General features: G+C 40.8%; 1 protein-coding gene across 9 annotated transcripts; it reads right to left on the bottom strand.

Annotated features, from left to right (window-relative positions):
* Positions 1-4,699: 4,699 nt before the first annotated feature.
* gria1a (glutamate receptor, ionotropic, AMPA 1a) lies at positions 4,700-95,623 on the bottom strand. 9 transcript variants are annotated; one of them, XM_054791514.1, is made up of 16 exons: positions 94,960-95,623; positions 94,713-94,847; positions 73,254-73,493; positions 65,622-65,806; positions 59,292-59,345; positions 55,245-55,403; positions 54,918-55,085; positions 51,827-51,931; positions 51,612-51,722; positions 45,076-45,282; positions 43,665-44,110; positions 27,290-27,488; positions 24,223-24,470; positions 17,699-17,813; positions 12,868-13,004; positions 4,700-7,987 (listed from the first exon to the last, which is right to left on the bottom strand). In XM_054791514.1, exons 1-16 carry the CDS (start codon positions 95,045-95,047, stop codon positions 7,789-7,791), a joined length of 2,796 nt encoding a protein of 931 aa, XP_054647489.1. In that variant the 5' UTR covers positions 95,048-95,623; the 3' UTR covers positions 4,700-7,788. The 9 variants fall into 9 exon arrangements, 8 of the variants coding, with proteins under 8 accessions (XP_054647489.1, XP_054647482.1, XP_054647488.1 ...); XM_054791507.1 differs by having other exon boundaries at positions 4,700-7,956; positions 12,870-13,004; positions 94,960-95,619; XM_054791513.1 differs by lacking the exon at positions 17,699-17,813 and adding an exon at positions 18,335-18,449 and having other exon boundaries at positions 94,960-95,617.
* Between the last annotated feature and the right edge of the window lie 48,556 nt (positions 95,624-144,179).

Consider the following 144,179-nt stretch of genomic DNA (forward strand, 5'->3'; position numbering starts at 1 on the left):
TAGGTTTTGATTTTTTTTCTCCCTTAATAATACAAAGTTTTATTTCAAAACAGAATTTTGCGTTCAGTTGTGCTGTCATTGACTGATATTTAAATTTGTTTGATCATCCAAAACATAAAAAAAAAAAGAATTCAGGAAGGGGGCAAACACTTTTTCACACCAATGTATGTCATGGAATGATATTTGGAAAAATGCAACCAGCCTTTTAGATGTGTTAAAAATAGGCTGTGTCAATTTAAAATTCTAAATTGACTATATTTTACACCTTCTCAGTTGTTTAAATTGGGCACAGTAGATACTAAGTTATGCATAAAGTGCCAGGCAACTGAAGGACCCCTAAAGCATCTCTTATGTGAATGTCCGAGAGGAAAACAATTTTGGTCCAGAACAGCAAGAGAGGCAGTTTCATTCTTAAATATTGACATGCCAATGACACCAAAAACTGTATTCTTCATTATAACAAAAACAATAATATTGAGAAAATGGAAGGATACTGATAGCCCAACTCACACTGACTGGTGTGCACATGCTATGGAGATGATGTCATTGGAAAAAACTGCATTTAGATTGGATGATAGTGAGTCTGATTATATGTGATCCATTATATGAACTATTTCTAATTCTAATTCTATAACTTAAATAGACTTTAAATGGAAGTTATCTTCCTTGTGTAAGTGGAACTGTATGATTTAAAAATACAAATGAATGAATAATAGCTGCAGTGTGGTGCTCTTGAGAGCTTGCTGGGCTTGTGCGATGCAATGCAAGTGTTAGCCATTGTGACTGTTATTGTGGAGGTGATGATGGTGTTAACGTTTGTGGGTGGTAGTGATGATGATAGGGATTATGGGACTGATGTAATTTATTTTTATGCTAGTTTCTTTTATTGGCCTGTTACTGTTGGTTTGGTGCTTTGAAGGGGAAAAAAAGTTTCTGTTAGTATCATTGTCATTGTTGTTTATTTGTTATTGCTGTGATTATTGTTATTATTGTCATTATCGTTGTTATTGTTGTTATTGTTATGCTTTTTTTTTGGTGGTGTGTTTGTGTTTCTTCTATTTTTCCATTGTTTTATGTGGATTCATGTCTCTTTGGGTTTTGTGGAGCTGGACTGGGGTGAAGTTGGGGTTGTTGCTTGTTTCTTTTTTCTTTCCTTTGCTAATTCAATAAGTTTGGACCAAACACAAAAGACATGCGAATTGTGCAAGTGTAAACATGTGATGTACTTCAATGTGACTTTGTCATGCATGTTCGAAACAAACTAAACCTTTATATACTCCGCAATACGCCTTGTCGAGGGTTATCTTTCTTTTGAAATAAGTGTCACGAAAACAAAAATGCGTTGTTTCAGTGCTGTCTGAGCTGAGCTCTACTAAGGTATGCTGCAGTTTCTGTGTAACTTTTCAGCCATATTTTGCACAAAAACTTTCCAAATTAGACAGTAAGGCTGTTTGAGTGGGAAAGTTTCTCCTTAATTTCTATGTTAAAGGCGAGTAAAAACATAACCACTGACCTCTGCAATGAAATACAAAAGATGGTAACCTGGTTACAGTCTTTGCTATTAGTAAAAGTAGCTCAGGTGCGAATATACAGACGGAATCTGCAGCTAATCAACTGCAGCCTGTCCAGAGAATGTGAATTGGCTTATTAGAGTGTGTGTCCACTTGTATAGCTATGATGGTGCTCCTCATCAACAGTTCCCCAATGAGAGATGGAGTTCTGCACCTGGACTCAATTATCTGCCAATTTGTCGGTGACTCTTAAGGACTGATGTGTCTCTACCCTATATGCTCTTATTGTCTTCGCTTGGACTCCTTGTGTTCTGTTGTTACTTCATTTTCTGTCCCTGAAATAATCTGTTTTAAAATATTTGACCGTTTCATTGTGGAGTTTATTATTGTGCAAAGGTGATGCATCCAACGATTAACGATTAGTTCAAGACATGATTCAGTTGAATTGCTAACGTATTTCAGACAGCGATTAAGAGGCAAAATGGACCTATGAAAACAGGAATGTCAGTTTTTGTTCGAAAAAGTGTCTTTGTAAAGTCAATAGTCAGTAGTTTCGTTGACATGAACCCATTGAGGTCTTGTATTCTGTGCAAATCCATTAAGCCAAACTGCAGATGTTTCCAAATAAAATTGACAGATGCACAGTTTTATGACCATTTTAATGCAGTTTCAGATGCTATTGATATTGCACTGGCAAAACCACCCTGGTGTTTTTATCTGTTCAAGTATTACCGAACACATCCGTGAGTACCTTCCGCATGCAAATATCATCTTTTGCAAAGCGTCCTTGAGCTGCAGATGGCGGTACAACCAATACATGATGTGTGTCAATGGGTGAATGTTTCATAATAAGCTTTAAGAGGTTGGTGGTCCCAGAGAGTGCTTCCTAAATGCATTTTCGTCCATGAATGTACTTCTTGAAGTGACTGTGGAAGGTTAAACAATTTATGCAGAAAGTCTCTAAATTCACTTTGACTAAGTCACAATAATAAAAAGGGAAGACCTAATCATCACAGTGTAACTCCACGTCAGTCACACTTCTGGGATATTCTCTAGGTAGCACAACAGTTAGCAAGACAATCCCGGTTTATGGATCTGCCGGTAGTGGCCTCCCATTGTCCTCTTTGAGTGATTCCTGGCTAGTTGTGCATATTTCCAGTGCTCTTGCCACGAGTGGAAGCATGTATCTGCAAACCACAGAAGTTGCTGAGATTGTGGGGCTCCTCCAGAATGACACTTCCATAAGCACTGTGGCCAGAAGGTTGGCACATCGTTAAGAACAAGGAAGAAACACACGGAAACAGGATGTAGGCGGGCAAAAACCAAACAGCAGGACTGCTGATGGTCTGAGGAGGCAAATCCTTGGAGGTCCACACAGACCTTTTTGTGTGACTTCTTAAGTATGTGAGATCCGCCAGACTTGACCGCCGGAACAACAAGCTTTTATTGCAGGTTGGAATTATCTCACAACAGGCACAATAATGATAATGATGAGTAGTAATAATAGTGATGAGATTTCTCGTTCAGTAAAGAAACTCTCTCGCGATAATATACTCGCATGCGCATCTGTTTTCCTCGTCTCTCGTCTCCAAAGAGGCAGGAAGAAGGTTCACCCTGTGCATTGGTTCGGCACCTAGACCGGAGCGAGACCTCTTGTCTGTCATGCAGTCGCTTCATCTCTGTGGGGGGCGGGAGGCGGGTCCGCTAGCATACACACAGCAAAAGAGTGGAACCTTGTGAGGACCAATGCAAAGTAGTAGAAATGAGGAGGAAAAAAGATGATTGCAAAGCCAAATGCCACAGCCCCTGTGTGGGAATATGAATAATGAGCAAAGTGAGCCTATCAACACAAACTAGTCACTATGCTGAAGTTGTTCGAAAGTGGTGGCAACATACACAAAAGGAACTTGCCCACCGAAACATAACCATCCGACTCAAAATACACACTGACACACTGACTGTCCACACTCACTGAAACGTTTGATTGGCAAAGTAAATACAAACCAAAAATGGTGTGTTTACTGAGTGTAGTTTAATACATCGCAAAGAAATGCAGCTCTTTAAAACAGTTGAAAAGCCAGCATTCCGCGTTGGACAGTACGAATTGCCTGTGAGAAAATACGTCACAAATGGCAATTCCACAACTTTACAGAGTGAATGATGACATATTAAAGGAAATATTGTATTATTATGATATATTATTATTATTATACATGATCATTAACAGTGTTTTAGTTGGTCTCAGAAAATAATATCATTTTGCATCAATTTGCGGGACAGTAAGCATATCAAAACGCACTTGCATTGTTTTGTAACTTGTTTTTGTCATTTTACTTTGCTTTGACAGAACAAGATGGCAGAAAGTACATAATTAACCTGTGTATCCACCTGTTCCCACCCATGCAACATTTTTGTTTGATGTGCCGTGAGATGTTTTTAGTGTCAAATTTGTGCCCTGGCTCAGTAAAGGTTGGGGAACATCGGACGAGACCGCCCATCGCTCAGACCTAAATCTCTGTGACATAACAATGTAGGGAGTTTGTACAGGCCCAAGGAGGTCATACACACTCCTAAGCCACATTGTGAGTTATCAGGAGGAAAAGTCACAGAAGTTGGCTCAGCCTCTTATTATTTTTTCCACTTTGATTCCAAGTATGATTGGGAATCCAGTCTTCAGTGGGTTCTTGATTTGGGTTTTCATTGATCGTTCATTGTTTTTTAACAAATGATGCTGTCATCCATGACGATTTTTAACTGGATTATAACCAAGATCTGGGATGTGTGATTGAAGTGTCCCCTTTTGCTAGCCTGTAGTATGATGACTGGTGGCGATACTTACCTATGTCAGCGTTTTTATACATGAAAATGACTCAAAACTGGAAATATATGAAGGTTGCGTGAAATTAAATGCTGGCTGGACTCAGTCGTCTTTATGACTGTGATGAGGACCATTAAATCCACCTTTCCCCGCCCCCCGCCCAAAGCTTCAGGCTCTTGCAGGTCCTCCCATTTTTATTTTTTCATGTCAGACAGAATGCCAGAGATTAGTTTTTGGATCACTGCACTCCTTTCAGAGCCAGACAGCGCATCACCCTCCTTTGCAGCTAATATCTGACATTCTATCCCATTTGCTCAAGGCGCGGAGTGTAAAATACTAGCAGGATTACTGCAAATAAGACAAACGTACATGAAGAAACATACATTGTTTATTCCTTTATTCTGTTACAAAAGCGTGATGACTTCCTTCCAGAACAGTTCGGTTAGAAAAAAATATTTCTCCAAAAATCTTTCCTCCTTTGAACACTTCTATTAACTGATGTTTGGATTTTGAAATTCTTATACACCCCCCCCCCCTTTTTTTTTTTTTTAGTAAAAAAGAAAAAGAAAAACAACGATAACCTTTCTCGTGATGAAACTGTGATTAGATTCCAAGACGGATATATTCAAATGGTGTTAAAATACCAGCACTTAAAAATACAAACAGAAAGTCATTGTTAAACCTGAACAATAAAATAGAAAAGAAAACCCAAACTGGATCTGAACATTAGTTTCTACAGATAATTCCACATTGGCATGTTTTTTTTTTTTTTTTACACCATTCAAAGTGTAAAACTCCAGCAAACCCCAACTCGCCTCTATATACAAACACTGATTATTATTTTTTTAATTTCTATTTTTTATATAAATCTGTAACGGCATATAAAACATCTCTCTCAAGGTGAAGCCTCCTCTGAGGACCACTGCGCTGTGTCCTAATTAATAAAACAGCACAAGAAGACATAGATGGGAGGGAGAGTAGTCACGCAGTTCAGGTACACTGAGGCATGTTTGCAAACAAACATTTGAGAGAGTAAGTCCTTTGTATATACATAATAGGTGGTGATATGTACGGTTTTGGTAAACACCGGATGCCTACTTTTCCATCTTAAAAATATGTATTCAATTTGGTACCATGTTTATAAAGCAGAAAATGAAGATGACAACAAAGCACATCTCATAGAGGAGGAAGGCATAGTCAAATGTGGGCGGTCCTTTAAATGTGACAGCAGACATCCAAGAAAACACCCAGCAACAACCTTCCACTCACCTTCAGGTAAAATCACAGCGTTAGGTATGAACAATGTGCAATGTACAATGTATTCCAGGGCATGGGCGGTGATGAATGACTGTAATTTCATGTTTTCATGTACCAGCCTTTTGCTCTCATCTGCTGTGTCTGTTTCCTGACATTCCACTGGAGGAACTGTTCAAGTGGAGCGAGGACATGCGATAAGGGAAGTGGAAAATGGTGATATGAATTAAAAAAAAAAAAAAAAAAAAAAAGAACATTGTCTGAATTGCTTCAAGCCGTCATACACTGCATATAAAATGTGTCACCTGCCTGGGCAATTTCTATCTTTAGACATCGACAACATCGTGTTTGGATCATAATAATCCCTGATAAAATACAAAAAAATAACAATGAAATGATACTAGCACTAAAAATGCGACAATTCATCCATTTTCTATGCCTCTTATCCTAATTAGGGTCGTGGGGGTATACTGGAGCCTATCCCAGCTGACTTAGGGCGGGAGGCGGGGTGTACCATGGACTGGTGGCCAGCCAATCGCACGGCACATATTCACGCTCACATTCATACCTATGGACGATTTAGAGTCACCGATTAACCTAACATGCATTTTTTTGGAATGAGAGGAAGCCGGAGTACCCGGAGAAAAAGCAAACGACACAAGAGATGCCCGAGCGGAGATTGAAACCCAGGTCTTCAGATCTCCTGACTGTGTGGCCAACATGCTAACCACTCGGCCGCATTGTTTTGTTGGTGATATAATAAAAAAAAACAACAACTGTATTTCATGTTATTTTACATTTAAAGTATTAATTTGACTAATAAGTGAATTGCATTTAAAATGAGTGAATTTCATTAAAAAAAAACTATTAAAAATTGACATTTTCAAGAATAATGTACTGTACCAGTAATATTTCAAAAATGTTTTAAAAAAAATATTAAGCATTAAATAAATTTCTAATTAGTGCAATCTTAAATTTTGAAGAAAATATAAAAAAATGACATTGCCTAATATTTATGGGAACGCTGACTAAAAATGATTCCTGTATTGTGTAATTCCTGTAACAGTATTTGACGTGGATTTATTTGAAAGCGGGCCACCTGCACAATGTGCGAAGGAAATTGTGTGTGACTAGCAGCACTGCCCATTTCATTAAAACTGAATAAAAAAAGCAATATGTCCAGGACCCTTTTCTCCTGGTTCTTTCTGGAGCCAATCTTTGTTATTCCACATGTACTGCTAATCGATTTCAGAATATAGCAGTGGGTGTGCTGGGAATGTCATAGCAGCAGGATACAGTGTAAGGTCACTCATAGCCACTATTTTGCGCCAGTGTGCCTTTTCTATCATCACAGACATTGTTTAAAAAACATCACAAGTGTGTGTGCATACAAATAACGGCGCTATGGCACAAAGACAAGGCATGATGTGTTACATGAGGTGTAGCAGCAATGCACGTTTTGTTCTAGCCTGGCCAAGCACCGCGGCGTCAGACAGCATCAGCCTTTAATGGAAAGTGAATCAACTCAACCGCACTTTTCACATTATACAGCAGTGCAGACCACGTACTAAAACCTGGCTAGGCTACAGAGCACTTGGTCCTCCCAAAGTGTAAAAGAACGAAAAGAGTGCAGGCATGGCTCCAAAACAAACATAAAAAAAACCAAATGAAATCATCACAGCGGTCACAAATGTTCGTCCTCACCACCACATTTGTGCAAAGACACCATCAGTCACCAGAAAGCATCTAGGTAGTACAAGGTCAGCAGTAGAGGTGAAAATATTGCACACGCAAACTAACAACTCCATCCAAATGGCACAACGCAGGCGTCACACTTAAGGTTAAAGTTTTTTTTGTTTTTTTTTTTTACCCCACAGAAATGAACACGGTAAAAAATGCAAAAACACACCCGGATTCTTTATTGCAGCACACTTCCCTTCTTTTTTTTTTTTTACTTTTTTTTTTTACATTGCAAATATCCACGTATTAAAAAAAATGTCATGAGTCTCTGTCGCTTGTAAGGAGTTTGTTTAAAGAGTGCATTTTGGCAGTAAGTTAAATCTCGTTCCAGTCGGGCACAGCCAGAGTAGATGGGTCAAATCACATAGACATGACTTTTTTTTTTTTTTTTTCAGAGTCTTGTACTCTTCCTGTCCCACCCTGCTTACTTCCTGCCCTCCCCTTCCCCAAAACTGAGTAATGTGATCACATGCCAGAGGCACCCAGTCCCATGCTGGCGGTGTGGCTCATGCACGGCAGTGTCTGAATGGTTTTGGGGAAGTCGTGGGTGAGGAGGCGTCCATTCTCTCCTCCGCTCCCGTTCCCGCTCATCCTGGTCAGGGTGGAACAGCGCATGGCGTCATTGATGGATTGCTGTTGGGGGATAAGACATACTCCAATTAGACTGCAAACTGGAATAACGACCTCACACTGGAAAATAGTTACTTTGAGCGGAATCCTTATATTTTGAGCAGGATATTGTGCAATTGATATCGCTGATATAAGTGGATGTTGCTTCCTAAACGTGGTGCTGACGCGCCGATAAATTCCACTGCAAAACATGAAATCTAAGCAAGATTGATGAACAGATCTTGAGCTTAAAAATAGTCTTTTTACTATTTTTCTGTTAGACCAACGTCTCGCCAATACAGTAATCCTTCGCCAATTCGCGCTTTAAATTTCGTAGCTTCACTCTCACGTTTTCTTTAAAAAAAAATAAAATAAATCATCTGTTTCATGGTTGAATACGACAGAAGCAATTGCATATTTAATCAAATCTTATGTATTTTTTTTGCCTAAATTAAGCATTTTAGCAAATTAAGCAACTAAAACGCAAACGTAAGACATTCAGAAGACGCATTCAAGGTTGTGATGATATGTAGTATTTTACACTGGTCGCAAGATGTCAGCAATATTACTGTAATGTTCAGTAAGACACACAAGCACCAGACTTGATCGCCTGATCAGCAGGCTTTTGTTACAGCTTTGAAATATCTCACAACAAGCACAATAATCCCTAATATGAGCTACTGTTGCAGCCGTAACCCACGACAAGCTAAAACGCCACTTCCTGTCCGCCCTTGACTCAGCCCCTTTAGCACCAGAACACGTTTACTGCAAGACACCCGAGCACGGGTCTTATTTATGTCTTAAATGGCTTATTTACTGTTATTATAACTACTATATTGGGTAACACAAGTGTAAAGGCGACTATAGGGGTGTTATTTCATGTCTAGAGGGCTCTAATAATCTCAAAAACGGTATTTAGAAGGTCGTAAACACGCTTTCTATGCTCTAATTACAAAAATTTTCCATTTCGAAGTAAGGACTCTCTACTTTGTGGAAATTCACTTATCATGGTTGGGTCTGGAACCAATTAACGGCGGTAAAAGAGGGACTACTTTACTTATCTTAAGTAATGTGTACCAGCAATGGATCCTTGCACATTTGTGCTTCAGCATTCACGTCACTGCAAATTTGCATATTTTTGTTCCAAAAACATTTTTTTTCCTTGAAAAGACCTTTTTCCCCCCCATTCAGTAATAATTTATAAATATAAATATAAGATAACTCAGGTAAAATGTACCGTATACTGTACATGTACAACAATTTTTACATGTTTATGCTTTCATGCGTCATTGATAGTGTTTTTTCACCAAGCGTTGGGATTTCTCACTTTGTCGGCGGCCCTTGAACGCACCGCAGTTGCTGTGAGACTCACAAGTCAAACAAATATCTTCTACACTGCGACTCAGACGCCATTTGTTCATCGATTATCGTACATTAGTGGTGAGTACCCGTACATTTTATCCTGTCAAATGTGTTCAACACGTTTGTGAGGCATACTGAAGAGAGAAGAGGAGGGTTCTGGAGCTAAATCTAATCTTGGAATTACAACAGTCACTCCTATTGCAAATGTTGAGCCGAACATGAAGGAGAACTTCAACGTCAACCTGGCTTGTGGGTTTGGAGGGGCAGGAGCGAGCCATAATTAGACATCGTTATGCACGCATCAGTTGCATATTTTCGCCATTTTCTGGTTGCACCGCCCGTGAAAAGCGGGTTATCTGCTTTACTTCATAAAACAAAAACAAGCCAATGTCAGAATGAGCATTTTCCAAAATATTTCAAGAGTTCAATTAAATTGGAAGTTAACATTTCTTATGTAAAATATGTATTACTTAAGATAATCGAATTGCTCTCACAAAGTAAGAAAATACATACTTTTAGTATTTTTTTTTTTTACCTTGAATTCAGAATATTTAATCATGCTGAGATTGCAGTTTTTGCAGTGGAAGGACATTTATGAGCCGTTATGAATCACAGGCTGCTGCTACGTGTTGTCTTAAATAATCAATCAATCATGACCCCGAGTCTCCTGAATCAGAATTCTTTATCCTATCAGGACACGGATTGGACACCTGTATGCTTCCAACGTGGTGAGAGTAGTTTGGTGAACCAGACGAGAGACTTAAGCCTCATCGGTGACCTCTGAGAAACAGTTCTCATGGACCACATCCATATTTGCTTAACAATTTTCCGTTCTCAGGCAGATCCTTTTGCCTGACGATGTAAATCAAAATCCAGGAGCAGCAGGGAAAGGTGTGGCAGTAAGAAGCAAGCTAAAGCTTCATTCATTGGTTTAATTACTCCATTAGGAGGTGTCCTGCAGTAACAACCGCAAGCTTTGAATGCGGCTTAATCTGCGATGGCCGGCTATTCTAGAGCTGATTAATTTTGGACAAAGCAACCATGATCTGAAGCAACCGCCGGATGCTGCACGGCAACTCGAGAATCACTCTAATTGGAACAACCTTGTTGTTGCTTTTAAGCCAAACAGCATAAAGGCATCGTAGCTTAAAAGGATCCTCGCCAATCTCATCAGCATACTGATCAGGTGGCCCTTTGTACACTGATTAAAAGGAGAGAAACGACTCCCATGAAGAAGATCCCTCCTCGTTTAGATCCTTGTGTGCATTTTCTGCTGTTTACAAGAAGCAACTAGGGTATTCTGACGTCGGGAGAACGGATCAGAGGTGTGTAAGGTGACTGATATCATCACTGAAAGACGACGAAACCTTCAGCCTGATGGGGAAAATAAATATTGCAACAAATTCATACTTAGAGGCTTCTGAAATGCAATAATTAGAGTTAGAAGGTTCTATGCTAAAGCAGTGATGGAACACAGGTCTGCCTTATGGTATACAGATAAAGGATGTTCACCACAATGGGCCCTGCATTGCAAGACAAGAGCAGAAGGAGCAGGGGACACATTTATTCAGAGCGACAGAGGTAGACAGATGCACCACTGTAATTTAAATTGCCTTTATACCCGTCTTAAGCTACCCTGTGTTTTGTGTGTGCGTGTGTAGACTCACCACCCACTTTATTAGGTACACCTCCGTCTAATGACATCAATACAAGAGCTCTATCAAAATTCTGCTTTTACAAAGATGATAATGCTCGGTTTGCCATTATTTTGCAGCGGTGTAAAACTACTATCTGTCGTACTAAGCGGTGTTACTAAAACATAGCTAGTGGATCCATGAACATTCGCGATTCAGGAGTCAGCAATTTTTGGTAAAAAAAACCCAACATTTTATTAATTATCCCCCCCATCCCATTGTCTCATTCACTGTAAGTCAATAATAATTTATAAATACGCAATAATACAAGTACAGTACAGTGTACAGCGTACATGTGCCACTGTTTAAAAACGCCACAATTTTTCGGTTTATGTCTTTATGCTAGTGTTTTTTCATCAATTGTTTCATTTAAAAACTGCATTTTGTGTTGAGTTGTGTTATTATTGACTGATATTTACATTTCTTTGATTATCTGAAACATTTAAGTGTGACAAACATGCAAAAAAATAAGAAATCGGGAAAGGGGCAAACACTTTTTCACACCACTGTATTAGTGGAGCAGTGCGCCGTAGACCAAGGAATAAACATCATTTTGGTGCACATCCAGGATTTGTGTCACTTCTGTTTTGCTCGACAGCGTTCTTCTGCCTCGAAGGAGGTCTGTGATCTGACTGTGACTGTCATTGTCTTTTTGATACGGCTCTTCAATTTGATGTCATTAGTTTGTGAAGGTGTACCTATGAGTTTGCCCTAAAGGGATACGTGATTTGTGTCACTGCAGACTTCGGCTGGATTTGCACTACTAGGTTCAAGTACCACCATTTGCATTTGAGTCCTGGCAGTGCAAGGAGAGAGAAAAAAACGATGGAATCTGATCTGAATCAGGCCTCTTCCAACATGGATAGAAAGCCCACATATCTACTAATGTGAGGGTACCATTAACTGACACACTGATACAAACTGTCAATATGATACATCCATCCGTTTTCTATGCCGCTTATTCTAATTAGGGACACTGGGGTATGCTGGAGCCTATCCTAGCTGACTTCGCGCGAGAGGCGGGTTACACCCTGGACTGGTCGCCCAGCCAATCGCAGCAATATGAACCATCGTCATCAAAATACGGCAACTGATGCATGTACGCATGTGCACCTACCCAAACAACACACCCTTGGTGAATAAAACCACCTGTGGCAGACAAAACCAACAGCACAGGTGTACCCATTAATGGTCTAAGTGAAGTACATTAATGGGACATTGACCATTAAGTATGGAAAAAGGATAACGACCCCGGTAGAATAATGCTGAGATGATTTCTTTCAGTATCTGGGTATGTTGCTAATGTAGTGTAAATCCAGCCTTAGAGAACGTTTTCATTTGGTAATGCATGACATATATTTATATAATTAATGAAACACGTCATTGATCTTTAAATTAGTCTTGGTCAGGTACTTTGAATTGACCTGCTGTAAAGCAATGCTGGAATAACAGATAAATCACACCTTGTATTTGGAACTATTTGATGTTTTGATGCTAAAACTTAAACAGGCGTAAGGGCAATTTCAAATTACGTGATTGAGGACATCTGCAGGCCATCAGTAACAAGACTTAGCGAGGGAGCGGTAGAAGGAGAAAGAGGTACAGGAGAGCGTTTGCACTGCGGTGGAAGCCGTGAAAGGCCCTACTGTGGTCACGGTTAGATGGGCGGGAGATGAGGAGGCGGATGACATCATCATCATCATGGCTTAATCACAGCGTTTCCTACCCCGTGGCTGTGCTCTGCCCTTATATCTTAACAGTGTTGTTGGCGTACAGGCCGTAGCTCTGCAGCTCTGTGTAGGGGGCGCTAGCACCACTGTCTAAGGCTGAGCAGTGAAAGGCCTGAGCAGCTGAGGCAGCAGCGGCTCGAGCGGTCGACACCTTCATTCGACGTGATTCGGTCCTGGACTTGTAGCAGAACTCCACCAGTGCCACCAGCATGGCCAGGCCCAGGCCGCCGATCAAGATGTAGAAGACTCCGGCCACGTTGCTGAGGCTCAGAGCGCTTGTCTTGTCCTGGATGGCGCGAGACGGGAGGGGAGAGCCAATCAGTGAGATTTTGGAGAAGAGCAACAGACAACATTTAAAGCCAAACACGTATGACTGACTGGGACGTTCTCATTCACACAAATGCACGCATGAAAATGAACGGTAATGCATTACGTACATAACACACAACCCTGCCTGTGAATATTGTCATTCATCCAGGTCATTGTATTGTCAGAGTATTATATTGATCGCAACTGAAGATGTTACGCTTCTCATCTGAGCAAGCTTCATCAGTTCCTATCTAGTTCAAAGTTAGATAGATAGGACAGACTACTGCAGTGTCCTAGACAACTCTAGATCGGACAGACTTGACTCATCTCAGCAAGCGTCATCAGTTCATGGTCATACTGAAAAACTCGTTGTCCTAGACAGACTATAGCTGTTCTATCTCGTCTAGCATGATTTGATGAAGCCTGCTCGAATGACTCTCTAGTCTGTCCTATCTAGAGCTGTCCTATCTAGTGTTCACTGTCTGGAACTGGAGAAGCCTGCTCGGATGAGAGGCAAAATGTCTTCTAAGACAATCTGAACAGTCCAGTTGCAATCGATTCAACGCCCTGAGAACACACAACCCTAAACACAATTGCTCTAGCATATACACTCACTGGCCGCAATAGTAGGTACTGTTATATTGGATTAAAATTTGGATTACCATTGCAAGATACGGCAATGAAAATTTGTAATTTTAAATTTTCCATATATAATATACTGGTCTTGCATGAACAAGTGTGCCTAACGTTGTGACAAGTGAGTGTATATTCATCCATTCATACAGAACTACACACAGATGAGCTTGACAAATCAAGTGATATACTTAGAATTTACACAAACAGTTCAAGGTTCAAGGCCTGTCTCACAAAGCACAGTCACATAATTTCATTGTCAGTAAGTCTCACAGATAAGGGAGCTTAAGTTCTACTGCAATAGGGCTAAAGCGCAGACACATTAGGAGAAGTTGTTGCGATTATGCTAAAGTGATGCTTATAAAGAGCGTATGTAGCACAATGCACTGCATTTTTATTGTAGTATCTTAAAATGCAGATACATGATTTGCACCCAGACTGCAAAGTCAATCCAAGCCATATCCACAGTGCAATATCACATAAAGTGATGTCAGACATGTGAATATCAGGTTTGTGAGAGCAGTAACTATGGACTGGATTCATGAAACAGGCCTCCCAAATGTAAATGCTATACAGCACATATCTTGTATTTTTTTTTATCAGGTACTCGTGCATTTCTGACATTTTCATACTAACATTACAATAATTGGCATTGTATTTTGCGAAAGAAAGGACAAACTACTATGATCCCCCCATCATACATGCAGTCATGCAGCCGCATAATAAATACGTACTTTAAAATAGAATATTTTATAGGTCAGTTCTGCTCGACTGGTTATGACTTCCTGGATTACATTGCATTTTAGTTCTTGCATCTTACATAAATGTAAATCAACAACTAAATAAACAACATAGCAAAGCTAACCAGACTTTACAGTAATTGGTCTGTTTTTTGGCATTATATAATGTAACCAAGGTTTTTCTGGCAGGGGGTGTCAAATAATGTGTTCTGAAGGCATGACAGGCTGCAGGTTATTAGAATAAACACTAACAACATGTGATCATTTCAGTTTAATTCGTCCTGTCAGACAGAATTCACGCTTATCAAATCACCTTCACGGGCTTTTATAAGCCTCTAAGGATATGTCCCTGAGGCCAAATCCTTAGAAGCATCTTAGAATAAATGTTCTGTCTGAATATGCATACAGAGTTTCCACCTAAACACTGTACAAATATAGCAAAGCGGGGGAAAAATATGTCTTAGTCTATTATGTTTAATTCTCAAATATTGCTGGTTGCGAGGTTGTTTCTTTGGGGGAAACAAGACTGGTGCATCTGTTTCGCAGTTACATAATTAGTGTACAAAAATGAGCATAGAACTGGCAAGTATCCCACGCATAGTAATAATACACATATAAATGCTAACGTAGAATACATACACAGTACAATTTAGAAGAGACCCCAATGTGCATGTACATGTTACTCTAATAAACAGTGTTCATCTAAAATATGCACTCAATCTGCTTTGCTCCCTGGTGACCGCCCGCCCTCTTGATGTATATTTTGACACCCCTACACAAAACGAACAGTCAACCGTCGGTGAAAAATCTGTCAGAAATATAGTACAGTGGATCCCCGCATATTCGTGAGTCTGCATATTTGCATATTTTTGATCAAAACATCCCTCATTTATGCGCTTTTAACCTCCATAATTTGTCTTTTTTTTTGGTAGAAAGCCATCTTATTCAACCTAAACTGGTGCTAATTTACAAAAACATTGGAACCTGGACTAGCGTAAGCCGCGGTTAACGCGGTTTTACGAAAATTTACACAATCATTTTGCCTCTGTTTACGTACATTCTACGGTTTGTCTACAATGTGAAGCACATCTTATTGTGTTATCAATACGCTGCGTGAGTCCAACTGTGTTCGTAATCTATTTTTATCATAAAATGTCCTTGTTAGCGGCCTATTAGCTTGCTAACAAAACGGCAACCGGAACCGGATGTCAGCTGTGTATGATGTCATCAGCGACTCTGTAGACTCTGAAGTTCTCTGCTAGCTAACATTGTTAGCAGTTAACACAAAGAAAGTTGCAACTGCCAGCACTTTGACAAAGAAGGTGCGAAACACTATTGAATTCAAGAAATAACTTCTAGCAAAACACAAAGATGGTGTCCATGTGAATCCGCCTTCTCCTTCTCCCTCGCTGCTTGTTATCACCGTCTTTGTCAACAAGTCTTCTCTCAAGGTAGAAGTGACGTCAAATGTTCATTTATCCCTTTCATTCGTCATTTATACATATTTGTATGCATTTTGAATTGATTTTTGCATGTAAAACTATAATTGTAAAACTGTAAAAATGTGTTTTGTTTTGCATTAATTAGTTTCGCATTATTTCTTATGGGAAAACTTGATTCGGTTAACATATATTTTGAATTAATGACGCTAACCAAGGTTCAACTGTATGTGGAAATTAATCAATAATAAGACAAGTAAAACATGTGAAACACACGATGTAATTGCGCCACGTGACTTAAGCGGTTATCGAAATACGCACTTACACGCTAATATACCGTACATATACAGTACAGTGTATACAAATCCTGATAATATACGACCTGCAAGGCACACACATACTTTCGAAACAGAAAGTTACCCAGCATGCCTTGTGGGTTATAAATGACAGTATTGTTATGCAAGCATATTAGTTTGTAAGTGTCTATTTCCAGACCCGCATGGTCTGTGAGGTGCAGTTACATTGTGTGTTCCACATGTGTTACTTGATTATTTTTGGGTTGCGCCATGAGTGAGGTAGGCGTTTGGGTGGATGACCTCCTACTGGTTTGTGTTGGGTCAGTAAAATAGCTGTAAATGTCAAGTTCAAGCAAATTTATATTCTATGTGGTAGCGCCTAGACGCAGCAGCATAGCCCAAACTTGATCGATAGTGTCAAAAATAAACATTTTTAGGGGCATCTCAATTACTCGCGGTTGGTTGTCATTTCAAAGAGAATCACTACATTACTATCAAATATGAGCTTCACTGTACTATTCCTTTTAATGGAATATTTTACGAAATTCTAGTGAGAACAGTCGCCTCTCTGAGATGGAACCTGAAGTGCAAATGCATGCAAGCCCTGTGGCTGGCTTGATGTGACTCAAGGTTGCGCGAACAGATTGACAGGGTTTGGATCACACATGCATTCCGGTCTGTGCAGAGACCGGACAGAATGAAAAGGTTGTGACAGAACATGTTCAAAAGGCAGATCTTGTGATCTACTGGCCTTGCTTCATGTCTCACAGTTAGTTCTGATTGATTCATCTTTGAGCTACACCATTAACACAAGCCTAATATTTCAGGTCTAATTTACTCTATTCAGATTTTGATTATGTATTGCAAACTTATCTAAACTCCTTCACTATTTTAAATCATAATCATAAACAAACATGTTTAAAGGAATAAAACACCAGATTGGCCACAAAGTATATGCCCGAATATAAGACAATTAGAAATGAAATTACACTTCAACCAGGGTGGCTGGAAATGTAGTTTGAAATCATAAATGCAATTATGACAATCATGTATAGTGTTTGGTAGTTATGTAACAATCTTATCTTATGTAAGAATGACATGGCTTTCTTTTCCAGCTTCAACCAAAACACCTGCTTCAAAAGGAGACATGCTTGAAAATAGCTTTGCATCTAAAAATAATCAATCAATAATAATAATTAGCATTTCAATGAAATGAATCAAACATTTTTGTCCCTTTTTTTTGGTCCCAGAAAAAAATATCATAACCTTTATGTATTTTAGGACAATGAATAACAAGTTCATCTACCTTAGCCCATCACCAGTTTGCTTATGGGTTGCTTTTAATAAGCTGATGCATTTCCAATCTTAAATTTGTGTATATGTCTGCCATGACTTACATACCATGTCTTATATGCGGGCCCATACTGTAGTCCTGCTAGAGACACAAGCGGGTATATTGTATGTACGAGAGGCGTATAAGCCTGGACTTGGGTCTGTTCTAGGATCAGGGCAGGATAGTGCTTGGAGGTGCTGTGAGGAGACAGAATCAGGATGCAGACTAACCTTTCTTCCGGAGTCCTTGCTGCCACACTCCCCTTTATCGTACCACCATTTGTTTTTCAGTTTGTCTAAGACGGCTTGCTCATTGAGTTTCAACACCGCTAGGTTTACTGGGATTCTTCCAACCACAAAGAAATAACATAAATAACATATTATACCATGTTATTTTATGTTATTGATTCAGAGACACAGAGCAGCAAAATGCATTCACACAATAATACTTCAGCTTGCCTATGGTTAAAGAAAGGAGAAAGCATCACATCACACACATGCACGCACGCACACATGAATAGAGATGGCATAAACATCATTAGGAACTTTCAAATTAAAGTGATATGCATTAATACGCCATCTAGCTTGGTGCTCTTGCTCCCTAAGGCAGTAGATGTGTATTACTATATCACTTTGGGTAACCGGCACACTGCTCACCCTCGCTGATGCATCACTGTAGTTGTGCATTCATCGAATGTTTTTGAACAGGAAGTACGTAATACCAGCGCTGAAATAGATGATACCAAACTTAATTTCTGGAGTGGCGTTGCAGCGTTGAACCTGCCGGTTACCCCCCTCCCCGTACACCCGCCACACGCCCAATGGTGGTGGTGGGTTACCCGCAGGGTTTATCAAACTGGCTCTGACCTTGGAGTCCCCGCCCCCGCTGCCGCACTCTCCCTTGTCGTACCACCACTTGTTTTTCAATTTGTCCAAGAGGCCCTGCTCGTTCAGTTTTAACACTGCCAGGTTTACTGGGTTTCTTGAAAATGATATAAAACGATAGCCATTAGGATACACTCTATATGCGACAGATATAACGAGGTAAATATCATGGTTGTGGTGATTATGACAACACTGACTTACTAATTGAAACTCCTGCATGCGGCTACTGATATGAAGCAGGAGCCCTGGCTTTAAGATGCGCATGTTTGATATATGTTAGTTGTACATCTGCAATGGGCTGAAATGTTGGATGCCCATACAATAGTCGAGTCAGGTTTTACCAAGCAGGGGCCTCAGAGGGAGGCACAGCAGACACAATAAATTGAGATGCCTTGGAAGCGGAAGTCTTTCTACAGATGGTAATTTCCTTTCAGCGGCGCCAGCATACAGATTGCTATGGTAACTGACATATCAATATTCAACCCAAAACAGCCTCCTGGCGAATTAAAGCCTGCAATGATTCGTTTTAGAGGAGACAAATGCAGACAGAGGCCTGCACTGTGAGGTATTTACATACACAAGTCAAACACTGAAAGAAAACAGTGAGACCAACTATAGATGAACCCCCTCATCCAAAGCATCTCCTCAGTGGCTGCACTCTCCCTCTGGTGAGTGTGATGTGTATTTCCTAGAGCTGATGGCCGCGGACAAAGACTCTTTCCATCCACAATTCAAAGAAGAATCTTCATAGTCACAGCATTTACCAGACATTTCCCATACAATTGGGTCAATTCAACTCTATATATACAGTAATCCCTCGTTTATCATGGTTAATTGGTCCAGACACGACTGTGATAAGTGAATTTCCACAAAGTAGGACTACTTAATTATGAATCTAATATTTTTGTAGTTAAAAGCAGAGAAAAATGTTTCAGACCTTCTAAATACAGTTTTTAAACATTATTAGAACCCCCTAGCCATGAAGTAACACCCCTATCGTCACCTTTACACACATATTACCCAATACGGTAGACATAATAAGAGTAAATAAGCCATTTCATAAGCTTGTGCGTGTTGCAATAAATGTGTTCCCTAGGGAGCTGAGTATTGGGCAGACAGGAAGTGATAGGGGTTCAAAATTGAGTTCTAACTTGGCGTGGATTACGGCCACAGCAGTAGCCCCCGTTTGTATTAGGGATTATTGTGCCTGTTGTGAGAGAATTCAAACCTGCAATAAAAGCCTGTTGTTCCGGCAACCAAGGCTGGTGTTTCTGTGTCTCACCGTACATTGCAGTAACATTACTGACACCTTGTAACCAGTGTAAAATGCTACATGCAACAAAAATATAAACACAACAATGTTGTTTTTGCTCCCATTTTGCTCCCATCCCATCTCCCAAAGATCTAAAACTTTTTTTTATGAACTCAAAAGGCCTATCTCTCTCAAATATTTTTCACACATTTGTGTAAATCTTCATCATTTGTAATTCATAATCTATTCACCTCACAGGTGTGGCATATCAAGATGCTGATGAGACAGCATGATTATTGCACATTGCCTTATGTTGGCCACAATAAAAGGCCACTCCAAAATGTGCGGGGGGCGTTAGTATCTGGTGTGACCACCATTTTCCTCAAATATCTGATACGCCAATCCAGAGGATCCCGAGCATGCTCACTATCTTCAAAATGCCATCAATAAAATGCACCTATGTTTGTTGTCTATAAGATACTATACCTGCCCATATGATAAGTCAACTGCCAACATGGGCCACTCCATCCACAACAAAGATGCATTTTACTCTATTTGTGGCATTTTGAATGCACAGAGATACTGTGACGACAGCCTGAGGCCCATTGTTGCGTCATTCATCCATGACCATCACCTCATGGTGTAGCATGATAATGCACGGCTCGATGTTGCAAGAATCCGTACACAATTCCTGGAAACTAAAAACATCCCAGTGCTTGCATGGCCAGCAGACTCACCTGACATGTCACCCATTGGCATGTTTGGGATGCTCTGGATCGGTATATGCAGTATTTGAGGGAAATGGTGGTCACAGCAGATACTGACTGGTTTTGGGAACCCTCCGAACCCCCACAATACAGTTAAACTGCACATTTTAGAGTGGCCTTTAACTGTGGCCTACTTAAGGCACACCTATGCAATAATCATACTGTCTCATCAGCATCTTGATATGCCACACCTGTGAGGTAGATAGATTAGGAATCATGAATGATGAATTTGGTTGTCACAAGGTCTTGTGAGATTAAAATGATATCTCGTTCAGAAAAAAAAACAGTTTCGTGGGCACTAAGCCTAGGACAATAATGAATAAATGAATGAATCGCACAATAAATGAAAATGACCTTGATAATTTTGTCGTCCTCATTACATTGGCATGTGCGTGCGTGTCTGTTTTCCTCGTCTCCCGCCTCCAAACAGGCAGGTTGTGCATTGGTTTCAGCAACTTGGCGTGTTTGTTTCGTAGAAAAACGGCATGAACGGAGTGAGCCCTTTTGTCAGTCACACAGTCTCTGTCTGGGTGGGTGGAGGTGGGGCCGGCAATGTCCATCCATCCATCTTCTACCGCTTATCCGAGATCAGGTTACGGGGGCAGCAGCCTAAGCAGGGAGGCCCAGATCTTCGTCTCCCCAGCCACTTCTGGCGGATCCCGAGGCGTTCCCAGGCCATTTGGGAGACATAGTCTCTCCAACGTGTCCTGGGTCTTCCCCGAGGCCTTCTACCGGTCGGACTTGCCCTGAACACCTCCCCAGGGAGGCGTCCGGGAGGCATCATGACCAGATGCCCAAGCCACCTCATCTGGCTCCTCTCAAAGCGGAGGAGTAGCGGTTCTACTCCGAGTCTCTCCCGGATGACAGTGCTTCTCACGTTATCTCCAAAGGACCACAGCCACTCTACGGAGAAACTCATTTTGGCCGCTTGAACCCGCGATCTTGTCCTTGTCGCAATATATTGTCAGATATTTTTTTATATTTTTTTCATTGTATTTTAAAAAAAAAGTAACATTAAAATCTTGTCTCGCCTTGTTCTTGTAGACCCAATCTGGTGTATTGTGTCATCTCGTGAAGTGAGGGTCTCGTGACACCCTTAATGATGAATGCTCAACAACACAGATTTGTGAACAATTTTAAGAGAGATATGCCGTTTGTGTACATAGACAAATATTTACATCTTTGAGTTCCGCTCATGACAAATGGGAACAAAAAAAAAAGTGTTACGTTTATATTTTTGTTGAGTGTACATCATTCACAGCATGTTTGAATGCATCTTGAATGCCTTATGTATGTATTTTAGTTCATTAGCCATTTGTATGCTTCAAAACGCTGAATTTGGGCATACAATTTGCATATACATTGAACCTTTAAACAGCTAAACAGAATTATTAATTGATATATTTTGGAAAAACCATGATAGAGTGAAGCAGTGAAATTGAAAAGTGGAGAGGGACGACTGTATTATACTATTTTGTAATATTCTTCCTTTCTCACAAGTGGATGCAAGAGCCTTCATTCCCAACCACAAGGATAAACAACAGCTGTAGGGAACACAGAACTGTCCTCAAGAGCTGGTAAAACCTTTGAATTCTTTCTCAGCCTCACCGTCAGACAAAAGAAAGAAGTCAAAGTAAATGAACATGGATGGTCTGGAAGTTAGTTTGTTCATTTGGATCAAGGCTAGCAGATGTCAGCGAGGCACAGTTGGTGGGATGGGGTTACAGGCACGCAGGCAGGCCTGTGGGTGGCATCATGCATGCTATAAAATGACTGGAGGGGCATTGAGAATATACATATAATATGTTTCATTATTGAAGAAAAGCAGTCTCCTGTAAAAAAAAAAAGTGAACATTGGGCATTTGTGCGCATATTTACATATTGTTGCTTTCCGGGAAAAAGCATGCATCTCCAAAGGGGCTCTTTTTTAATCTTGAAATGAATGAAACTTTTTGAGAGTTATCCTTTTCGTTTGGTAGCAGCAATATACAGTATGCTCCATGATTTGACACTGAAATATTTGAATTCACTGGCAATTCAACTGTGTCTGATTCCAGGGCTGCGTTGCAGTTTTTAAAAGAAAAAAAAATCCAGTGCATCCTCAACAAAGCATCAAGTTGTTGAACATTTTTACATGTTATTGAACGGAGGCTCTCAACATACTCTTATTTATTGTTGCAGCTGATATTGGAATTTGTCTGAATTTGTCACGCAATTCATCTTTTAGTTTACCTTTGAGTAAGACCTCTAGAAGCACTCCTTCACAACTCTCCTGTCAGTGTTTTGCTCCAATATCCACACAATCCTTAGTGAACACTCATTTGGATGTTGCTGTGCTACAAATTAATGTGCTATGACTCTCAGATTTTTCCTACTGGGATCTAACCGCCGTTATTTTCCACGCTCTCACATCAGACTTCGGTGGATACTTCCCCTCGAATGTTGTGTGTTTTCTCAGGTTGTCGCGTCACATTTCCGCTTTTGACCAGCGCCTCAGTTGCAGAGCATGTGAGACACAGGGTTTGGCACTGGATTCTGGAAGAATGAACATACACTGGTCCGTCCAGTTCTTTATCAACTTTTCTTACTTTTGAGCAAGTCATGGTTCTCACTCGCTCAGCAAGTCAACAAACTATTGATTGGCAAATTTTTTGTGATGTCACATAAATGGAATAACTGAAGAAATTACGCCTGTAAACTGCCGCTGTGGTCGATCCGCGAATATATTTGCCATTCACTTTAATCGTTCACGGGTCCGTAAAAGGCCATCACTGGATCCGCCATTTGGTGATGGCTGGTATATACTATATATTTTATAGTTTTAAAGTAATTTTTAACGAATTATTTTACTTTTAATAATATACTAATTACAATGTATGATTTGGTTTAACGTTCTGATTGGAGGCTAAGCACCCTTAAAACTCAATTATATTTTCACCCTGGTATCAGACATCTGTGAATCCCCAGAGTGGCACCTTGAAAGTAAAATTATTAATTACCACATGGAAAGAGAGCTGCTGGAGGTCATCGTCAGCAGTGTTACTGGGCACGGTACTTCAAAATGACTTTGTGACTTTGGAGAAGATTTCAACACTGGTCTTTGCCCTAATACAGCTGTGACTCATTTTTTTCAAATTTCAAGTCAGTTGCAATTGAACCAGTGGAAACAAGTCTGCGTTATCTGACCTCTGGCTGTGAATCAAGGTGGAAGCCAAAATGAATCCTCTGCAATTTTGAAGGAAATCTCACCATATGGCTCCTTTCATTAAAATGAATGAGTCTTATTAGTTATGGATTAAAGGCTTCAGATAGCGCCAGCTTCAGCTCTCCCTCTCTGCGGCCACCGAAATATGAATGGTTGTTGATGGAATACAAAATGACAGCTGCAGCTTTTGGACATTGATGGCAAAAGTGCATTCAGTATGAATTATCGTTAGTTACATCAATTATCACACGTAATAGGGCACATATTCAATTTAGTTGACTGCACATTTCAAGTGTGAGCCCTGGCTTAAGTGGAGAGGCTTCTGTGTGGGATGTGCTCCTCTACATGCCTTTAAGGGCCTCTCGGTTTGTGAGAGACACATTTATGTTTGCATATTATGTTTTTTCCCCCCCGTGTAATTAGATGAATAATAGCATTGGTGACCTACACTTAAGCAAGTGCTCACACATTTCAGTGTATTATTTCAACAACAACAAAAAGATATATTGTTCAAAGAAATCATGCATGGATGCAATCATCATAATTTCATAATTAACACAAATTTGAACATAAAACATTAAAAAACTTAACAATAAACCAATATCTGATGCAGTGATGCAGATTTGCTGCACTGTCTGTGTTTTACCTGAGGGGGGAGCCCTTGGGAGTGGCGATGCCGTAACCTTTTGAGTCCAGATTTCCTCCCACTTTCATTGTGTCGCAGGGTTTCCTCTGCTCTATGTACTCATTCATTGTGGATTCCAGAAGGTAGGCATATTTTCCCTTGGATTTCCGCACCCTTATTACGCCCTCGTCTGTGGTCTTGACGAACACCGACGGGTCGGCGGATTTCATGTAGGACCACATTTTCTCAAACACAGCGATTTTAGACCTCTGACAGACAGAAAACAAGAGTGCCAATCAGTCATGGCTACAAAGTCAATCAGAAGTCCTATTTAAGCACTTTTTAATAAGAATGCTGCGTTTACTAATAATATGTTTTCTTAAGAATGCTCAAGAAACTAATTTAAGCATGACACGGTTAAGTTTCTTTTGCTGACATTAGCATCATAGCGTTGCCATTACATGTTTTATTGACTCAGGATGACTCAAATAGTGGCATCCACTCTAACAGACGCCATAAACAAGTAAGTGCCTAGACCCAAACACATGCCTCCTTTTTTTCCCCTCGGAAAAACAACAGGTGGTAACTGTAATTACCCTTATGACTTAAACCCTCCATATGATTACAATGTGCAACAACTAGGTCAGTTAATAGACGCTGCTGTTCTACAGGCCTTTATATTAATTCCGTCCAGACTGCCTCTTTCCTGGCTTTCTTCTGTTATTCGGTTTTCGTACACTGTCTCTGTACAATGTTGCAAGCTAGTCACTGTTTACTATACTGTATCATTCCGCAAAGTCGAGTGCTCAAACAAAGCCCTGTACGTTTTGCCGACTCATTGTCCATACATTTTTTAATTAAGTCTGACTGCAGAAAAGAAGAAGGCGAAAGAAAGTTGCAAGTGCTCGAACAGACAAAAAAAGGCATGAAACACTATTGAATTCGATCTCACCAGGATACAAGTGTAACCCACCTGCCTCACACTGCCCACGCCGGGGCTTGAACACAAGACCGTTGGAATGGGAGATGAGAGCGCTGACCGTTCGGCCGAAAGCCCGGACTGTCAGCTGAGCGTTCAAAAAAGCTCTTAAGGCCGAGGGAGTGAGTTTTTATGCCGCACTGGCTGGCTTCCATTACTCATGGGAAGTCCGCATCAGCAATGACTTCCATCCATTCGTCGTTTATAATTATTTTACATTATTTTCTGCATGTAAAACTATAAAATGTGTTTTTTGTTTCTACTTTTGGGTGTCTGGAATGAATATATTGGATTTATACTATTCCGTAAGAGAAATATTGCCTCAGTTTTCATACGTTTTGTACTGCGCTTTCACTATACTGTAATATATATTATTTTATTTCCATATCAATATTTACTTTTTTTAGTAATTTTTACAATATACACATACACATGTCAGTAAATTTGAATATCTTTGAATAGTTAATTTATTTCAACTCAAAAAGTGAAATTATATTCTATAGTTTCACTACACATAGTGTGAAATATTTCAAGAATGTATTTCTTAATAGTTTGAATCCCAAATTCAATAATCATAAATTTGAAATATTGTATTTCAAGTTCGTATTCAATTTTGTATTGCAAACTACTGGTTGGCAATTTAAAAAAACACAAAAAACTTGTATGAATAAATGAATCATTCTTTAACCCTAATTGGCCAAAAACATTGGCATCTTTGTTATGCCAATGTTTTTGGTCATTATGGTTGGAGAATGATGCATTTCTTCAGTTTTTCTGTTTTTTTTAAATTTCAAACCACTAGTTTGTGATAGTGAACTTTTTGGACAATTTTTCAAATTTATGAGATACTGAACTTGGGATTGCCATTGTGTCATGATCTGTGTCACATGTGTCAATGGAGGTTTTTCACTGCAGGTGATTTAATTGATGAGCTCCTTTCCTCACATTGAAGGAGGTGTTCATCATTAAAATCACCTGTTTTAGTGACCGGCTGGAAATAATACCTGCAGTGTCTCGGCCCTCCATGGCACGAGTTTGACACACCTGATCTGTGTGCTGTCTACTGCCGCCTATCACACTGCTGAGCCGCTTGGGAGGAGCCACCTGACACACCTGATTGCAATTACCGTCAAGCCTTCTTAAGTTGTACTGTGGCCTGCATTTGTTGCCAGCTTGTTCCCAGCTTTTTGGCTTCTACCTGCTCCTCCCAGCAGTGTAGTTTCTGTGTTTTGCTATCTTCTGGTCTATTTCACTGTTTTAGTGAGTACCTCCTGATTCAATGCCAGGCTACCACCTGCAGGGGTTTTTGTTATTGTCAACATTCTGTTCCTGCTTGCTTCTCAGCAGTGCTCTTTATTAGTCTTTTTCCCCTGCTATTTTTTCAGCAGCTTTTTTGGTTCGTCAGTTTTTTACCTGCTAGTTTACGCGTCTATAGTAGCGCTTTACCTTGTAGTTTTTCCCTTCCCCGCGACTAGGTGCGGGATGTTTTTTGTTGTGCTTTTGTATTTGTCTTTTTCTACCTGGTAGACACTTTTTGTTAATAAATTTTGTTGCACGGACTGTGTCGCCTCTGCAATTGGGATCCAGTGTTTTTTGGCATTGGCCAAACTTAACACATTGCTGTATAAATTACGCTGATTTGGTTGTGGCCAAAAACATTGTCATCTTTGGCAAGCTAATATTTAATATGTGAAAACAACATCCATTCATGCTTTTTCTATACCCCTTACTTACTCACTAGGGTTGCGGGTATGCTGGAGCCTATTCCAGCTGTCTTTGGGCGAGAGGCGGGGTACACCCTGGACTGGTCGCCAGCCAATCGCAGGGCACATATAGACAAATAACCAATAACACTCAGATTCACACTTATTATATAAACGAATTACCTAACATGCATATTATTTGGAATGTGGAAGGAAGCCGGACTACCGAGGGAGAATCCATGCACACATGGGGAGCACATGCAAACGCCATATGTACAACACGCGATATACAGTACATTATACAGCATAAGTGCATTTCCTAAAATTTAAAGGAAACACCGCCACTTTGTGTTAGGAGTTCCTTGTACCTTTTTGTCTCCGTATATAAATACTTAAATGTTCTCACCCTGAAAAACTCTTTAGTAGACCCAGCATCCAGTGTTCCATAGGCAATCTCTGTTTGCTTGGCCAAATCTTCAGCACTCTCTATAGGAGAGACCATCCTCTCCACTGTCAGAAAGGCAGCCAAGTTGGCAGTATAGGAGGAGATGATGATGAGGGTGAAGAACCACCACACTCCTCCAACTATGCGACCTGAAAGGGAGCTAAAACCAGAGGGATGGCATCATTGGATGGTCAAAACAGGACATTAATTGACACTGTGTGTGTGAGAGAGAGGATTTACAACATTGTTCAAACTGTCTTGATGACCTACATTACATCACGCTTCTGCTGCTCACCATCATTCCACCAGCCTTGGACAGATTAGCCTCAAGTGTGAAAAAATGATAACCAATCCTACAAAGGCCCACTCAGTTTCCTGCTTACACACCACAATCTCACATTAAGAAAGTAGCCAATTTATATGTAGGGCACCATGCATATTAATTATAATGATTAATGCATACACCACATTCAAAAACCAAATCTCTTGAGTCAAATCCTTGTAGCTCATCTCTTCTCCCCATGAGAAGCAATCTTGAACAGCAACAGCTGCGTTGCGTTGCGTTAGACTTTGGTCGCTGTCAAGCGCTGAGCGCGAGAGTGGCAGAGCTGGAGCAACAAAAGTGTCACAAATCTGAAACAAAAAGCTGCTTTCATGATTCACCTTTGTGCTGCCAAGCTAAATGGAGTGTGAGCATGAAGGAGAGATTAAGTAGGAAAAGAGCAAGAGGCTAAAATCTAATCATTGAAGACGCTTTTCAGATGATGGCTCGATGATGAAAGAGCAGCCAGTGGAGAGCAAACAGAGAGCGGATGCCCATGCAGGCTTTGAAAAGAGAGCAATGTGCACGCTGTGTGCGGAGCTTTCTAGACTTGCACAACTACGAGAGTGAACCGTTTAACTAGTTCTCCCTTCATTTGCAACATCCCTCTTCACCTATTTCTACATCCAAAAATGTCAAGGTTAGTGGTTTAGCTTGGTTGTAAAGCAAACACGATAAAAGAGATGTGCAAAAATGTTCATTTTTATATAAAAATACATAAAGCATGCATTTACTGGCTACAGCATTTAAATTATGTGGTTTGTATGAGTGTGAACCCCATACATTTACCACTCACGTCCCTGCAAATTTGGTAAAAAACATATTTTGTTTTTTTTTCTTTTTTTTTTCCCCGAAAGTAAGCATTTTTTTCCGCAGAAAACACATTTCATTCACCGTAAATCAGTAGAAAATGTATAAATGCATGATAATACTGGTACAATGTACAGCATACACTGTTCCAAAGCCCACAATTTTTTTTACATGTTTATGACTTTATCCCTCACTGGTAATGTTTTTTTTTGTCAAGCACTTAGCTTTCGCACTTTATTCCGTGGTGCACGAACACACCAGAGTGTGCTGTGAGATGCCAAAGGTTTGTTTGGCTCCATAAGCGTAAGCTTCGACAGTTAATTTAACTTTAAACCTGCAGCGTGGTGAACACAAGTTAATTTATTATTGTACATCATTAGTGGAACTACAACAGGCAAGCAGTGTGGCAGATTATGTAGACGCGGTTTGCAGTGGTGGAGAGCTGAACTGCATCATCCTGAGAGATGTTTATACAGTTTTTTAAATTTATTTGGTTACTTTATTTGGATTCTTTCCTATACAAACGGCAAATACGCCTTCAGACAGACATATAGGGGGAGAAATAACAGATCGAGAGATGGCAGTCAACAGCTGTCTAATTCTTCTCCTTCAGTCGCTGTCTTTCTATCTTGTGCTCTTGCTTCCACCCACCCCTAATTTCCGCTGTGCCCCCCCTCCTCCTACCCCTCTCCCACTGTCTGATCATGTGCTAGCGGGACTGGCAGGGCTTTGTTGTGGTCCACACCTTGGCAGAGACACTGAGGCATTCAAGTGTGCAAAGACTCACAATTTGAGAGTGTTTGCAATTGAGTTTTGTCAGCGCAAGAGAACAACCAGGTCAGCATTTGCTGTGTGTGTGTGTGTGTGTGTGTGTGTGTGTGTTTGGTGTGACAACAATCTTCCACGCTCAAAGAGCAGAGCGCCTGGCACACCCGGACCTGTTTGTTCCTTTTTGTCTCTTACCCAAGTTTGTTCCTTGGAGCCTCTCATGCTCTCTTCAAACATTAGTGCACAGCAGCAGCATCTTACCTAAGAGCCTTGGTAAAACTAAGCTGTCCCATTACAGTAAGGGAACACCTCCAAGTAGGACTGTAATTTCTTAGCCTTGTTACGGCTATGATTAATCAATTATTCACTCCGCCTTCCCCTTTTTTATTGCATCGGGACAAAAACAAATGGTAATGGGAGCAGAGTATGGGTACTGTTTGCATGAATTCAGCTGTGGATGAAAAAAGCTGGAATGATTAATTGATAAGTCACTTCCATATTTTCCAGGGTAGTGAATTTGTAATGTTAACAGAGAAATAAAAAGAGCTCTCAGGTGCAAGCAATTTATGAAGGGAGTATTTTTGCCTCAGTCACAAACTTCTTGTCAGCTTCGCCTTGTAATATTGCTTTCTTTCTCAGGGGCACCACTGAGTCATTTTAGGGCAGTGGATGTTTATTTTCTGTCATGCCCCCCTAGGGGACAGTATTGTTTATTTATTTATTTATCTATACAAACCACTGTACGTGTTGCTGGCACCGGCATTCTGATATTCCAAATAGTTGATTGAATGAGCTGACAAAACAGCTGCAACAACTTCAAAACAATCTCCAAGTAGGTATGAGCCGGTCACCGGTTTCAAGGCTTGCCACAGTATGAAAATGTCACGGTTTAAAAACCGCTAAAATTGTAGCGTTCCTAGAAAGTGGAGGCCCAATTCGATGTGTTGAAACCACCGGCGGGTGCTTAGACATTAGATAGCACCGCCATTAGCTGCCTCGTCACCACGGAGTGGCGCCGTTATGGCCGCGCTGTTGTCGCCGATGTCAGTCGACATAATACTCGCATGGAGAGTCACCAGATATGGAGATGTGACTGCGAACGAGACAGGGGTCGAGGATAAGTGGTTTAAACCATTGACTCTCCACTGAACAACAAACAACAACCACTTTCGTCTCAGTTGCTAACAACAATGGAAGTTTGTGGAAAAGTGTGACTTGCACATTTACCACTGTGAAATAATAACGTAACATTACGAATTTTTAAAAATTTGTTATGTTGTGACCTACTTGAGCCACTTGAAAGCATTTATTTGCTTTTTTATTTATTTGAAATACATACAATACGTTCCAATACATACGTGCCAATTCTATCCGGTATCGATCCCTTTTGTTACAAACATGAATTTGTGGAACTGACTATGGTTATGAAAATAGCTCTCCAAAGCATTAACAATAATGCAACCAAAGTATTACTGAATTTACTTCATTACACGGCATGACCAACAATGTTGTTTGGCTTTTGTAACAAACGTCTGTGTCAGGTCGCTAATCCAGTAAAAGTCCATGTAATAAAACAGAACTGGGGAAAAAAAGGCCGTGCAAAATACTTTTAGGGTAGGACTGATAATTTGACATGGTTATAGATCAATTTGCGATGTGATTTAGAATATGACTTTTTTAAACAAACTCTTCTATGAAATCCGTTTTATTTTTTCCCAAATTCCGTTTTTTACCTTTTGCACTTATTTTAACAGCATACAGTGTGTGCTATTTGAGTTAGTGAATAAAATGCATTTATTGACGCAGTACATCATTGTCCCATTTTTGTCCAGTTGATGTAGCTTGGCTAACATTTTCGAATGTCAGCCTCAGTACACATTGCTAACAAAATCTGTAATGCCCGTACTTGTCATTAAGGACGATGTAGTCACAGATGTAATTCCAATCGCGTTATAAATGTAAGATATTTTTATGACACCCTTTATTTTGTTCGCACAATTTGACAAATGTGACAAAGAGCACTCTTATTTTGAAGGCCAGAAATGTGTTGTGTTGGCAATTGACGTTGATACGAGTTGGGCGCAAGCTAGCTAGAAGGTTGTGTATATACCATGCATTCAAGCAAACCATGAAGACACTGATACTGAACGTCACCCCTCATCGACTCCCTGACACCTCAAGTCCTTCTATTTGAGAAGCACTGGTTTAGGGAAAAGAGGTTGCAGCTGTACAAAAAGGATAAAGCGATTAACCATCTGTCACTGAGCTCTGTGGTTTCTGATCCAGGGAAGTTGCTCAGGAACCTCTGTGATGTTATTTTTTCATGCATTACCCAAAACTGACTTGCAAAGTGACATTTTCATGCTTATCTCACTCCGGACATTTCCCTTTTTTATGTAATATGATTAAATATGGATTCAATCATGCTGACCCTCGTGGAATATAACATAAAAAAGCGAAGTTGATCTGCTGCAAATTCAAAATTGAATGTATTTTTTCCCATTCCCAGCAAAAAGTACATGATTGCAACTGTGGGGCTTGACCACTTTTGTACCCTTGATTGTCCTGGTGTGGATTGAACCTTCTCAGACAGAGGAATGATTTGTCATTCCCTAACACGGGCAGTGTGGTTCTAAAAAGATTTAAAGAAGCCTCTTTATAATTAATAGTTCTGTAGGTATGTGTGTAATTGACGTTCATGATCAACAGCTGAGATAAGCCTCGGCTTACACGTGGCCCTAATGAGGACAAGGTATAGAAAATGAATTAATTTCTAAGTCCAATTGTGCGTTATTTGGAACACTCTAGAGTCCAGTGGTTCCCAAAGTTTTTACAGTCATGTACCCCTTCAGACCTTTGACCTGAAGCCATGCTCCCCCCTAATCCGGCACACTTAAATATTAATCTTTTTATTTCTTAATTAACTTGAAATATTCAACATAATCCATTGGTTCATTATTTTTATAGTTATTCTGGGTCAAAACTGTGTATTTTGTATGGTGACATTTGGATAAAGTTTGACATGAGCACTGATAAATAGTAATAATTCTATTACTGATTACTATTACTAATAGTAATCATCAGCCTACATATCTTTTTATTTCACTCTGATATTGGCATCCTTCCCTTTTTGAATGGCTTGAATTCCAGCTTCACTTTTTCTGTCCACTCACGATGGCTGTGGTTTAATTCCGCATTTTCATTTCATACCAAATTGAAGGGGAAAGTTGAACGATCATGATAAAGCAGTATCAGTCCAAAAGTAGAGCATTCTGTAACATTGTCTTACTGTTATGAGCAACAAGTGGTTGTTTTTGTAAATATATTTAAAAAATGGCCCTGCATCCTGTGACTTTTCCATATGCTTGTGTATGCTGCTGCTTCTTCTAAAAGGTCGTGAGGCTATGATGTTTGTTTCTGATTGATTTTCCATCTTCCCTCAAATTCTCATTTGCCTGTTTTACACCCATAGACAGCTTTCTGGTTTTCATGTTGTTTTCACCTCTAAATTCAGTCTAATTAGGCAAAAAAAATCATACCCAATCTGAAACTTCAGTAGACATTCAGTGCCATTTATCCAGCGAATAAGAAATACAATAGGACACACCTGAGTAACAAAACACACCTGTCAGTCACACGACATACTTTTGCTCACATGAAAAATGGGTGGGTTCAAACAAAAGCTGTGCATCCGATGCAGATGCGAATACATACAAATAAAAGCTGAAATGTTGGCTCTCTGGTCTCATATTCAACTTTTGATGTCGAACCTAAATGTTTTCAGTCTACAGCAAAAATAAGGAAATTGGCCTCACTGCTGCAATACTTCTGGAGAGCACTGGAATTGCAGTCCCTGAAACAGCACTAAAAATGCAGTTTTTATCTTCTGCTGTGGTTCAAAAGAACAGTAATGCTTGAGAAATGCACACCACATTACTTTATGCGAAACAATGCTTTTGGTGCTTAATGAAACAATGTCTGCTTTTCTGTTTCTTTTTTGTCTCTGAGGAGCTTAAGGTCTTTAAAACAAGCAGTGGTGGTTGAGGCAAACCACCCAAATTATCGGAGACTCAGCGGGATAAGACGTGTGCAATGGACAATAGTGTTGCAAAGCTGCAGATTTATTTTGCTTGACTGCTCGTGCAAAATAATGGTGTCACGACTGCAGCAGAGTTTTTATTTTCAAGACCACACTAATGTGCAAACTTGGAGCAGGGAGGGGAAATGATGATTTAATAAACATCCCCTCCTCTCTCACAATCTAAAGGTCAATATTAGCATGCTACTGTGTCGAAAATGGACTATGAAAATGTTGCCATCAGCCTGCAGCAGCTCTATTAAATGATGGTAACTGCACTTTTTCTATATTTTTTTAAAATGTATGAGCTATACGGGCTGGACATGTATACTGTGCTACATTTTTACTCATCAATACTGTCTTAAGGCTCATGCAGAAAACTGGGCGCTGGCAAGCTGTGCAGGCGCCCACACCCATCAGCACTGGTCTGAGTCACACCGTAAGAAAAGAAAAACATGACAGAAGAAAAACAAAATACCTCATTGAATTATAGTAAATCGTCATAAATTCAAATAGGTACAAGCAAATAGGTATCATACACTTGGAGACAAGCTTGCACTGCTTTGCGAGGATCATCTCTTTTTTTTTTTTACTGTTGCCATGGGAGCACGTTTTGCACTCCAAACACTACAGCTGAACTGAGAAAGACTTTTGTGATCTCATTCCTCTCTCTCGCTCCCTGCATGCCCAATAACAGCACCCGCTCTTATAGTGCCAACTGAATTGCCACTAGAGCGGGAAAACCCTCATTCAGCCTCCTCTTAAGTCAGTGGCTAACAGATGCAGGACTGACTGATGATCCATTAACATGCCACCACAGCTTGATTGCAGCAAAGCCCGACGCTGCATTAAACAAGAATGTGTCTGTTTTAAATGTAGATTAGACACGGTACAAGTCTCCGAGGGGACGTCGTCATTGTCTATGTACAAAGTATGAAAGCCCCATCAAGAACTCGTTGGGATCTGTGCGTTTTGTTTGCCGCACCAGATGTTCTCTGCGTGTACGCATGTATGATCAAAAGTTTCCTTCATGTGATTTCCAGATAAATAAAACACAAGTGATGCTGTGGACCAAAATGAACTGGCTCTTCATGAATAACTCATTCCGTCCCAGCAGTGACAGCAGTCCACAATTTATGTAACATAATGACGTGTAACAAGATTTAACACATTGTTATTTATAATGATGACAATACCAATTAAACGAGTGGATACTGAGGACCTGTCCACACGGGAACATTCTTAGGTTGTGTTTTTTTTTTGGAGGGTTGAAAAAAATTTGTGTCCACACTGTGCCGCATCCAGGTGGGAACGGATCACTGGGTGAAAACGATGTAATAACCAAGGCATACCTATGTGTGGCGCTGTAAACAGACAGACGGAATCACGTGACACACCAAACTATAGAAGAAGAATGCAAACGCTCATCTAGACGCTGTATAAACCGCAGCGTTCAAACTAAGTAGTAACTAAATAGCGGCTTATACACCAGAAATTATAGTACTGTATATATTAGGGATGTCCCGATCCAATCTTCGGGATCGGCTGCCGATCCGCTGTATTTCGAAGATTGGATGATATAACAAAGAAGTAAATTCAGCAATACTTTGGTTGCTTTGGTTGCATTTTTAATGCTTTAAAGAGCTATTTTCATAACCATATTCAATTCCACAAATTCATGTTTGTAACAAAAGCTTATTAAAACATGTGGTGGATCGGGGCGTGTGTGTGTGTGTATATGTACACATATATACTGTATGTTTTTGTAAACCCGCCCTTGCCATCCATCCCCAAATGTTCTCAATTAGATTTAGATTAGGTGAACATGCGGGATGGTCCAAAAGAATGAGGTTATTCCTCTGGGAGAAGACCTTTTGTCAGGCGGTATTGTGAACTGCAGCATTGTCCTGTCATTACCATATAGACGAGGGCCTTCAGTCACGAGGGATATCCCCTACAACATCTCCACATAGCCATCTGCCGTTCGACGTCCCTGCACAACATTGTTCCATTGAAGGAAAAAGCAGCCCAGATCATGATGGTGCCCCCTCCATTGTGCCTTGTGGAAAACATCACAGATGGGATCTCCTTGTCATGCCAGTAATGTTGGAAGCCCTCAGGACCGTCAAGGTTCCATTTTCTTCTCATCAGAAAATAAAACCTAACTTTCAATGTCCCATGTTTGTTGCTCTCGTGCTAATTGCACTGGGGCAATTTTTTGGCGTTGAATGAGACAAGGCCTTTGACGTCTGATGGTTATTGAACTTCACTCGTCACCAGTCACACCCTTCATTTGTAACGAGGATCGTTCCGTGTATTGACAAACAGCAATCATATTCTCCGCCTCAAGGCCGGTGACATTGTTTTGAGTCTACCACTTGACTTTTTTGTTCCATAACCCTCAGGATCTTTGAAAAAGTTTCAAATGACTGTCTTGCTCCGTCCAACCTGAGCAGCAATGGCGCCCTGCGAGAGGTCTTGCTTATGCAGCTAAACAATCCAACCACGTTCAAAGAGAGAAAGCTTTTTTGCCTTTGCCATCAAGTGATCATGACAGTGTGACTATCTGACAGAAAATGACATTCAATCTAAATTTTTGCCAAGATTTTGTCTTTTAAAATCTTAAACCTTTGCCTATCTGATGAACAGCCTATTTCACTTTAATGCTCGTTTGCAATACATCGCTTACACAAATTCTTCCAATTTCTGGTCTTAACATTTTGATCAGGTCTTTATGTACCCTTGTTTATACATGCTTGGGTCGAGTAACATTTTAACGCAAGTCTATCTTTAACACAAAAAGGTGGATGTGGAAGCTTGTTTTTTTTTTTTTTTTTTTTTTTACCTTCTTTTCCCGGTAGGTAGATTCAAAAAGAAGACATCAAAATGACTTGCATATCACATCCACACGGCTTCCAGGTTACCACATTACATCTGATACATCCTTCACTGCCAGGCAAGAATGTGAGTGACAGAGCTCATTAGTTCCAGTCTAGAGTCATAAAACCGCAGCAATGCAGACAATGCAAGAGGAGAAAACCTAATGGGGGGGCTGCAGATTCGAGGCACACACATGCACACACACGCACAGTCAAAAGGAGTTCCACTTTGCTGCCTTCTGTGAGAATACATGGAAGAGAGATAACAGCGGTAATGACCCTCTATTAGGTACAGAAGAGGGAAGGCTGGAGTCGTCTTGTCAAACTGAGGGTGAGGGGGTATTGGGCTATTGAATGTAGTGTATTTTTAGGATGACACTGGAATATGAAAGCGTGAAGTCCAGAAGCTTTAACTCACTTAATTGGTTAGCACGATGACGCAAAAACTATACACTGTAACTGTGAGTCAGCGGCCTACAGACTAAACGTTATTTCAGCCTGTCAAGCAATGTGCACTTGGCATTATTTAACAACTGTATTTGCAGAGCTTGAGGTAAAATACGATGGCGGTAAAGGGCCAACAAGATAACAAGGCTCTTCAGCTGTCACACTAACATGGTCAACAGAGTGAGTAGGTTCGCCTTAACGATGCGATCCCTCTTTGTCTCCAAATTACACTTTTTACCCCAAAAAATATAGGAACACCACCACAGTCTCTCACGTTGCCAGTAGCGGTTTCAGAGAACAAACTATACAAAAAAAATGTCTGTATTCTTCACAATTATGAATTAACTGAATGAGAAAAGGGGGAGTGGTGTTAATGCTGTCACGGGCACATGCCCGTAGTGCGACACACAGTCTCAGAGAAGCTATCAACAATTAGCAGTAATGGCTGAGCAGGAAGATTGCGGGCTATGGTATGATCTAAGACAGCACATTTATGATGTGTAAGGTTGATGTCAACTAAAGGGTTTTGTGTTTTGTGTACTCTTGAATTTATTGTAAGTGTGTTACGCTATGACACCCAACTATAATTGTTTGCTTTTGTTTATAATTTACTTTTGTTGTGTAAGTAATGAAGACACAATTTGTCTTATTCTTCAAATTAAGATTTTAAAGCCATTTTCCATCATCACAATATTTGACAGAAAGTAAAAAAAAATACTCTATTGTATCTTTATTACTGTATACAGTAGGGATGAGCGAGTACACCACTATCTGTATCTGTATCTGTACTCGGAATGGGCGGGGAATAAACTGGAAGTGGGCGTGGTTTAAACGGGAATGAGCAGGGCTTAAATCAGTACATTATTTTAAGTCTGAAAGTGACATGGATTGATTAGAAGTTGCTATATTGATTGTTTATTATTCAGCTATATGTGTACTGTGTATGTGTGTAAGTGATCTGTAACACTATTATTTCATTATTTTTTAAGGATCTGTGTGACGTTGGTGATTCATGCAAACATCCGTTGACGGCAAAAAGGGCAATAATCTGTCAGCCTTGTTCACTGTAGCTTTCTCAAAAGCAGCGCGTTCAGTACTACAAGCTACATTTTCCAACTGCATACTGCATCACCAGCCAAATTCAACAGTAGGCAAGCAGACGAGAAAAAAAAGTCAGTGAGTGAGCACGAGCTGTCTTGTGAAATGCACCGGATACAACAAGTTTAAGATTGCAACGTGCACACTATAACGTATTGAGAGGGGTGCAATGTTTGACCACGGTTATGTATAAAATGTAGTATGACAGCCATACAGGCAGAATGTTTGATGCAGCTGTGCAGGTGTACCTAATGTTGTGGCCAGTCAATCCACGTTACTGTTACCTCTGTTTGTGTACTGCCAACTGAAAATCAACAAAATTCTTATAGTAGGTAACACACCTGTTTTATGGTGACCTCCTGGAATAAGATAAAAATACATTTCAAGGAAAAAAGCGGTCATGCTACCCCGATCGAGTTACGTAAGTGAGTGATGCAACACAAGCCTGCACAGCGTTGTCTTGTCGAATGTACCACGTACTTTCTGAAACAAGTTTACCAAGCAACTTTAGATACAAACCCAAATAGGGGCGAGCTGAGGACAACCTAATAAAGCGAAAACTAAAACTAAAAAAACGTGTTTTGTGGTAACATTTTTGGCTTTCTGTAACTGATTCATTGGATTTACATTATTTCTTATGGGAAATATTTATTTTGTAAGCATGCGTTACAGTTCGAGTCTGACTTTCTGGAACGGCTTAATGACACTAACCAAGCTTCCACTGTAACTATAAGGCTTTATATTTAATCTACCCACTTCTGGTCTGGCGAGCACATTACAACAGCTACTGTATGTGAAGGCATCTTTGCCAAGGCCATTGTCTTGTAAATATGTAAGCCAATAGAGCGGTAGTGGTAATTTGTGTGTGTTTTTGGCTGGACTTTGCTGTCTGCATGCACTAATGCTTGCTGGGAAAAAAAACAGTTAAAAACACATCACGACATGGAAATAATGAAGTCCTTCACTTGTCACACACAGGTGAGCAGGCTGATTAAGAAAAAAGTTAATGATCCAAATGAGGCACATGGAAAGCCGACTTGATGCATTCAGAAACAAGCACAACTGGTGGACGTGGCAGAAAAATGAATGGACAGATGTTCACATTGATTTTGAGAGACAGATTGATGGATGGATGCAGGTGTGTGTTTGTGGAGGGCATTCAGCCGTCTGCATAGATAAACGCATGGAGGACCCACCAGCGTGGACGGCGGCCTATGGGAGGCCTGACTGACAGCGCTGACATTTAGAAAGAGCACAGTAGACAGAGAATAAATAGCAGGAGCAGCAGAGCGTCTAATAAACACACACACATGCACACACACTGTACACGTTCATGTATCACATCAGTGTATGACAATGTAACACTGAATGCCTACAAGCATGTGTAAACACACTTATCACAGAGTATGTGAGCAAACACACAAACATTCAGGCAGGCAGGGGAATTAAACACATCAGCCTCTGATTAATTCAATACGGTGAAAATGTCCAATATTGTTTATTGCCCTTTTGTCTCTGATTAAATGGAAAACGGAAACATTTCCTCTAAGCACAGCACACTTTGCAGAACATTCTATCCTTGCCTATCAAGACCAGAAGGCACACACATTATCTGCACATACATTACTGCTTCGTAAGGGAAGAACACACAAACATTATGCTTATGGAAGATTTTGAGGTACTTTAGATCCCCGCTTTTCGCGGGAGTTCAGTTTCGGACCCACCTGCGATTGCCGAAATCCCGCGAGTAATTAATATGCTCATGAAAATGTCAAATTTTTGACATGCCGCTCGCTCCCACCCTTCACACCCTCTTGCTATATTCACTACAGATTTTAGCCCTAAATGTGCTTCACAAACTTATGAAACACATTTAAAAGTCTACAATGTCTAGGTAGTCACCACAAATGAATGATAATGGAAGATGATCGATGAACAGATGGATTTATTAAGCTGTGGCGGCGCTGGAGAAAGTTAAATTTAAGTTTCACTTTCGCATTGCAGCACGCAACTATGGTGCATTAAAGGACCACCAAACAAAGTGAAACACCTCGACGCTTGGAGAGTGAAGCATAAAAACATAAACATAAAAATAGTGGGTTGTCACAAAATAATGGGCTATCACGTAGTTATAAATTATTACCAATTGAGGGTGAATGAGATGTGTTTTCTGTGGAAAAAAAACTGCCACTTTTGATCAAAAATCCACACATTTGCTGGGGATGCACTGTATTTACATTCTTGACATTTTAGACATTTCATTTACTATATTTCTGACAAAATATTCGCGTTTTCATTATTTAGCGGCAAACTTTATTCCCAGCTCACAATTCCTGTATTTTACAGCCTTCGCCCGGCCTTACATTTCTCTGTTGTATTATCACCACAAGACACTACAAACTTGATTCAGACTCTGAGAAGAGAAGGCAGTAGAAGCAGCAACAAAAGCAAGGTCACTCCAACAAATATTGCAAAAAATTATGTCAAAGTGACAATTAAGATGTAATGTAATTTTCTGGTGTGTAAGCCACTACTTTTTTTCTCATGCTGTGAACCCTGCGGCTTGTACAGTGATGCGGCTAATTTATGGCTAAAAGCATTTCCCATGAAGTAGTGACGTGGCCGAGTGAAATGGAAGCTGACATCATGTTTTGAAGACTGATGCAGCGATCCCTGACACATCTTAAGTAAGTTTGATCAAGTGTAGAAAGCCTACACCTACACTGCCAACTGTCCACTATCAGCAAAGGGTTTTGAAAGGCTGGAGTACTGCGTGATGAAGAGGATACTTCAAGCTAAATGGCAAATTTTCCTCGAGACCAAACTTAGTCCCGAGAGCGACAATGAAAGAGAGCGAGACTGACAAAAAGTGTGACGAAGTAATTATGAGCCTGTTCAATTGTGATGCTGAAGAAGACGACTTTAGTGGTTTTAGTTCTCAGGAGGAGGAGGAGGACACCGAGGAATCACTTTTCTGGTAGGCTACTATTTAACTAGCCATATTACACGCACAGTTTGGAAAAAACATTTAATCAAAAGTTTAAAAAAATGTATATACACATCTGTTTCTCTTTTAAATTTTGTGGGTGCGGCTTATATACAGTCGTGCTCTATCGTCCAAAAATTACGGTACTTACAGTAGTTAACCTTTTAACCTACCTCAGCCAACTTGAGTCTTTTATCTTTATTTTTTTCTAAAATAAAGGGAAAAACGCTTGAAGGTTTGATGTATGAGGCTGAGTACAGTGCAGCGCTGACAAGACACTTCAAAAAACAAAATCAGCTTCAAACAAAACCTGACTGGGAATACACCTGTGTCGTGAAAATAAACTTTAGTACTTTCCCCATAGTCCATTTTCAGTGTTATTAAGCTACATTAAGAAAAATACATAGTGGTAACAAGTGTTTATGTATGTAGAGTATAAATACAGAAACCCTCTTTAAATCATGCAAGAGTGTTGGTAACACTTTAGGCGCTCCAGCCACATTCACCTCCGTGTCTGGATAAGCGCTGTGCTAACTAGAGTAACTGGGTCACCCAAATGTTCAAGGGGAGGACGATTCCTTCAGGGCAGTACAGAGAGGGGTGAAACATTCACTGTGTTGATATTTCAGCAGAGGCGATCCTGCTCATTTCCACATTTGCTTTTACACATTTACTATACTGCACCTGCTCAAGCCTGGTGTCTTTTTAGTGAATGATACTTATTGCTTAACACCAAACTCTAACAGACACGTGTTTATGCACATGCACTCACAAATGGCAAGGACTAAGAGAGCATGGTGAAATTGTCCCTTAAAGGCAGACAACAACCAAAGCTGATGCATTCTCTCCCAGGTAATAGAATTCATCCTGCAAGAGACACAGCGGTCTCACAGCAGCCTCGTATTTGTGTAACTGCTGCAAGGTGAGAGTGGTAAATGTACACATTCCGCAGCAACACCCCCCAAAACAAATTGTGATATTTATAACTGAAGTGCTATGAATGAACATCTCTGGCACCTGCTGCTGTGGTGATCCATGTTGTCAGATATAATGCACTTCCATTTAAGGTGTGCAAACAAGATGGAAGCAAACACATTTGTTTTTGGTTTAAGCTCCCCAATCAAATACATGGATAGTTTGACAATTGGATTATGGAAAGATCAAACAAACCTCAAAAAATACAAGGTATGTTAACTGAGGTCATGTAAGGTGTCAACACTAATACGCATGTTTTCAAAAACGTGCATTTCCCCCACTTCAGTGTTACAAAAATATAAACAAAATAATTTCATTACTACTATTACTACTAATATGTATGACTGTTTCAATGCAGTATTATCACTGTGGTTGTTGATATTACTTTGTGCTCTCCATCATGGTCTTTATGGCCGTCAGACATTTGCTGATGTAGTCCTGTTTGTTTCTGTTGTTTTTCTAATTATCGCAATTGTTGTTGTTGTTGTTGTTCTTGTCTCTCTCCGTGTTGTCCCCCCTCCCCCTCCTGTTTTCTTTTCTCTTCTTCTCTTTCCCTCCCTGCTCCGCTCCGGCCGCTCCAAATTTGCATAACAGCAAAACATCAAATAAAGTCAGAGAGCAAATCTGTTGAGCACGTAAGGGCATATAACAACACATTAGATCAGGGGCGTACAAAGTGCGGCTGAGGGGCCATTTTCGGCCCGCGGCACAATAAAATATAATTTAAGCGAGCATTCATTTTAAGTCAAATATTAAGAGAAAGTTGTAATTTAATGGATAAAATTCAGAATTTTACAAGAATAACCTCGAAAAAAATAACTAATTCATATTTAAGAAAAAATATGTTTTTTTTTAAGTCGTGATATGAGAAAAAAACGAAGGTTTGGAAAACTAGGTTGGGGGAAAGTTTATTATGAGAATAAAAAAAGTTATGAGAATAAAATCAAAATATAATGGTAGTACATTTTATGAAGATTATTTAAGAAGAAAGTTGAAATATTTAAAAACTATAAAAAAAAAAACAGCAAGAAGTTCATACTAGCTATATGCTTTTTCACCTCTATCACAATGCTGCATTTTTCTCGAAATATATAACTTCTTAGCATATCTACGTGTGCCCTATGTGGAAAAAGTTGTGACACCCCCTGTATTAGATGTACAATGACATCGCTTACACGAGCCCTGGAAACATCATGAATGTTTTTTTGAATGGCCCGTGCACGAAATGAAACCAACGCTTGTAAGTCCGTAACTTCATGTTCTGTTGTTAAATAAGGTTTTAAAAACATGTGAAAATGTCCCACATTTCTTATGACACAAACTAAAAAGCACCGTTTACCCATCCACACATTAACACTGAAGCTGGAATTTTTGAAAATCTCCATTCTGGCCAGACTTTTCCAAAAGCTCAGCTTTTAAGGACAAAAACCTACATTTGTGTGTGGGTGAGAAGCCAAAACACATAGAAAAACACGCGCTTTTAAAATATCTGCATTCGTGTGGACATATAGAGGCATTATACTGTACGTATAGCCAGCATTACATTTATAAATAATGTAAATGTGGGTTAATGTTTAAAGAGACAAGAAGCCTCTGACCTACACTGTATCTGCTAGGTCAATGCTCATACAGTGATAATACTGACATGATCCTCTCATTTTCTCCTTATGGTCCCTCTGGAAAGCTCAGAAAGTCAACCTCAGTGTCTCTAATTTCAGACATTTAATGAGATTCTTAATTGCTGACCTTTTGAGTACGGTTTCTTGCCACGGCATATGAAAGCACTAACGGGTATCAGAACAAAGAACATTGAATACTCCCATCAGGATCTGTCATGATCGCCATTCAAAGAGTTAAATATTTACCTTTTCCCACCAAGAGGTCAAAAAATCAATTGACTGATTTATTAGTTTGAGTGAAAGGCAGATATATCTTTATCCGGCTAAGTAGCTGATGGAAATGAAAGGTCTTACCGTGGTGAGATATCACAGCCTTGCTGCATGAAGGCCCCCAGAGAGAACCACAAGGAGTTGAAAATGCCAAACTCATTGGTCTGCTCCACGCTCTGCTGGTTGGTGTTCTGCTGGGTGGTTGTCTGGCCCTGCTGCAACCCATTAGAGGCCGCCGCCTGAGTGGGGCTCTGCGGTTCGCCTCCCTCCTCGTAGTCGTCTGCGTGCCATTCATATGGGCTGAAGCGACTGACAAGGAACAGCACAACGCTGACTCCAATGTAGGCAAACACGATGCACATCCAGATCTCGTAGGCCAGAGGGTCCAGGAAGGAGAACACTCCAGGTTTGGATTTGGTGGGTTTCTTGATCATGATGGAGATACCCAGTGACATGAAGGGCTTGGAGAAGTCGATGACTTCCTCACGGACCAAGGTGATGGTCAAAGGAGCCACAGCCACATCTGCTTTCTGATGGAGAGAAAAAAATCTGACTTTGTGATTGGTAGTATGTATTTCAGTGATCATCAACCTTTTTGAGCCAAGGTTCCTGGTCCCAAGATCCCTGCACACACACGCTCTGATATTCACACATATATGTATTAGCGTGCGCTGGCACCTCGGGCCAGGCTTTGGGGACGGAGCCCAGGGCTTGTTTAGTGGTCAAAATGTGTGTCAACAGTCACTCTCCGAGAGGGGAGGACACCGATATGATAATGCATTTATATTTCCTAATATTTTTGCGATTGTATCAGAGAAGTCGGACTGTATGTGATTTAAGCATATTCGCTGGAGCACCTCATCCACACTGCCACTCCAGTCAGAGAGCCAGATGCAATGAAACGTTTGATGGGGTCTATTAGTACGCTGTTCAGATTTTGGGTTGACGGGTTGATTTTACATTTATATAATCTCTGATGTATTGTACTGTAAACATATACCCAGATTTCAACAGCAGCTACCCGGATGGCTCGAAGGTGCCATTGGACCCTTGGCTGCCGCGCAAGGTGCCTGGCGTAAAAAAACAAAGTCCACCCTGAACAATGCCTGCACTAAATATAAACGTGTAGTTAGAGAATTTACAACAGCGATCCCAAAACTCGACTGGACGATCGTGATTGACGGGTTGAAGACCCCTGGTGTATTAAATGTATTCAATTTGGCAGTGTTTTTTATGTGGTACGAGTTCTACACGGTTCATAACCTGAGGACCGAGGACTGTCTTCATCTTCTTCCACATTCACAAATGACTACTTTTCCGTATTTAAGGCAAGTAATCACCAAGCCATTTTTGAATTTTGAGAGTCTTCGGTCTTGCCTAGAGTGCATCAAGTCAAAGCACAAAAATAAGAAATGACACAAATATAGAGTGCTTCTGAAGTACTCCATCCAGCAGACTTCCTTTTAGAAAACCTGACATATAGCTGCTCACTCACCCCATACACAAGTTCTCCAACCATGCCGTTCCACATCTTGGATTCAAGGTCTCTGGCTCCATATTTGCCATCTGAAACGATCTTCAATTTGTACTGGTAGCCAACATGTTTTGCTATCTCTGCAGCCAGCTCCACAATGTAGCCCTCGTACTTATCATTGCCGACAAGCTGGTCATGGTTTTTCTTCAGCATCACATATGGAGACTCCTAGATGTTATATGATGTGAAAGAAAGCAAAATATTATCACAGAAAAGTTTATGCAAGAATAAACTACTGATACAAAAAAAACCCCTCCTCAGACGTATGCTTATAGCACAAGCTGTGAGCAGGCTGTGGCTCCGTGCAGCAGGACAGTTTGTCAAGTTAATTAAAGCAGAGACAGCATTACAGCTCATATTAAAGCCGGATACAGTTTATGCGTCACAGTAATTCTTCAGAAATCTTGCCTCTTAATCACAGCTGTGGAAAAACATACTACTGGGCTGAAGTTGCAAGAATTCGTAAGACAACATTAATTATATGAGATTGTGTAATGTTAATTTTTGACGTGTAATTCCAACGCAAACAATTAGCATGACAACAATAAGACGTGGAAGCAGGGGAAGACAATAGAGATGATTAGACTTGCACTCTGAAAAAAGGATCCATGTGTGAGCAGGTGTGTATGTGCAGGATGGATGATCTCTGATCCCGTGCCTGTCTGCACGAGTAATTATGTCATAGCGTTTGTACGCCTCCCACAGACGCTGTGAGATATAACTCCTGCCATGACATCTGGGGCCTGGCTTTGCCTTGCGAAAAGTAGTTTCCTATAGATATATAGACATGAAAAGAATCGTCCGTTAGGTCTGGAATGACCACAGTTCCCACAACTTGATATATGTTGTATTGTGCTGAGGTGAGCAAATGCTGCGGCCTTATTTCAAGAGGGAGGTTGAGGTAGCGGTGATCATCATTAGCCGACTACTTGTACATCAGTACTCGAGGGAGAAAGGAGACGCATGGTCGAGTGTACTTACATAGACAGACATCACACTGAGAAAACACCTGTCTGAAAACACGCATACCTATACAGCTTGCAGTAAAGGTACCACAGCACATGGTTAAATCTACCAGTACTCGACCTGGGACCATGACGCTAGATCAGGGGTCTCAAGCTCGTGGCCCGCGGGCCATTTGCGGCCCACCAAATCGTATCTTGCGGCCCGCGAATGGACATCAAAGAGTAGTGTAACTGCAGCCCGCAACATCCGGGCAAGCTCATTGTTACTTCCATACTTACAGGGGCAAGTGAACACCAACACTGAACTAACAGTGGTGTTATCACATGGATGTATTGTGAATTGTATCGTATCTTGAGCTACCCTGAGATTCCCAGCCCTACTCCCAATACTTGATGCGTTCCCAGCCTCACCCAGACTCTACCTCCACTGGCCCCCAGGGAAACTGAGTTTGAGACCCCTGCTCTAGATTAATTATTGAAGCCATCACACTGCCCCACCTATACTCACTATGCAATCAAATGCAAATACAGTGGAACTTCAAAAGCCACATAACCTTCAGATTTTATAATTCCCAAGTTTTATAGTGAAAGTACGCCTCTGCACAAACTCAGCAAAAAATACACACAGTAAGAGAACCGGGTTCTTGATGTTGTTAATTGTTGTCAGAGTAGCAGTAGATTGTTTTATTGTTACTATTGGTAACTTTCGGCATTTTAGGAATGTGGCTAAGTTTAGCTACTAACATTAGCTATCATTGAATGCATAGAACCAGAACCACACAATGACTCCGAATTGTGGGTAGCTTCTCTGTGACTGCATTTATGTACGCGTATACGCGGTACAGTGGAACCTCTGTTACCGTACCACCGGGTTAGAGTGTTTTTCGGTTAACACAGAAAATGTATGCCAAAATGTTGCCTCAGTTTGCATACATTTTACGATTAGCATACATTATAGTGCGCGTCTTATTGTAAAATGTATTATTGAACAATTCATTTCCCATGTATTCGTATTCCTCTAAAACAGGCATCAAATTAAATTTAGGTTTGAGTCAAATAGTAGTCACAAAGTACTATTGGACTAAATAGGTCAGGTAAGGAGGCTCAACATAACAAAAATTCACCCTGCTGGGTTGTGTTCTCAATGTAGTGTAACGTAATCACAAAATGTCCTTGTTAGCATCCTGTTAGCTTGCTAATACATAGAAACAGGAACTGGAAGTCAGCTCTGTCCCCCGTCTATGATGTCATCAGCAGTTGACTCTGTAGTTCTTTGCTAACTGAAAGAGTTACGCCATAAGTTTAAAAAATGTTAACACAAAAGACGTTTTTTTATAGTTTTACAATTATAGTGTTCCTGTCACGTCTTGGCATTGTGGTGTTGTGGATGTCCCAGAATGCCAGAGATGAGGCCCGCTTGCAGGTAAAATGTTTATTTGAATTCCTAAATGCTACAATGCAGCGGCAGGATAACCACAAAAAGCAGTCATAGGACAAACGACAATAAGCAATGCTCCGACAAGGAACGAAATGCGCACCTGAACTAAACAGGAGTGAAACTGAAATTGGCAGCAGATGCGAGTGAACAAAAAAGGCAAAACATAGGACGGAAAACAAAAACGGAAGAAATCCCAAAATATGGACACAAAAACCGTAACTAAGGACTCAAAATGCCTCAAATTCAAAATGCATTTCAAATCGTTTTCTGCAAGCAAAACTATAAAAACGTGTTTTGCATTAACATTTTGGGCTTTCTGGAATGGATTAATTTGATTTACATAATTTCTTATGGGAAACACTGATTCTGTTAGAGTAAGTTTCGATGACAGTCGGACCTTCTGGAACGGGTTAATAATGCTAACCATGAGACAGTGATGAGTGACTGCCATGAACACCAGTCATTCTATTCGAACTGAACACAAATTTATAAAACTTAAACCAATTTTTTATGCATGTTTAATTCGGAATTGTGAAAAACAGACATTTTTTTGTACAACCTGTTCTTTTAAACTACAATTGGTAACATATGCTAACCGGTGACTGTTATATTTTTTTGGTTAAAAAGATGACAGTTTGAAGTTATTTCCTATCTTTAGAAACGACTTATTATCTGAATAAATCATAAATTGTTATATATTTTCTACCGTAAACATTGTTGTGACACTCAAGCAATCGCTGACATCTGATGAAAATCACAAAAAGCAAACCTAAAATTACAAAAAAATGACTTGAAAGTCTAGTAAAGTTGGGGAAAAATTGTGATGGCAAAGGGTGACAAGGGTCATTTGGCATACGCATAAAATAAAATGTTGCATATTTCGAATGAGCAGGGTTCATTTTCAGTGCTTCAGAAAGACAGCATAAACCTGAAATACAAATAAATGAGTCATTTTAAGCATCCGTTTCCAATTTAAACCAAGCAACAAGTGCTATTTATTGTTAAAAAATAAACTTACAAACAAGATTTTTTTTTTTTTTTTTTTTTGCACAAAGAGTTTAGACGGAAACCAAGCTCGTGAAAGCCCTGAGTGTTGCATGAAAGCAAAGCCAGTCAGTTTTCCACCAGATCTCCTGCTCAGGCTGCCTGTTTGCACCGGCTGCAACCAGCCACATTGTAGTGAGGGACAAAGTTACACCTGCATGCTGGCGAAACGGCACATTGCCTCAAGCAACACATTAGACAACAAAAAAGTTAAAAGGTGTAAAATCTCTGCTGCTACACCCTTCAGCCTAATAAATGTTAACACCTCATCTCTTTTCTTTGGTATGGAGACTCAGAACCAATTTATCTTCCCAGAAAGGGGGCAGTGATAGGAGATTATGTCAGAGGGAGTTATTTTGGGTTTGTACTCTTGGGCAACTGCAACCTTAATTTTTTAAAGGAGGATTTTCATGATTTCAACAATCACCTTCTAGCCAAAAGTGCCATTTAATTCAGGTGAATAGATTGTGCTCCTGCTTGAGATTTAAGAAGCTTTTTCAGCATTTTGACTAGGGATTTGACGAGGACTCGTTTTAGACGAGTATCCGTTACGGATAATGCATTTTTGTACGAGTACGAGCATAAAACGAGTACAGCTCGTCATTATCCGTAATTGTGATGAAGGAAAATCCTCATTGGGTAACTACTTATGTACTCACTCTTCATGCTCTGTGATTGGTCAGTCACACACAGCGACCGCCCCTCCCTAGACAGACTTTCTACAGCCTCTCACTCTTTCACACACAAACACAATGCAGACAGTGACTCTCTGCTTGCTTGGCTCGACTCCAGCTCACGTTCTCTATTTAGCTCTACTTCGGTTTGTATGATATTTAAAGCTAGTTGGTAGACTTGTTTTGTTACGTACGCGGTGCATTTGACAAGATAGAGCTGAAAACGGCTGGTGTCGCGTTGGTCACTGCCTCTACACCGGATGGGTGTTTTTTAGGTTTTTCTCAGCTCGCCTCTATTTGGGTTTGTTTCTAAAGTTACTTGGCAAACTTGTTTCGTAACACATGTGGTGAATTTCAAAAGACAGAGCTGTAAATGGCTCGTGTTGAGTAGGTCACTGCCTGTGTCCCCCCGGCCCCGTCTGCTTGCTTCTAATTTGGCTGGTGATATAAAGTCAGTTGGAAAACTTTGCTCGTAGCACTGAACGTGTTGCTTTTAAGAAAAATACAGTGAACAAGGCTGACAGATTATCTCCCTGTTTGCCATCACTGGATGTTTGCATGAATCACCAACAGATCATTAAACAAATAATTAAATTATAAAGTCTGACAGATCACTTACACACATACACAGAACACATATAGCTGAAAAATAAACAATAAATATAGCAACTTCTGATCAATCAATGTCAATTTCAGACTTAAAATGAATTCCGATTAAACCACGCCCACTTCTGGTTTATGCCCTGCCCAGGCCGAGTACAAATACGCATACAGATAATTTAGATGGGTGGACAGATACAGATGTAGATAGTGGTGTAAAAAATCTGGAGTCTTACTGATTTGGAAAAAAATGCAACACAAATGTGTTAGCCACAGCAACTCAGGAATCGACTTGCGTATCCCTGTTACACTGTTCACAACTTCATTCTGTGAATTTCTCTGAAGGGAACCACTTAGTTGAAACCCTTAAACCCATCAACCTTCACAGCAGAGATCATCTGCACACAAACCGCCTCACTGCAGAATGTCTAAAATCAGCTTTCTTACATTTCATCCAGAAAATGGAAGGTTTGCTCCAAGTCCAGTAATAATACATGGCTGCTCTGATGCCAAGAGATAAAATGCATTCATACTTGAAAAAACACCCGATGTACAGTCAGTAAACTGGAACTGAGCTGCGAGCACCTTTTTAGACACTGAATTTTTTCTGTGATATCAAATTTTCTGCACAAGGCAGAATTCGAGAACAGCCTGTGCCTGCATTGATAGAATTACATCTTTATTATTGTCCTCTGTATATAAAGCAGGTGTTCTGAGCAATGCTGCAGCGTTGTCTCTTCAGACCAATGAAAACTAGAAAATTAAGGTCATGGATCAAGATCACCTCGGCTGTTTTGTCCACTCTCTGTTGATTTAGTTATTGCTGCACTTCCCTTGTCTTCACAACAATTTGTCCTAATGATTTAACAAGGCAGCATCCTTTAAATATACTAGATTTGTCAGCTACATTTTGGAATCTCACTTAGGATCACTTTCTAAAGGTCCATCCATGTTCTTCAGCTTATCCGAGGTTGGGTAACGGGAGCAACAGCCTAAGCAGGGAAGACTTTCCTCTCCCCGGCTACTTTGTTCAGTTTTTCCCAGTGGATGCCGAGCCGTTCCCAGGCCAGTTGAGAGACATGGTCTTCCCTCCGACAATAACACCTCCCCAAGGAGGCGTCCGGGAGGCATCCTGACCAGATGCCCGAGCCACCTCATCTGGCTCCTCTCAATGCGGAGGAGCAGCAGTTCTACTCCGAGTTTCTCTCGGAAGACAGTGCTTCTCACCTTATCTCTAAGGGAGAGCCCAGCCACACTACAGAGAAAACTCATTTCGGCCACTTGTGCCCACGATCTTGTCCTTTCGGTCACTACCCAAAGCTCATGACCATAAGTGAGGGTAGGAACGTAGATCGACCGGTAAATTGAGAGCTTTGCCTTTGGGCTCAGCTCCCTCTTCACCGTGACGGACCGATGCAGAGACCGCATCACTGCAGACGCCGCACCGATCTGGAGATGGCATTCCACCCTTTTCCGATTATATTGACGATTTGGTCGCAATCTGTACATAGCTTGTTCTCCAAGTAGATGCTAAGAATACATTTACTACACATTACGGAAGACTTATTAATTCCAGCAATGTCACAATGTATCACTCTTGACATACCATACGGTATTCCATTATTTTAGGTTCTTCTAAAACATAAAATCAAGTAACTTTTTTGTCAACCAGTGTGGACTATGTTCCACTTTGTATAGGACTTCATTACGCATTAACATGTCTTTAAGTCTTCAGGGAAATAGTGCATGTTCTAATTCCATTTGACACAAACTCACCAAGATAGTAGTGACAATGTAAGTTCGGTTCTGAAGGCCATAAGTGTCATTGCTGCCTCTCGTGAAACTTGCCGTGGTCACATACTTCTCATCTTCATTCCAGTATCCAACCTAAAAAAAAATAGTAAATCACTGTCATCAAAGTATTACATATAAATAATAATAAATAATAGCCTTTGGGGTTAATGGAATAACTAACGAATGATGATGCTTACCTTTTTGGGTCCTGATGGAGCCAGTTCCATGACACTAACAGTGTAGTTGGTCCTGCGGCCTTTTTCATTAAACTGAATGTGACCAGTCAGTCCTTCAATACGAACCTGAGTTTGAGATGTTGAGTCTGACTTTTAAACTTTTAGAGGAGCAAAATATATACAAGGGTAATTCCACCGAATTGGTGCCATTTGCGTCCCCAGGAAATCAATGCAAATGCAAATATAAATAAATGCAAACATTAACTATAAATGCTAAATTAACTGTAGAATCATTTTTTTTCTTAAAGTGTCCTGCACATTGATCCGATTGCATATTTGATCGACACAATTTAGAAAATTCATTTAAACTACCTTGAACACTGGAAAAATAACATTTGTTGTCTGTCCCCAATTTCTAAAATTTGACTTTAGCATGATATAAAATAATTACAATTCTTCAGAAATGTTTAACTCATTATCCCAACTATACTTTAAGTTTATTTTTCTTAAATATATTATAAAATGCAATAAAAATTCACACATTAGTTGGGTTTTCACTCGGTCCTATTACCCTAACACATTTCCTCCTTTGGAATTTTGGACTATTCTACAATTCAGATGGTCCACAGGAAGTTACCGGTCAGGATACCCCCCAGATCCCGCCTACCCCTCCTGCCCTTGCCTACCGTTCATTCCTTTATGGCAGCACCTTGTTATATAACACCTTTGATGGCTCTGATGTGGAATCATCGTTGCATCATCCTTGATAGCATCCCAAAAAGGCCCAGCGAGAGGAGAAAACCTCACCAGATTGTTAACAACCTTCTAGTGGTAACACTGGCTTTCTTCAATGTTCAAGTAAGACTGTTTCTTCGTGTTTTTGCCACTACTTCTGACCACCGTTTTTTCCATGGACTTCCCTCTGAGGATTCCCCACCGTATTCTTGAACTCTTTTACGCAAACTAAGGTGTCTGCATTTTGGAGTTCAGCCCACACCACCGAACCCTTTCCTGACAGAACAATCTGGACAAACAACACGGACTCCGCAGACGTCCGGGAAGTGTTGAGCACTCACGACCGACTCCTGGGACATTATTTAGATATCCTTCAAAGTCTAGCCCATTCCAACAAAGCCATTCTCTCTCAAATCACGCAATTAGCTCAGCAAGTTGTCAGAGACCACTGCCAGCTCAGCGCTGGGCAATGGCGACACGCCCTCCAGATTAGCGACCATGTCAGCGGAGCTGTCAGCATCAAGAGACTCTTATGCCATCCACCCGGAACCGTTTGCGGGTGAGTTCAATCAGTGCTCCACCAAGCGTTCTACCATGCTGATTGTTTGGGTCCGGCTGCAAAGCCGACTACTAGCCCCTCGCCAGCAGTCAGGATGGACGGAGGAAGCCCTCTGACTGGTATTCTTCAATGAGCAAAAACAGACCCTCAAAGATGAGTTAGCTGCAAGATGAGCCCGACAGCCTCAAGCCCCTTGTCTCTATGAGCATTTGCATAGCCTCCCCCAGATCCCTCCTTACCCTCCTCCCCCCTTCCAGACCGTTCCCCTCAGACCCTCGCCTACCTTTCATTCCTTTATGTCAGCACCCTGTTGTAGAACACCTTTGACGGCTCTGATGTGGAATCATCATTGCATCATCCCATCCCAAGACCCACCGAGTGGAAGTAACGTCACCAGTCACCATTGTTTCTTTGTGTTTTTGTCACTGCTTTTGACCACCTGTTATTTGCACTTCATCGTCTTTCCTGCCTGGCCCTGCTGCTGCGTCTTCTGCCCAGCCATCCTTGCACTGCCCTCTGAGGATTCCCCCTCCCCTATTCATGAACTCTGAGCATCAATAAACTCTTTTATGCACACTAAGGTGTCTGCATTTTGGAGTTCAGCCCACAACCTCGAACCCTTTCCTGACAACATCAATCTGATTGTCTGCAGGCCATTGGAAGACTAACAGTAAGTTCACTCATTTTTCTTTGTATGTTGTTGTATTTTTAAAATATTTTTTTTGGTTGAATGTAATCATGTTAGTAGCACAAATACCATGTGGCTATATTTCATGTATGTTCGTTTTGTGCTAAAAACTCAACCCTGTTGCTTTCAGTGACTTAAATGATTCGTTTTGTCTTAGGAGACTTGCACAAAAACATGGCTGCTTTCCTGTTTCCTGAGACAGGCCAATACACATTGTGAGTACTTCAATGTGTTATGAGATTGAGAGATGAAAAAAGTTTCTGAGAGCGTTAAAACAGGCAAATGGCATCAATTTAGTGGAATAGCCCGCAGGCCATTTTCTGCATGTCAAAAACAAACATTTTTGTGTGTCAAAACTTTTATGTGATCTACAGTACATGTGTTTGTGTGGTCTTCATACGTATGAGCCCTTAGTGCGCCGCCCTACGAAGGTGAATGATAAACTGAGTGCGTGTCCGTGTAGAGTGCACTGTGTTTATCTTGGCGGCGCGATGGAGTTAATTGAGCGAACACAGCTTCATTCTACAGTCTTTCCGCAGGCAGATGGCTCGATTGACACTGAGTGGGCCTGTGCACAGCCGCTCTGCAGACAGACGCTTGGGCTGCCTGGTCATATGCATGCAATTACATCTTGGTCTGCAGAAAATATGAAATGTTCTACTTGACATTAAGTCAGTTATTAGTTCTAGAAAACAATTGATTTGTGATTATAATTTATTTGCGGGGTATTGTTTTTTTCTATAAGTATGGGTATCCAAGTGTGCCTGTGCATATGTGTGGATGCGTGGGCGTTTGTGTGTGTTCAGGTTTCAAGAAGTCTCACAGCCAGTCCACTATTTCCTATTTCATTGCCAAATATTACATTTGTAAACTCAATTGCTGATGTCATATTTCATGATGATCACAACTGAGTGTTATTGCCTCCAGACATTATTTACCAGCCTGGATGTCACTTTTGATACTGGGGAGCTTTACTGCGACTTCATGTGAACTTTAGATGACAGAACGAGACCTAATTTGCTCAGCCAGCCCCAACTCAGGAGCTGTTAGCCCATGTGCCACTCAGGCATGGCTGTAAGACTCTTAGGTTCATGTGTGTGAGCACAAGGCTTCTCTGTGTGTGCACAGACCTGCTGCAAGGCTCTCTGGATGTCTATGCCCTGACCCCAGGGAGCTGGTGGGTTGGCAAGACATTCCCCAGCGTTGCCCCTGCGCGAGATGTCTATTCGCTGTCTCCTTAAATTCTGGAACGCTGTTGACATGACTTTTACACCATCATATGTCAGAGCTCCAGTGTACTGAAAATACAGAGAACATGATTAAAAATAAACACAATTATGACAGACTGTGATGTGAGAGTGAGCAGTCTTCACAATAACATTTCCTCATAATCACAGATAACAGAGTGGAAAAAACCCTATCTTGATTATGTCTTGATTACAGTAGGATGTATTTACTTTGAGTCCACTCTTGGGCACTTTGGAATCTTTGTTGTCAAACTCAATCCACTGCTGGACGACGCGACTGACGCCGGGCTCCGAGTTGTTGACAAGCTGGAAGCCGGTGATGTTCGCTCCACCCTTCCGTAGGTCTGTCAGGTCAATGTCCAGAAAACCCTGTGAGGGGAGGTGGACAAGTAGTGAGGGGTGAAAGTCACAGGACAGAGAGAGTACATAGTCACTGACTACAATGATGATGCACCTGCTCAATCTAAGGACATAGGAGCTGGAGTGGTGTGCCATGAGGGCCACCAAAGCCTTTTCTGCTGGCCTACACATTATTAGAAGCACCGAATTAAATTCTTGTATTTGTTTTGTGAAATTGTATGAATTTATTCGCAGTCTACTACGGGGTAGGGAACCCATGGCTCGGGAGCCAGATGTGGCTCTTTTGATGATTGCAGTGACAGTCTGACAGTCTTACAAAATATGTGTTATGAAGGTGTGGCCACCTAAACTGGATACCTGAGCCACTGCCATATTTAAATAAGGATTCACAATATTTCCCAAGAACTTCTATTTATGACATAGAATAGACATATGCTTATTATTTTCTCCTGTATCGGTTTAATCACCCTGTGTTGCCGAAGGCTGTCCTGGGACCAACTGTGGATTGGACACTTGAGACACCACTAAGCCTGTTAAGTGTGTATAGACAAATAGCCTGCTGATGATAACTGTTGTTGTGGGTTAAAATTACGTTATATTTACTTAAATGTTGACAAAAGTTCTTAAGGAAAAGTAGTGCATGCATAGATGTGTGGCAAAGCTAGTCTATATTTACTAACTGTATGAAAATTCTAGCCCCTCATTATTGGATAATTGTCATAAATATTTAACGTAATCATGAAAATGACAACTCCCCTTTTTGCACTTGAAGACACAAGAAAGGAACAGGCACAAAACGGGTCCTCGGGGACAAACGTAGTGAAAAAGAAATATTAAAAGTCGAGTCCATGGCTGGAGAAGTCAGGAGCTGATAGAGTTGTCAAGCGTTAACACAAGAAGATCAAGACCTTCCAGGCTGCTGTGCACAAAAAGCAAGGCTTGTTTCAGTCTGCGCATAATGGGCTTTACTGTAATGATATGTCCAACTTGTACTTCCTCACGGACTATAAAAGTGAAGAAGGCCGTTTTCGCGAGGCAGACAAAGAGGAGACAGTGTGCCTGTCAGGAAGTGGGAGAAAGTTGGAAATTGAGTGGGGAGTGGAGACGATATTTCACTGATGAAAGGAAAAGGTGCCTCTCTTGTCAGAAAACCTTTCTATTTGGCTTTCATGCTCTGATTTTTTTGTTTGAATGTCATGTAAAAGCTCTCTTTGGCTCTCTGTCACAGGCTGCATGTTGAGCTGAACTATTTGCCAGTCCATCCTGCAAAATAAATGATTGATCATCATCTTAAAGCAGTAGACCTGGCTGACTAGGTGGCTTTATGTAATACTCCTTTCATACCCCCCTGGGTCTAGCGAAGGTTGGCATTGTGACCACTGCAAAATTCAAGTTCATGCTTTAGGAGAAGTAAATGTCAGCACCAGCTCCCTAATGTTCCTGTTTTAGCACCTGAGCAGTTAACGGTTTAGCTGAAGAAGCAAACGAGCAAAGCTAATTCTGAATTTTATACAGAATTGTGATTAAATTGCGCATGAGCTGCAGACCTATAAAAATGGCCGATAATGAAGCCTGTCATTTTTGGGCGCAACTCGGGCCCACACTGCGGGGTCCTCCTAGCTGTTAAAATATGATATTAATACAGAACAGTGTAATTAATGTGTGTAAATAAACTTTACATAATCTTTTTTACAGTTGAGACCTGTTTTAAGTGTGTGAGTTTCTCTTCCTGTCAGCTCTCTTTAATTTAAACCTTCATCCCGGAGTCATTTAAACACTCAAGTGTCCCTGACTGGCATATGAATGAGCCGTGTGAATGCTGCCTAGCGACAAGTAGGATGTGGCCAGAAAAAGCTTATATTTTATAGATAACAAACGTTTGCATCACGGTCAATCCTTCCGTTTTCCCCGGGAAACTACCATATTTTGTCCTTCTTTCCCCTTTCTTTCAGGTACTCCGGTTTTCTTCCCACATGTTAGATTAATTGGCGACTCTAAATTGTGCATAGGTATGAATGAGAGTGTGAATGGTTGTTTGTCTATATGTGCCCTGCGATTGGCTGGCGACCAGTCCAGGGTGTACCCCGCCTCTCGCCCGAAGTTAGCTGGAATAGGCTCCAGTACCCGCGACCTTAGTGAGGATAAGCGGCGTAGAAGATGGATGGATGGATAATAAATAATAAAAAGTAGTACATTAGACAGCAATAAGAAAAACTGTCATTTCAGTGGTTGACTTTCCTAGAAAATGCTACTTTGAAGAGCTTACTATATCAAACCTAGTCTCTGCTAACATTTGATGACATTTGACATCCAGCAGGTTTTTGAGCAACTATTTTATATTACCTTTCATTCCACACAAATGGTGGTGAAGCACACGGCTCCCACTTTGCTCAATCCTCAAGCGACTACTTGACCATCTAATCCCCTCGGTGCAAATATATGGAAAAAAGCAATGTGTGAACTTTTAATGGTCAGCATTTAAAAATGCCCACGCCTGCTGTTAAGTGTTCAAGTTTTATCTTCTAAAATGCAGTCTTCCAACGGGGCCAGACAGCCATTGAAACAACAGTGGTGAGCAAGTGTTCTAGTTGGCTGCATCATATAAATGCTGTTATTACTACAGCAGCCGTTCATGTCAATTTCCTTTTCTTCTGGGCGACTGAGTGTGTGTGAACAATGCTGCAGGGGGAATCTGCGTAGCATTTGCAAGTAGAAAATGGCAGCAGTCAAATTGAGCTAATGGATCTAATCTTATAGTACATTGACTGTCTGACCTTTGTTACCGTGTGTCTTCTCACATGGGCTCTCTTTGTCGCTTAAACCGGCTTTTTGACTCATAACGGTGACAATCTGGAACGCATGAGAGCCATATTTAAAAGGAAAAGCCCGTTTCCACACAGCAATTTTGTTCTGTTGACTTTTTTTTTTGTGCATAATTGTGCAGGGTACCAAAATAACCAATTCATAATGGCAATGTAATGGTGCAGGAGATAAATTGGCGAGCAAACAAGCACTGCGGTTTTGCAGGTCACCAGAGATCAACCAAGATGCAACCAAGCTGACACACAAAAAACAATACCCTAAAACCAAGGTCTTCTTTATCAAATGACCTGGCAAGAACAACAAACACAAAATTAGTCTATTTTTCTATTCTATTCTCTGCTATTTATTAAACGAGCTGACACAGCTATGACCTCGCAGTGGAAACACAAGCCATATCCGGGTTTATTTTTCCAAACTGGTGATCTGAACAAAAGCGCACCGCATGGTCTAAAACAGTGGTCCCCAACCCCCGGGCCACGGCCCGGTACCGGGCCGTACAGAAAGAAAAAATAATTTCCATTATTTTAATTTTTTTATGTTTTATTTTGAAAATTGGCCGGATTCTCTCTGTTACGTCCGTCTCACTTGACGCATGTCCATTGTGCGTGTGCTAACTTTATCTCATGCCGCACAGATAGACTACTATTGTATTTTTACCATTTTTCTTTCACCTCATTTGGTCTCAAATGCTGATACTATGTGGGAATGAATGAACGTAAATTTTGATTACTCATTGAGTGCTAATGTGCTCGTTTGTCTTAAGTTAATTCATGCTAGCGCACTGCCTTTTACCACACACGTCAAACAGCCATGTAATAATCTCTCTGGCTGGAACTTGAACTGGTGGATGGTGGGTCTGCATTCATTTTGTGCTTTTAATTTGATGTTATTCATGTCTTAGTTTTACACAATACATCATAAATAAGATAAATTAGATCGCTATAATGACCGAAACACCCCCCCTCGGTCTGCGGGAGATTTGTGGGAACACAAGCCGGTCCGTGGGTCAAAAAAGGTTGGGGACCACTGGTCTAAAATATTGAGAGCGGAATGAAGAAGAAGAAAAATGCTTACCAGGTTAGCCAAGATGTAATGGTAACTCTTTGCATTCTTGCCTTGCTCAACAATCTGCAGGAGAAAGAAAGAATGTTAGATAAAATGACCTGGACACAAGTGTGTGTGTGTTTGTCTCCAAGTGTATATGTGTGAGTGAGACGCTGTCATAGCAATATACTCTACCTAGAAAAGTGTTCTTGACAGCAGAGAAAGTAGGTCAATACAAATTAGAGCAACGAGCCAAAATGACGGGAGGTCGACTTCAACTTTGAAACATATCAACACATTTTTTTTGCACTAGAATCACCTCAGTATGATTAAGACAGGAGGCAATTAAAAATTAGAATAAACATGACCTCTAGTTATTGTTACAAAAGTTGGAATTGTGCACATGAACTAGGTATGGATACCTTTCACATTTGAACCCATGCGGTACTAATGGGAAGGCAGTACACATTTTTGGTACTTTTGTGTTTATGTGGGAATAAACATTCATTTGTTTAATAATAAAATTCAACATTTTTAAATTTAACATTTATTTCGTAATATATAAACTTTAACAAATACAGTGGAACCTTTGTTAGCATCTGCTTCGGTTAGTGTGTTTTTTGGTTAATGTGGAAAATATATGCTACAATTTTGCCTCGGTTTGTGTGCATTCTCCGTTTAGCATACAATATGACGAACGTCCTGTCTTAATACATTGAGTGAGTCTATCAGTAAAACGTCTCACTAGCAGTGCTAGCAGTGTTTCCAACTTGCCGACTTTCTCGCTAAATCTAGCAATTTTCTCAAAAGCGACTAGCGACAAACCTAGCCACTTTTCCTGCCGTCATTGGACTTTTTCTAGTATTTGGAGACTTAAAAGTGAAAGCACGTATTCTGCAATTTCCATTCTCACTGAGCAGCTGTTGAGAGGTCAGCCCGTCCAAAAACAGTCACAAGCAGTCAGTGCAGAGTCAGGTTCCGCGGCACACGGACAGGATAGTGGAGCTCGATGCAGCCCAAGTGTAAATAAATCACGCATGCGCAAGGTGTGATGCTGCCGGGGAGGATCTCGCCATGTTTTACAGAAAGCGTAAATGTTTCTTAATCTTCATTAAAGTACTACTCATTAAACTCAAGCCTCATTCTGACTTGGTCACTTACCTGTGAGTGTGTCAGAACGTGAGATGGGAGAACGTTGTGTAATAAATTATACAAGTAGACTGCAAGATAAAAAGTGGAGGCTGGAGGCAAATCCGGATATAATGATTACGCTGTCGAGACTTAGAGAGGCTCTGGCCGAGATAAAATTTTGAAATCATTTTATTTTGATGAAGTGGTGGCCAATTTTAAATGAACAAACCAAAAATCAAGTTTATTTGTAGTTTTACATTTACATTTTACACGAGTTATTTTTCCTCACTTTCGTATCTCTCTTACCAGGTTACATTCCTACAGCGTCTGTTACAACAACATGGGCAGGTAATATGCAAATTTGCCGACGTCGTCTAGCCACTATTAGGACAGCCGATAGCTACTTTTATTACTGAGGAGTTGGCAACAGTGCAAGTAACTGAAACCTGCAATAAAAGCCTGTTGTTTCGGCAATCAAGTCAAAAACACGTGTGCCTCACAGAAAATTATACGAACAGTTCTGACACCTAGTGATGCCTTATATTTGTACTTTAGATCATGATCTCGCCATTTTTATGCTTAAAAATGCTTAATTTAGGTAAAATATACAAACAATATGCATATTCTTTGACTAATAGGCTGTATTCAACCACAAAACAGTATTATTTATTAATATATTTTTGAAAAACCTTGATAGAGTGAAGTTCAAACCACAATGTGGCGAAGGACCACTGGATATGGACATTCCATTCATACTTTACTGAATAAAGTATGATTAAGGATGTTGGTTGTGAATATTCTCTTGGAAAAAAAAACACGTCAAATTGTTGAGATTACTTATTGAGAAAATCAAACTCTTGACATACCAATAAGAACAAAGGAAAATCAATCATCAGCCCCTTAAACCCTTTTTTTTTTAACCATTCATACACATCACAAATAATCAGCAAAATGTTTACTAGCCTCCTTTTATTATTTCCATGTTGGTCCACTTGATCTTTTGATCTCGAGTGGAAATAATTCAGGACATTCAACTTCAATGGAACATCATTGTGGTCTGCATTATTGTCCATCGCCATAGCAACGTGTTATGACTCCTCCGCTGTGGATGTCACAGGTCATTCCACCACCAAGGGTCAGGCGTGATGGAGTAACACAGTAAGAGGTGTGTTGTACCCTGCCAGCATCAATTTATTCACGAGTGAAAAATGGATTTTTGGCCCCACTTTGAATGGCATTTAAATGGGCGGTCCAATCTGCTGGCCCTCAAGGCTACTCTCAGACCCTGCTTTACTGCGTGTCAAGTGTGTCAACGCACCATTCCGAGGAGCCACACAAAACAGAACAGGTTTAAAGTGATGCAGCATTCGGTCGGATATGCAGCTCATTCATGTACCGATGTTCAGCCAGTGTGCAGGACCTCACACACTGTCGCTCGTCTTGCACTCTCAGCATTTCCCCCCCTTGGGGGTTGTGCATTTGTTGCTATGGTCTGTGTGTGTATACGTGTGTGCGTAATACTGCCTCAGGTCACGGCAGAAGGTGGCATTTGTTATTAATGGTGACCCCAGCACAAGACATGCCCTGCGGTCAAGCCTCCGGCAAGGAAAAAACAAGACCCTCACACAAACACACTACAGCACATACCCACCAAATGGAACTGTTTTGGATAAGAGTGCCAATTAATTATACATGCAGATTTCTAGTGCCATTCAGGGATTAGCCCCAAGAAAAAGGGTCGGTTTTCACATTTGCGATATTTTTCTAGTAACTCTTCTGTCACCATGAATGTTCTCCGAGGAGACTACGTTAACATTTAGCTTCTCTGAAAAGTCACCCTTAGGATACTGTCAGTGACATTATCGCAAGGGAATCTGTGTACTGTAAGAGATGAATGGGATGAACACGGGGAGTTTAAAGGGCGAAAAAGGCAGGTGTGTGTGCATGCGTGGCTGCATGCGGGTGTCGGGTATTGTCGGGGTGCACACGCAGTGCACTATGGAGGCCGGGAGCAGATGTGGATGATTGATGGTGGCTGTCTGAATGGAAAACTTCTCAGGCTGGGCTCCTGTAAATCGGTGAGAACTGATGCAATAACCTTAACTGTAGACACCACGCCATCAATAACATTCACACAGTGGTACAATCGTCTCCACTGTGTGTGTGTTGGGTGTGTGTGTGTGTGTGTGTGTGTATGATCCATTTATTTACATCATTTGGGCTGCACACAAAACACACACACACAAAACACACCACATTTGTTGCAGCAAATGATGTTTATAGTCCAAATTTGAAGTTGTTGGGTTCAAGGGAGTGTGCATGAATATTGTGTGCGTTCCTCACACTGTACACACAATGTGTATCTAGCATAAGCACATTTCACATAAATTCTGATGCTGTTAATACACATCCAAAAAAAGCTCAGCTTAACAGCGAGCATGAGCTATCACATTGAATTGGTTACTATAGAAACTACTGTTTGCTTACACTGTGCACCCGGCAGGTATTTGAGCCACTGTAAATCTACTACAGTATTTTCTCTATTGCTGTATGGCTTAGTGTTCCATTTTCTAGACACACTTCAAACTTGCATAAACCCTTCATCCACATTCCTCAGCAAACAGTGGAGAAGCATCTACAGTATTTACATCATATGAGTGCTCGAGTGCGTTCTTTTTGTTCTTTTGCTTTAAATAGGGCCCCACCGATTAATCGGCCGACATATTTAATCGGCTGATTATAGCCATTAGAGAAAAATCGGTAATCAACAAAAAGTTGATTACTGATTACTGAAAGACACCGATGTTAACCATTAATTTTCACTTAAAATGCACGTAAAAACAATGAATACCATCGATTTCATAACAATTTTACAAAAGGGCATGAGACCGATTCCTAGAGGTGGAGCTTGCCGCTGCTAATAGTAGTAGTAGTAGTAGTAGTAGTAGTAGTACTTTATTAATCCCACAGCAGGGAAATTCATCTGTTACAGCAGCAAGCAAGATACACAAGTATGTACACAAGTCAAGAATGCATAGTCATAGACAATGCATGCAATGAATAGACATAGTGAATACAAAATGGTTCAGGTGTTGTAGAGCCTGATAGCGGTCGGTATGAAGGACCTGCGGAACCTCTCCTTCTTACACCGTGGGTGCTACAAACATTAGCATACTGGTGCTAACAACTCTGCACTTGATCGCACATTGTGACAAAGGTATAAATTAGAGCCCGGTCGTATGGGATTTTTGGGATTGATGACGATACCGATATTGGGGGCTGAAAAAAAAACAGATATCCCATATATCGGCCAATATATGAAATAAGAGCATGGATACTGAACATAAACATAAATTCTTATAATGCCCAAAATATTCAACACAACACAACGAAGCAGAAGACTACCAAATTAAAATAAGGAAGTTTAATTAGTAAGACTGTCAACATAATAAGAACATGCCTCTTTGTGATTTACTTTGGCCGCGGCCATCTTGTTTACGCATGTGTTCCACGGAGGAAGATGCGAGTACCTTCGTCACACACACGTGAACGCACAGGCGACTGTTTGCAGGGATACGGCGGGAGACAGATATAACGCCGAGCGTTGTGAGGTTTGATTTTTTTTTGAGAAGGCATTTTTGTGACGCAAATGTCATCTTTTGGAAGCATATTGTTTTGAGAAGCCAAACTCTTAATTGTCCCCAGCAACTAAGCGGGGCGACGTCCTTCATCAGAGAAATCTGACCAGAACTGGGCTTAGGAGACCAAGTGGGGGGGGGTAAGCCGCTGTTAATGGACTATGATGCTGATGGGGATGTCCTACAACTTCCATGTCAAAAAATCCAAACTATCCCTTTAACACTGAAAATTTCCGCCAACATTTTCCGATTAATGTACAATATGACGCACGTGTTGTCGTGTTCCGAATACACTGCGTTAATCTAACTGTGTTCTTAATGTATTTTTATCACAAAAATCCTTGTTAGCAGCCTGTTAGTTTGCATGGAAACCGGAATTGAGCGTCAGCTCCGTCGCCAGTCTATGATGTCATCAGCGGTTGACTTTGTAGTTCTTTGCTAACAAACACAGCAACGTTACAAGTCGGCACGGGCCAGTATGAGATTTTGACGGTATGATAACCTCGGGCAAAAATAGCAAGGTTTGACGGTTTCACTGTATTATAATTACGCCTCTAAAATGTCTTATTTTGAAATATCTTTATTAAAAGAACAGGAAAAAAATTATCTGAACAGTCATTTTTAAACAATAAAATGGTGGAAGTGGAACATATGTATTTAAAATAAATAACCAAAAAAAGACTTAATTATTTCTAAATAAATAAAAGGAAGTTGTTAATGCAGTCTACTGTGGCTAATCCTGACTCAAGTCACAAGATGATAAATATAAAAACAAAGCAAAATGCAACTGAATGCAATCACTGGCCCAAAAAAAGAATAATTTTAAAAACGCATAATGTTACGTTACGTTATTATTTCACAGCGTGGTGAATGGGCAGGTCATAACTTGTCCACAAGTGTTTTGGAATTGTTGGATTGTGTATTTGCTGAGTTTTTATTAATTTGCTTGAGTCACCAAGTTTAACTTTTTTTTTTTTCACTTTTTGGCTTAACTATTGTTCGCGATCTCATTGTCCTATCGTAAACGGAGCAGATTTTAATCACTATATCCAGGTCACTCTGGGAATTTGGTTGCATGAATCTGAAGAGGAACTGGTATTTGTTTTAACCTAAGACATTTTGGAAGATTAGACTGGACAAGAGATGAAAACGCCACAAGACAGTGAGCCATGGAAGCACTTTTATTGAACTCAAATTATTCTTGGATGCTTTCTGTTTGAGCCGTGCAGTTGTGTGAGATCTTCCTGTCACATAAGAATACATAGGAAAATAAACTCTTAATATCAATTTTGTCCTTGTTGCTGGGAGACCACACACAACAGCAGACCAACAGACGCCAACACTACGTGCGCATCTTTTTTCCCTTCTGCGTCTCTGCTTCCCTTCATCTTGTTAAGCCATGCAGGACCGAGTATACAAAGCCACTTCTTCCTAACTCCTTTGAGGAAGCTAATTGCTCAAAATAAATCTCATGTGCCCAAAGGGGAAAAACAAACAGATGGACTTTTTTTTGTCAGCGAGGTTTTAACATCATTACAGCACAATGGATTTGTATTAGAGGGAAGGGGGGAGGACGGGGACAACTCCTTACCTTTTTAAGAATGCCAGTAAGCCTCTCTGTCTCACAGTCGATGATAATCTGTCCCTCCTTCCTCTTGTCCAAATCCTGGAACACTTTCAAGAAAGACGCCTCAGTCATGGTCTCCACGTTGACCGACGTCACCTGCCAGTCCCTCTCTGCTGCTGTGTCCAGGACCTTCTGGAGCACAGACAGACCTGGATAGAGGTGGACAACAGTTACAATCGGTAATGCTGCATGTGTATTCACTTAGGCATAATATAATGATAATATCATAGCTCGTGAAACCACTGCCACTAATAGAAACATTATATGACAGAAACGAGGGCAAGGAACCAAGCCCATCCATCAGAGCTTTCCCTGTAGCCTCAGTGATAAAGTGTAATGAGTGAGTCTATTCAGCACACTGGCACCTCCAAGTGTGCCGACCTAAATAATGACCACTGTTTTGCCAACCAACACCCAGCCCATGCATCACAGCCCAAGACACAATCCCAGTCCGGTTTACATCCTCCAAGCAGCAATTACAAGTGAAACTGCCACAGTTCACTGTTGCCTGGACACTTAAGCATCATGAAGGGAGAGCTAGAGCGGCCAATGAGAGAAGAGCTCTTGGTAAGGCGTGCAGGAAAATAAAAGGTGATTAGAGAACACACAAGCTCTGACTCACTGCTTTTTGCTCCTTTTCTCTTGGAAGTCAGCCAATCAAGATGGTAGCAACAAATATTCCAGGGAGAAAATCAAATTATTTCACTATAGCAGCAGATTGGCAGCTGTTACCCAAATAAATCAAAAATGCGATTTAGAAATTTGATCCAAAATATAGATTGTTTTGGGCATGCAGTACTGAGGATGTTTCTGCACACTCACATACCGTACAGGCATATAATGTATATTTACTAAAAGTAAAAATAGCTGATCCACAACAACAACAACAATACACTGTCAAAAAGAAAAATGAGGAACGTAGTCACCGCCCCTAGAAAATGACGGCCAGGCCTTATTTGAATGCGCACCAGCTGCTCTCCAGGCAATCTTATGTTGCGTATTTGACGCCATGTCATTAAGTAACAAAAGGATGGATGGCGTTCGACCTCCATAAATAACCACCATACAAGTAAATAAACAAGACAGCCAGGAAAAGTGGAGCGTGTAGACAGGAAGCGGAGTACGTCAGCCAAGAGACCTTGCACATTGAAGCGTTACCAGAAAGGCAGCTAATGGAGCCTTTCACTAAGTTATTAGACTTAACACTGAAACCGATGAGCATGCAGTGGTGACACATGTAGCAGTGAATCAAGGATGAGAAACAAAAGTCAGAGGCTCCAGAGAAGGAAACACGAGCATTTTGCCCTTTAATGTCCGTTGATGGATTTCAGGACCATGGACAGCTGTCTTTTTATGTACTGTAAAACCTGATACCAATTTGGAACTGCAAGGACAAACATAAGTGTTTCTGTTCAGTATGTAGACAGATTTTAAAAGTAGAACTGTTCAATTAGGGTGCAACATATCTGCAATAATGTTGGTGAAACAGTGACATTTAAACTAGTGCAGTAGAATGCAATATAACTCAATATCTATATATTTTTTCCCCTCTCGTCCTGTCCATCCATTAGGGGAGATAGTATTGTTGATCTAAATGCCCTCTCGTGCTCAACCGATTTGGGAAAGTGTGAGATACACTTCCCCTGTTATACAGAATTTATTCGACTTTGATGTATTGTTGTTATGCAAATAAGGAGCGGCCCGGATCGGAGCACGAGGGGATAGAGAAGAATAGAAAAGAAAGGGTGCGGGGATAAGAGGGGGACAAACAAGAGAGAGGCAAGGACAACAGCAACAACAATGACAAGACAACAGAAACAAACAGGACTACATCAGCAAATGCCTGTGATGGCCATTAAGACCCTGATGGAAAGGGCAAAATAATATCAATATTTTTGAATATCTTGCATGTGTGAGCGGCTGGATGATACATTTTTATGATGTAACTTTGCTAGACAAAATCTGGAATACTGACAGGATAAACTTGTAATGTATGGTCTTTTCCCATCAAGGGTCACACACAGTCAAATTGCATCATTTTTTTATGCAAGACTATGCCCATTTATCTAGGCTTGGGGCTGGCACTGGAGACCTCCATTTACTGAATGCCGGGGCACTGATCAAAGCCAATTTGTGTCAACTGCATGTAAGGCACCAGCATGTAAGCATGTGCTGCAGTAGTACAAAAAAATGTAATATTACGAGAAACAAATTGTCATTTAGCAAGCAGTTGTCATATAGAAAAAAAGCTGCAAAGTTATTAGGAGCATAAATGTATACCTGTGCTAGCATGAGGACTGTTAGGATGTTGTCAAGTTAGACAAACAATGGCGTAGCAATGAAATGTTTTGGCACAGCAGCGCCATCAAAACGAGAAGGAAACATCCGGACCAAAGTCGTCTTTATTTTTGAGTTTGTTTGATAATCTAAGCAGCAGTGATGTGCCGGTCGCAAACGAAGCGGCTCTTGGAGCCGGATTTTGGAAGTAAATGACCCATCTTTTTTTGTGTGTTTAAAGTCACACGTGATTGGTCAAAATATATTATGCAGTATGTGTCAACACTAATTCATCTTTAGACTGGCTCGTTTCAAAATCTAAAAATATAATGGACTATGGTCCATTCATAATATGTACTTAATTGTTTTGGATTTCTTACTTTAAACACTGTCTTGAACAAGGCAGCATGAATGAAATGCTGTCATGAGTAGAAGGAACATTTGTGTGGGGAAGTATTTCCCCAGCGGACCGCTCATCATCATACTCACAAACACTAACTCGCCCCTACCAAATTAACCAACATGCTGAAGCAGCCCCCTGAAACTCATCTTGCTGAGTTAGCCACCATCCTTTCACCGGGCGATGTCTCAAGTCGGGAGGTGTTCAGCGTCCAGCCGGGCGCAGGCTGGTAGGTACCGCGACACGTTAGCCTGAAGGTGGAGCCTAGAGCTAATTAGCTGAGCTAACGTTTTGCACCATAATTATTGCTGTAGTAGTAGCAGCAGCAGCGACACTGCCAACACACAATACTGACAAGTTGCATGCTTTGAGGAACAAAAGCAACACATGCCCAGTTTTACTATGTAAAATTAAAATAATTCAATAAGTCGTACTTGAATAAGCAGTCAGTGTATCGATGCTTAACAGTTATAAACAAATACATTTGTTACACGCTTTGCCTGGTGGTCACTGGCTGTAATTTGCATGCAGTTAGCTAGAATTATCCGCCTAGCTTCTGGTCTTCGGAGTCCATATGTGACTTTTTACCACAGTGAGATTGAGATTTTGTTTTTAAAACCAACAAGCAATGCAGTTAGTTTAGAGCTCGTTTTTGTTCCACAAGTGGATATCACGTTCACGGGGTACGTACTAACTTTTTCAAGTATCACGCAACAACTTTACTCTCTTGTTGTCATTATGCTAATTATGTCTTATCCTCAAAACACTATTTGCGTGTGCTTGTTTAATGAACATGAACACATAACGTGTCCATACTATCACAGGGGTCTCATATCTTACAGGCTAATTTTGAGTAGCTCACAAAGGTTCAAACAATATTTGCTTCAACTCTTAGTAGTTTTTTGAACTGTGGAATTCAGACTTTATGCCTTTTATATTATGACACATGACCACAAAATTGCAGTAAAGATGATGGCCACACTGTTTGAGTGGAGGTCTGTTTGGTAAATAGTGTACAATTTAAATGTTGCCAGTCGTAAAGTTATAATAGGGATGGAAGTTGGAGACCCCTGCAACCTGGACACTGAATGTATTCTGTTAATTTTGTTATCTTGAGCTAAAAAAAAAAAAATACTGAACAGTTTATTTCCCATGTATTCATATTACGCCAAAACACGCCTCAAATAAAATTCAGGTTTGTGTCAAATAGTACAAATCCGCCCAAATGTTATTTTTTAAATAATTGCCTATTTGCCAGGGGCCCTTGGAATTGTCTAACGGCAGCCCCGACCAACACCACTAATCATAAATAAATGTACAGTTAATCCATGTGATCGGTATCGGTATAAGCCCAGCTCACTCACAAATGATCGGTTATCGGTATCAGCAGCACAGAACCCTGATCCCTCGTTCAATTGGTGGCGACAGCGTAGCTTTTAGCAGCCATAATCTTTTAGGAACTCCTCATAACGCTCCATAATAATTACATCGTGTATAAAATACACTGGCTGGCATCGCTTCACTTTTCAGCGGCGGTAGAATAACATGACGTCAAAGCACAAAGCCAAAAACTGGACCCGACAAAGTTGATAACCACCGTCAAAATACCGTTCAATTCTGTTTGGGAAATTTAGTTTTTGTTGAGTTGCATCTTGAACACAAATCCTGGGTTGGTTGAGCCACTTTTGCAAAATACCCCCCTTTTGTCCAAGTGAGACAGGTTTTTGTTTTGGATTTTTATCATTATTTTATCATCATTTTATCATTATTTTTATCATCATTATCATCGTTATCATTGTTGAGCATATAAATTAAGCCTTAAAAACCAACACTTTATGTAATTAAATTGTTACATTACAAATTAATTTATACAAATCTGACATTTTGCATGTCGGACCATGCAAATGAAAGATGTATAGATTCATATTTTATTCTTCACTTGCTGTAATATTTGGTTGTAGTCGTCATTTAAATGAACATCCTCGTTTAGATGAAGACGTGTAGCTGATGCACCGCAAAGATTTAGAGAGAGGCTGACAAGGGCCCTCGTAAGACAAGCCAAAGTAAAACGGTCCTTTCAAGGCATCCGAGAAGAGAATAATATCTTAATGGAATCTAGCTGTCACAAGCACCCTTGGGCACCAGGCAATTGAGAGTCCAGAAAATAACCCTTTAGGAAGCCATTTTTTTCTTATGGGCTTAATGGCCTATCAAATGTGTTTTTCCTAATCTTAGCTTTTGAAAATAAACAATAGGCTCTCTTTCAGTGACTGCTACATGGTAAGATGACAAGAATACATGTCCTGATTGTAATGCTTGCTGTAAATTTGGGAGTTCTTACCCGACGATAATACGTACGAGAACTACACGTTTAATGGAAATGATAGACATTTTAGATGAACCACAAACATACCAAGACAAGTTCTACCCAAGTATTTTTTTTTCTTATAAGTCTTAAAATAACCTTGTGGAAAAAGGTGACTGCAGTGTTGTATCCAGGCAACGGATGACTTCTGATATGGATTTCGCCGGCTCCGTTCTACCGCTCAATCATACTGGGGTGACCCAGCACACACGCACACAAACATGAAGGCACAGTCAGTGTGAGTGGATGATGAAGGGATCACGGAACGTTAAAACAATCTTCAGGACATGCGTGACGCTAAGGCCATCATGGATCAGGCAGAGGACTAGTGTGAAATCTCCACTGTCACTGCTCATCACTGAGCTTGGCAACGAGGTATGATGGCATCTTCCTCTTGTGGCTTAAAGTGACAGCAAGCGTGTGTTTAAGTAAGGCTGCAACTAACAATTATTTACTGAAACTTGTTTCGATTATTCAAGTAATCGGTTAGGCCCTAGACCTTTTCAATCAAAACAGTCAACGTGCCCCCTCGCCCACTATAGGTAGTCTTTAGCCGCAAAACTGAACAGCTTATAAACTTTAAAAAAATGTAAGTCTTTCTTAATTTGACCTGCAACAGAATAGAACAAGAAGCGCAGTGTGTAGCAGATGCCAACTGGTGGATTTGTGATAGTACAGTACATTGGTTAAACCACATTACTATCTTAAGAAATGTGGACTACCGCCAGTGGGTAACGGAGGAGTGAATGAATAATGGGTTCACTTCACTGTGAAGAGCTTTGGGTACCTTGTAAAAAGGCGCTACATAAAATCAATACATCATCATCATTATTATTATATCAGCCTGCATCTCAAATCTCCGATATTGCCACTACGATACAAGCAGGGAACTTCAGACGCTATCCAGCAGCGACTGGATGGAGCCCAACAACAGTGTTTGCTAGCGTTAACAAAGTAGCATGGAGCAGAGCCGTGTGGCAGCAAAATACTTGTCATGCACATGCTTCCCATTGTAGCACAGAACCCAAAACCCCCACAGGACAACAAAATGTTATACTTTTTCAAAAATGCCCTTTTTCTCCACTGGGGTGTTTCACAAATGTTTGAGCATTGTGAAGGGAGCTACAACAACTAGACTGGAGAGCCGCATGCGGATCTGAAGCTGCAGGTTGCCAACCCCTGGCCTAGACTGGCCAAATCAATATGAACCAAACACAAACAGTGGTTTGGTCTGCAACATATCAGAAAAGGCAAAAATGGCGATCACTGTTTTCCGTAGTCAAAGCTGATTTCAGTGAATATCTTGTTTTGCCTAAAACAGAACGATAACAGGTCAGGATTCATGGATGACCAGAAGGGAATTTAAAAATACTCACATTTGAGAGACTTAAATGAGAGAATATTTACATTTTTAAATAAAACAATGATTAATCAAATACCGAAAGTTGTCGATTAATTGGATAATCGATTAATCATCAACTCACTGATTCACTGTTGCAGCTTATTGTTTGCACATACAAAATAGTGTTTGCATGTTCTAGCCACAAAAAAGCTCCCTTTGTGACTATGCACCAAAACACCTGGAACAGATGGCCTGGCATTATGGGAAGGATAGAGTTGACCGGCTACCTGGGAGGAAGCTGAGCCAAAATGAGGATGATTGCTGTGCTTTTTTTTGTTCTGTCTGTGTATGTTCAAGCAGCAGAAATTCCTGCTGAGATGTGCACAATGGAAAGCGGAATCTTTGCTTCTATTATGTGATTTATCTGTCAGTCAGTGTGGGGAAATTTTTCTTTTCAATATCCCCGTCCACTAAAAAGGCGATTCTTCAGAATGAATAGCCTCATTCGCACAACACATTGCTGTCTCCACAACAATTTGGAGGACAAAGCAAAGGCAGGTTTGACGACCACTGTGGCCTGTCTGTATAAATGTCTACAATGTTAAGTACATCATCAGCATCACCAGCCTAAATATGCTCAATTCTACAATGACATGATCAAACATGTACACACAAATGCACACAAATACGCACACTTTCTAGCAGTAACTTGACAATATGATTCGACTGAGTTACCACAAGTACCGGTGTATTTTACATCCGTCTACAACCATAAATATTAAGTCCTGACTAATAATAAACAATCAATTTCGAAGATAACCATGATGACTTTTAGTCACAGATGGGCCCGTGACACACTTCCTGTCTCCACAGATTAGTTTCACTGCAGAACAGAACACCTCAAAGTGTCGCTCTGACAAGAATAGGATGTCTGATGTTGATAATTCACTGTAGCCCTCTAAAATGTCTTCAAATTAACATTGTTGTGTTCAATTAAAAACAAGGGGAAACAGGAAATTATCAAATGGGCAGATTGCAATATCAAAGCTCAAGAGACAAAATAAAAGGGATAAAAAAAAAAATCATGAGAAATGGTCAACTCCAACACACTGATAGCTTGATAGATAAATGAGAACACTTTTAGTTTACATAGTACCCCCCTTCAATTCCATATTGAACAGGTATACATGGATACATATGGCACGTTCTTACCCGAGTCTGAACTGTACATGTAGACAAACTTGGTCCATCCATAGTATTCGATCACACCCACGAGAGCATCCTGTAGCTCAGGCCTCAGCTGGATGACAAACTGGTTAGCCGTCTCAATCGGGAAGGATGGGGTAACGAAGCAGACGTGCAGGGCGCCGCAGAAGGACATAAGCATGTTCACCGTCTTCCTGTCATACAAGCCGATGATGGCGTACACTCCTTTGGAGAACTGGGAGCAGACTGCAAAAGAGAGAGACAAGAACAGTTAGATTTCTTGGTCAATTATTTTGTAGAGTGATCATGTTTTTGGAAATTAAAAAACTAAAATATTAAAATAAAAAATGCCCATATAACATCGGAGAATGTATTCTAACGACAGTCAAGAGTTGTTAATTCCAAGCAGTTGGTTAGAGAAGATATGAACAGATACACGTTGCAATGTGCAATTACATCAAATGACCTATGAAATGCCATTTCACCTTTGGATGTTAACACCCTCAACCTGCACTCGTGAGAAGTTGATATGTATTGGTACACGAGGTTGGGCGCTATACAGATCATCTAAATTTGAATTCGACTGAGGTTGTTGCAATCTAAATTTGGAGCAGAAATATATATTAAAAAAAAATCTCTCACAAGTTAGAAACAACCTCATGCTTGGCATTTCTAAAGATGTGTGTTTTGCTTTTTATTTGGCATGTTATCTTCGCCAGCGTCGCACTCATGGGTGAGCTGGAGCCTATGCCAGCTGACTTCGGAAAGGAGGTAGGGATCTCTGCACTCTGGAACGTGCAGTGCCTTGCAAAAGTATCCACCCTCCTTGGATATTTTTAATGAATGAATAAATCTGCAAAAAAAAGCTCCTTTCATGTCAGTGAAAACAGACTTTTACAAATTTGTGTCAATTCATATGTTCAAGTCAATGACTGCATAACCCTGACCCTTCAGGTCAGTACTCTGTCGATGCACCTTTGGCTGCAATCACAGCACCGAGACTGTGGATGTCTCAATCAGGCTGGCCCATCTGGACATTTCTCCTTTCAAAACAGCTCACTCCCTGTCGGGTTGCTCGGGGATCAGGGGTGAACAGCTCTTTTCAAGTCCAGCAACGAATTCTCGTTAGGATTGTGATCTATGCTTTGACTTGGCTGCTCTAGAACGTTTACCTTGTTGTCTTTGAACTAGTTATGTGTAGCGTTTGCTGCATGCTTGGGGTCGTTGTCTTGCTGAAAAATAAATCTTCTCCCAAGGCGTAGTTCTCTTGCAGGTTAAAACAGATTATCTTCCAGGGTATGATTAGATTTTTCTGCGTTCATGTTCCTCTCAAACTTGACAAGCCTTCCAGGGCCTGCTGAGAAGCATCCCCACAAGATGATCTCGCCGCCATGCTTCACGGTGGAGATGGTGTGTTTGTGGTGATGTGTTCACCAACCATAGCGTCTCTCGTCTGACGGCTCCTGGCGATATTTCATGTGAGCTTCCTTCAAAAGTTGCTTTTTCTTTACCATTCTCTCATACAACTACTGGTGAAGAACACAGGCTCCGATTGTTGCATGTACTGCCTCTCCCATCTGGGCCACTGAAGCGTTTCTCTTCTTCAGAGTGGTCGAAGGGCGTCTTGGTGGCCTCCCTCACCAGTCTTATTCTTGCCCACTTTGTGAGGATGGTCACCTCAAGGCAGATTTACAAATGTGACATTTGTGTCCTTCCATTGCTTAATTATGGATTTTAACTTAACTCTGGGGGATGCCTAGTGAGGTGGAAATCATCTTGTTGCCATCTCCTGTCCTGAACTTAACTTTTCTCTGAGTTGTTTAGAGTGTTGTTTGTCTTTATGTTGCAATTACTGATGGAAATTTCGACTCTTTCAAGGGAACTGGTTCTTTTGGAACGGCTCCCTAAAAAGAGCCAACTTTCGGATTCCAAACGGATCCTCAGTTTTTTTTTTTGTTGTTGATTCCTTTTACAAATCTGTGTAAAATTAACTTTTATGATAGGCTCCGGCATACCCGCGACCCTAGTGAGGATAAGCGGCATAGAAAAAGAATGGATTAACTTTGATTGTAAAAATCTATTTATATCAAAAGCATTATGTATTTATATGTTCATATGGCTTCATTTATATGCTCTGCATGGAACGGACTACAAATGTCTCTTTCAGGCTGAATGACAAGAGGCTTCATTCTGCAGCTGCCTGTGCGCCTTGGTGCTACAGTGGAATGAACGGAGAACGTGAACCCCTCTGTCGTCTCTTTAACCCTTTGTGAGAATTGCTGAATGATATCAACTTTTTTGATGACCTGTAAACTTTGAAAAGTGTGAATGTGAAATACTAGTCATTAGTATTTAGTGTAGTAGTTGCAAAGTTTACCGCTTAGATTTTATATATCCTATATGGTTTATAGTAAGAGGTAGAACATTTTGATTGTGTGCACCCCTGATATACGTGCACAATGTACAAATACTTTATTTGTATAAGTTTATAATAATTTATAAATCAAATAAAATAAATATTCTCTATGTTTATAGTGGGAGGTAGATCTTTGCAACAAAGCAGCCCACAGGCTGAACAAGTGTGAGCACCCTGTGCTAAACAGGTACAGCCTATTATTTACATATTGACCACAATGAACTTGAAATAAAATATCAAATATCATAAAAATGTTTCACTACACTTTATTTTGAAAATCATGCACCGGAATCACCTGTCTGCCCTGTTGGCACTTGACAGATACGGAGTGGAAGAAAAGGCGGAGACAAAGACATTTAAAGTTAATTAATGCATGTGTTGTTCAAGCCTGTGAAAACGACCCTAATGTTGACATTATTACTGACAGTAAATTTAAATATTAAAAAAAAAATCCTGCCACGGCGACGCAGCAGCGGCACGGCACAGCGGCGGCAGTCTGCGTCCCACGCAGCCCGCTACCACAGCTTCAAAAAATCCTACGGGAAACCCGGGACATTATTCTGAACCAGCCGCTCCAGGTGGGGGAACATACAACACCAGAACCTTGTCCATTTGTTTCCCACCGGCCAGTCTGTTTACCGTCAGTGAAAGCTGCAGGAGCTGAAGGCAGATTAGGAGTAGAGAGGTTAATCAATGTATCCCCAGGGTTCCACTGACATTTCGCTGGCAGCAGGAGGCGGCTTCCATCTATCATTTGCTTTTATCCCTCCTCACTCACTGCACCTCTTTTCCTCCTCTTTCTTTGTCTGTCTGTCAAAATGAATTCATTCACACCCTAATATCCCAAAATAGCTCATTTATTGTTCAGTCTCCTCATTGGTAGCATGCGAGATTCACACATGCAGGCTTGGTCTGGGCCAGTTCTGCTGTGGCGATTGGTGGCCCTCATCTCAGTATTTACCAAACAGATTGATGTTGCTGTTGCTGTCCCCGCGCTAGGGCCAGCTCACGGCTAGAGGCCCTGGAAAAGACAGCGAGGACGGCCTGTGTCCAAAATGCCTAACCTGCCACAGACCTGCGCCCTCCAGGCAGGCAAATGTGTGTGCTTGCCTATGACGAAGACAGAGGGAGAAGGGGAGGGGTGAGGGGGACATACACATAAAAATACATGTGCACACACATGAACACACATACACATATGCCGCCTGGAGTGCTCCAAAAGCCTGGTGACTCACCCTACTTAAAGCAAGCCCTGAAATAGACATTTTGCACCTCGCCACACTGACTCTTTTCCTTCATGGTCTGCACATGCTCTGGCTAGTAAATGGACACTGAGCTATTCTACCACTATACATTACATTTCCACTTATAACATTGTAGAACCAATTTTTTGCAGAGGCCTCCATGTTCTGCCAAGATGAAATTGTAATGACAGCTTGTTTGACTATTTCTACAGGGCTCCATTACTTTGTGTTACAGCTGGTTAGCATATTACCTCAAATGTGACTCATTTCAGCGTGACTGTCTTTTTTTTTTTTTTTTTACAAGAGAAAAAAGGTGTAGCCCACCTACTCCATGCTGGTAAGAGGAGCATGACGTTGTCGAACCTGAGCGCATGCCACAGAAGAGACAGAGAACAAAGGCCAACTGATGTTGCAGATGGGGCATTCCTCGGAACTGGAGGCCCTCCGTGTGGTAATGATGGGGTTTTTTACAACGCTGCAGTTCACAAGGAACAGCATCACTCTTTTGGACCAACCTGCATGTTCCCCTGATCTAAATCCAATTGGGAACATTTGCCGTCCGTGAAGCCATCTTCACCACATGGAGCAACATTCCCACTAGCCTCCATTACTGAGTCCTTTTTTGGAAAATGTTCTTTCTATTTTAGGGAGGTTGGGGTTTTTATGGTCTTAAACTTTTGATCAGCTGGTGAACAGCCTATTGCTTGTTTGCAATAAATTGCTCACTCAAAAAATGTTTTTGTCTCACTCCCATTTGAATTGCATTTTGAAGCTCTACTTAGAGCCTCCTTAAGATCCAACAGAGCAAAATGTCAATTATTGCAATTTTTCAACTGGTCTTAAAATCTATGTTTTCTGTTTCGACCTTCAAAACTGGACAGTACTTTCTGTGGTGACTATTGTATCATCAGTGTTACATTACTGACACCTAGCGACCAGTGTACAAGACTACATAGCACGTTTGTGAATGCGTCTGCTGAATATAATTTGTATTTTAGTTCATTGAGCAATTTTTATGCTTAAAAATGCTCAAATATTGTTACATTTGCTTAAATAGACATTACTCTACTAATAATAGGCCGTAGTCAACCATGAAACAGCGGTGATTTAGGCTATTAATATATTTTTGAAAATCCATAATGTGTGAAATTCAAAGCAGAAAATGGTGAGGGATTTTGCAAATCAGAGCAGACTGATTTTAACCAGTAATGTTCCACTGTACACATGCTGTAAATTGGCTGTATCAACAGTAGTACGGAGAAGCATAGTGGTGTACATGTAAAATCAGCATCATGTCTCCTGAACAAAATCATCTGCAATGGCGGTACCGCTTGGGCTTGTCTGGCAGGAATTAAACCCATCGGAAAAAGAAGCGGAGTGGAAATTGAGTGTTTTGTCATAATTAGGTTTCCTCTCCAGGAATTAGTGAAATTGCCAAACCGACTTGGCTTTGCAACATCCAGAGAGAATATCTGAAATAATGGAAGATTTGACTCACAATTCCGCTGCGTCACATTTTCATTTACACTTCAAACAAACATCACCCAAAAATATCCGCCTTATGCATACAGATGTAGAGTAGCTTTATGGAACAGTTTACAGTTCCAACACCTCCCGGCCTTTTTTGACAAGGGAACAGTGCCTTGATTTGCAACAGCTGAGGCCAAAGAGTTTCAGCCACATGAAAAGAAAGAAAATCTCAAATTCTAGAGGGACACAACATGAGGGTGTGTCAAACAACTTGCACAGCTCCTGTCGTTTCTATTCACTGTTGCCTGCAGATGTCCCTCAGCTTAACATGAGCCAAATATCTAATGACAGAAGTGTCTGTGGTCGCTGTACAAGGAGGGCATGTTAGTGACAGCTTCTTTTTTTTCAGTGCATCTCATTTTACACATGATCGAGGATCGTTGCTAGGGGATGGGAGGAGACAGGTCTGCATCCTTCGTCAGGGGCATTAGTCTTAAAAACCCTTGTTCACAGCAGGCATGGGCCGGTTACCGGTTTCAAGGTGTCCCATGGTATGAATAAGTCACGGTTTCAAAACCATAAAATTTTGCATGTGTGCTGTGATATGCACAAGATTGGCTATGGAAGAGCTCGCTTCGACGGTCAATGCGTCCTTAAATCATTAATTAGTGGCGAGTACCTATGAATTTTATACTTTAAATGTGTTTGATAAGGTATATTTATATATATAAATATATATATACAATATATATTGTGAGGTATATTTACGGCTTAAGCCTGGATTGTGTCAAAAGTGAGAGAAGGAGCTGAATGTAATAATTACAACAGTCACTTCTATTGCGAATGTTGATCCGAAATCGGAGAATGTCAATGTCAAGTGAGCAGGAGGGTTTTACAAAAGTATTTTAATAAAATATGTTAAAAGTAGACATTTTTATGGGCGTATGAATTATTCACGGTGTTTCGCCTTTTCGTGACTCCCTACGAAAAGCAGGCCTGTATTGTTTCCACAAAATTCCTGCACTAAAAACACTCAACAGTACAACAGTACAACACTCGAAAGTCGAACACAAGCGGTTCCAGGATGCTGTTCTGAATTCACGCTATTTTGTCACAAAAACAATACAAATATATAATACTGCCCCAAGCACAAGGTTAATGAAAAATATGTTAACTACTGCGATCAATGGTTGTCATGGTGGGCTTGCACATGGGCTACATCTCACTAAAGTTGGATGAAGAAACTTTTATCCAGCGTTTGTTGCTGTTGTTTCATTTTCGGTGTAATAATTTATTTCTATAGCTCCGAAATGACTGTCAAAAAAATCAATACAGTCAAATTGAACTTTACCGAGCGCGGTGAGAAAACTGTTTTTAAAGCAAGTCGGCAAGAATCAATAAAGAAGGGCTTCTCTGTTGCACTCTAAGAAGGGATCTTCAGATCAATTGGCCACCGATCAATATCGGCCGATTTCCGTGAAAGACCGCGTGATCGGCATACGCCAATAAATGCTTTTCAACACCAATCACAAAAGCCGATCACCTCTGGATAGTGCTATTGCAGCTGGAGCCCGTGGACAGCGTAGTGTTCCAGATTTTGGCAGCATAAAACTGAAACGCAGTCTCAACGTGTTTGGTCCTGATTCTGGGCACCTGCAGGAGACCACTACCTGAGCTTCTCAGAGCCTGAGATGGTTCATGTGGCTCTAACATGTCAGAGGCACAAGACCATGAAGACTTGTACACAAGCAGAGCTCTTAAAATCTATTCTCTGAGTGACAGGAAGCCAGTGCAGAGACCTGAGTACTGGACTAATATGGTAACATTTCCTGGTTCTAGTCAGGACTGGAGCAGCGGCATTTTGGATGTACTGCAGCTGTTTTACAGCTTGTTTAGAGAGCCCAGTGAAAAGGCCGTTACAGTAGTCTAGTCTGCTGGAGACAAAGGCATGGATTAGTCTCTAAATCTGGCTTAGACACTATTCCCTTGATTTTTAAAATGTTTTTTAGGTGGTAAAAAGCTGATGATGATATTGATTCAATGTGGCTGTTAAAGTTCAGGTCTGAGTCCATTATTACCCCTAGATTTCATTATTACCCCTAGATTCCATTATTACCCCTAGATTTCTAACCCGATGATTAGGTTTCAACAATGGAGTGTCAAGGTGGCTAATAACACTTTCTCTTTGTTTCTGTGGGCCAAAGACAATGACTTCAGTTTTGTGTGGGTTTAGCCTGAGAAAGTGGTTTTGCATCCACACACTGACCTGTTTGATGCAGTGACAAAGTAAATCTGCAGGACCATCTTCACCTGCCGTCAGTGACATTTAGTCATCTGAGTGTCGTCTGCATAGTTGTGGTAGGACACATTGCGGGTGCGTATTAGCTGGCCTAAAGGCAGCATGTAAAGATTGAACAATAGGGGTCCCGGGATTGACCCTTGGGTAACCCCACAAGTCATAGCCATTTGGTCTGAGAGACACTGACTAATTCCAACAAAGGGCTTCCTGTCCTCTAGACTTGAACCAGTTTAGAGCAGTACCAGAGATTTCCAGACTTTTCCAATCTCTGGAATAAGATCACATGGTCAACTGTGTCAAAGGCAGCACTCGGGTCTAGCAGAGCGAACAGTGAGAGTTTTCCCGCATCTGCGTTCAGACGGATATCACTTGTCACCTTGATGAGAGCTGCCTTAGTGCTGTGGTGGGGCACTGCACAGGCATGCCAAAGCCAAAACAAACTGCCGTGTGGAACTTACCTGCCAATTGTGCTCACGCAGACAATGATGGGCACGTGCCCGTATGTGCGTTACAGTCAGAAGGCTAAGCAAATAAACGGAAAAATAATGGACTAAATGACCCTCCTTTCTCAGCGGTGGAAGACACCTGGTTCGCCAACTGCTCTCTCACTTGGAGCCCCACTGCATGCTTGCTCGAAGTCCTGCTAGAGCAGCATCAGACAACGTACTCTCGCATCCTTAAAGAAGTTGTCTCATCCTCTAAGTTTCACAAGTGATTTATGTTCTCTTAAAACCCTGATTGGAGCATCCGTATTTCGAATTGAAATCTGTGTAATCCCAGATTTGCTGTGGCCACATGAAAACCACATATTCCAGAAGGGGGGTGTTATTGGAGCTGGAACTAATCGAAGCGTTTCAACAGTCATGTGTTGATACAAAATCGGACGAGATAGTGTTCGCAAAGGCGGGGGGTATGCCCTCTGAACGTGTCGTATACACGCGGGAAATAACGTAAAAAGGCTGACTAATCACTGCCTTCATGGTCTTTCTCACCGCCGCACAAGGTTAGATTTTTTTTGGAGACACAAGACAGTTTGCAGGGGGAGGAGCTAGCCGGGGTAGCGTATGCTATTGCCTCGACGCAGGAGCATGATCTAGACTGAACTCGAAACTGCCAAAATGCAACAAAATGCGTACATGCGTGTTCAGCGGTCAAAATGCGTGCAGAGTATGACAAAAGCTTACATGTCGGTAGGTTTGTGAACGCCTCACAGATGGAACACGCTACAATTTTCCTCCCTTGGGACTTGCCTGCCATTATACTGTGCACCATTAAGGTTAGAAAGAGCTGAGGGAATTTCACAGTCACAGGAAGCGAGGTTCATCTGGAGAGAGAGCGTACTGATTGGAGGCTTCCTATTCAGTCATCCATAAAGGTCCTTTTTAATGGGGCCTCACAACGAAAGACTGACATGCCAGGTGACTTCACAAAATAGGGCATTTGATGAGGATGCTCAACAACAAATCTCTTGATTTTAGATTGCGGAGATCTACAGAAAGAAATGCACAAAGACCCACGGAGAGAGAAGTAAACAACTAAATCCAGTGCTGCTTTGTTCCACATTTGTGTAGGATTTAGTTAGCTTCCACATTCATGCACTCATTTTCATGTTGTGAAAAATAAAAGTAAAAATAAATCGACCATGCAGTGTCACTTTCACTTCAACGATCAAGTAAAGCAATTATTACCTTTACATTGGCAATAGTATGAATGCATTGTTAATTATGCATTTTTAAAGTGCACTTCGACGTAAAACAACTCACGTTAATCTGAAATGCATTTAACAGTGCAAAATGATGTATAAAGCCTGCTCGTATGCTTACAACTGCCTAGCTTAGTTATGTTGATGTTCCGTTGCTTTTATTTTCTGTGGGAGGTTTAAGAAAGGAGACAATGACAAGGGCAGAACGTCTCCTGTCACATCAGCCAGTAATGCACACCGCCTCCACAAGGGTGAAGGGTCACTCAATCAACCACGGAACACTTTGAGGGAGATAAACACATCTGACACCAGACACTGGAAGACGCACACCATGGCGCTCCACTCATCCACCCATGGCTGATAACTGTCAGATGATGTGTGTAATAAAAACAGAGAGCATGCTGCATTCCCTCTGGCCCCATCCATCTCGAGGAGAATAATAAGCTATGTTAATGAGAGGCCTAACAAAGGAAGTCAATACCTTATTCACATAGCATCTTGCACACAGCTTGTGAAGAAACCCTCAGGTGATGAGTGGTTGAGGGAGGCAGCCCTCCAACACAGCATGAGTCACATAGTGCAATCAATCTCCCTGTGTGCACACGACCGGGACCCAAGGGACACAACAACAGCGTGGTTCTGCATGAATGTCCCCATGAATGACTGGGTGGCATTGTGAGTTGGGATGTCTTCGAGAGAAAATGATTCATGGCACCTCTCAGTGTGTCAGTGTGCTGCAAAAAGTTTATTTCAACCATGAATTCATTTGCTGTTGTACTATTTGGCAATGGGGAGATTTGCACCATTGCCTTCCTAACTCTCAGGAGCTCCCCTATGCCCCCTGGAGTGTTGCACTCTAGAGAGGTGTGCTTGCTATTCCCCCGTACAAACAGCTTTAGCTCCCATGGCACAAGGGAGATTTGCAGCATGTGCAGGAGCAATGAAGTAGTGTTTTATGATGTTGCTGTTCCTGGTGTGTAGGTGTACACGTACACGCAGATGTATGAGACGCATACAGAAAACAAAAGATATAAAAGCTCAGGAGGCGGTCTTTGTAGATGAATGTCACATGGAAGATGACATCAGTTCTACTGGCTAATGGACAGTAAATAGGAATGGACCAAAAATTAGGAATTTGTTGATATTAGAGGTGATGGACACAGAAGTGGAAGACTAGTGGACTGGAGAGGAGAAAAACAGACATATTATGAGATGAGATAATGGGAAGACTGCAGCGAACAAAGAAAACAGATGCCGGCCTAGCAGTGGGAAACAGGGATTGCCGGGTGAAATCTAGATTTCTCCCATTTCCTCTAAGTAATAAAACAATGGAGCTGCATCGCCTCATTAGATGGGTAATCGAGGGTGCAGCCTCAGCACCGACTGTTCCCCTCTCTTCCTCTCTAACCCGCCCCTGCTAAGCTATTGTCTTCTCACTGTTTCCCTGTGGTGCGCAACCCGGCCCTGCCGCCTGCTGTAGAAATACTTACCTGGGTAGCGGGTTAGAAACCCAGACGTGACCATCTCCTGTCAGGGGGTATGGAAATACCAATTATCCCCTTAACAATCATTCTCTTGCAATTATCTACCCATCTGTGTCGGTGGTGCAGGGGTGCTCACAGTTTCATTTCTCTGATGGAAAAAGTGATGTAGGTGAATATGTGGAGCGGGAGGAGACAACCATACAAGTTTCATGCTAATTCATTATTAGGAAATTGGAATAGGATGCAAAGTCCTCTGCGCTGTTGCTTGTGGCCCTGTATTTGTAAACGTTTTAGGCCAACCATTTGTTCTCAGTAACACTGAAGTAAGACAAGGATTCAGCTCTGAAATACCTCTCAAACACGAGTCATACAACATACAACAACTGAGATTGCCTTTTGCTTATATACATTGGGGAAGAAACTACATTGCCCACGTTCCAAGCTTTTGTCCTATGCCAAGTTCTCAGCAAACTGGCATTGTACATAGATGGATGGATTGATGCTGAGCATCTACTGACTTCACTGGGGAAGTGTACAGAGAGTTGTTCCACTGAGCGAAACTGGACGGTCATTGGATAAATGCTGGGCTTTGTCCCACCCATCGGACGCTCAGCATCTCTGGGGGTCTACGGGGCAGTGGGCTGGCCCGGATGCTCGGTTTCTGCATGATCTGTCTGAGGCGGAATGAGAGAATCAGCGATCTTAAAGTACAAACCTCCACCGGAATATTTTCCAAGTTTTTCAGTCCGTTGTTCTGAACTGATCTGGAGACTGTAACAATCCCCATCAACTTTGTCTTTGACTAGCATTGTGTTTGGCGGCTCTTTTCTGTCATTCTGCGGTTTCTTTCCCCAACGAGCAGCGGCAGCTGCGGAGATTCTCCCCCTGTCACTCACACTCGGTCACACAGTAGCATACAACAAAGTGCAGAAGAGTGTAATGTAGTAGAAATTAAATTAGTAAATTGCAGTATATTGTCATATATTTTTTATATTTTTTCACTTTACTTTTCTTAAAATTAATGTTAAAATCTTGTCTTGTCTTGTTCTCGTAGACCCAATCTCCTGTATCGCCTTGTCTCATGATGCCCTTAATAAGGAGCAATATTTTAAAGTATTATAGTGCAACCAATTTTTATGAGCAAGTCTTTCACAAAGACAGAACAATTTTACTTTTCATTCCACCAGCTTTCTTCTGGGCATCCCACTCATTGCTTTAAAGACAGATATCCCTCAGGTCTGGCACCCCTGGTAGCATGACTAACTTCCGTTTTGTTCCAGGATGATGCAGCATTTCACTCATGCAGGTGTTTTGGAGGTTTATGTGTTATTGACATTTGCAGCATTTTTCTTTCACATTTGTGATTGATGCTGCAGCGTTGATTTGATTGCATTCCTTTTTCCCACTGCATATGTTCTATAGTGTTTGTGTGTTTTTGGTTTTGAATCATTTTTGTGTTTAGAGCATTTGGACGTTGCTGCACTGTTTGCTCTGTCGACCACCATAGCTATGCTCTTCTGGCAAATGCATAAAATCTCCCAATAGTCTGTCAAAACAAACATCTTAGTTCCTTAAACGAGCTTGGTTTAATTGACAAACAGGAATGCAATCAAACATTGTTAGTTTGTTTGGTATTCAGCAATCGTTTTGTTGCAGACTATCTGTAGTACAAACACTTGACTCTCAGTCTTCCCAAATTACAATAAGGTAGTGCTTACAGCCTTCACTGATTATCCACTGAAGTCTAATTCACTCAAGAGAAATTACATTGCATTTGTGTAACACCTAATTTGTGTGTGGGATGTGTATTCCGCAGCTCTAACAATGCCCAACCGTTGCAGGTCTGACAACATGGCAGGGCTCTAATTCAGTATCACGGGGGCATGCATCTTGTGGAAGGCAACAGAGGTATGCGGCAAAAGCAGCTGCAATGTGTCACACTGTTTAATATACTTGTAAAATTTGCTACTTATTAGGGTATACATAGGCTCCCGAGATGTGCAGTGTGACAGAGGAACAACTTCACTGCTGTCTTCGCCACCAAAAACATGACAGCTGCCATCAAAGAGTGCTCGCGCTGCATCCCCGAACACGAACACATTGTTTTCTAATTGCCCGCCCAACACATCCAAGCTTAGACCTGTACTTCCCAGATGCCATTACCTCCAGAGATGACAGATTTCTTTAAAACACAGGGTAAGACAGTTTGAATACAAAGAAGCAATGTGAACATGCTTTGGAGGACAATGAGGGAAACAAAGGCAACGAAGCTACAGTAGCATCATTGTAAACATCTCAATACAATTTCAATGAAGGTATGGTCCAAAAGCTGAACTAAATTATTTGCTTATAATTTAACATTCTATTTATTTATGATTATGGTTATTATTATTATTATTATTATAACATTCTACTTATTTATCATTATTGTTTTTAAGTTTTCATTAGGGTCGCGGGGGTATGCTGGAGCCTATCCCAGCTGACTTCGGGCGAGAGGTGGGGTACACCCTGGATTGGTCGCCAGCCAATCGCAGGGCACATATAGACAAACAATCATTGACCCTCACATTCATACTTATGGACGATTTAGAGTCACTAATTAACCTAACATGCATGTTTTTGGAATGTAGGAGGAAACCGGAGTACCCAGAGGAAACCCGCTCACGGGGAGAACATGCAAACTCCACACAGAGATGCCCAAGCAGAGATCTGAACCCAAGTCTTCCTGATCTCCGGACTGTGTGGCCAACATGCTAACCACTCGGCCACCGTGCAGAGCGCAGATGTGCAGAGTAATCGATTGCTGGGCAGAGATTGTTAAGTTCATTGTGTGCAATTGATGAATTCTTTTTGAAACAATATGGAGAGCCTCGCATGGCTGTAACCAGTAGAAAAGCTGTTGATTCAGTCTTATCGAGTTTTAATCCTGAAGAAAACCCATGGGAAATTGAGGCACAACTTCTTTGAGCAGCATTAATATGCTCAATATAAAACAACCATTTAAACAGGAATTCAGAACATTCAGAGGTGGATTTTTCTATCCCATACATTTTTTGATATTATATTATACATTATATTATTATTAAATATTATTCGTCAAAACATATGCATGTTTAAACAGAAGTTGTTTGTTTTGTCTAAATTGTCTAAATTAAGAATTTTCAAGCATAAAAATGGCTAAACGAATTAAAATGCATTCAAAAGACACACTCACTGTGATGATATGTACCGCAGCATTGTACACTGGCCACTAGGTGTCAGTAATGTTACTGTAATGTTTGCTGAGACACACAAGTGCGGGAAGAACAGGCTTTTATTTCAGGTTTGAATTATCTCACAACAGGCACAATAATTCTTAATCAAAAATCCCTAATAAAAACATGGCCTACCCCAACCCATGCTAAGCTGAAACTCCACTCCGACCCTCCCGACGTTGCTTCCTGTCCACCCCTCACTCAGCTCTTCTCGGGAACACATTTATAGCAACACACACAGGCTGTAGTCTTATTTATGTCTTAACTGGCTTATTTACTGTTGTTATGTCTACTATAGTGAGTAATACGAGTGTAAAGGTGACTATAGGAGTGTTATTTCATGTCTAGAGGGCTCTAATAATGCGAAAAACGTATTTACAAGGTTGTGAACAGGTTTTCTATGCTTTAACTATAGAAATATTACATTTATACATAAGGAATCCTACTTTGCGGAAATTCACTTATGGATCTATGGACTTCTGGAACCAGTTAACCACAATAAACGCGGGATTATTGTGTTTCAAATTTGTCAGATGCCCATCCCTAGCATTGGTTTAGCCTGGTGCCACATTTCTGCAAAGCACAGGCTTACGTGTGTGTGGCAATGGTAAAATCAGAGCGGAAATCACATAACAGGTGGTGCGTTTCTTCCCTCCGAAGAATTTTTCCCTCCATGTCTTGTGCTCTATGTGCACATTCCTCTGCCTGTCTTGTGTAAAGCAACTCAAGTGGACACGGCACACAGAAACAATCTGCGTCCTCCGCCTGCTCCGCGCTCCATCACTATGCTGCTTAGGGAGCACTTTTGGACGATCTACATTGATTGCTATGGGCCATTCGCTATCCCCGATGCTGCCTTCTCATTCATCAAACCAGCACCTGCCAGACTCCCGCTCCCAAGAGAAGACCTGTCAGCTTCTTATTTTTTATTTCTCCCTCAATTCTTTGTTTTTCCCCTCAACAAATAACCATCATGTAGGAACACTGACCTGCTATTCTTTTCCAATATCGCTTCAGAGTAATCCCTCTGATCATGAGAGGACTGCTGATGTCAGTCACCTCGGCTGCACCTGACTGTCTGACACACAAGCAACACAATATAGTACATCACCCAGAGGCTTCACAGACACCAGCCACCAGGCCTCAAACTGCAGCTTAACCTTCTTCCCTACACTTAGAGTGCATCTAGAATTTATTTTTAAACACTGGAGGCTGGGAGAGGAGTGTAGCGAAAAGAGTACATAGACCCAAAAACAAAATAAAGGTACTGGGAGACAATTATTTTCTTTTTCACCTCCTCCCAGTGGAGAATTATGCATTACAGTTTGGAATAGAGCCAGATTTCAAGGGGTTATTATTACATATTTATGCTCATAACTCTGTGGAGTGTTAGCTTTGGATGTGTTGACCTGAATAATACATTAAACACATCTGCTCAATCTCTTGTTAGCTATTGTTTGTGTGTGCCCGTGCGTGACTGGTGAATTTTGGACTGTTGTCACAGACACACAAGCTCGCACGGATTTTTATTTGGTAGTCGGAGCGAAGCGACAGGATGAAAGAGAAATTAATCGAGTGATTGCTGACCCACATAGGACAGCATATTTTAGGCATTTGCTGAGATCTCAGTTAATTACAATTAAATGTTTTTTTGCAATTATAGTATACTGACTAAAGTATTCCGAAATTTGACAGGACACAATAGGCAGGGTCAATAAACCAACACATTTTTGTTTACATCTGAATGTCCTGATTTGGGGGTCAGGCTGAAGACCACACACACAGTCATATAAGTCTTATAAACTGTCACAATGATTTTTTTTAAAATACATAAACAGTTATTTTTACCATATTCCCTACACTCCATGTGTTCAGTCGTCATATTGTTTGTTGAATGGCAATGAGTACAATGGTTCAACCGTAACAAACAAAAATGATGATGAGAGTTGACTGTAAATATGTTCACTTGGAGAGGCCAAGAGCATCACCAAATTGGCTTTGCGTGCACTACATTAACTAAGACCTGAGGGTCCGGTCTAAGTGGACCACATTAATTGAGACCTGAGGGTCCTGCTTAAATGCCTCTCCATTACTTACATTGCATTTCACTGCAATATTATTAAAGCGAGGACCACAACACAACTATTCAGTTATGCTATGGTATTGAGAGGGGTTGTCTTCCCAAGGGGGGGGCATGACAGACAATAATTGAGAACGACTGTACTAATGGTCATCATTCATCAATACATAATGTTGACTATTACACTGGATTTAATGCTCATTTTAATGCTCATTAGAAATGCAATGCTAATTTTAATGATTTCAGAGCCCTCAAGATACTCTTTTTCAAAAAAGCAATTGTCGACAAATCTAGTGAAGAGACTTTTGGAGTCTCTGAAACTATGAAAGAGACTATGAAAGCATGTACAGTCGCCCCTCGTTTATGCTGGTAAATTGGCTTCAGATCCGACTGCGATAAGTGAATTTCCGTGAAGTAGGATTCATTATTTATAAATGGAATATTTTCGTAATTGGAGCATAGAAGACCTTTTTAAGACCTTCTTAATATGGTTTTAGCATGATTCGAACCGTCTAGACATGAAATAACACTCCTATAGTCAGTTTTACACTCGTATTATCCAATATAGTTGAAATAATAATCGACAATAAGACGTAAACATAACAATACAAAGACTGACACGTTAGCATTGACAGCATACTTGGTGGCTATTGTCTCTATGTAGCACATCCATCCATCATTTTTCTATGCCGCTTATCCTAATCAGGGTCGCGGTGTATGCTGGAGCCTATCCCAGCTGACTTCGGGCGAGAGGCGGGGTACACCCTGGACTGGTCGCCAGCCAATCGCAGTGTCTCTACGTATCGTTCCTGATATATAGTGGCAGTGTCATAGAATACTACTGCATTGGCGCAGAGAACACATATGCAGTGAACATTTACACAGGAGCTGCTGTTAGCCTCCTGCCAGTCACTGGCACTCTCCACACTGCTAACCATGCTAACACTCACCAACTCTACAGTAGCTAGCTGACGTCACACACGTCACTTCCCAGGCACCGCCTCTTAGAGTCGCACACAGCGTCACAGATATTACATACACTACATATAACCTCTTCTACATGCCTTATATTTGTATTTTTGTTCATTTAGACGTGTTTATGATTAAAATGCTTAATTTCGGCCAAAAATAAATACAATTTACTTATATATGCATATATTTTGGCTAGTAATAGGCCGTATTCAACCACGAAACAGTGATAATCTATTAAGGAATATATTTTTGAGAAACCACGATAGAGTGAGGGTGTGATGTTCGAACCACGATGTAGCGAGTAATGACTGTAATGTTGTTCCCAACAAGCAGCGAGTGCTGCTGTGGGCCCCTTCCCGATCTAAAAGCGTTCAGAGGCGACAAAAGAAAATTGATTTGTAATTCTAAACATATTTGTTCTGCTTTTCATGTTTTTTTTACTCACTTTTTGTCTCTCACGACGTTGTTCCTCTCTCCTACGGCGTCCATTACAATTACATGCAAATGCAATTATGTAAATGTGACAATGGCATCACTACGTTACAGTGAACTACACTTTTGTTGTGCCATAACAAACAACAATTATTTTTCAATCTTACCATTATATTTTGCGATAAGCTAGACAGTTTTGCACTTCGGAATCAAAAAGCGCAGCCAATATGACTTAATATCTGTGGTTAACCACCCCTGGACTTGACCTCTTGACATATACCTGTACAGTTACTCCTTGTCAAAGACCTGCATACTGTACATTCTATCATGCCACAATACTTAATAGGTGTCTTCCAGGAGGGATATGCCCTACCCCTCACTTGTATTCCATATTGATTGGCTGAGCAGGCCTCATTGATCATGGCTCCTTCCTAGAGCCTTTTGTAGTCCCTGTTGAGCGACCCTCAGAGACCCAGTGAGACACTGCTCCCTGCATCCCAGCGACAATGCAAACAGTCTCTTCCATGAACACTAATTAGTCTTAACAAAAGGTTTATTTCCACAATGACTGAACCGGACACAAAATCAAAGTCGCATCAGTGACTCCTGAAGCTAGACATACCTTTTCAAACGCTGCCGTTACAGCTTGATACCTGCTTCTGCATTTTGTCATTTAAAAGCAGGGCTTATTACCAAAAATAGCTAAAGACTGCTGTAAATCCCCGCACACGCACACACATTTGATATCAAAGAGAAAAGTCGATCATGAAAGCGTGAGCCTGCAGAGGATTTGAAGCTTGCGACTCCGTTCGTCCTTATTATAAACCAAGTCAATAGCAGATTATGGTAATGTGATATCTAACTGAGGGGAACAGTGACTAATATTCTCCAAGTACATGCAGCATCCCTGGCAGTTATTTTTAACCCCCGAAGTAGCATGTATGCCATAAGCTTGTCCGGTAAGCACTGATATGTGCGTACAGAAAAACTGCATGCTGGGAAAAAAAAAGAACTACAAAACTGATACAGCATGTTGCAAGTGTCACTTATGACTCGGTGTAGACGGAAGTAAATAAGTAAGACAGGAGACGGTTAAATCTAAATTGCCACTAATGCTCCATCTCACCTGTGTTTCACGTTGACTGTTAGAATCTCTTCTTGATTGCTGTTTTAAGCATCATCTCTACCAAGTGGTCCAATTCAGTTCATCTTACCATGGTACAGTTTGAAACGGTAAAAGTCAATCTGGCTTGTGTAGGCAGGAAGTCAGTATGTGTGACAGCAATGTCCCACTAAGACCAACTTTCTTCCTACCCTCATCAGTTATTGTACCCTAAGGGTCTATACAGTATAGTTGGTACCGCAACGTATGGTTACTTTGGTACCATTAAAATCTGTAAAATCTGCCAAGCTGTACATATTGATGCTGCGACTTTACACACCAAACTCACTGCCCTGTTCTCCAAGGCAGGTGCCACCGTGTGCATTTCTGTGTGTGTGTATGAGCAATAGAAGGGATGGCCTCTCGAGGAAGTGGCGAGTCATAAGAGCCAGCTGATGAGTATCACCCTCATCCGGAGCTCTATTCATGCCCTGTGCACAAGGGACCATTCACCCACTGCTTTTCACGCTCATGCACCCGAAGAGCCCGCGGGCACTTTCCCACTGTGAACTGTCAGTCACTCACAACATCCTACACAGATGTCAGAATGGGCACCCAGATGCAAACACACACACACACACACACACGCAGCCTCCTCCATGCGGGCATACTAAATAGAAACCCAGGGAGAGGCTGTTTTTCTCCTCTGACTCATTACACAAACACGTCTCCAGAGCCTCAGCAGAGAAATGCTATTTTAGATTGAGTAACTGGAAGGGGTGTCATTCCTGCTTTCTGAAAATCCCTCTGGTTAGCATGTGGAGTTTGCAAGTTCTCCGCTGCTTGGCATAGCCTAGCCTATACGTAGCGACAGACTGCAATGTGGCACCATGATTCTTCATATGAGGACGGAAGGATGGCATAGTGTGCTCAATGAGAAACATTTCAACAGGTAAATTCCTTAAAATCTTCCAAAGAATTGATCTGCAGGGGTTTTGATCAGCAAGAATAGCAATCGGGAATTTTTATATCATGCCGCATCCTGCATACCAATGAACCTTTTTCCTCAGGTTCAGCTGGTCTGGTATACTGGTACACCTTTGTTTGGATGGGTTTACCATTCCAAACCGTGGCAAACTGAACTGTCTCGATTAGTGAAAACACGGCTTAAGTCTGAAATTCAAACATTTCTCTGTATTTCCATACTATTCTAAAAGCATATACATCTTATCAGTGGGGGTGTATTTGGTTCGTTTGCTTGTAATTACACACTCCTGCCCCAATTCCACAAGCTCCATGTGTTGGGGAGGTTTGACCTACCCGATATCGTCTCTCGCTTTGGATGTATTTTCAAAGGTACCTTTTGTAAAACAGCAGATTTCATCCAAAAAAAAGTCTGTCATTTTGGAGCTGACAGAGAAGCAATACAACACAAACCTGCAAGGAGCATTTTAGTTCACACTTGCTTAGGTGAGCGTGTTCAGCAGCAGTCAGCTCTGAATGTTCATTGAGCTACTGTGCATGACTGCAGTCGCAAATGTTTTAGTATAAATGCCAATTTGAAAACTTCTATATACTAGTATGTAATCATCTGGCTTTCATGATCCCTCCATCACTGGCTCCATATGACGCAAAGAAAATGCCATTAGCTACACTAAATCAAAGACAGTTTTCTAGAAATGTGACAGCTGCCTATTGAAAGAGCTGCTTTCACAGGTCCAAATCATATGACACTTTGTAAATGTGTTTGGGAAAGCCAAGTCTAATGCAAGGGGATGTTGCATGCAAAACGGTTTTCCTTCATATAACTTCGTATGATAAAAACAAGTCACCCTGCCGTTGAAATTACATGCTCAGCATACAAGCAAAACCGTCTACAATAACCTTAGTTATTTAAAAGCTACTTTTCTGCCAAAAAGTGCTGATTTTACTCTATTTTTTGGCATCCCGGGTTAGGGTACCAACCACAGAAGGTGGTGCTTGCTAGACACTGCAGAGAATTGGTAGAGCTCTTGTTGTGCCCAATGTTCTCTCATCCCTCACCCGGTCGCTAAACCCCTTTTCTCGCTATCTGTCCCTCTATCTCAACCCAACTAGTTCAGACAGACGGCCACCCTATAGAGTTTTTCTTGCCTCAGCGCTTGCTCTTGTGGGGTTCAGTTGGTTTTCTTTCATGTGTGAGGACCACCCCTGAAATGTGAAAAGTGCCTTGAGATAACTTCTGTTGTGAATCGGCGCTGTATGAATACAAGCGCCTTGACTTGACGCTGTACGTAACACGGTAGGAAAACAAGCCCGTTGTTGACCATCCATAAACAAAACGACTTGAATGTTATCATAATTGAGCAATTCCAATGCTGATTTTGTGGGACGGTATTTTAGACTCTTGGTGAGAAGCTCACACTTGTCAGAATATGAAGACCATAATTGTAGAGTTAACAAAAAAGGCACAATTCAGCTTGGTGTTTCTTTTTTAACTGGCAAGCAAGGAGTTGTTCTGTGACTGCCATTATGACACACAGCCACAGGACAATAGCATCCCTACTGCTCTGCCCTGCTATTATCTTGATAAAAGCTTCATTGAAATGAGTCTGTATCATTTCAGACCACAGACAAATTCTGTCAGGCGAGATGTTTTTTTTATATTGGAATATTTCTGGCGCATACATTAATATTTGTCATTTTTTAACAGTAACATGGCTTGTGATTTAAAAAAAAAAAAGCCTTTTCCCCATTTTTTGTCCAATTTGATCACCACGTTTTTCTACCTCAGTTTGAGCCTCACTAGGATCAGGAACAGCCTGTTAGAAGACTGCTAAAACATTGACACATAATATACAGCATGCATGCTTGTTCCTCTGCAGAGGTTCGGCCCCCGGAGAGCAAGAGAAAAAAAAACAAGTCCCCACGCACGCAACAGTTAATAAGAGCCATCCAAACGGCCTATAAGTCATGCGGCACATCCATCACTGCACAAATAGGATGGGGAAAACAATACATTATTACTTACAGGCATATGTCATGGAAAAACTGTTGCCCATTTTGACCATATCGACCTGCGGCACCAGTTTGGGGATGTCCTGGTGGTGAGAGAGGGCGAAGCGAAACACTTCATATTCGTGGGACTCGGTGGGGAACAATCCTCCTGTTGAGCAGCAAACACACACTGTCATCACGAATGCAAATGTGAAATAATAAGACTCACTCCCGAGGAGAAAGGTGCCAATGAAAGCCTTGGCGTTGTGCGCCATTCTCACCTATATTGATGTTACTTGGGAAACTTGCACTTGAAGCCAAGCACATCCCCAGTAAACTGGTGTAGAGGATGGTGAAGCTTCGCTGCATATTTCCTTTTGCATTGGCGAAGGGGAATAGAGCCGAAATCCAAAAATATATATGTTTCGTCCGCGTTTTCAAGTTAAAATCCCTCCCGCGCTCCGGCACTCCTCCCGCCGCCTGTTAGTGCAGCATCATCTTCACCGACATGGACTCGAAGATAGAGGCGATGGTGGTGGTGGTGATTGTTATGGTGGCAATGGCGAGAGGAGGCACCTTCCTCTCTCCTCCTCTCACTCGATCTGCTGATGCTCTCTTGTCCTTGGCTGCTGTTGTGGAGATGGCGTTAGGTGCGCTGCAAAAAATGCGCACGCTTAAAAACGTTTAGTTCAAAAGTGGTCATGATTCACGAGCCATGCATTTTCTCACAACTGTTTTCCTTGACTGGGAATTTAATCCTTAAACTGGATATTTAACATGGGGCAGACAAGAGCTCGTCGCTACTGTACAGAATTGAAACACTATCAACAAATGGCAGAAGCTCCTTTCCCCCCCAAAAAAACTGCTTTCCCTCTCTCTGTCGTAGTCCGTCTTTGTACAGAAAAGAAGTCATTTTCACTCCCACCAGTTGGCTAAATTACTGCGAGAGAGTGGATATTTTTTGCAGTGTGCAGCTCCGAGCGCACCAGCAAGTCTCAAGGGATACGCACGGAATTTAATGGATGTCTGTTCACAAAAAACAAAAATAAAAATGACAATTTGCGCGCACGCCATTTGTTAAAGCAAGGAATTGGCAGTCATCATTTGCAGCAGGAACTAAAGTCAAAATGGCAGCAGAAAACCCTGTGATTTCTCTCAGGAGAAAAAGTAAATAATAATAATGAAAACTAAGGAATAAATTACCATTAAATGTAATGAAATAAAAGCATATTATCCGCATATAGCAATATTAAATATTATATTACATTGTATTATATTAACAAATGTTTTTAAGTAAGTCTACAAGTACATTTCTGGGGTTAATATTTCAATTTACAAGCATTTTAATGAGTGCACTATAAAGGGTTAAAACAATTAAGTCCTTGTGATTCAGGGTGTGAAAGATGATCATTCCGTGATTTAAAGAGTAATTAGAGACATGGAGAAAAAGAAAAAGTCATTATTGCCATTTGGTTTGCAAAAATAAACATAATACATCAAAAGCCAGCTGGATGAAATCACATTCAGATTGTGTATATGCTGGAGACATTTGAATTTCAACGGTGTGTTGTAAGGGAGAAAACATTCCCTGAAGGAACTGATTAAGATTCCACTCTTTCAACTGGTGCTTTTTACATGGACGATATTGAAAATTCTGACTTTTTGCTCTCCCCGTTCCCTTTCCTTTTGCAGCCAGCAGAACTGGTAAGCGGCTGATAAGGGTTTATGATTTAAAACACATATTTACACACAGATACTGCCAATTACATCCAAAAGAAAAAAGGTGCATGCCCCCGTGCTTTTGTACACATGGGAAAATGAGCTAGCGCCCGCATGGGATGGACTGCACAATGCATGGTGTGATATCGTCTTGGCACTTGATTGGGAAATGAGGTTTTACATTGCAAACACAATGAGGGTCAAAGATACATGATTTGTAAATAAAAAAAAAATAATCATCATTTTTAAAAGGAGTTTGGTAATTTCCGATGTATAAGCCGCTACATTTTTCTTAAACTTTCAACCCTGCGGCTTATACAGTGGTGCGGCTAATTTAGGGATTTATGTTCTAATCTCGTGACAGCTCCGATACTTCAGAACTACTACGAATTGTTTAAATGCTGTGTGGACCACGAGTCAGTGAGGAAACGGTAACTCTTTCTTTGGCAGGAGTCAACCATGGAGGAGGTCATTACTGCTCAGGGAGCTCAGGAGTTCTCTCTGGTGGCCCGGCAGCCACGGCTGCTGAGTATCCATGGAAGTCATTGGCCAATGAACTGCTCTTCTGGGAAGAAATGCATTATGGGATATTATTGTATATTTTGGATATTATTGGATATTTCTTAGCTACCTTTTGAGTGTTTGGTTGCTGTGTGATGATTTTAGCCTTCTGTCTAAGATGACACTGTGAGTTAGACTGTTATATTGAGTAATGACCTCCTGCGATTTCCGATAATCTCGTTGTGAGTTTTCTCATAGCTCATGATTGGCTCCTGTCAAACAAAGAGCTGCCTGGTCTTCACGGACTCATGCGCACCACAATATGTCTTGTTATGACGTGGACATGTGCGGCTTATAGTCCAGTGCATCTTATATATGTACTAATCTGTTTTTCTCTCTAAATTTAGTGGGTGTGGCTTAACCTCCGGTGTATCTAATACACCGGAAATTGCGGTAATAATTTCTGTATCTACCCTTGTTTTACTGCTGCAACAACATAGCCGGTATAAGTACACTTTCCCTAAGGATTCAAATCTTGAGTAGAGACATTAACCTCTGGCCTCCTACATGCAGTATCCTAGCATGTGGTTTTAAATTAATGAATGCGGGCAGGATGATTAATAAAAACAAGGTTGCAGTCTTACATATCATTTTAGCTTTTGCTATTGAGAAGTGTGTGTGAGAAGTTAAAATAATGCATATCTAAATATCCTGGGTTCATTGTGTCTATTTCAGTGTGTGCTCTCTGTGTGCCTGGAACCACGCAACCACCTTTTTTTTGTAAAAAAAAAAAAGAAAAAGCCTGTTTAATGGAAATACTTCTTAGAATAGCAGTAGTAATGATTGCAAACTATTCCAATGTAGAATACTGACAATTGCTTGTTGTGCTACCTCACAAGTAGCTCAAATAGATGGCAGAGATAAGACAAAGAAAGGAAAAAACACCACAGTTATCTTTATCATGGATCATAAGGTGAGTGTCTTTCTGCAGGTTTTTAATAGAAGACTGTTGGAAGCAAATAATGAGGCCAATCTGTCAAAATCCTTCCTGTGGTTCCACTCTACTGGGGGGAAGAGTAACTCACGAGCATGTTATTCCTTTTAATTGAGTCACTAGACTCATGCTGTCATCTCTTGTACAACATATGAGGTAAAACGGTAAAAGAAACCTTTGCTAGAGGGATGTAAAAGCGGCAAACCATCTCATCAAACAGGCTGAAGAGAGGGATCGATAGCAAAATAGATGGTATCATGCTCTGGACAAGCAAACAGAAATCAATCACAAAAAATGTATATAAACTATGTAAATATCAAATGAGTAATTAGATATGGTAGCTGGTTTGTGGTGGTGCATCTTCAGTACGTTTGTCCAAGAAAGTACACGTGTGGTTGAAATTGTTGGGACGCTTACGCCAAAGAAGAAAAAACCCTGAAGAATTACTGAAATAACTGGAAACTGGCAAAAGTGACAGAGTACAGAAAAATGTACTAAAAAATAACGAATGGAAGCCAGACATTGCTTTTGAATTCTGGTTCAAGACAGCAAAAATATTTGCCAAACAGTCTTTAGCAAATATTGGCATTATTGGCATATTGGCAACAGAAAGTGCCTCAGCTTTTATTTCCTGCTGCTCATTTTCCTCACCTTTCCAACTTCCTTGTGTGCCTAACTCTTCCCCTGCCGTCTTTGTGTTAACATACAGGGCACCACACATTTTGACCAATCACATGGGGCTTTAACAGAAAAAAAGACCAAAAAAAACTGCTCATCCACCCAAAGAGCCCTTTTGTTTGCGTGCGACACATCCTTACTAGGGTTGTAAATGTCTTTGTGGTAGACGACATGTGTCGATACGCATCAAGATGCATGGGTTACTATACGATTCAAAAACGATATATTTAAAAACAGAACGATTCGATACAGTGTACAAACAAAACGATTATATGGTTACGTTTGTTCATGCAGACATTAATCTTACATTATAAAATCAAGAAGCCAATTCGATAAAAGTGACATTCCTACAGTACTTTCAAATGTGTGAAATAGCACATTATATCCTCAAGCATGCCGTGAGGAAGGGGTCCCTAACAGTTGCAGTGCCAGACATTTTTCATTGGGGTGGCCAAGGTGAGACCATTACTCACATAGGGGTGGCAATAAGTTGATACCTGAATTGTCTAGGTGGCCGATATTAAATAGCATAAATTAGATCGCTATAATGTACACATTGCTACTATTTACATCCATCTTCAGCCATGGTAAGCTACGGCTAGCAGCCCAGGCTCTTGCGTTGTTTAAGAGACGCACTGTCAACGGGTTCCTGGTATTGTGATAGTGACCGGTTGTGTACTGCTGAACATTTTGACTGGCATGACTCGCAGTCAACATTCTCCTTATACTTTTTGTGCTAGACTCCAAACTGACTCGCAGAAGTAATTCCACTTTGTCGTCAGTCCACAAACAAGGCAGACATGCGGAGGACAACAGACCTTATGCGCACCCGTCCTTTCTTCTTCTATAGACTTGGTGTGTCATATGGTTCTGTCTATTTGCCTTATGTATTACAGTGTTCCCTCGCTACAACGTGGTTCACTTTACGCGACCTCGCTGTTACACTGTTTGTTTTTTTTGTGTGCAATTTTTGACAGTGTAGCGCTCTTTTTGTTTTTTTCTACAGTGTATGAACTCGCATTGTGTTCTGTGTCCTGATTCGCTAAGGGAGAAGATGCATTGTGTTCTGCGTCCCGATTGGCTAAGGGACTGTAGGGACTGCCTGATTTACAGTACATAATTGTTCAATCGCTAGCAGTGTGGCTCTTTAGTGCTGTATGTTTGCAAGTTTTCTCCCCGACAAAACTTTTTTTTTGTTCGCTTGTGACGTAGTTTTGTATTTTTGTTGTCTTATATTCTAAGGCCTTTGCTTTGGGGTCCAAACTTATCAGAACACCACAGAATACTCTGGCTAGCTTAAATGGCAGGGCTGCATCAGGAAGGACATCCAGGGCAGGGGCGGACCTACCATTAGGCAAACACAGGCAATTGCCTGGGTCCCCGAGATTTCCAGGGGCCCCCAAACGTCTCATAAAAACTGATTATTGATTTTTAAGATACTATTTAAAGTACATATTCCTGTTTTAGTCTTAATTGACATGCTTGAAAACTACACCAAAATGCGTAATCTATCATTATCGTTTTGACTATTTTCCCCCTCTCTTCTCATGCAATGGATTATTCCATTATACTGGGCATGGGCAGACTGATTCCATTACATATGGTCCGTGACGTGCAGTGAGGCGGGGCTTGGGCACTAAGCCAAGAATACATGGTCCGTTGCAGCCTCATTTTAGGTGTCTGCCCTGTAGGGATTTTTTTACTTAAGAAAAGATTAGAATCATACAGAAAGTTCACTCTTAACACAACTCAGTGGGCAAAGATGAATGTTTATTTTATGTTATTATTTGTTTCGAGACTGTGCCTCACCTGCCTCCGCTGACCGAACATCACTGCATACTGTATTACAAAGAAAGAAGAGAGCCAACACCACCCCTCCCTAACTTTAATGTGGAGTCACCACTGTAGAGAATGGTTTAGCATTGTGACTGGTGGCACCCTGACAAGATCCATCCATTCACAACAGTGATGATGGTAATGGTGGTTGTTGCCATGGAGGCAACTTGTCAGTTCAAGAACAATCTTGCTGAAGGGTAGTGGAAATCTCTGGAGGAGTTGTGGATCAAACCGGCAATCTTCCGACTGCTTTTCAGCCACATTACCACTTGAGCCAGCGACTAAACACACCAGTGTTTCCTTTAGGCACATCTGGTTATTGATTTCCTCAGGTGCACACGCTGTCCAGCCTGAATCTCTTGTCTGCATCCACACATTTTGACTGCGCATTGCTTTTTGGATTTAGTGTCTCTGCCTGTTTCTGTTTGCCTGTGCTGACTCAGAATTGCCTTTTTATGTTTGGCCTGTTTCTCTGTTTGATGTGATACAAAATCTAAACTTTTATTGTTAGAACTATTCCAAGAGACTCACTTTTTATGACACAGTGTTTGGTCCTGACTTTCCGATTGCAATCTATTTATTCTCAGTGCACAGCCTTGACTATATTTGTTTTGATGAAAAATGTTTGACCTCAGTGGAAGATTATCCTTAATATGAAATATTTATTTTAGAAGAGACAAAAATAAGTGACATGAAAATCAACAATTATCAGGTTAATCATCTATGCTGTCACAGTAACTGTTTTTCTTTAACAAAAAAAACAGTATTCTCTCCTCCCCTCATTTTTTATGTAATCTATTAGTCGAATGAAGGGGGATCCATCTCCATAACCAGTCATTCTGAAACTTTGGGCTTGTTACTCACTTTATCTGCATGCTTGAACACTCATTGCTTGACTGACAGAAACTGCATCTGTATACCAGCCTTGGACAAATGCCCAACATTAACACAAAATCAATAGGAAGCAGGCCAGTCTGGACTCAGTGGAATGCCGATTTCTGCTCTGAGCCGTAATTGGCATGAGTTATTGACACGTGGCGTACAGTAATTAGCTACCCCCATACTGTAATTGATTCAGAAGCTCTTTCTAGAGAGGATGTCTGCTTTTTAGAATTTTGAGCAACTATGTAGGGTTTTGAGGTGTTTAGAAAACGATGCACTTAAAACACCTTATCCGGCTTCATGAAGTTTGCAATTTCTTTTCATCATGGTAAAATAGACAAACTGGCATAAAAGCACACACTTCTCATCACTGAAGGTAAGCAAAGAGAGTAGTTTAGCTATTTTTGTCTTTCTAATCTTACGTGTAAAAGTGAGCCATAAACTGGTTCACAGCTTTTACAACCATCTTCATCCAAAACACGATTCCACGGGGATAATCAACTTTACCATGCAGATTTTTATTGGTATTTGCAGTCAACGTTAAGTAAATAACTAATGTGCACAGAGATTACAAAAACAAAAAAATGAATACCATTTTTTTTTAAATGATGAAAACAGTAATTGGAAATGTCTACATTTCACTTTTAATACAGCTCCTACTTGGAATTTCTGTATGCATATCTTGGAATTAAACTACTTAATTGTGTGATTAAAATGAATATTTTTCCCTGTCGAATGTCACGTTGTTTGGACGTACGCTCTTGGCTTAGTTTTTATGCTGGATGCTCTTCCTGAGGCCAGCCTAGCCAGGAATGAAACCCATGCCCTCTGCCATAAATGCAGAAGCTTGTACCAACACACACACACATCATTTGTACTATTCAGAGTATATTTTGGTAAAGAAACATTATTATATCCAGCCATCCATTTTCGATTCCGCTAGTCCTCATTAGGGTGATGGGATATGTGTGTCACAAAGACTATGAAATAAATGATACACAACGGTGGAACTCAGGTTTCAGCTGCTGTGAGTTCCAAAGCACAACACCTAATTGTGCAACACATTTCGCTGCGTCCAAAACATATACTTTTGACCACGGATAATGCACTTTTACGGATAATGCATTTTTGCAGAGTACGAGCATGGAACAAGTACAGCTCATCATTATCCGTAATCGTGATGAAGGAAAATCCTCATTGGGTAACTACTTATGTATTCACGCTTCACGCTCTGTGATTGGCCAGTCACACACAGCGACTCTCTGCTTGCTTGGCTCAACTCCAGCTCACGTTCTGTATTTCGCTCTATTTCGGTTTGTATGATAGTTAAAGTTAGTTGGTAGACTTGTTTCATTAAGTATGTGGTGAAAACGGCCAGTGTCACGTTGGTCACTGCCTCCACTTAGGACGTTTTTTTTTTTTTAGGTTTTCCTCAGCTCAGCTCAACTCGTATCTACAGTTACTTGGTAAACTCGTTTCGTTACGTACGCGATACATTTGACAAGACGGAGCTGTAAACGGCTCGTGCTGCGTCGGTCACTGACGGTGTTTTTTTTCCCCTTCTGCTTGCTTCTAATTTGGCTGGTGATATAAAGTCAGTTGGAAAACTTTGTTCGTAGTACTGAAAACGTTTTTAGCCACGGATACAGATGATTTAGATGGATGAACAGATACAGATAGTGGTGTACTCGCTCATCCCTTATTTTTACCAATTTATTTTTTCTAATCAGTACACTTTGGGGAACTGTTTTTTAACATCATGCTTCCGAGGAAGGCGGAGTGTGTTACTGCTGTGCAAGCTAACAATGTTTTAAAGAACACAGTGTTGCGTCTCGCAATGAGTTTAAAGTGGGTCCAACCACTAGTTCCGTGTTACGTGCAAGACACGTCGCCATTTTGGGAGCATGTTTGTGACAAAGCATTTACAGTGATTGATATAGCTGATACAGGGATATATATTGAAGCGATTATTTTTCAAATTGCAAGATGCAAATTGGTGAGAAAATAACTTGCAGTTTTGCTTACTATGTCACGCTTTTGGTACCCCTTTCATGAGACTGACCCATATTTTGGATGTTTGGAACATGGAAGGAAGCCGGACTACACAGAGAAAACCCATGCATGCCCGGGGAGAACATACAAACTCCAAACAGAGATGCCCAAACAGAGATTCAAACCCTTGATCTCGTGACTGTGTGGCCAACATGGTAACCACTCAGTCATTGGGTGGCACAAATATTATCGTATTGACCTTAGAAATAATAGATACTCAAGTGTATATAGAGTATCAAGTTTATCCTGTACTTGCAAACTGCAGTGCATCAATCCAACCACTATGTAGTGAAACCAGGAGAAATTCAGTGCAGTGTATTGAAGGAAGGGTTTAAGTGTACAACAGCAGGGCTGAGTCAATGGGGGAGCTTGGGCAGGCTCCCTTAAGGCTTACAGCTACTTTGAAGGCTTTCCAAATTATGCAACGCGATTATCAAAATTATGCAAATCGCTTGCAAATGGTCACCCTCGACGTTTGGCCCTTTCAGCCTCATATACCCAGAGAGACTGTTTATGTGCGAGGGCCACAGTCGCTTGATGGCAGTTATCAAGCAGGGATATACAGTAGCACAGTGAGAAAAATTAAGTGGCGAGGGAATAAACCTGTTTTCGTCCTCACTGTCCTTTTAGCGCTATTCAGGTGTTCTCTTTCATATGCTACCTGCATAATTGCCTTTCTCCTCCACTAGCCGTGGGGGAAGTGCAGCTCCCACATTGTAACCGTGGTAATACTGATTGATGGAGTCGATGCTTGTGCAGTTTCACACCATTGAGCATCGCCGCACACAGACATGTCAAATTTCAGGGAACAAATTAGAACGGCCCGCATCATGATTAATCCCCGATGGGCAAATACAAATATTGTGAATACCCGTGAACTCAAGGAAGACGTCAGGCAAAACAATAGAACCAGACTGAGTTTTTTGTATGAATCATTTCACGGAACATGCAGAGGTGGATTTGTGGTTCCATGTCATGATGTGACAGAGATGTCATTTTAAATGAGCCCAAAATCATTCGGAGTATTTACTAGTGATGAATTTAAGGAAATTATGGTCACCCAGGGCTTTATGGCACGTTGTAGTACACTTGCATGTATCACACTGGTTTACAGCCAGTTAATTGACTGTCATGGCTGACTTTTATCATTAATAATACAATAAAAAGCAGCAATGAACCCTATTAACCTCCAATAGACCACATAAAATAAATGGAAGCCAGCATATAATCATCAACTGCTTCATGGACTCGTGCTGATCTTTTGCAACACAAAATGACCACATTTGAATGAAATAATTGCTTGTCTGTAGCAATTGAGACGCTACAAATACATTGCTACATGAACTCTGGGGACATCCAGTGGTACCTGTAAAGTTGAATACCCCTGAGGTACAGTTTGACCAAACTTGGGGAAAAGTATGTGTCTGAAGTTGCATAAAAACTCGTTTTCAACCAATGACCTGAGACCTCAGCAGTCACAGGTGTCTTGTGCTTTATCTTTTTCAGACACTAAGCCCTTTGTCATTTGCCATTAGCAGTCATATGACTGCTGTTGCTGACTGACAGTCCAAATAATCAAATGAACGAGAGGGATTAAATTTACTTTCGATAATATCAATCCCAGAATACTATAGCAAGGAAATCAAAGCAATTTGATTGGATGGGTTGGCTTTGTTAATGCTTAAAGGCAATGCCATGACATCATTGCCTGATGGGACGTGTTATGAAAGTGATTGCTGACCCCATCCTGAACGAGCTTCACATTTATTCTTGATTTGGAAAAATGTATCTGCTTATTTAGTTCTGCCATAAACGTTAAAAAGTTGTCATAATATTGATATATTTTCAGAGAATGTGCTCAAAAGCTATTTCTTTTATGGTTGTGGAAGCTGATGATGATGTGTTGCATCATCTATAAAAGTCTAGAGCAACAGCTGTCTGAATACTGTGTTTCTTAGAATTAATCACGAAAATTTTTCTGTGGGGCAAACGGGGACAGCGCAAATAAGCTCAGATAACCTTACAGGGAAGTCAATGTAAAAATCAATGATTAACAAGCCCTTGAGCTGTCTTTCGCTACATACTTGGTGATATATGGCTGATGTTCAACACATTGCTGACATCAGTGGCCTATGAGTGAAGAGATGTGTCCAATCATGCCTTAAAACATTTGTCGTTACAATAACCCTTCGGGAACCATTTGAGTTGGAAAAAAACTATTCTCAACACATGCACACACAGAGGGTTAACTAGCATGGCTCATGTTTTGCAATATACTGTACTGTACATTGCTAGCATTGCAGCTGACAGGTCCTTGAAAGCAACCACGCATCAAATATTTGCCCTGGGAAATCAGCGGAGGTTCGATCAATTTAGACGCGAAAGAGTGTGTGTGTGTGTGTGTGTTTGTGCGCGCGCATGTGTGTTTATGTCATCACAAACATTTCTCTCAGCAGCTGCAAGGAGCACCATGAGCTCATTAAATCAAGAGCTTTAATGATCTCAGTTGTCGCCTGATGCAGTCAGACTGACTCGATACGTGCCAGAAGTCTCTGAAAGGTCAGGGGAAAAGTCGCAAAAGAAAGACATGGGAGAGCATGACCTATTAATAAACATTTCAGCGAGTCCGTATTCGCGCCTGCCCTCTGCCTGTTTGTTTATCTTCTTCTCCAATTGTACAACCATGGATAGGTAACCATGCCAAAGTTAAGTGAAATGATAGATAGACGATGGCCAAACCCTCGCACACAAACATATACTAGGCAGAGATCTGCAGGAGCACAGGAACTGTTGAGCAGTCGTGCTGCACAAGCATGAGTAATGCAGGTGAACATGGCACCGGTTTATGGGTCAGCAAACCAGGTCATACTCATATATAACGGGAATACACACTATACACAGTGTGCATGCAAACACACTCGGCTGTCTGCTAAGTCATTCCGGTGACTTTTAATTGCAGTGCTGATTGTTTCAAGTGCAAATTATGTTTACTTTATTCATACCGTGTAATGTACTAAAAAAAAATACAGTGCCTTCCGTGAGGATTGAAACAGTTAGGCCAATTCCTTTATTTTTTTTAGACTGAAAACATTTGGGTGTAACATCAAAAGATGAATATGAGATGAGAGAGCAACATTTCAGCTTTTAATTCCAAGTATTTTCATCTGGATCGGAAACACAACTTAGAAGATTGCGCCTTTTGTTTGAAGCCGCACATTTTTCATGTGAGAAAAAGTATTGGAACATGTGCCTGACAAGGGTGTTTTGCTGCCTAGGTGTGTCCTATCGCATTGCTTATTTAATCAATAAGTAACACTGAATGTCCACACTCAGGTTCAATTTGGAGAGGATATGTTTTGCCTGTGTACTGTGTACAACCACTCGGAATGTCCTGAAGAAGACAGAAACCACTGGTGTAATACATAACAGATGTGGAACAGGTCGACCAAGGAAAACATCAGCAGTTGTTGACACCTTGTTAGAGATACAAGGAAAGACCGTAAAACAACTGTTGGTGACATCAGCAGCAACCTGCAGAGGGCAGGAGTGAAGGTATCACTATCGAGTAGGGATGAGTGAGTACACCACTATCTGTATCTGTATCTGTACTCGGAGTGAACGGGGCACAAACCGGAACTGGGCGTGGTTTGACCAGAGATGGGTGGGGCTTAAATCTGTACATTATTTTGAGTCTGAAATTGTAATACTCTGGTTTCCTCTCACATTCCAAAAACATGCATGCTAGGTTAATTGGCGACTATAATGTGTCCATGGGTATGAATGTGAGTGTGAATGAGTGAGTGTCTATATGTGCGGTTGACTGGCGACCAGAGAGGCGGGTGGGATAGGCTTCAGCATACCTGCGACCGTAGTGAGGATAAGCGGCATAGAAAAAGGATGGATGGAACTTCAAACAAACTAAATAAACGTCTGTAATCCATTGGACTAGACTAGCTCAAATAGTACCACTTACCTGCAAACTGCAACACATTTTTTGGGTTGCTATTCTTGTTTAAATCACACTTACATGTAGACTGGAAATGACAATATATAAAAAAAAACACTTAAAAAATGGCAAAAAAGATCATTTATTTACGGTTACAAGAACTTTGACTCCTATTTTGCCACATTTTTATATTACCTTGTATTTTAATATGGCAAAGAGTACATTTGTAATACAGGAAATGAACAAATGTAGTGTAATTGATGTGAAACGGGTCGGGGTAGGATTAAATAGGCTTTGCTTCTTCCTACTTCCTACATATAGCGCTGTGAATTGTACTGTGTGATGCATTCCCATGTAACTTGTTTGAATATTTCAAATAAATTAAACCATTACCATTACCCAATTAAACACAAGTTTAAAGGCGACAATAGTGGTGTTATTTAATTCCCAAGGGGCTTTAATACTGTTAAAAATTGTATTTAGAAGGTCATAAACAGGTTTGCTATGCTCTCACTACAAAAACATTCCATTTATAAATAAGGGATCCTACTTTGCGGAGAGTCACTTATCATGGTGCTGTCTGGAAACAATTAACTGCAATAAACAAGGGATTACTGCGCTTCAATTGTCACACAACTTTGAACATCGATCTCCTTATGCATGACATTAACATACCACGCAAGATCAAGCAAACAAAAAAGTACAAATGTAAATAATGGAAGTTACCGTGAAGTAAGTGGACTCACATTCAAAGCAGAGCAGTGTCCCATGTGTAGCATATTTCTGCTAAGCAGTGTTTAGCACTGTAAATAGGCTTTATTTTAGTCAATTTATACTTCCTGCTTTCTTTTTACCCTTTTTGTGAACAAAGATTTTTGATTTGGATCTTCTGTAACTGATGATGTGCATTTGAGTTCCATTTCTTTATGACTATGTAGACTTCTAGTTGCTCACGCAAGCTGCTAGCGAGCTAACAGCTGACTAGCTAGCTGCTATATGCTTATCACTTATCAAAAGGTAGCGCGTTTGTGTTTTAATGTTGACATACTTTCCACTAATGGTTCATTTTATTTTACAATTATGTGGCGGTTAATATTTTAAAAATGAGACGCGCGAGGCACAATTGCTACACAGCTTTTATTACGCCCTCATTCATCATTCAAGTTGACGGCAGGATGCATCCCAAGCCCACTGGATTCATCAGGGTTATTTTTATACATCCAGATTCAACATTAAGGCACAGCCGGACTGGTCTTCCTGAATACAGGTAAGAAACACATAAATATTTTAATGTTGTTGTCAGGGTGAATATACTTTTCAACTGGGGAGAACTTAAGAGCACAGAATCAAAAAAAAAAAAAAAATCACTGCAAATGAAACCATGTTGTCCCAAAAACGTCTACATAGCTACACGCTACAGTCCTACATGTTATATGAATGTACATAGGGGTTGTGGATGATGGGCAAAATTCCAATACAACTGCAGTTTTCCTTTAACTTTCCATCTACTGCAACATACGAGGTGTATCAGAAAAGTTCAAATCCAAGCTGCAGACTACAAGTTTTCCCCTTCAAAGTAATCCCCATGGAGTCTGATGCACTTTCCCAGCCTTCTCTGCAACATCTTCATGCACTCCTGGAAGGATTCTTCCGCGATCCTTTGTGGCTTCATCATCAAGGCCATCTTGATGTCATCCAGGTCTTGAAAACGGGTCCCCTTGATGACCATGTCGAGCTTGGGAAAGAGGAATAAAATCACACAGAGCCACGTTGGGTGAGTAGGGAGGTTAATCCAGCACGGTGATGTTCTTCTCGGCCAGGAACTGTTGCATACTCGGGGCATCTTCTCGTGCACTGAAAGACGCAAACGTTGCAAGATCTCTTTGTGGACGTACTGGCGGATCGTCTGGCCCTGTGGCAAAAACTCACACTGGATGATGCCCCTCACATGTAAGAATGTGATCAACATGCATAGCATAGCTCAACTAGCTGACACAGGATACAAAAAAATGGATCAATGACAAACTAACCCTTGAAATACACAAAGAAAAGTTGATTTTAAAAACTGGTCCCAATCAGTTTATGTGTTTGGAAACTTGATCTGTTTCCTTCCTAGTATAGTTTCATTTGAACAAAACCTACAAGAATGTAACCAGGAAGAAAGAATTTTTTTTGTTGATAACTGTAGAAACTACTGTATATAGGAAATCTAGCAGGCTGCAGTAAGCAGGGTGCACTTTAAATGGACGTCGAGATCAAATTAGCCTCCTTGACACGGTAAAAAGATGTGCTGCTTGACACAGTTGGGATGTCACTGGTTTCTTCTGTTTATGACCTCGGGCCGGTGGATTTGGTCCAATCATGAGTTTGTTTACATGACCAAATGAACTACACTATGCGGAACATAGACTTGATGTCCAAAGGACCAAAGAGTGCTAACAATAAAAAAAAAACAACAAAAAAAAACCTTGTTCGTACACCCCAGTTTTTGTATGATACGTTTTCACCAAAAATGTACCTCGGTTTTCTACAATGCCTGTTTTCATACAGTATTGCAGATAAAAAACTAACCTGTTTGCCTTGTACTGTATCGTTCCACGAAGTCTAGTGCCAAAGCAAAGCGCCGTATGCATTGCTGACTCACTGGGCATTTGTAATTGTGACTACTAAATAACCTACCATGGGGCCAAAGAATGTTACAAGTGCCAGCACTTTGATTAAAAAGGTAAGAAACATTACTAAATTTGACCTTGCTAGGTTGTTGGGGAAGTCCGCATCAACAATTAGTTATATCCATTCTTCATTTATTATTTATTTTTCTATTCTTTTTTGCATGTAAAACTATAATTATTCTCTTTTTGGGTGTCTGTAATGGACAAAGTAGCATCATATCTCAATTTCTGTTGGTTCGCTAACTTGCCCAACCTTTTTCGAATGGGTCTGTTTTGCGGCAGCATCTCTCCCAGTCACTGGTGTATGTGAGCGACAGGACAAAATGCTGTGAAAATACCTTTATTCGGATAAATAGGATACTAATGACACATTATTAACATGCAAATCGGGAAAAAAATAATGGCAACAAGTATGCATTACTCGCCAGTTAATTATAACATATTATTAAATGTAAAACCCCCTTGAGTACACTGTAGGTGTACTCGCACATGCAGTAAACAACAGTGGGGCCAACTGACCTCCTGTAAAGGAATGAATCCAGACCAGTGATGGATGTTCTAAGATATCAGCAACAAGGGAACTTGTTTAAAACAGAGAGCAAATGTTGCTCAATTCCCATAAAGTCACAAAAATGCATACGTGTTTTTGTGAAGGTCACAGTGCTTTTAGCCTGCCTAAAAATCAATTTCCTTTCAAGTTGAAACATCCCTTGTGCTTTATTGACCCACATCTCTCAAGTGGCCAACATTATTCTCTGGTCCTAACAGTATAGCCATAAATGAAATGCCCGTGTAAGAAGCGGACAAGTATGTTGTGCACGTTTTGAAAGTTGCTACTAAATGTAGACTTGCCGGAGGATTTACTATTTTTCATGCATGTGGGTGCTGAATTTGTGCTTCACTTTGAAGGACAGTGAAGGAATGATGGGAAGCCAATCTGTTCCTCTGCAGATTAACTCCCTCATCCAAGACTCACCCTTTTTTGTCAAACACAACACCCACTATCTCCAGCGTCGGTCTGCTGCTCTATTCATCCGCTCCCTCACTTTATTACCCCTACCCATCCAAGCTCTTCTCTTCTTGTGCTCTGTCAATCATGCAACCTGCATATACTGTATGCTTTTGTGTATCTCTGTGGAAAAAGCAATTAATCTGTAGGCGTGATTACCACTGTAGTCTTCCACTGACTGCAGAGAGTGATTGCAGCAGAGAATCTAAAGGCAAACAATGCCACAGTTAATAAATGTGTTACTGCGATTGCAGCTTGAACCTGGAGCATGAGTCTAAATCCGAAAAACTCGACTCGATTGATCGACCAGAGACCTAGAGGTATTCATGAGACTTGGCATTTATAGATTAAACATAGCTTTTTCGTCCTCGAGAAAGTTGGAAAGGCATTACTTTTGAGATCCATTTGTTGTGATTTGATTTAAAGACAGAAACTCCTACCATCTCCCTGTGTCCAGAATTGTGTTGAGTCCACAGGCTCCACTCCATCTGGCTCTGGTCGCTGTGAAAAACGACATCCACGTTCCACTTCTTTCAATTACTAGGCCAGAATAGGAAAACACTATACTTCTGGCCAATTTGCCAAGCATCCGACCGCTGCCTGTCTCCTCTGTTAGTGTGTAGCAGGAGGCTCAGCGGACAAGATTACAGCATAAAGGAGACAAACAACACATAAACAGCACGTCTTTATGACTCCTGGGAACTCCTTACACCTCCTTCCCCTCGTCAGGCTGGAGCAATGGAAGAGGGAGAAAAGGAATAATCAATAAGGAAAGACAGAAGGGTGAACTTTGAAAAGTGCTACCTTGCATGTTGGCGGCTATGGATGTGAGAACAGGAGCGTGAAAACCCTGGTGCATCTCCCACACATTCTTTTTTGTTTCAAATGTGCTTGTTTAATTGTGCTGAGTGCACTGGAAAACTGATAAGACGACGGAGGGGGGTTGGACAGGTTGGGGGGGGAAGTGTTGTAGCTAGAGTAATGCAGCATGGGGTTGGATGAGGGAAGTCGAGAGAAGGTGTGGAGAACAGCGAGGGTGCTAGCACACTGTGTGCTTTCATTAGCTCTCTAAATGCTAATGAATAAGTTCCTAGCTTTGAAGATGCAACTATGTTAAATATGCATGGGCTAGCCAACACAGCACATAGGAGGAGGAACCGGCTGTAGGAAGAGGGGAGAGGCGGGGAGATAGGGATGAGAGGATGGGTACAAGGAAAAGCGAGCTGTCTCTTCTCCTCTAATGGGATATGATGTCTTAGAAATGGACCATATGGAACCCGAAACCTCCTTGTGGAAATGCGTTAGGAAAACTGATGAAATGAGAATCGCTGCTTTAATTGTTGCAAATAAGCATTTGCGTGACTTGTCGTAGTGCGTCCGTCCGCTCTTCTCCCTGCGGAGACAGATGCAGAGTCAGTCATTAGTGTTAAGTCAAAAGACATTAAGCCAAGCTGCTTGTGGTGCAGTAATGACCCGGCAGTTTGAAACGATGACAACCGGGGACAACTCTTAGCGGTTTCATTTTCATTCCTCCCTGAAGGAAGGAAGAAAGCGTGTGGTGGTTTAAGAGAGAGATACATAAATATGTGACAGAAACACACACAAGACTCAGAAAAACAGGCCAGACAAACCAGTCGCATTTGCTGAAATATTTGAATAATGATGCACATGTAATCAATTCTCATAATATGACGACTTTTTTCTCGTGAATTTACCACTTTATCCTCGTAGTATTACGACTTTTCCCCCGTAAATTTACGAGTTTATTCTCAAAATCTCAGATTTTTTTTTTTATGTGGCCCTAATACTCGGTCGTAAATCAGTGATTGATTCATTAAAATCAAATTGACTTTACAGAATTTTATGACTGTGAAAATGTGTGGTTTTGTATCTTTCCAAAATAATCTTTCCAGTAGTCGAATGACAGTTGTGACTTTTCAAAACACAGCTTACTTGTTGGCAAATATGAGCATGTCAACATAAAGTAGGGTGACCATATTTTCATTACCGCAAACCAGGACACTCGGTCTGGCAATGAGATGTTGAAATGATACTCAAACTTGACTCAAATATGCTTTATAATGTCAATATATTTAAAGTATGCCTTCTCTGTGTGGATAGATAATTGTTATATGAGAAAATACTGTCCATACCCATCCATTTTTTTACTGCTTGTCCTTACTGTGGCTGCGAGTATGGTGGAGCCTATCCAATTGGCAAAAGGCAGGGTACACCCTGGACTGGTCGCCAGCCAATCGCAGGGCATGTACTATCTACAGTATAACCAAAGACACACATTCAGATAGGTTTATTAGAGATTACACAACATGCTTTTTTTTTGCCTAAAATATCTCTTTGATTTTTTTCCCGTGTACCATTCAGTCCAGCCTGCACGGACAATCCGCCATTACGGACAATGTTTTTTGCCTGTGTATGTGTGCGTGAGCGTGCCTGTCCAGGCCAAAGCCCTCCCCGCGACGTAATGTCCCATTTCCCACACTGTACATATTTCAAGTAAGGGACAGTCTGCCTTCAAGAGACTGTGATTGAATCAACCGCCTCTGCTGGTTGCAACCGAATGATGTGATCTACATTTTGTCTCAGTCAATTAAGCTTAATCAACAATCAATTCTAAACAATCAAGAGAATTCTTAATCAATACATCAACTACTAGACCCATTCCTGATTTGCAAATTTGAGGTCTCACACGTTTGAACTGTGCATCACAAAATGAGCAAATGCATATATAATTATACTTAACTGACTATTACAACATGGCATTCATTAGCGGGTTAATGAGTTTCCATTAATACCACTGCCAAAGTTGACGGGAGAGCTGAGGAGGCCCTTCAGTTTGATTTCCAATTAATATGTATGAGTAGACCTGTGTGTGAGACCTGATATGAAGACTTAACCGAGGTGACAAAGCTATCTGATGCTTTGGTTGAATCACCCTGCTATTTATTGCTGGTCTTAACGGCAAAAAGCAGAGTAAGGGCAGAGGGAGGCAAGTCTGGAAGTGAGAAAGATGAGAGAACTGGAAAATGCAGGGAAAAACAAGCACACATCTGAGGGTAAAAAAAAACAACCCCAAAACAACAAGCTGGATTGGTGACTTGTGAAATACGCTGATGTCAAACATGTGAGCCAGGGAATCCAGCGAAGTTGGATAAAAGGTTTAAAAGCTGAGGGAATTTGCATTTGGAGGCAGCAGTAGCAAAATAAGACCATACTATGCAGCCTAAATCCCATAGAATGTGTCATTTTTGCTGGGGGAATACTTTGATGTCAAAAATGCTGCGCTTACTGTAACATATCCTGTATAAACGATAACAACACTGGAGCATCCATGCTTCCCCCACTGTCTACTGATTGTTGACAGCATTAAAGCACATTACTGTACTGCTCCATCTATACCGCTGCTTTCTGTGTTATGAAATATGCTGTTTAAATGGCTTCCCTCCTTTAGAGGAGCTCTGGGCAGGGTTTGTGGAGAGGCATCTGATGGTAGCTAAATGAATTCTAGACCAGATAATGCGTAGGTTGCAAACACAGCAAAGCAACAACAGCTGTCACTGATAGATGGGGAGGCATGAGAGGAGGAGTGAGAGCAAAGGGAGATCGGAGCTGCAGAAAAGCGCCAAACGCAACACACAGTACAGTGCAGTAATATAAAAAAACGGACGACAATCAGACAATAGCAGTGGTGCTCAACAAGCGAGGGGGTGTGTGGGAGAGTGAGGGAGATGTGAGGAAAATCTATTGATTGCCCCGGCAGCCATTATTCTCCAAGTCAAGATACAAAAGCAAATATGGGAGGAGCAGTGGCTGATGGATGATATTTGACACTGCTATGAATTTTCTCTGTGTGGGATTCACTGATGTCCTGTGGTCAGTGTGCAAATTTGTACAATAATATTCACCTTGACTTTTTTTTTTTGCACTTGCCAGCAGGTTTCAGACCGTCATTTCGAATGCAAAATATTTTTTGCAATTCCATTCATATACACACACATAGAGTACATACTGAGACAGTTCAGTGAGGCTAGCCTGTTTTCAGTCCCCACACAGTGACGGTGTGAATGTATGCTTCTATATATGTGGCCTGTGATTGAGTGGCGATCGGTCCATGGTGTACTTTGACTCTTGCTCAAAGTCAGCTAGCTCACCCAGCTGAAAAGTAAAAAAAAATAAAAATATATCCAAACACCCCCCCTCCCAAGATGGTTGCATAAATGTCAACATGGGATACCTTGAGAATATTTTAGAAAATCCATTCTTGCGTTTGTCTATTCAGGTATAATTTCAGTAGTTGATATTGTCGCTATTGCGCCAAAGAATTTTCACTCGTTGATGACAATGGTTTCTGTGGACCATGTTACAGTCAAGGCTTTGAAAAATCTTAGTTCTCACTCCCTTAATTGGATTTGTTTGATGCGTTTCTTACACTTCAATCCATGGCTTTTTCTAGTAGGTCAGCCATCATTTAGTCAGGGTTAGTCACATCATTTATGTGTACAGAATACCATTTACAATTATCTTCAGTGTGGCTAATCCAGGCATACAATGCCCTCCAGAATAGGAAGCTAAGGCTGGAATTTGCCCAAAAAAAACACATAACCTTCGGGTCACAATTCTTTTAGAGTCATTTTTGTACTTTTTGGCAAATTCCAGCCTAGCCGTATATTCCGCTTGCTAATGAGTGTTTTGCATCTTTTGGTGTAGCCATTGTACATTTGTTCTTAAAGTCTTCTATGAACAATAGCTATTGATACCTTCACTCCTGTCTTCTGCAGCTTGTTGCTTGTTGCTGATGTCACTAACGGTCATTTTAGGGTCTTTCTTTGCAGCTCTTACAACGTTACTGTCATTAACTACTGATATTTCCCTTGGTCTCCTGTTCTTCAGGACATTCCAAATCAATGTGACAAATGTTTGTGCAATAGTTCTGATTGAGTTTCCATCTTCTCTCTGATTCACAATTGCTAGTTTGTCACCCACTGTTATGTTGTTTTCATCACTAAATTCAGTCTAGGAAAACCTATCGTAGCCAACCTGAAACTGAGTGTTGACAGTCAGTGCTATTTATTAATTGAATACACACTGCAATAGTACACACCTGGGCAACAAAATACACCTATCAGTCAAACGCTGCAATACGTTTGTATTATAATTGTGATAAAAGTATTATTTTATCTTTGACTCAATTATTTTAGATGGTATTTTATAGTGCTGTATTGTATGTAGATATATGCCTGACAGGAAGGGAAAGGGAGCTGGAACATCGAATAAATGGTGAGGCCGTAGGTGTTTATGAATGATGGATGAGAGGAGGAGTAGAATGTCAGATGTCCCCTTTATCTCTGTGGAGCATTTTCTACACAACGTGAGGGGAGGTCATCCAAAGTGGGGTAGTGGGGTGGACAATGAAAGAAAGGGGAGGTGATGATGGAACAAAGCGAGTGGAAAATTGAGGAGGATGCTCTTACACTGTTACCTGGTAGAAAGTTGCTACCACCTCCGATAAATGTTAATGAGGCCAGGAATAACATTATGCAGATCAGCCTTAATGGAGCGTGGACTACAACCTCAAGGCAGGGTCACTCGTCACTACATTTGCTTGCTTTTCCACCAGATTGTCACTTCTCTGGCCCCCTTTGTCTCTGTTTCAGTTTTGTTTTTAGTCCTAATATATACAGTTAGGTCCAGAAGTATTTGGACAATGACAAAGTGTTTACATGTTTGTCTTTGTAAAATGGATTTGAAAAAATCAATCCAATGGCTTTGAATGAATCAGGGTATGATTGGGTGTTGCTGGTTTCCTTTTTGTCTTCAGTATGTGAAAATCATGCTCTGCTTGTGTTGAGATCCCTTAAAATACTGAAACTCTACACTTCAATCACATGTCGTTTGTTTAAATTCAAATCTGTTGTGTAGAGAAAGGTCAAATAAAAACTGTCACTATCCAAATACTTCTGCACATGTTTTCTCTGGTGTGCCAATCCCACTCTCGTTTGCACAAAGCAAGACTGCGTCATTGGTCTCCACTTGAAGCATGCTGCCTGATCAGAAGATGAATAGGGCCCTCATGATGTGAGGGTGAAATTCAACCCGGAAAGCATGCCTTGAACTAGCATCTGGAGAGGATATGAGAGGGAAAGCTAGTCGGAGGAAAGACGAGTGCTAAACAGAGGGAATATAAATATACGGAGTTACGAATGTGATTCCTGATGGACTTTTGAAGATCATCACAAAATGACACTCATCAAGCTTCATTCACTGCACTTCTAATTGCTTTTAGATTGGTTCCTATGGAAACTGCGGTTTTCATTTAAGCTGCTTAAGGGGGACGTTTCATCACCTTTTCTCTTGGGGGTTGGTGCCACTACTACATGATTTTGAATGAATGTGACACACTACTTGCACATAAGCCTTACTGCATCTCTGAGTACTGGCAACACAATGCAGCAGAATGTACATCAGCAGAGAGTAGGGTAAATACTGTCCATGTACACAGACACATGGCATTTATGGTGATGCAATTAAATTAAAAAAAAAGGCTATGAAGCAAAATATGCACATTTTAAAGTTTGCAGAATGATACCATGAATTTATCTGCGCCATCAGCAAACCAGATATAGATCTCACTCTGCAGACTGAAATCTGAGTGCAGTAACAGCTCTTAGTCTTAGTAATGTATTTGTTTACTCCTGACATAGCTTGCTACAAATAGTCGGCTGTTAATCAACATCCACCTGCTATGTGAACGGTTTAAAAGTGTGCCCTGCAAGTCAGAATCTCTATCATTCATTGTGTGTCATTGTATTGTAATGACCCCAAGCTCAATATAAAGTTGTCTGGTACAGTTCTCCTCCATATCTTAGTTGGCTCATTTTTCGTGTCCCGTGTCCATATTGCCATACTGTTGACAGAACATATTGTGACTGTGAATAAAATGAATATTAAACTATTAAACAGGCAATGCTCCATTTGGTGACATAGACACAATACAAAATCTCTCGTGAATGTATGAAACTAAGTAACACTTGTCACAGCCATTATTGTGGCTTAAAAAAAAAAGGATACATATAGATTTACTACAATACCCAATAGAAACAACTACATACAGTGTAGTCGCAGACCACTGCAAACGACAAGCAAAACTATTTAGTTTAGTTATCTTTATTTATTTAGAACATGCTCACAAATCACATTGGAGTACATCTCAAGTTTGCAATTGCACAATACAACATGTCCAAAAAGGAGTAGGAAGGAGCAGAGCTTATTTAATCCTACCCCCTTTCCTTACAACAGCAGTCACTTATAGATTTGTTCACTTCCTCTGTTCAGTATGTACCGTAAATTCTGGTGTATAAGCCGCTACTTTAAAAAAAAAACCTTGCGGCTTATACACCGGTGCGGCTAATATATGGCTAAAAACTAAATTTCCCATGATGCTTGGTGTGGTCATGTTCTAATCTCGTGACATCTCCTATATTTCAGATCTACTACTAATTGTTTAAATATGTATTTCGGAAAACGCTATTACCAAGATAGTCCATCATAAAGGCAAAAAAAAGTTCAGGAAACAACCAAAAAACGCAGAGAAGCAGCCGTTCTCCGCGTTTACTAAGCCCGTCACTCTAGTTGAGTGGAGTGGTATGCACACGCTGCAGTTTACAGTGAGCAACAACAAGCACAATTTATACTAAAATCAAACGTAAAACATTGTTGGATTTGGATTATTCAATAAGTACCATAAATATACCGTCAAGATTGCAAAGCCTGTTATGTTGAATGAAAACCAAAAAAAGAGGGGACGTATGAATTTGTGCAGAGATCGTGTTGTTGACACATACCTGCATCCGCCGTGACGCACTATGATCACTCAAAGGCAGACCATGGCATCCCTGGACCCTTTGTACCGTGCTTCACATGAATTCCAGAGGATAACTCCAGCTAAAATAATGTGTGATATCCAGCAATTTCACAAATGACCCTACGTAAACCTCACACAATGTACGTAGCGGCACAAGCGTACATGTCGTATCCGCTCACATATACTATACATCAATAAATAGAAATGTTGATACAATAAAGCAAATAAAACAAAACATAAAAAACCGTGTTGTTCTCTATCTATCGATTCCATCTAACACTGACTACCGAAAATAAACAACCAGACGTTCTTCTTGTTTATGGCGGGTCGCAACCAACGTGTAGGTGCATACCGCCACCTACTGAATGTAGAGGTGGTGCCCGGATGTAGACGCGTTCTTCTTCTTATTTTTGATTATGGTGGGTCGCAACCAACGTTTAGGTGCATACAGTCACCTACTGTACCAGAATGTAGACGCGGTGTGCTGTTTTCAAGTTTAAAGGCGATGGATTTGGCTGTCAGAGAAGGAACTATGTGCAACTTTTGTACAAGTCTCGCACAGATCCTTACAGCGTGCAGCAGAAAAAACACAATGGGTTTCGAAAGGCTGGGACTACTGCCAGAAGGACACACAGAGCACACCGAAAGAAAGAGCCACAGACGACGTGTGTGATAAAGGAATTATGATGCTGTTCAGTTCTGACACGGAAGAGGAAGTAGTGTTTTTTTTCTGGTAGGCTATTGTTACCTGAATTTGTCTTGGAAATGAATAAAGTATGTATATATCTATCTAGTTATATCATGCACTATTCGGCACTGTTTACCTAGCTGTGTTCTATTGTGCACTGTCTGGAAACAAAAACATTTATTAAAAGTTTTAAAAATCTTTTATGTAACGTCTTTCTGTGCACTAAATATCCCATTTTATGACGTGCACACCTGCGGCTTATTCACCGGTGCGGCTTATATGAGAACAAATCTGTTTTTTCCTCTAAATTTAGTGGGTGTGGCTTACACACCGGAATTTACAGTACAACTCACAAAAGCCTAGGGACATCTGGCCCCCGGGAAAAACCCCAGGATAAAGTCCAAACAAACCACCACCTCTACAGTCGAACCCATCCTGAGCCTAACTCAAACTTACAAGTCTAACCGACCAAATCCCCCACCCAGTAACCCCCACACAACCTGCTGCTCTTCAACAAGGAGCCAAATGGCAAAACCCACGAAGGTTTTTCTCTTCATCATGCTACCATATCTCAACACCATGAGACTAAGATGACACCCAACACACAACTGTCGTACTGACACCATAAATGTATTTTTATATTAACAACTTTCTGAATTTTTCAGAATCAACCACTAAAAGGTGACATGAATTGAAATCACTGCAAGAGTGATCCTTGTCTCTCCATTGGCAGCATCACAAACGTGACGTAGAAGGTATTCCCCTGTTCTCAAAGATCTTGCTTCCCTCTCTTCAAAGGGAAACTGGTTGATCTATGGGAGAGTTTCATTGCATGCCAATCCCACAAGTGTGTCTCAAATCCACTGGGACTGATGAAAAGGAGACACACTGATTATCAAGCCGCTACCTATTTTAAGCCAGCCGGTCTGTCCTGAATTCCTTAAATGCTCATGGAGGAAGCTGCTTCACAGAGATGTCGAAGGTCTTAATTTAAAGAAGAGGGCAGATGATTTCTTGGAAGCCATAAAAAAAACCCTGAAATTCTTCTTTCCCTTGCACATATGCAATGCAGGCAAAATCCACAAAATCCTGGTGACAGTGGGGTCAGCAGCTTATTGTTTATGACTTTCTATCTCTGGTGTATAACAGCGTTATTCTGATCCTAAAACATTTCTGCAATATGGGCCATTGGGAACAAACAATATTAACATGTGATTGTTTGCACGGGTCGCACGGTGGCCTGGTGGTTAGCATGTTGGCCACACAGTCAGGAGATCGGGAAGACCTGGGTTCGAATTTCCGTCGGCCATCTCTGTGTGGAGTTTGCATGTTCTCCTCGTGCGTGTGTGGGCTTTTCTACGGGTACTCCAGTTTCCTCCCACATTCCAAAAACATGCATGTTAGGTTAATTGGTGACTCTAAATTGTCCATAGGTATGAATGTGAGAGTGAATGGTTTGTCTATATGTGCCCTGCGATTGACTGGCGGCCAGTCCAGGGTGTACCCGCCTCTCGCCTGAAGTCAGCTAGCATAGGCTCCAGCATACCCGCGACCCTAGTGAGGCTAAGCGCCGTAGAAGATGTATTCCAAAGCTTTGTACTCAGCTGACATTTACATAGTCATCATGTTTTGTTTTTATACAATGTCTGAAAATTAATTACACCGAAACAAACTAAAAAAGAACATACGCAGAATCCCCTTTTGCAGATTGTTTAAAACATACTTAATTTACAGCACATATTGATGTGATGAGTTAAATCTGATGACAATTGGTCATTCATCAATAAATGGAATGAATGGAGGGGTTTTATAGTTGTGACAATTGAAGGTACTGATGGGAATTCATTATTCACCAATTACACAAAAAGGTCCAATCTGACAACTTTGCAGTGAAACAACACAACAAAATTTACACGACCAAATATAAATTTAAATGAGCAAAACTAAAAGAAAAAGCAGCAACCAAGTAACAGTGTTTGCTAGTCTTTAGTGAAGATTGGTATTCAGAAACACAAATTGCCTCAGCTCTTGTAGTCCTCATTTTCCTCACCTTTCCTGCTTGCCTGGTGTCGACACATACGGCACCACACATTTTGAACATTTTATCAGAAAAAAATATGAGTAAAACCGACTGCTCGCTCACTTCAAAGAAGCAGCTCCGGTCGCTCAAAGAGTCGGCTGTAGGAGCAGTTTCGTTCGAGTTCGACCCTTCGCTAACTGAAGGTCAGCGGATGCAGGCTTCACTTTACAGAACATATAGATGATAATTGCACAGGTGTAAGGCTAAAAGGATGAGGATTAATAACATAAGGATAATCTATTGAGCAGCCCTGTTGTTGCTATCAGGAAAGGATGAGTTGTAGAGCCAATGTCTGTGACATTTTTGGATTGATAATGCTTTCAAAGTGAGTTTTCTTTAGGGAAATTAAATCAAACATGCCGACACTCCCATGCTGCATTCAAGAATACATTACTTTTTGCAGTTTTCTTTTTCAAATAATGACATAATGTCACGTAGCTTCACTCCCATCACATTGTGTACTTCTTTTTTCCCTTTGTCTTTTAATGTACCCTCATTCTTCTCCACAATTCATTAGATAAACTGATTATGCATTGCCCCAAACCTTTCCATCCACCATAATAGTTTCATGCCTTATCAAGAGTTACTCTCATGCTATGCAACACTTGCAGCATTTTATCGACATATTAACCACGAGCAAGAGAACACGATGAAACAAGCCTGTGGGCTACAATTCATTGGAGATGCCTAATAAGCCCTGAAATGTATTTGATGACAGGCCATGAGTAAGTTTAATGTAGCTTGTGTTGTGGCTCTAGAGGATCATTAGACTCTTATCTTGAGGTTTTGTTGCTACTCTCTCCATCAAGCAACTCAACCGCAATAGTTCACCTCGGAGCTATGCCCGCTTGCAAGCAAATCCTCAGCCTTTGCTTTCACTTCAGCAGTTGTGACAAGAGTATATCGTCAGATCATCTTCCCTCTGGCCTTACATGTCAAAAACAACACTCTTCCTCTGTCCACAGCCAAGAGAAAATGTATTTAAGGCACATAAGCACACACGATGCTTCATGACTCAGTCAAATGTTACAGTTTATCATGCAACTAAGTCACATCTCCGATACAATATAGCAACTGCTCATTCCCACACTGATAATGCACAAACCGGAGCAATTTGGGGCTGAGAAATGACCATGCTGGACACTTTTGACTGCAAAACACGCTGCTATAACAACCATGATCCACCTTTAAAAAACCATAGATATAGCCAAGAAAAAATATAAATGCAATGTGAATTAAAATGATGAAGGGCCGATACAAAATGAAATGGATACAAATTACATCATCATGACAAGTGTTGGCACGTACAAGTATTCTAATTCAGTTTAAATTCTGTCAATCCACTTAGCCCAGTCACAGTGTGTCTTTGCACTAATCTCAGGGCAGCTTCCAGGAGATGCTGACGAGTTCACAGGTTCGGCCAAACAGCTCTTATCTCCAGCTGGCAGCTGGAAGTGGCAGAAATAACTCAATTTAATAGCCATTGCTATTGCGTGATAATGGCCGTACTCCTGTCATGATGGGAGACTTCTCACCTCTTTACCCTCGTAGCTTCGTTTCTCCTCCGCAAGCAACTGCCGTTTTACAGTGGGAGGTTCACATGCACGCATCCCTCAGCTTTCGGTGCTAAAGTATCAACAATAACAACAAAAAAAGTTTACAGTTATCCTTGGAATTTTGAAAAGTTTTTGGTATATATGACAACTTTCTTAAAACCATCCCCATTCAAAAAGCACAATAAAAATGATTGAAAGCAATGTAATCTGCATTCTCATCCACTGGCTGACTATGACGCTTTGCAATGAAACATCACACCCAGTGCACCAAAATGTTTTGACCAGTTATTAACCAATTAAAATGGGATGGCTGCTTGTTTGTGCAAGTTGCTAACATGCGCTGTACACACAATGATATCATGACCAATTAGTGGTCCTGCTATAATGACTGATGTCTATTTCCTTCAGTGATGCATCAACAGTCAATGACAGCCAATGATGTGCAGGAAGTGCAGGAAGGCAGTACATACTTTTTATAGGTTGGGCATGTCTACAGAAGAGACAACATCAGGTCACCACAATGTTAAAATGCACTGTAACTCGCATTAAAGAGATTGTAAAGAGCATCATACTGTATCGACCAAAATATGAAAGTATTTTTTTCCATAGAAAAAACATCTAAAAAAAGAGGTGTTGTCTTGTATTCGGGAGATATTTATTCAAACAGGTCATGCCAAAGGACTGCCAAGTCAAAGTTTTTCGTCTTGTCACTCACACACACCAGTGACCTGAAGAAACTATTGTTATACTGTACTGTATATCAGGGCTCTCCAAAGTGAGGTTCGGGGGCCATTTGCGGCCCCTCGGCTGTATTTTATTGGTTCTAAAAATATCATTTAACAAGGAAAGTAAAAAAAAAAAAAACAGCAGTAATTTGACAAGAAACAAGTCAAAACATTAAGAGAAAAAAGTTTTAATCTAGAAAGAGAAAGAAAAAGTTGTAATTTGACAAGAATAACATTGTAATATTATGAAGAAAAACAACGTCATTTAAGTAGCATGAAGGTGAAATAATAAAGACACGATTGTCTTTAAATACGGACTATTATAAAAATTAAAAAAAAACAATGAATAAAGGCGTAATTTTTTAAAGGGTTGTTAGGTTGTGGAAAAAGTTATAATGTTATGACAATAAAGTCAAAAAATTATGAAAATAAAGTCATAATTATGAAAAGGAAATATACAAGAAGAAAGTTGAAATAGTTGCAGCTATAATTTTACAAGAATAAAGTCAAAATATTAAGAGAAAAAGGTTGTCTTAAAAGTCACATTTACAAAAATAAACATACTCTATAATATTATGAGGAAAAATCATGTCATCTTAGTAGCATAGATTTGAATTTGTTTTAAGTAACACCTTTAACACCTGCTGTGTATAGCTGTATGGTTTGGTAAATTGGTGGTTTTAGAAGAATTTCCAAATGTCCATAAATAGCAGACCTTGACTGAGACGTCTTCTGAATAAATCCCTTCTCATTGCCCACTATACAGTACAACCATTGATGAACATTGTGTATCTACTGAGAGAAATGAAACAGTTTTAACAAAATGACGCTGTTGTTCTGCTATGTGACAAGAGGCTGTGTGATATTAATTGGGTACTCTGTGCGGACATGTCTCCCTCCAGCACTTTGTACATCCCATTGACGCCCCCACACACGCACTATAAGTAGAGAGAGAGACGGTGAGAGAGAGCCATCAATGTCTGTGGCTACCTAATTCAAGCTATCTCTTCTATGAGGAGGCAAAATACGTTGTTGCTCTTTATTCTTTCACTATAATGGGTTTAGTTAGGGGAGGACCGATTCTCTTTTGTGCCTCAGTTCCGTTAACCTGACTCTATAAAATTAATCAACAAGGGACTGTTGACTTATTCACTTGATGCCTTCACCGACCGTCATGATTAATTAGCCTACCACAGGAGCTAATTATGCAAAACCATTCAGTATCCTTCAACCACAATTCAAATTGTCACCTCCAAAGCCTCCCAATGATGTAAACAAACAAATGAGACGTTCATAAGCAACGTTCACATTATAGCATAAAAAGCAAGGTTTGCGAATTGAAAATCGAGGTCATTTGCAATGCTAATGTTTCTAACTGTGGTTAGATTACTGAAGAGACAAACTGCATCTTAAATGGCACAACAAGCAGCATCAGCAGTGGCAGCCTGCAGCAACTGGGCATGCTAACAAAGGTCACAGCAGCTCAAGCTAATTTGGGAATAACTTGAGAGTGATACATCGCAAAGATTCTGGTTGTGACCTGGAGAAATGAAGAATGGAGAAAACACGAATGCAATCATCTTGTGGGATGAGTGACATGATATATTTGCGCCATTAAACCCTAAAAAAGCAAAAATTACTTAATATTGTCCTCAGAAAATGAGCATTCATTTACCTAATGCTCTTTGCAAACATCTTTATTCGAAGAAGACTTGAGCATGAATTACATTATTAATATATTCCCTCTCCTTGAATCCAAATAAATAGGTTTGCTAATGTTGTGGCCTGAATACAATTCTGGTGTTATCCTACCATCCTATAATTGGGGCCCGGCTAGTATTTTTGTGTGAAATATTGAATATTGACAATTGAATTCACTATTTGTCATTATTAGAGAATAGTACGACCAGTCCAGGGTGTACCCCACCTCTCGCCTGAAGTCAGCTGGGATAGGCTCCAGCAGACCCCCACGACCCTAATGACGATAAGTGGCATAGAAAATGGATGGATGCCAGCAAAGCCTTCTCTGCTGGCCTAAACACTAGCAGAAGCATTGACATACATGTACAACTCAAATTGTAGGGGTTTTTTGGTCCATGAAATTGTATTAATTTATTCCCAACAGTATATTATCTTCATTTTGTAGCGTTTCTGGTGGCCGCACAGCTTCCAGTACATGCATGTACAGTATACAGTTTATTTTTTGTCCAATCAGATTTCCGCTTCTGTGTGTTGCTATGACAGTGCCATCTGCCCAGGGCCTTCAGAGTTGTGAGTGCTGGCCCGATGTCACTTACTATTAGTAATGGGGCTGTTTTTTTTTCAAATTTCAGATTAACCTCACAGGGCCAGCTAGCAGGCAGACAGTAACGTCAGCATGTTTTCGTCCTCTGATGGGTCGATGTCTGAAAGCCGATGCCAAACACTCAAAGTTACCAGTGGGTTTGAATGCCTTATCACATGAGCACTGCTACTTCCTGATTCATGGAAGATGATGAACAGATGGGTGGTACCATCATGAAATTGGGAATGTGGGAAGTTCCACTGACTCTGTTAATTTCTGGAACCTTGTTCTTCCTTGGCCCATTTAGTATTTTACAAAGTCCAGCTGAATGTGCTGTGAAACAGGTCATTAAAACCATGCGACTGTCTCAAGCACCGATGAGAACCGGGACTAACATTGCGATTCTCCCAAGATCGCTCACATTTTTAATTTCGATTCCTAGTTTCAATGCACACTTTGCGGACTGGAAGAAATAGCCGCGAAAACCAATGAAGAAGAAGGAGTGACTAAAAAGTTTGGCTTAGCTTCATAAAAAAAGAGCAGTGAGCTCAGTGCAACATTTGCAACACGATGACATGCAAAGGAGGGTTCACGACCAATTGCTATTGATAGCTTTTCCATGCTGCAGTTTTACACTCCACAGTCTTGTAAACACAGGAGAACACTGACCCATCCACTGATGTTTGTTTATGTGTCTTATTCTACCATGAGAGTAGATTTGAGTGACAAAACCTGTGGTGGTCTCATACTGACGTGAGTAGAACCAAGTTGAGCCGAGCTGGGATCGTGGCTGTGTTGTCACGAGGTGGCTTACGCAAAAGGTTATGCAGATAGACACAGCACTAGTAAAAAATACAATTTAGTACACAAGGTAATAATGCCATGAAAAATACAAAAATAACTACCAAAAGATAAACTAAGGAACACAGGGCTAGAGCCAAAAATACAAAGAACAAAAAACACAGCAAGGCAGGAAAAAGATTACTCACTGAACAAAAAGAGCTGCAGGAAAAAAAGGTGCAGAACAGGTAAGTAGAAGTAGCAAAATCACAATGGCAAAAAGATACGCGAGCAAAGGGGACCAGTTGGGAGCCAAGGGATGAGGAACAGGAAGCAGGGTTGGCAAGAGAATAACTGGCAACTAGATAGTGGCCAGGCAGAGGTATACTGTATATGGGGAGCTGGAGATTGATCACAGGTGTCCCTGATTACTCATCAGTGCAGCCATGATGCTGCAAGGATAAAACAGAGGCGGCAGCAGAGTGCAAAAAAAACACAGAACATGACATGTGTGCTTTTTCATCTTTGAGTCATTGGGTCTTCTACTTGATAAACCCCTGTTAACCTGCACATAACCCAGTCAATTAATTCCTTTAGATGCTTGCACACACTCTTTCCAGATAAGGACTTAACCCAGCAGTCAATCCCGTGGACCTCATGAACTGAACCAGCCTGCTGGAAGCTACCCCACCTGAAAGGTTCCATTAGATATCCCTGAAGCACTGCGACACCCAGGAAGGTTAAACTATAACTAAATGCAATTTTATCCTTGGCTCACGTGTCTGCCTGTGAAAAAAACAGGCTGGGAGTTGGTTAGAAGAGACTTGAGCGATTGGTGAGTAGAGAAGGCAAGCTGAACTGACAGATGCTTCACACTGGAACTCAATTTGCAGTATTATCATTGTAGATTAACTTTTTTATGTGTGTGAAATTACCCATGAAGTTCTATAGCAATGCAGTACAATGAGGGGCACAAGGAATAGAAATGAAAGTGGTAGCTCTATATTGTAGAGTATGGGTCCCACTTTAAGCCTTCATGCAGCCCTGAATAGTTACAATATTGATTGGTTTACATCAAGGTCACCTCCTAAAGTTTATAAAGCAAGTTTACTTGCTTTAAAAGTTGTTGATCCCGCAATAAAATAAATAAAATGGCTTCATTTGGTTTATTTATGGCTTTGGGAGTTCACCCTGCTCTCCTTCATTGTTTCTTTTGCACTAGGAAACAACTTTCCTTTCTTTTGTTGCACGTTCTCAGCCCAGATATTGTGTCTCAAATACAAACATGTTTTTCTGTTAGCTGTGTGGAGTTACGACACCTTATCTTGATCAATCCACAGCACATCTTCACAGAACATATGTGAATACCGTGGCAGGAAGCAGTTAATGCGATGGTGTGGAAGGCATCAGCAGTGTGCTTAAGTATGCTTCAGTATTCTTCATAGAATTGGGATGTTAAAGCTAGAGAATAAATATTTTTCACAGAGCAGACCTTGTACACATAAATACAGTGGTGTGAAAAAGTGTTTGCCCCCTTTCTGATTTCTTATTTTGCATGTTTGTCCCACTTAAATGTTTCAGATCATCAAACAAATGTAAATATTAGTCAGTGACAACACAACTGAACACAAAATGCAGTTTTTAAATGAAACTTTTTATTATTAAGGGAGAAAAAAATCCCAACCTACAAGGCCCTGGGTGAAAAAGTGATTGCCCCCTAAACTTAATAACTGGTTGGGCCACCCTTAGCAGCAACAACTGCCATCAAGCATTTGTGATAACTTGCAATGAGTCTCTTGCAGCTGTGGAGGAATTTTGGCCCACTCATCTTTGTTGAATGATTGTAATTCAGCCACATTGGAGTGTTTTCCAGCATGAACCGCCTTTTAAGGTCATGCCTTAAAAATCTCAATAGGATTCAGGTCAGGACTTTGACTAGGCCACTCAAAAGTCTTAGGTTTGTTTTTCTTCAGCCATTCAGAGGTGGACTTGCTGGTGTGTTTTGGATCATTGTCATGTTGCAGAACCCTAGTTGGTTTCAGCTTGAGGTCATGAACAGATGGTTGGACATTCTCCTTCAGGATTTTTTGGTAGACAGAAGAATTCATGGTTCCATTTATCGCAGCAGCAAAACCGTAGACCATCAAATCACCACCACCATATTTTACTGTTGGAAGGATGTTCTTTTTCTGAAATGCGGTGTTATTTTACACCAGATGTAACGGGACACACACCTTCCAAAAACTTAAACTTTTGTCTCGTCAGACCACAAAGTATTTTCAAAAGGTCTTGGGGATCATCAAGATGATCACTGCACAATTGGGAACATTGGTTCCATGTCTTTGCCATTTGTGGATGATGGCACTCCATGTGGTTCCCTGGAGCCCCAAAGCTTTAGAAATATCTTCATAACCTTTCCCGGACTGGTAGATCTCAACTAATCTCAATTAAATTATGTTTAAAGAAGCGGGGCAATCACTTTTTCACACAGGACCATGTAGGTTTGGATTTGTTTTCTCCCTTAATAATAAAAAGTTTCATTTAAAAACTGCATTTTGTGTTAAGTTGTGTTATCACTGACTAATGTTTTAATCTGTTTGATGGTCTGAAACATTTAAGTGGGACAAACATGCAAAAAATAAAGAAATCACGAAGGGGGTAAACACTTTTTCACACCACTATATGCAACCTGTTTTGAAATTATTCTATTGTATTTTATTTGCTGAAGAATATATTGTGATTTATATCATTGCTAACCTAATCACAATATATATACGGTAATATAAATCACAATCTATTTTTTTAGGCCATTACGCCTATCCCCAATGCGCATCTGTTTTCTCCTCCGTGCAATGTCAACACTGCATAGCTAAATTACCAGGGAAAAATTTGTTTACGTATGCAAATGTAACCCTTAAATTACAAATAATGCAGATTTGCATTGATGTAAAATATCATGAGCTTTGTTGAAGGGGGGAGTGGCCTGTCTGGCCTATCCAAGATGAGAGGACTATGAACAAGAGGCTCATAGTGACGTCAGCATTGGTGAGAGGCTCATAGTTTGGAAGTACAGTCATCCCTCGTTTTTGGTTCCAGACCCGACCGCGATAAGTACATTTCCGCAAAATAGGATTCAGTATTAATATATGGAACATTTTTGTGTTTACAGAATAGAAAACCTGTTTATAACTTTCTAAATATAAGCTTTACCATTATTAGAGCCCTGTAGACATGAATAACACCCTGTAGTCACCTTTACACTCCTGTTATTCTTTGTTTGTACCACATTGCTTAACTCTACTGTGCAGGCTACGCGCCACAAGAGACGGCCATGGCTTTAACTATTAGCCAGCTAGCAAGGTAATTAGTTAGCCTCCAGTTTATTTACAGCATTCTAAACTTAAAGGGTTGAGAACTGAGCGGGGAGGAAGGACAAAGAAGCCAAAAACTTACCACTTCCACATGAAATGGGAGAACTTCTTTTCACTCATGTTGGACCATGTTGGACATGCAGGGGCTCACCAAGGGTCCGCCCATGGCCGGCCTCTGCTCCCTGGGCGGGCTTCTTTCCTGTTGGCGGGGGCGACTCTGGGCCCACTGTTATGTGGCCCCGTTGCCCATCTGCCCTTGTGGGGTGTGGTCTCTTGCCGGTCTCGAGAGCTGGTAGTCCTCCGGCCTGCTGGCTCCCTGTTTATGGTCGGAGCTGCCTCTCTGCGGCCCCTTGCTGGTCTCCCCAGGTCTTGGAGGGCTGGTCTTGGTTATGCCCGCCCCCATGGGGCCGGTGGCTCTCTGGTGATGGGGGCCCGTCCTGACTGTGTGGGGCGGGCATGTTGGGTTGTATGAGCCTTTCATACATTCTCAGTGACAATTACACGTACACACACGCGCACATTTATGCACGTATGTATACATGCAGACATGCACACATACACAACTACAGAGATACACACTCACAGTACATACTGTTCGTACTTCCCCACATAACTCACTAATAAGCATGAGTATTTCAATACAGTATTAACACAATGGCTGTTGATATTATTTTGTTACTTCCATTGACTGTCAATGACATTTGCTGACATTTGCTGATGTTGTTTGTTTCTGTTGCTTTGTTATTGTTGTTGCAATTATTGTTGTTGCTGGTGTTGTCTCTCCCTGTATTGCCCCCCCTCTTTTCACCGCACTCCACCCTCTGTCTTTTTTTCCCTTCTTCTCTAGCCCCTCCTGCTCCGGTCCGGCCGCTCCAATTTGCATAACAATACACATCAAATAAATCTTTAGAACAGAAGTATCTTACACTTTTCCCTGGCGGAGAAAATCTGGTTAGTCAACAATACTACCTGCCCCAATGGCTGGACAGGACAAAAAAAAAAAGTATTGGTAACAACAAAATCTCACTTTGTAGGATACCTGCCTACCTATGTGTTTTCTTGCCACACAGCAGGATGGCTGTCACATGTGATTTATGATACTTTTTGCCTCAACACATCACTATCAATCACTGTCAGCACAATTAGCCAGTATTGCTGTTCATTGCAATTGATCTTTCATTAAGGTCAAATGCTCGTTTGTGTTTTTCCCCCCACACCGTTGGTAGCTTCAGTCCTGTGCCTTGGGCCACCACTGATTTTACTGCTTTTAATGAACATTTTCACAGCAGTCATTCTGACACAGTCAAAGAGTAAAAAGAAGGTCTCAACCTTGTTGAGGGGTGGCACATGGACCAAAGAAGAATTCCTTACATTTTAGTGAGATTCTGGATAAAGGTGATAATGCAAACATTTATTATTATTACAGTGTAAGTCACTCACATGTTTAGATGGTCTACAGTCCACCTCCAATTTCAGATTAACATTTGCAATAAAAGTGACTGATGTAGCACAACGTTTAGTTCTACCTTTCATCTTTCTTTAATTGTCATTATTCACTAACGACTGAGGAAGCTAACAATCCAACAAATAGCATTGAATCAATTGCAACTGGACTGCTCAGATTGTCTTAGAAGACGTTTCACCTCTTATTCGAGCAGGCTTCATCAGGTCAAGACTAGATAGGACAGCTCTAGATTTGAGCCTGCGAGAGGCATAACCTCTTCTAGACAACCTGAATACTCACTCCAGTCGCGGTCAATTCGATACCCTGACAATGCAATGACCTGGATTATTGAGAACATTTACAGACGCTTTCGGAGACATGATCAACAATGAAATGAAAGACTTCGATTTGAGGCGCCACTAGAGCACAAATCATGAAAATAAGTTGTATCCTGCCATAATTATGATTTCAGTTACTACTTTGTTCAATATCAAATGCTAAATACTTGAGTACTGCATGGATTATGTTTCATTTCAATACATTTCAAGCCTATGACTTTGGACTTCACATGGACTGTCTTGTCTTGACCTGAGACTTGACTTGGACTTGCACGTCTTTACTTGAGATACGCTATTCTTGTTCCATAGACAGGAAAATGAAGTTTACATGAGAGAATTCATTTTATGGAATGTCTGAAGTGTTGACAACATGTAAAAAATAATATGATGGCATCATTTTTAATTTCAGTTTGTGTAATGATTAATCCTAGTGTACTAGTCTGTTCTGTTCTGTTCCTGTGTTAAAAACCGTGGGCACAGGTAGTCACAAAAGTGTTACACACAAGTTGTAATGTCAGTGCCATTTAACTTTAATGCACTGAAATATTGTAATTAACCTTGTTTTGTGCTGCTCTGGGAAGAAAACAGGGTTCAAATTTACTTGAGTCTTATTAAATGGTCGTTTAATTCACTAAATGAGTTCACAGTCATTTTTGTTGTATGAAATGGGTCGCCCAGCCCTTGGTCAGGGACAATGACAGCTATAGCCCCCATTACCCATCCCTGTTCCAGCTATGGTGGCAGGATACATTTGCACAGTAGTGCATGTTTAGTTTACATTGCAAGCCAGCAGCGTGTTGAGGAACAAGAGAACATTGCATCTGACGTCAGAGCAAGGTTCTTAGTTTAATGTTTTGACAAGCATTTTAAGTGTGTTCAGGGCTGAAAAGTTTGATAGGAAGATTTAATTCAAGTGGAGTGATGACTCACAGTCTCAATGAAGTGACGCATCACTTGAACGAGTACAAGGCTGCAAACATAAACCTACGTATTATCTTTGGACCTTGGAGAGGCAAGAGACAAACCAGACGACGATAAACTTTGCAACAGGCTTTTGATAACAGACAACCATGAGCATTATACTGTATCAATGGAAAGACATACAAGCCAATAAATGTCAGAGAGCCGTGGAAATGGAATTAAGACTTTTGTTCAATGCATTAGAGGACATATTTTAAAACAATTCTTGTGAACAACCACTCACCCCTGAGAGTGGGAGGAGTGACTCCACCTCCTTCTGTCTTTGATCTGCAGATCAATATTTGATTAAAAGAAGGGTGGCTGCATGTGCGCACGCGCACACACACTCACGCACGTGCACCGTGTGTGGCAGTGTTGGGCAAACAGCAGAGGAAGCAGGAGATTGATGAGCTGGCAGAGCACGAGCATATCTTTCAATATCTGGCCTTTTTTTTGTATTTCCCCTTCTCTCACTATTTCCTCTGGGATCAAGAACCTCCTGTATGTACATTTAATAAGGGCTTTCTGGCCAACTAATTTATGATTAGAACCTCCATGGTACACCTCAGCTAACCATTATGTTAATCAGGTCATCCATTGCCCAAGTGCATTAGTTAACAAATCCTTTAATGACTTCACACAGCATCTTGGAATTATTCATCAACCAACTCTGTGTGGTCGAGGAGGAAACCATTAAGATGCATATTTATTCATTCGGGTCCGACAAAACAAAATTATATGGTCTGTCAAGGTCTGTGTGGCTTCAAGGTCATGTGCTGACATCACTTTGATAATGAATCATGTATACTCACAGTGAACATGGAACAAATCATCACTTTGGTGATTCTGTATCATTACGTCATGTTGTGATACTACACCAGGGTTGGGCAAACATTTTGACTCGCGGGCCACATTGGGTTAAAAAATGTGCCGAGGGGATACTTACTCAAGGTACAATGAAACAAAAACACAACACATCCATAGCAAGTTAACGCATTACAAAGGACGTTCTACTGCTATGTGGGTAATAAACAACAACTAAGCACTAAACATAACACGTGACTTAAACTGCTATTTACAAGTGCCCGCAACAACAGCATGAACTATGAATGATAAAACACTGAATATCAAGAGTATGTTAACCTTCCTCCTTGTTTACTTCCCTGACGACCTCGTCAACATATGCGACAAACACAGCAAAATGTTGGGAGAGAGTACTACAAGCTGCCCAGCATGCCATGTGGCGGGAATATCTGGGTGTAATTTTGGCGTGGGTTTATTTGTATGCCCACATGGTGCAATGGGTAGGTTACGTTGTGCCTTCAGTGGGGACTTAACTAGGCAAAATGTTGAGAGTCAGTATTGTTAAAGTATTGATTCAAACCCAGTCCTCTGCACCAAGCTCCGCCAAATTAATGGCACCTGTCATGTTCCGTGCCTGTCGTTTTGCTGCCGCCTGTCTGCTGTGTCTTGCAGTGAACCACCCAGCCGGCTGGGGCGGAGCTACCTGGGCACACCTGCACTCTATCACCTGCGTCTGGTATTTAAGCATGGCACTTGGACTCATTAGGTGCCAGATCGTACCTCGTTGCTCATCAGCGTTCCTTGTACCTTCCTCGCCTTTAGCATATCCCGACTGGTCCCCCTTGCTCTACTAATATTTGTGGGTGCTTCAGCTGTTTCTGCTTTGGGTTTTTCCTAGCAGTATTTTCTCTTTTACCTAGCCTTTTTCTTGCTACCTTTTGTAGTCGTGCTTTTTGTTACCCTTAAGTGTGGCTTGGCCCGTGTTTTTCTCTTCTTATTGTTTTGTACTTTCTTCTACCCACCATTGTGGAAGCTTGGCATTAAATCTGTTTGCTTAGCCGTTCATGACAGCACCCACTTAAACCCTTTAGCTTCAAATAGTCACTGATACGCCTGACTTCATTTCTGCTGGTAACTTGGAGCATTAGTAACTTCCACGGGTGATCGACGCCGATGCCTGTGAAGTTGGCTCTCAGCCAGATGTAACAAGCTGGCAGGCAACACACTGAAGGCAGTACTGGACCAAACCATTTCATGTAGCTATAGTGGGGTTCTCAGTGAATTTTGAAGTTTACTTTTGATCAGTGTGGTTTTTTAACTGTTACTACCAAATGTACGAGATTGTTTTAATCGTTTTCTGACTATATTAAAAAAAAATCATAACCAGATAGCAAAATTATTTACTTATTTACTTTAATTCCTCTGTCAGTATTGGGCCCTTGGAATTGTCCTAACTTTTCCCCCCTTTATGGTGCCCCTGGGCCAGCAGAGAAGGCTTTGCTGAACGTGACTGCACACCACTGGTTTTAATACACCGAGTATTGACAACACTTGATACCAAACATTGTTACAAGTGATTTTCCACTGCATTGTTAAAAACTGAGAAAAATATAAGAATATAGATTATAGAAGACTCAAAGCTTAACCTGCCGCTTATCCTCATGAGGGTGGCGGGGGTATGCTGGAGCCGATCCCAGCTGACTTCGGGCGAGAGGCGGGGTACACTTAGCAGGTTAACCTGCCTTTTTTATATTGTATTGAATGTGTGACTTCTCGGTGTAAGTCTGTTTCTATTGTCCAGTTGTTTTTCGGTTTTTCTCAAGAAGGGTCACCACAGCGAATCGCTTGCAGTATTTGGTTGACTGTGTTGTTGAAGACTACTACTTATCAGTGATTGCGAATTCAGAACGTTCTAACATAAGTGTTTGGCAGCACAATTCAAAGCTTTGTATTTGTTTTAGGAAAAAAACGCACAAAAATTAAGTCAGTCATTGAAGTGAGGTGAAGAAGTTGTCAGTATGGCTACCCATTGTTGTGTAACAACTTCAACTACTGAGCCATGGGGTGGGAGGTTGAGGTTAGCAGAATGTGGACTGATGGAGTGAGGATAAGAGTATAATGGATAGATGCGACTGTCAAGACCTGTCGGCGGAGACGAATGGATGTTTCCAAGATGAAGCAAGTAAGACATTAGTGAGCAGTGATGTAGTGAATCATGTTTGAGCATGTGTGTGCGCTTTAGTGACTGTGTGGGCGAACAAAAGACAGAGACCGTGTGTGTGCATGTGCAGAGGAGTGTCCCAAGCTGCAAGGTACCACCCCTGACAGCGGCCCTCCAAGATGGGAAAGTGTTGGGAAATTGATGTAGGTGACATCTGAGGGCGACAATGATAAATCTGTGTGTCTGATTAAAGGAGAAAAATAGCAAACACCAAGGAGATAGAAATGGCAGCCAATGAATACTAGGAGGGACGGGGAGCACACAGCAAAATAAAAAAAAAGAAAGATAGCAAGTGAGCAATCTTCCGGATATGCAAATAGATGAACAAATCACACCATGGAGAAGAAGGAATTCGGAAGGAACAGCGAGGATACGTTTTATTATTTCGGGAAAGCGGGAAAAAACAACGACCAATCACATATTGATGACACCAGCTGAGACCAACACTTCCTGTTTGAGTATGTGTATGACAACATTTTTTCAATACAATTGCATGACAATGTATCAAAACCAGTGTTGGGGGTAACAGCGTAAAAATGGTTATTTGTTATTGTGTTCCAGTAACTGGTAAGCTAATTAATTATGATATCAAACGTTACAACGCTGTTACCGTTAACGACACGGAGATGTGTGTCATTATGTACTGATATCTATATCAATTATCTGGGTGTCGCTTCAGTCACCAATGTTCACAGGAACACAACACAACAAGAGTTGTGGTTGCTCGCTACAGCTTGAATAGCAGAAAAGCAGCATAGGTTTACGATCCACTGAAGATTATTTTACAAACAGCCATTATTGCCCACTTCAAATGTCCTAGATTGACCACACCAAAATATCTAGTCATGCCTCTCGAATAAAGATTAGTTATGGTTAAAGGTGAGACTGTCACCTTAGTAAAAAGTCCCATCTCTCCACACCAGCCAGAGCTCACCAGATGATTGATTTGTAATTCAACGGCAGCTAAAGTTTCACCTTAAGCACTTTTTAAACTCGTCTCTCTTTCAGTTTCATCCAACGCATTTTTCATTTCGTACATAAGGCTCGCAATACATGACCTTTGGGAGGAGACACTTCCAATGCATCTCGGACACAACTGTGCTGAATGATTGCATCCATCTTGCGCCCTATCTGGTGAGCGTGAGTGGAAGCAGATGCTCCGTGCTTCTCCCTCTCACATCGCAACATATGGCTCAAGAGAGGTGCACTTATATGAATATTAATTCAGTTCTAGCACGCAATAAGTAGCCTCACATGAGGCCAGTTTAACTCGAGTGAACACTGGTCACATGTATTCAAATGTTTCACTCCCACAACTTAGGATCCTGAGAGAGTCAAATGAGAGACGGCCCCGTCCACAAGCAGTTTCACCTTTCTGATGATGTTTTTATTGTGTTGTACTGTTGCACCGTCAATATTCTGTCTCGCCTCATCCCTCACATTTTTGCAGCAATCAGATAATATCAAACACTCAGTTTATTTAGTTTAAAAAACAAACAAACTATCCTTTCATACAGACGCACATAGTTGCTCATTACGGAAGCCACTGACATTTCTTTTATTACCCTGAAGTACACAAAAACGTTTTCGTCAAGCATTGAGATTTCACACTTCAGTGGTCCTTGAACGCACCATCGTTGCTGTGAGACCAAAAATTGAAAGTACTTCTACACCGTGACCCCGATTACATCTGTTCCTTTTGTTCTTAAACTATCATCTAGCAGTAGTGAGTACCGATACATTGCAAGGGCTGAGAATTATTCTTGATTTGTCGCCATTTGCTGGTGGCCCTGGAGCGTAACCCCAGCGAAAAACAGGTATCTACTGTATACGGTGTAATGAAAGTAGAACTTCTCTATACAAAAACTATAGAAAAAAGAAGGAATATATTCACTATGCTATGTTACATATGCTATGTTACAAATGCAGTCATTTTATTAAAGACAGCACTTTTTAAAATGACTCCATTGTATGCACCTTGAAGATTTGTGGGTTAAATACGCCTCTAAAGTTGCAGAAAACTGGGTTCAAATCACTTATTAGAGTTATATTAGGAAATGTCACTGTGCACCTGCTTTGCCTTTTCTGTTTCTATGCCATACTAATTTCACAAGAAGGGCCAGCCTCTACCAGGGGTGCTCAGAGAAGAAGTACATGAGAAAGAATATACATCAGAAGTTACTGTACATAAGCAGACTCACATTCAAAGTAAAGCTGTCCCAACAGTTTTGGCCCATGTTACCATAAGTGATGTTACCATCACTTACAGTATAATTGGAGGTAAGGAGTGTTATCATAATAATAATTTTCATGTTTTGCAGTATTCACCTTCTTTTCACATTTGATTGATCATTACTAATCCTACAAAGTGAGATTCCTGTGATGCAAATTAGTTTTGCACTATCTATGCATGATTGATTACATTTTTTTCCACTTATTTGCAGTATATAGACTTTGTTGACTTTTGTTGTATTAATAATTGTAGTGTAAAGTGTGTAAAGTGCTTAATCATCATGTTTTCTATTGCCAACGCTCTTGAACAGGCCTCCTAAAGTCACACTTGTGCTTATTTTGGATTCTGAACAACACATCTGTTTCTCAGTCCATGTGATGAAGGTTAGATTCACGCACGGACAAGCCACTGGTAACAAATAATCTGCAAAGTTTGCACAGCGTGACATAAAATATATTCATTCTTGCCTTGTTTTTCTAGGAGGTGCGATACTTTGTCAGGTTTATTATGTTGATCACATACACAAGATAAATGTTCTCGGCTCTGCAGTCAGCTTGGCGAAGTTTGTGACTATCTTTTAGCAGCCTCAGGCGACCCATCTGGGACTCGTGTATCGGCCATTGGGTTCTATTCGACTAAATCAGTGCTGCTCCAGTAGTTGCAAACAGAGGTAGCCAGGATGAAGATATTACATGTCTTTACACTGTCAACACCATATGTTCATTCCAAATATGCATATAGTATGAGCCAGCATTACTTTGTATCCATTCGGCAAATAAAATCTATTCATAATCAAATGGATTAAACAATATGGGTTTCAGTCAGTCTTCTCATTATTGGCTGATATACAACTGCAGCAAATCAGGGAACCCTTACAAATGTAATATAGGTTAGTCTGCCTTACATGGTTGCGGACGCGCTCTCATAGATGCATTAAAAACATAAATTTGGTCTGTAAGAACTTGACTCGCTCGAAAACTACTTTCAACACACGCAGCGGATGAATGAGATGCGGATGAATACAGCGTGTGTCTCATTCGCAGCTGCACAGAGTGGATAACATTGCTTATTAATTAACTTTTTGCATCATGCATTATGTCTCTCAAGTCTAAGCTTCTGGTGGAAATGCACTGAGAAAAGTCATCACCATGGAAGTGAAAATGAACATAAAAAGCTCCAGAGAGGAGAAACACCCACCAATATCGGTGGCACATTTGGTCTTATTTGATTACTGCATTTTACATGTCTACACCAAAACCTGACTAGCAACAGAACCTATTTATAAACCCGAGCACCACCTGTACTTGTTTTCTATAGAGTTGCTGCACCTGATCATATATTCTATATGAATGCTGTGCTCGGAAATGCTGTGTCATAATAGTGTACACATTTGTCTTTCTCATTTCATAGATCAAATAAAATAGCAAGAGTCCCCTTGATTACGTCACAAAACACCCAGCTATGCCCAACGCACACATACACAGACTAATACCTGCACTAAGGTGGTGGACAAGAATGTGTACAACAAGATAAAGAAAATTGGTTTTCTTGCGAGTAATGAGTGCCACATAAGCTGTTTTCAATCATTGAGGCAGATTTTACTAAACCCGCTCGGAAGCTTCAATTTAGATCACAGAGAAAGAAACCATCAAATTCCACTCCACCACACACAAAGGACTCATGGCTTTCAAGTGGCACCTTCCAGAGAAAATCAGCAAATGATCCAAGGCAGCATCCAGTTAACACTAATGCATCAGTGCTACAAGGGAATGTTAACTAGAAACTTGACAAGAAGATGAAAACAGAACCCTTTTTTAGTATTTTTCATCTGTTTTAGATATGTTTGCCTCTGGGTTTTGTTAATGCATAATTAGGACTTAATCAAAAGACAGTATGGACGTGTTGTGCAAACAACAACCTGAGGCTTGACTGTCATGGCTGCTCTATCCAGAAGGTAGTGAATTATTCACTGTGTTGTTGGCAACAGGCCTGGATGGCCATGAAAGGGTTGGCATCCACCCCAGGTGGGGCTAAAGGATGCCTGTCCTATAATACTCTGAGCTCTGAGTTAGGTTAGCACAGAGACCAGCCTGACAGCAGTTTGTTCATTAAGGGTCCCTTGCTGTGTGAAAACATCCACTCAGTGTCAATTACACAGAAACAGGTGAACAGGTGCACTCTGACTGTTGGGAGTAGTAGAACCATTAGGGCAAGCAACACATGGCAGGAAGCAAGAGCAAGAACATCTGAGGTGGGCAAATGATGAAAGGTCTTGGTCACAGGTACTCCACACAGCATCTATCTCAAGAACTGACAACTGCATTCAGTGTTCAATATCACTATCAATTATAGTCTTCAATTCTGAAGCTATCTTACTCCTTAAGACAACATTTTATTGGACTGCTGCAACAAGTGGCACAACAGTAGGATACCCTACAATGGACATTTCTGGCCATGTATCCTCAAAATGTTTCAGTGATTTTGAATTTGCTAAACCAATGAATATCCAGTAGTGGTTTACCCACATGGTATCACTTCGGCACAATTGCAATTCTGATTCAGCTCTGAGAATGTTCAATTCCTTCAGAACCGGTACTGTAAATTGTCCATCATAGTACCAGCAGACATGTTTCAATGAAGAGTGGAGTCAGTAGGTACCGTGACGTGGGAAATGGGCATATCAGACTTTTATTCAGCTGGCACAGGCTCAAATCCTGGTCAACACCTGAACCATAACTACCCTATAATTGACTGGCAATAAGTCTATAGTCCGCCTTTTGCTAAGTCAGCTGGGAATGGCTCCAGCTCCTACATTATCTTGACTAGGATAAGAGCTACAGAAAACGCATGGATGAATGTACCATGTGTCCCAACTACACTGTCCCTGAATTTAGTTTAAATGAGGGCTGTATGGAGCATGAATCAGTCAGTCAGAATGCGTTGCAGTCGCCAATCTAAAAAGCTGGTTTATCACACATCTGTTGAGAAAGAGGAGGCACTGCCAGAGAGGAAAGCTCTCAATTTTACGTACACTTTCTCACCTTTTATCACCTGCGCTTTGGGTAATGAAAGAAAGAGCAGACAGAAGCAGGTATAATTACTTTCTTTTACCAGGGTATCTGGACTTAGCGATAGAGAGGAGAGTTCGGACATCCGGGAGGATGAACTGTTCCTTCGTATTGAGGAGTCAGTTGAAGTGGTTAGGGCATCTAATTAGGATGCTCGCTGAATGTCTCCCACTGGAGGTGTTCCAGGGATATCCAACTTAGAGACCCCCTGGAGTAGACCCAGAACATACTGGGTAGATTATATTGGTCATCTGCTCTGGGAATGCCTTACAGAGACTGAAGTGAAAGCCAAAATGCGTTATTAGGGAGAGAAAATGTCTAGCTTGTGCATTTACGTTTAAGTTTTGATTTAGTGCCCAAATGCAATTTCACTTTCTGTGGATTTACTGGACTTCTGAAAACAACCCGCATGCACACGCAACTTAAAAAGACGTGAGAATTAAAAAGAGTGTGCAAAAAAAAAAAGAGTGTGCACATTGTATAATCCATGGCACTGTATTTGTTATTTAATGCGGATGTGTTGTTTCGGTAGACCACTGTGTATACATATATCATCGATTTTGATAACATCCAGCTTGCAATAACTGGGTATATCTGATGTGCCCACTGCATTGTAGTCACATTCCCACATATTGGAGTCATACCTGATTGTTATCTTTGCAAAATTGGTGCATGATTCGGATCTGAGAATACCAGGTTATTTAAGCTTTTACTGTCTGACAGGGGGAATTGGGTCACTTCAGTCATGTAGTGTAGTAGTACAAGCCCCACACTAATCCAACTAAACGTTAAGAAATATGTGTCTATGAATGGAAGCATGTAGTATTCCGGTGGATGAAGAAGAAGGGGAGTAACAGCTGGGTACTAGGAAGTTGCAAGTTCAGGTGTCTATGCATATGTTCTCACATGTCTCCTTTACATGATTTAAAAAAACGATTTACATGTGCAATGATTTGCAAAAAAAAAAAGCAGAAACCTACTTTCATTTTGCAATTAAGTAGCTCCTCCACAATCTGTGTACATTTTTCCTTTTCCAATTCAATAGTCTGCTGTTTTTTAATGTAAATCTATATTCTCCACAGTGATGGCGAGCCACTGTAATGAGTGAGTTCCGGCTGAATCCAATACTGACAATTTGTCACAATGGGAAGAAAAGTAATGAAACCCCAAAGAAAACTACTGTGATGCATTGAAATTGACTGTCTAGTTGTTCATCTATAGCTTTGCCAAAATATGCTGGAAAACATTGCTATCATCCTCGAAGACACTCTTCTTGAAGTAATGTACTGGTTTTAGCGCTATCATGTTGAAGTGGCAATGTGACACTCAGAGCGAGATGGATTATGTTGCAGAAATTGTTGAGCTCCACAGAAGAGCCTTATTTGTGTGACATAAAAGTTAACAACTGAACAATGACAGAAACAGTCACACAAGATGACTTAACACCTTGACGAACTCAAAGCATCACCAGTCCAAACATGTAGTTCACCTCCTCTGGGTAAGAAACAACCTCCCGAAATAAGAATGTCCCGTAATTACATTTTTTGATGGGTCTTCAGTATTGAGACCGACCTTGTACAGCACCTTACCCTCATTTAAACCACAAAACCATTTGCACAGAGATTTTTTAATTAAATGGGTGATAGAACAATGGGAATACTTATCTTGGTGTTTTTTCATTTTCCCCTTTGAGCTCAAATTCCATTATCTTTTCCTCAAAAACTGTCAACGCATCAAGATTTCACCTCATACGACAGTACTTTAATACTGTGCTCACAGAGGTTGCTAAGATGAGGAAATTATGGTAAATGCTCAAAGCTTCCAAAGATTGAAAAAGTGTTGCAAGAGTCAGATAAGCCGCACCTTTCAGCCTTTACCATGCTGTTGCGTGTGTGTGTGTGTGTGTGTGTGTGTGTGTGTTTTTAAGCAGTGAACCAGAAAAAGCAAGTCTATGACATTTTCTACACTGTTAACAAGCCCTGTACATGTCATTGCCTTTGGGAAGAAATGTCCTCAGCGTCTACAGAAGGCAGTCAAAGGCCTATATGTGGTTCACAAGGCCCTAAAACTATGTTTTAATTCGGAGATAGAGAGGAATAATGTCACTCCTATTTACACAATCACAAACAGTACGCAAGGATGTTTCATATTCACTCTACACTGTATTGGAAATAAATAAATAAATAAATGCTCTGCTTCAGCCATCCATTTATTTTCTTGATGGCCACCGCTCACCACAGCATGACAAATTCCACCAATAAATATTCTATCAGGGTCATTCAGACTCCCCTTCTCTGGTGGGGTTAATAGAATTTGGAGCATGCTGTCGCCATCAGGATTGGTCTAATTAAATCAAGAGATGACGCTTGTGGTAGGCACCGACACTTGCCCTCTTACTGGGAGTCAAACTCAGGAGAAAAGACGAATGCTGTGATAATTAATGGGAGAGGCTCAGAAAGTGTTCAGGAAATAAATGTAACATTTTCTCTTGGAATTGACTGTCAAATGAGTTTACCTTGCCTAATGGCTTTAAGAAGATCATTTGGAGAGATAAGTGTCTATTCTTATTTTGCCCGTGTTTTACCTTGAGTAAACTCAATTGAAGGTAAAGATGATTGATGAATCCAAAATCTCCTAAGTGTTCATTTAAGCATTGAAGAAAACACGGAATTGATTCATTTAGTCATTCATTTTCGACCACTTATCCTGTGTAGAGTCACAGTTGAGCTGGAGCCTGACCAGCTGTCTTTGGGCGAGAGCCGGGGTGCACCTTGAACTTCT

The sequence above is a fragment of the Dunckerocampus dactyliophorus genome, chromosome 11, assembly GCF_027744805.1.
Source record: "Dunckerocampus dactyliophorus isolate RoL2022-P2 chromosome 11, RoL_Ddac_1.1, whole genome shotgun sequence".
NCBI classification, from domain to species: domain Eukaryota; kingdom Metazoa; phylum Chordata; class Actinopteri; order Syngnathiformes; family Syngnathidae; genus Dunckerocampus; species Dunckerocampus dactyliophorus.

Coding starts and splice junctions, on each gene's coding strand:
- gria1a (XM_054791514.1), bottom strand. CDS start 95,047: ATGCAGCGAAGCTTCACCATCCTCTACACCAGTTTACTGGGGATGTGC. Junction 65,807..73,253: donor CATGTACAGTTCAGACTCGG/GTAAGAACGTGC, acceptor ACCTCTATCCAG/GTCTGTCTGTGCTCCAGAAG. Junction 51,723..51,826: donor CTCCATCAGGACCCAAAAAG/GTAAGCATCATC, acceptor ATTTTTTTTTAG/GTTGGATACTGGAATGAAGA.